The sequence below is a fragment of the Aythya ferina genome (genome assembly GCF_964211825.1).
Source record: "Aythya ferina genome assembly, chromosome: Z".
In the NCBI taxonomy this organism is placed as follows: Eukaryota; Metazoa; Chordata; class Aves; order Anseriformes; family Anatidae; genus Aythya; species Aythya ferina.
The window spans coordinates 19,085,776-19,229,954 of NC_140299.1; the positions used below are offsets into that span (position 1 = coordinate 19,085,776).

The 144,179-nt window shown below is 41.0% G+C and overlaps 1 long non-coding RNA gene across 1 annotated transcript; it reads left to right on the forward strand.

Moving 5' to 3' along the window:
- Positions 1-12,612: 12,612 nt before the first annotated feature.
- On the forward strand, positions 12,613-59,208 carry LOC311427439. Its single transcript, XR_014687361.1, has 5 exons — positions 12,613-12,915; positions 18,842-18,947; positions 22,923-23,161; positions 35,553-35,874; positions 58,597-59,208. It is a non-coding gene; the product is annotated as an uncharacterized lncRNA (long non-coding RNA).
- Positions 59,209-144,179: the final 84,971 nt, after the last annotated feature.

A 144,179-nucleotide genomic window follows, 5' to 3' on the forward strand; every position in this document is an offset into this window, starting at 1 on the left:
TCACTCTCAGTTGTTCATTCTGATTCCTAATCAGCCTGAAGCTAATCAGGCCAGAAATGTGGCATAGACATAGCTGGAAAATATTGATGTAACATGGAAGACTCTGACAGCACATGGAGCATTTTTTAAGTAACCAGACTTGGATATATGTTACTTGTATGAGAAGAAAAGTCTTGCTTTTATGGTGATACTAGCACCACTGCACATAGGTGGCAGGCAGGTGGTAAATGCTGTAACAGGACCTGTTCTGAGCAAAGCAGGTGACACTATAGGCTCAGTTTGCAGCCACATTTTATTACTTAGGAAAGAGACCGGGGGAGATTTTAACTGGGGGGTGGCAACAGAGTGCTGGTCATAAGGTTTCATGACCATTTCACTTGTGCAATATGGGAACACAACTGGTATGTCATGACATTGGTGGTGTGGAGTGAACATCATGCAACACGGCTTGGTTTTGATTATGCGGCTGTTATGACTGGGGCTTTTGTTGCACGTTGGGGCTCGGTGTCTGGGCTGTGTAGCACTGCTTTAGCTGCAGCTGCTGCTGCTAGCAGGCATTTCACTTCCCTGGCCTTGATCTTAAGAGCTGCACAAAGAAGCTTCAGACTAGATGGACTGGATACAGTGCTTTTTCTATTATTCAGGATGATGAAAACAATGACCTTATAGGGTGCTTCTTCCCTTTCCTACGTGACAGTTTTGGCATAAAATTTTCCTCAGACTTGACAGGCATAAGAGCTTTGCAGCACTTTCCTCCAGAGTAGAAATATTGTTTCCTGCAGACAAAGGACATAACAGCTCTGGGTAGTACTGGTATTTCATATTCATATTACAAAGTGGCAATGTCACCACTAGTGTGGCACAAGAGGCAATATTTACGCAGGAAGCAGTAGCTAAAGGATGTAACAGGTTGGGTGAGGACATCTTGATGCTGATGTGGTCCTCTACAAAGAGACATCTCTGCTTTGCTTATGGAGATCAAACTAGAAGAAGCAGCCAAGCTGCCTCAGGCTGAGCCAGATAAGTGACTGTTGAAGGCTGTTGTCACTAGCAAGTCCCTCAGGGCACTGCAGGCCTCTGTGGATGCTGCTATGGCACTTCCATACTTCATTTGATATGTCCATGCAGAGCTTTGCCCCACCCTGTCTCCTGGCACTGCAGGCTCTCAGGAACATCTGCAGGGTGCTCCTTGGCACTGAGTGGATGTTTTCTGGTATCTTGAGTCTGGCAGCATGCAATTGCTGGATAGGCAGTTACTGAGTCAGCCTGGTAAGCAGGGGTGTTGCTCCATGCTATTGACAGAAAGGAAATAACCAACGTTATCTTAAAATTAAATATGGGAAGTGAGATTTCAGAATCAAAGCAAGATAATTTTACATTGCTTTGCCAAATTCTGCATGTTGTAATAATGACAGACTGAGTACTACAACCAACACACTACCTCAGATGCCTCTTGAGAAAGATGTACATTTAAAAATGAATTTGTCATACAAAGGTGGATACCTTATAGATAATGTCTGTTACCATTCTTCTTTGGTGACACTGGGAGTCTGTGCAGTAAGGTACAGGACAACAACCTTCCTTTGCTTGCTCAAACCTATACATTACATCTGTCAAGCCAGAGAAAAGGTATGAAATAGTCCAAAAATCATAAGGACCTTGCATTTATAACAGCATGACACTTTCATCATGTAGCTGACCTAAGAGGAGTGATGTAGAAGTCACTCTCTCTTCCTTTGCATCAGGGCTGTGCCTTTGCCCTTGACAGAAGCCACTGAAACAAAATATGGTCAGAAGAGGCTGAATCACACCCATATTTATTTATTTATTTTTTTCACTTGTTAGGCAAAGGAAACAGCCAGTTTCAAAAAAACAAGGTTCAGTGAGTTCCTCTGAAGCAGTTGCAAAAATATACTTTCCCCTCTACCTGTCATTCTGGGGAGCTGCACACATATTGACACATTCTGAGTGATCTGGGCAGACTGTCCCATGCCACCACATTAGGAAGGATGGTGTATCCCTCAGGGGCCATGCCTGGAGACGGGCACAATGGAGAAGGCCACCTGTGGGTGACATAACATGCAAGTGGTGGGAGAGGAAAGGGATGGGCCAAAATAGTCACTGATTAGAGACCTGGCACCCCAAAAAGAAGTTATACTGCTCTGGTTACAGGAAGAAAGCTCTGTGCCAGCCAAGTCTCCTGGCTAGGATGAAACATAGTAAGTTGTCATGATTAATCCTATACCCAAATATACCCAGTGCCCACCACGTCACTGACACTTTAGAAATTCATGGAGGAGATGGAAGTCCACAGGCTGTGAAGAGCTGCCAGTCAGTGGCAAACTAGGGCAAGGATAAACATTTCATCAGGCTGCTTCCTGAGATTTAGGGCTCAGAGGCTGACCTGCTTCTGGATCCAGTATCCTACATCTTCCACAAGCAGTGAGTGAAAGACCTACTGGGCTCAGCAGTTGCACCACCTCTGTCAGTTTGATGCTATTGTTGTGGTATATCCTTAGAGCTGGAGGGGCTTAGGTTCATACACTATGAGATGCAAACTCTGTATTCCCCTTTTCCTTATTTTAACTATTATCTTTTTCCTTGATTTTTTACAATGACATCAGAGAATCTTACAGCCTTGCAACCCGTCCAGCCCCACAGCAACTCTTCTGGCAGCTGTCTTACTCTTAAAACCACAAAAACCATGGAGAAAACAGGGAAGAAACTTGAAGTAAATAACAAATTGACCTGAAGTCTCTGAGGTCCAGGTTATCAAATCAGAAACTAGTTTTTGCTCAACAAACAAAAGCCCATTTTGCTGTTGTTCACTTTCCCAGCTCTTACCGGCAGACATCCCTGTACTGCACACAGGCAGGACCCAGAAGAAAGAAAAACAACTGCAAAATAATGTTGTAAACCCAGCCAGTGGCATTTCTGTGAAATATCTCTGAAACAAATTTTAATCAATGCATCATATCTGATAGCTAAATATTTTCCAGTTGATATTACACTCCAAAATATAAACTTTACCACATATGACCCAGATGTATTCAACACTTTTATTATTCAATTTACCCATTCCTTGCTTTGCTACTAGGTGAATATATTTCCATTCATGTCTTCTGAACAATAAGCTTGTCCTTGGGGCCACTACAGATATTGTAATCCAAGCATCAAGAAATGGGTGCGTGTTAGCTCAGATTGTCTCTGAATTCAGGTCTCCTGACCACAGGTCTGATGCTGGCAGTCAGTGGTTTATACAAATTTTAATTCTTTTTAGTTTAGTTTTTATAGCCTATTTATGTTGTGTAGCTCATAAATTCATGAGCTGTGATGAACTCCTCTAAAAGCATTTAGACAGCTGTTTAAAATAATCTTTGCTGTCAGCTGAAGAACTTTGGGAGTATCTTGCACCGTATTTCATTCATGTAGCTAACCTTAACAATTAAACTTCTATCATAATTCCTGCGACAGCTTGCAGTCAAGACTGTGCTGCAGAAAATAGGGTCTGTTCCCATTCTCCTTTGGGAGAATGGGTCTCTCCCATTCTCTCTCCAAAGCAGAGAGTCTAATAGGGAAAAGAAAGCTCCTTCTTTAATGGGGAAAATCTCTCCTACATGTTGATCACACTTAGATATACACCCTTTCTGTTGATGATTTTTTTTTTCTTTTTTTCTTTTTTTCTTTTCTTTTTTCTTTTTTATATGTGCAACCCACTGGTTATTGAGTAAAAATATGGTTCTAACTTCACCTTGTAACTCATTGTAATGCATAGGAAAAAACAGAGTCCTTTGGCATTAGAATAGTCTAGTACATGAAGACACAGTAGAGGGACTTTTCCTTACCCCAGTGATCAGACGTAAAACAGTCATTTTTCTCCTTTGATGTTCTTCCTCTTATCTGTGATATTTTGAGTAAAACACTATAAAATAAGATCCTTTATAATCTGTATGCTTGTGAAAGGGATGTATACAGAACAGTCTCCTAAGAGGAAACAGTTTCTTTACAAGCATAACCACATTTTAAATGTGAATAGTTCCAGAGATTTTTATTTTTGGTTGTGACCTGATGTTCAGACTACCTTAAAGAGAGTGCATTGTAAACAACTCCAATTTAGGGCAAGAGGAATACAAAGAATTTGGGATTTTTATTTAATTTTTACATTGCTAATTTAATTCAACATTTGTTTTCACTAATCTTAGTTATAAATGGAGCTAAATTTCAGCCCCAAGCATTTTTTGCAGGGAAGATATATGGGCTTGCAGTGGAAATGCTGAACAAACACCAGCTTCCCTCAGAGAGAACGAGCTATGTAAGGGGAAGGTGGGGAACACAGGAAAGCACAACTCCCTTCCAATCATTTGGGATTTTCTCTGTCTCAGCTTTCTGTATCAGGGATAATCCCTTGGAGTGCTGCGAAAATTGGTTACTGGTGGTGAAATTTCCATGACTGCTTAGAGGGGTTACATGCGTCGGTCCTACTGACTGCAGTACAAAGTAGACGTTTAAACCCTTGAAGTGCCTTTGAGAAACTGATACTGAAATGTGCACAAAGGTTACGAGTTCAATTTGAGGCTGCTTTGCAGGCACTGGGAAAGCACAGTCCTGGCTTCTGCTACCGGCAACTTTATGAGCAGTGTCCCAGGTATTCCCACGCGATTCAGCGGTCTCCCCCATGTTGTAACAAAGACCCCACAGCTTCCTGACAAAGACCAGCATGAGCTGAGTGTACCTTCTCCTCAGGCCTGATGCTGCATTTCCCTTCCTCAGGTTTTGGCCGCTGAGTGTGAAATTCAGAAAGGCTTATCACACTCTGTGGGTGGCACCAAGGACTGCAAATTAAATCCCCGCCACACAGACAGGTTGAGAAAGGGAGCAGCTGACTGTAACCTTTTGAACTTTCTGAGAAAGTCAAGTATTGCCTCACAGCCCAATGTTTCTGTTTGTCCCTCCAGTAGCTGTTTATATTATTCTCTGTGGAAAAAGCAAGATGTTGGAATCTTGAGGACTTTTTATATGTGCTCCTGAGTAGCCCAGTGCACAAATAAACCGTGTAGGTGCTTTGTGATCAGAGTAATCTCTCATGATCAGTCATACATTGTTCTCTTGTCAACGGCAGCCATCTAGGACCAGCCTTGTGTCCTGGAATGAATCCAGAATAAACAAGCACCCTGATGGAAATGCTCCATAAACACCCAGAATCTGGAGACATTCTCAACTTGCAGGATGCCTTTTTTTTTTTTCCCCTGGGAAGAAAAAAACCCTACTGTATTCAATATACAGCCATTTAATTGGATGAAAGATTTAAATATAGAAAATTTCAAGAACATTAACATATGAAGAAAGTTTGGAAGTTGTTCTGATCTTAATCCCTCCTCCTTCCAGTATTTTTTTGTTTTGGAAAAAAAAAATCACTTTTCCAAAATACTGAGTAGGTTATACAAAGGGCCAGATCTCTGATAACATAAATGAGAAAATATGCTTGGAGCTAGTGAAGCTGCTTCTCATTTTTCTCCTTAGGTTTTATGGTCCCCTCATGTTGCTCAGAGGACTATGTGAATTTATTATTTTAGCACTGCACCCTCTGCTCCCTGATTCTCCAGAAGGATATATCTCCTCATTCCACACAGCCAGGTCAGGGCATTCCTCTACACCTAATGCACATTTGTAGTAGATAAAGGTGAAAGCGTTTATCTGGCATTTGTGCTTCAGCAAACTTCATTTACATGTGGAATTATCTGTCAACGACTTTCAGTTTCAATTAAATAAAGAAAATGCATTCCAGACCAGAGCTGAACCTAACCTATTCTGGGATCCATAACTTTAATGTGATTGTGAAAGCCTTACCTTGTATGTAGGGGTCTGATAGGATTCTAAATGAGCTTGCTGGTTTTTGTTTGTCTTTTTTTTTTTTTTTTTTTTTTTTTTTTTTTAAAACTGATCTGCAGACTCCTGGTGGGGATGCTACAGATCTGCCCTAGCAAATGCAATGTGGTGTTACCCCTTTTGGTCAGTAGCCAGCTAGTATGTCCAGGGCTGGCTCAGCACCTCTGCACAGCACCCATGTTACATGGCACAGCAGTGCCCAGAGTGGCATAGGGCACCAAATGGATATAGATAGCATTCATAAATGAATGATCCTGTGGAATATACAGAAATAGCACAGGTTCGTATCTGACAAAGGGATCTCTAACTATTCTCCAGTATTATCCCATTTACGGAAAGGAAATTGCTGTTTCTCCACAAAATCAGTGGTAAGAATACTTCCTCTGAGAAAAACATTTCCATCCTCAAACTGCCCAAGGGAGGAATTAAAGAGAAAAGTATATACATCACAACAGGATATACTGCAGTGTGTTACTGCTATTTCGGTATGCAGGCCTCTATCTCCGTTCCTGCATTTCCACTTGTTGCTGTTCATTATCTTTCCCTTTGCAATGAAGCACCAGGGCATTTCCACGCTCTGAAACTGAGAAGGAAGAGATACTAGTGATGAATTAGGTGAGGGTGTGGAGGAGGAATTTTCACACTTGGGGTTATGCCCTCAGCAAGCTCTGTCACAACTTCTGTGTGTTACTGTACTGCAAAGTGTCCCATTCTGATGGCCTCCTATGCCTAGGGAAACCTCCCAGAAGTCCTAGAGTTTTACCCTATTTATATATTTGATTTAATCAGACTTTAAAAAGGACTGGTTGAAACATTTGCATTCAAGTATTTATTTTCACACACACACAAAAAGCTATTCAATAGATATGGTTTGGGAGAAGGGGGGATTACTTTGACAGAAGGAAACATGACACTTATCAACAGGCATGTTGGGAGAATTGCAGAAACATCTCAGAGGTAAGAAGAAAAAGAAACAAGAGGATTGGTGCACACTTTCCTCTTTCTCTTCTTTCTGCACTCTGTAGAAGAAATAGAGATCTACCAAGAAAGATGTGGTCATGTTGGGTCCCAGCCTAAGGAAACATTGCGGATCGGGTGGTTGCTGTGTCACACATGAGGGAAGTTGTAATGACTTGGGGGGCTTTGAGGAGATCTTTAAAACAAGTATGAATAAAATGTTAGAAGGACATCTCTTTCAGGAAGTGAAAGGCATTGGCTACTTGGATCAGAAGGGTATAATAAGGAAAAATGTGACAAGGCAAAGAAGTGGTCTGTATTGTTTGCTCAGTTATCAAGGACAAAAATAAAAACAACTGAACTAGAAGTTAGTCCGAGCCTGGACTTGTCTCACATATATCCGGGATTCCATGGCGAAAACCCTTCTCGTGAGAGTCATTTAGGACAAAATCAAGATGATTTTTACATTTAGGACAAAATCAAGATGATTCGGAGGTCCTATTTTTGGGAAGAGTGCTCTTGAGAGAGCAGGATCTACTCAAAAGCTTTGGCATGTGACATGTAGGATTGCAAGGGGTGTCCAGACTGTGCAAGATGGTCTTTTACATCTTTCACAGCTCTGTTTCCTCCAGACCTGAAAACAGTGGGGAATCTTGTAATAAGTCAAGGGTGAGTCAGATGGTGAAATGAAAATAGTATCTTTGCCTCGAGCTGTCTCTTTTGTATGATTATTAACGCTACAGGGTTATTATCTGCCAGATGTACCCGAGACTCTCCCATGTGTTTCTTTATAAAGATAACAGTGAATGGAGTCTAAGGAAAAAAGTCAATAAAGCTTCATTAATGCAGTGATGTTGACAATTATTAGGCATGCACAAAAACAGATTTAGAGAAGACATTTTTACTAAGCAAAATACATAAGTGTTTTGCAGAACATGGAAATAATCTCCCAAATAGTTACTAATATTTATGCAATAGTGGTAATGGTTAACTACCTTAGTAGTGGTTAACTACATAACCTTGTTTGTAGGAGCCATCCACCAGAACAATATTACCTTCAATCTGTGTGTACATATCTAGCTCTTCAGCATCTGAGGACAGAGCACTGGCTGCTGAAGTCTGAGGACCTTTATTTGTATCAGCTAAGGGACTAGCTCAGAGCATCTTGCCTTCCTGGTGGGACTCTGAGTATTGTCTGCATAGGTCAGAGACTATGAACCCAGCAGATATGAGTTTATAGTCCTGAGTAATGAACTCCATGAGCACCTCCACATGGTAAAGCAAATGTTAGGAGGCTGAGAGCTGGTCCATATTGAGTGCCATCAGATTCACATAGGGTCATATCCTGTTCTGTCTCTAATAATGGCATCATGATTAGGAAGGTATAGAAACTCAGCAAGGGGCAGATAATGAAAAATCTGTCCCCTGTAGGTCCTCTGATCTTAACAGAGAGCAGTCAGGTCTGGGATGTGAGCTCCTACAGCCCTTTGGAAAATAATTTTCTATGGAATTGTTTCACATTCCCATGGATATTCAAAGGACCATCTCTACTTTACACCTTGCTAAGTTCAAAACTTTTGTATTAGAAAACTGTCCTTCTCCTAAAGACAAGCATCCAGTACATATTCCTCTGAGCCCCAGCAGCCAGTTATCAGAGATGAAGGCCAACATTTCAGCAGCATCTGCAAGTATGACAACACCTTCTTGTCCTAAAACTTTGCTCTGCAAAGGCAAAGCAAATTTCCACGCATGAACATTATACCAATATTAATGCCGTAAAAATATTCTTGTAATAGCGTTGCGACACTATTGTGTTAAGGAAAAAAGTATTCATCCCATTAAAAAACATCCCACAAACAGCATACAAAGATATGAATAGCGTATAATGAAACTACACATTCATTCCATGAACAACATACAAAGTCACATCTAGATCTGTTAGTGGAGAACTGAAGAACTTGTCTGGAGACAGTGAGGTTGCTCAGAGGACACATTTCACATTATATGGACACATTATATGTATAGCATAAATAAATAGCATTCGTTTATGTGTATAGACTATGTTTATTAGTGACAGAATATGGTGATTGTATTTTATTTACCTCTTTCCAAAAATATGACTAAATAATAATAAAAAATAACTCCATGCTTGAGGTGTTTTCCTAGTTTTTGCTTCTGCAAAGGCTGAGAGAACATAGAGGAGGAGCAGTGAGACACAAGGGAGGCTTTGGAGAGAAACTACATTTAACTCTGATTTGTGGGACTTACAGAACTGCCATAAAAGGAAAATTGTGCAAATTTCAAACATGAAGCCAAATTGATTTCAGGGGCTGTTGAGTAAACGTCTGTGAAACCCCACCAGAAAGGGCTTTAGTGTAATATTGTATATGAGGAAAATGTGAAGTTTATTCTTCTAAAGAGAAAAACTTGAAAAGATCCTAACGTTACACCATTACGCCTTGTTACTTTGGAGCCATAATTCAGCTGTTACAAAAGTTAAAATCAAAAGGCTGTTTATAGACAAATGTGCTGCACAGCATGGATGTGTACAACCATGGCTGCTGTTGCATGAGACCTGTCCTTTGCCAGCACCTTCTGGGCCAGCAGCACCTGTGTAGCGTATGCTGGAGCTGTGGTCAAGAGGATGGAGCTGGTGGTTCCCATCAGCCTTCTCTTGCTGTGGTCCTCAGCAGCAGCCACGTCCTGATCTTGTTGGCATGCCCTCCCTCCCAAGCTCACTTGTTGACAGGTCACCCTTAATCCCAGCGAGGTCAGTCCATCCATCAGTGCCTTTCCAAGTGTGAAGGTGCTGCGTTGTGAGCCAAAGACTGAGGAAAACATTCAGCTGATAACCTTTGCTGTGAACAGATACTTGGTTTGTCATCATACTGTGTGCGCCCTGATGAAAGCCTAGAATTTAGAGCTGTATATTAGAATCAGTGAGACACCACAGAGCTTGGCAAATGGAAGGTATGGTAGAAAAAAACTGGTACCATGTTTTGTCAAAAAGCTGCAAGATAAAAAGCATTTTGACCAGTACTACTGAGAGAAAATGTATCTGTATTCCTACTGCGGTCTTGAAGACACTTACGTGGAGTTAAGTACAAAACCAGATTCCTGCTTTATATGAAGTGAATTGGTAAATCCCAGTACAAATCCTTGTACACAGATCTTTTGGACTTTCTTGACTTTAAAGAACACATGCAACCCATTTAAGGTTCACAGGACTTTCCCGAAAGGTTGTAAACAACATATAGCTGCAAAAAATTACTGTAAAGTCAAACCTGTTGAATTGCCCACATGCTTGCCTCAGCCCTGTAGTTTGCTTCACTTATTCATGCTTTTGAATAAAAACTGCTGCTTGCAAAAAGTGTTATTATTAACCCTATTTCTCCCTGTGTGATGTCTTCAATAACAAGTAACTTCTTGGCATATGACTGGAACAAATGTACATAAGCTTTATCCATAAAATTTCAATGTCTTTTTATTTTTATTTTTTTTTTAATGAAGTTTTCATTAAAATAGATAACAAAAGAAACCATAACCAGTGGAATAAGCAGGCTCTTCATCTAGTGCCAACAGAATTATTGCCAGGTCTTTTTATTGAAAAAGAATGAGATTCTTTGTGGAAATCCAAACAAGGTTGCTTCTTAGATGTAGGGCTGGCAAGTGGCAAATTAAAGAGTTCAAACCAAAACCCATTTGTATGACAACGAAGCTTGGAAGGATTCTGCATCTTCTTTTCCTCCCATTTCAGCTTTGTTATAATTCTCTCTTAGATACTCCAACTTAAATTCAATATGATTAGTGCTTTTCTAAATCATCCAGAACACAACAGTACGATTTTTTTTTTTTTTTTTTTTTTTGTACTGCCAAAACATACATGTACTCATTCTATTAAAAATACTATTTTCATGTTTTAGGCATTTTTAGGCTCTGATATCAAGAAGAGTTTTTATAAACCTTTCTCAAAAATCACCTTAGTTTAGCTTCTTATGCAGTGTGGGTTATACCCAGGCCCAGTACAGATTCAGCTGCCACAATTTAATAAATAAAACAGCGCTGTCTGAAAATAAATGTGGTGGATATCTGCAATCCTTCCAAATATATATATCATTTTAGATGAAGGACAATCAAAATGCATAAAAGTACTCACTGTATAGTAATGCACTGAAGATTACAGGCGAAGCTTACTGCTTCACTTGCATAACTGTAAACTGCAGGATTGGATGTGGGTGCAGGCATTAGGATCTGGACATGAAACATTTGTGGACAGACACCAACTGAAAAAGTAGGAAAGCTAATGTAAATGTCTTGAATAGTGATATGAGTCCTGATCTTGCCTCAAGAACAAAATTCTTAGTGGATTGCACATGGGATGGGATCTTCCTCCTTCTGCATTACTGCAGGATTCAGCAGACCCAGAGCACTAGAGGCCAAAGGTTTTCTGTATAGATGGAGGAAATGCAATGCAATGCAAAGATGGGTGAAAAGTCTAACCATATGAATACCACAGAAATTAGTGGATACTGATGAGGTCAAAGATCAGTGGCTGTTTTGCTGTGCAGCAGTGCAGGTGTGCAGCCCAGCAAAGAGGGTAAAAACAGCAATTTTATTCTGGTAAGTACTGTTTCTTGCTGGGTTAATCAAACTTGTTAAGATGCCAGGAGCAATGGAGGGTTGTTTTAGTTTTACACATATATAAAAAGAGTATAATCAGTTAAAGCTGCCACTGTGCATACATTCTAATCAGGATGATTCCCTTCAACTCTTTATCAGTGAATGGCATTATTCATCACATGTAATCCTTCCGAGATTAAGAATCATTAGCTAATAAGCTATGCCTTGGTGGATCTGCAACATCTGCAGTTTCCTGGTCACAGAAATGTATTTGTCACAGTAAGTAAAGAGAGGAAACAGGCAACCCGTCCCCAGCTGAAAACCTTACGAACAGGGGGACCTCAGGGAGGAGGCCAGCTCTGCACACTGTTTTATCCCTTGCACAGGGAAAGGGTAGATGCTTAAAAATAATCTGCCGAGATCCTGGGTTTTAAAAGACAGCCCCCCCCAAAAAATAAACAAACAAAAACAACAAAAAAAACACAAACACAACACACTGCAATACTTGTGGATTTTCAAAGCAGAAAGGAAGGCACCTTGAGAGCAGCGAAGGCAGCTCACCCCTGTGAGCAGCTCGCCCCGCGCTCACCAGCCGCGTCTATCTCGTCACAACGGGTTTAATTGTGCATTGACACCAGCAGGCAGCGAGACGACAGGCGGCCCCAAGGAAGAGATTTATCCCCTCGTGCAGGGCAGTTTGATAAGAGACGTCGGCTCTGCGCGGCCGCACAATGGCTTTTTTATTTGTTTGCTTAATACTGGGCTGTTTCAGAAGCGTGCGCAGCTGAACCGGCAGGAGATGCAAACAGAGCGCGCTCGTTTGGGAATTACGGGGGTGGCGATGAACAGGAAAACAGCCCCTGTCTTCTTCACAGGGAAGTCAGCTGATAAACTGATCTGAAGGCAACGTATCTTCCTTCCTGTAAAACGCAATAACAGGCAGATCTTATGACCTTGGTGGCCCTCTGCCGCGTTGATTCCTGGCTGGGGAGGGGAAGGGGGAAGCTTTCCTTGGCAAGCGTCGCGTGGGCCCTGCATGAATCACGCGGCCACGCCGACAGCGCCAGCCAACAAAGCCGGCGCAGTGGGCCGCACCGCCCTCGGAGCAGGCCCCTGCACGGGGAGATAAGCTGCAGCAGCCCTTTCATCACACATCCGCTGTGGCCTTCCCGTTGCAGCCGCCGGCTGGGCCCGGAGGACAGGATGGGCAGAAAGAGAGAGCCAGGGGCTGTGGTGTCCTCTCCTGGGCAGGGCTTTCCCCGCGGCTCTGGGTGGAGGGCACGGAGCAGCACGCCGTTTGTGCCATCCCGCTGTGCGCGCTGCTTTTGCCCCAGCCGATCCCCTCTCTCCCCGCCTTGGCAGCGTGTGGCAGAGTAAACATCATAAAGAACATAAAAAAGAGTTTTCCTGAGTTTTTCCTCAAGTTCCCCGGCAACGGAAAGCTTTTTCAGGGTGAGGTTGTTTTTTTTTTTTTTTTTTTTTTTTTTTCCTTTGAGAAAACATTCCTCCCGCCCTTCTTCCTCCTCAAATAAAGCTGGCGAAATGTCAAGCCTTGTGCTCGAGGGCATTGCTCAGGGGTCCCACCAGGAAGCTCTGGCTGTAAGAGTTAATGCCTCAGTTCACTTGCCTGCTTTCCATCACACCCTGCCTGCAGCCCTTTTCCTCCCCTTGAATTAACTTTGCTTTCTCTTGCCCAGGTCGTTAAGGCTGACCCCTGCCACACAGGACTGGTGGCAGTGAGCAGGCATCAGGCCAGGCTTTCCTCCTGCATTGCACCTCAGAGAGCCCTTTGTATACATTCTATGTGAGTGTAAACCATGGCCATCTTGGATTTACTAGTATTTTACACTGTTACTTCTAAAAAAACTCATACATCCTCTAAAAGATTTGAGCAGGCTTCCACCTAATCCTCTCAGCATTTACTGCTGTTAAAATTTGTGCTGGTGGAGAACCAAGAGCCTAGGGCAGGGCCCAGCCTTATGAGGTGCTTCATGGAAAATGACAGTCCTGACTCAGGCTTCTGCCAGCCAAAAAGCAGCAGGAGTGACAAACAAGTCAGGACGGGGTGCAAGTAGGATGCACACCCTCAGTATGGCATGCAGATGTATCTTAGTCTCTCTGAGGCTTTACCATATATTATCCTTCTGGTTATGATGGGGAAATTGAGACAGAGCACTGAAGTGTCTGAGTTATTTTCCAATGAAAGAATGTGTCTGAGGTGTTGGGATAAGAATCCAGAAGAGATCCTGAGGTCTGTAATAAGACCATGGGTCAAGGATTTCCAAACCCAGATCTTCAAATCTCAGTAAGACTGTCCATGACTTGGCACAGAGCTGAGAGCAATGGTATTGGTTGCCACCACCAGTAGAGATATTTGGCACTCAAGGGTTGTGGACTGTAAATTAAATTGTGTATTAAATAGGAAGGAAAAAATATTTGATCATAACCAACTAGTGATATGTCCTCCTCAGGTGTCCAGTTGGAGAGGTTTAAAGTGTTTACCCTGCAATAGAGGTGAGCACATAAAATGCAAGTAGCATCCCTCTACCATCCATTCTGAGTCATGGTGCCCATCACTGGCATTCAGTACTGAGAAGCATTGCCACAAGTCAGATACAGCAACCTGTGAGGGCAAAATTCATCTGAGGTATCAGATGCAAGTCACATTTTCTGACCAGCCAGTGGTCAGTGGTCAACCTGCATGTGCTCTTCATAACTAGGAAACTTGGAAATGATCCCATATCTAGGTTATAACTTTAAATGGAGAAAAGAATATATTGCAAATTGTCTATTGGGCAGCACATTCACTGAGCAGTGGAAGTTCAGGTTCAAAATCCTGTCTCCTAAAATGGGCTCAATTAAAAGAGAAAAAAAAAAAAAGATGGATGTTTTCCCATTATGGAAATTTTGCCACTCTCACCCTTCTTCTTCTCTATCTGGAAGGGTGAAAGATTCCCATGTAGTCTCTCCAGGGCATTTCTCAGGAGAAAGCCATCCTCTCCTCCTTCTGTGATGCAGTTTAACTAATGCAAACACAGCACTAGCATGTCTGACCCCAGTAAATCTTTGCTCAGTTCAAGGCTTATTTTGGCAGAACTCAGTGTGGATCTGTTACGTGGACTCTGAAAATCACCCAATTCATCTGGTGTGGGTCAAATTAATGGCAGGGGACATGCTAACAGCTAAACTGTCATGGACTGCCTGATCCTATACCGTACCTTCTCATTGCCTAAATGAACACATCACAGCTATAGAAAAAGATGCTGCAGAAAGTCACCCATACTTTGGTCAAAGAGAAAATTAACTTTCTAACACAAGATATTCTATAGTGCGAATTTACCTTGGCTCTGAAAGCATTCACATTTTTTCATCTTTGAACATACAGCAAATTTCTCCTGAGATTACATTTCCTTACAGGGTGAGGTGGAGGGTAGGCAAGTGATGACTCATTAAGTTTATGCTGAATGCATTTCTAGTTTGAAACAATAGTACACAAAAGGTAAAAATGCCTAAGAAGAAGAAAGGGCTTTTTAATAGTATTAAAAAAAAAAAAAAAAGAAAAATAAAAAAAAAAAGAGGGAGAAGGGAGGAAGTCTTTTCCCTGCCCTCTTATTACTGCATAGTTGGGAAGGTTGAAGCCTGAATCTTTAACCCCCATAAAATTTCCATGTGAAAGAAATGAATTCATTTAAGACAGCTCCATCTTCCTACATGTTTCTTCAGCTGTAATAAAATTACTAACATATCCCAGTGATCTGCTTTAGGTTCCCTCACATCAAGTATTTTGTACTTTAGAGCCAAAAGAGAACAAGACTGCATATTTATATCAGACAGTTGTAAGGGCAACTATTTTAATTCCCGTTCATGTGCTCTGACCACAGAGGGATGATCATGCACATGTGTTGAGGGAGAAGCCTAAGTGTATCAATGGGCAATTTCTGTAAAGTGTGTCATTTCTCAGGACAGTTTGTACATACACGGGTGAAAGAAAACTTTGGCTTTACCTAGTGGCTCCCACTTACTTGCCCCAGTCAGGTAAATGGGAATGTTGTGTAAAATAACATGAAATAATATATGAAATAACATGAAAGGTAGTGTTTCTTCATGGTACATAGATCCATAGCTGGACAAGGGTTTTTAGGACAGAACCTCAGTTTATACAATGCTACATGATAATATATGGTAGACAAAACAGAAGCTTTGCATTGGGAATGGGCTAACATGCATGGACTGAGTGATGTGTAAAAGTGCATGCCATTTCAGCATACCCAACATCATCAGCTGTAAATTATGCACCTCCTTTTCCTGAGCCTTTATTCAGAGTGCATTTGCTCTGTGAGAGGCAGTGCCTTTTGGTGTTTATTTTTCAGGATCCAGCTCTAGGGGTCTACCTTGGTTTCACAGCCCTGAGATAGCAGTTTGGTATGAATAACAGCTCTCCTGCCTCAGGAGAGGGGAGTACAAGTGTGGACCTTATTTATTTTTTTCACCTCCCCCAAAAGGGAGTGAATTGCTGCTCAAGCAATTATATCATGTTGCATGCTTGTGGCCATGCTTCTCTTCCCAACACGTACCCTCTCTCTTGACTGTGGATCATTAGACACTCCAGACATCCTATACAGCCTCTGTACCGTAACACTCATGAGGTCTCTCATCAAGCAAACAAGCAAATTATCCATGACAGTCTTGGCCAAACTCCTGATAAAGGTTCTGAAACAGCGACACACGCACTTTTTATTCCTTGTAAAATCAGTCAGACTTACATTTTAAACTGGTAAGTGGCTGAAAGGAGAGATTTTCCTAGACTGGCAGGGTCCTGGGAAGAGGAGCTGTGGAGGGTCTCTTGGCTTTTATTTATTTATTTATTTATTTTAATATTATTATTATTTTTATTACTGAAAGACAGGGGGTTTCATGGAATCCTGTGGTAAATCATCAAATACATAGAAATATTTTTAAATAGCCTGTAAACAACTGGCAATCTCCTTACCCTCCTGGCTGTATTTAGCATCCTATATTCTCCCTTTCTGATTTTGCTAAGATGACAAGCCATTGCTAGAATGTGTTAAAATCAGTTTCAGGAATACATGAGGTGACTGATGTAATTGAGCATGATGCTTTGGCCTGGGAAATTCAAAACAAACAAACAAACAAACAACAACAACACAGTTTGCTGAAAAGCATGGCTAACAGGGCCACAGATTAGAAAGCAGCTGCTAAACCTACAAAGACAGTTCCATTAAAACCTCTCTAATTTGCACAGCATTAACTGGCACTCTGTATAAGTTACGCATCGTGCTCTCCACAAAGTCCTGAAAGGTTCCCCTGGTTTCCCAGCATTACAAACAGGGTTTCCTTGGTACAGTTTCTTGTACTTTAAGTGCTTTACAGAATTAATATCGTTTTGCACATAAGTGATCAAAATGTGTTCTGTGATTCATTACCTTTTCCTGTGTTTGCTCTTTTATGTCTCACTTTGCAAAAATATGCAGTTTGCCAGGGTTTTCCCACTCATTGGTACAAATTAAATGAAGCTTGGCTGTAGACATTCATTGATTTTAAGTCAGAACTGCCAACACAAGACATTTAAATATATTGAGCCAGGCCCACATTTTGTGTGAGTGACTGAAAAATAACCTTCCTCTCTCCCCCCCTCCCCTTCTTTTTATGTGCCTTTTGGATTTGGAAACCTCACCCAGCACTTGGGTCACATTTTCAAGCCTCTTTTCACAACAATGTGATGCTTTTGCAAAAAAAAAAAAAAAGGGGGGGGGGCGGGGGGGGGGGGGGGGGTGAAGAGAGAGACAAATGTCACTCCAAGATGTATTAGCAGGAATGCTGGGTATAAGACAAGAGAGGTAATTATTCTGCTCTACTTGGCACTGGTACAGCCTCGGCTGAAGTAGTGTGTCCAGTTTTGGGTGCTGCATTTTAAGATAACTGCAGACAAGCTGAAAAGAGAGCTAGTGAGCTGCATCAAGATGATAAGAAGTTTAGAAAACATGAACCTCTGAGAAAGGTTAAGAGAACTAGGACTGTTTAGTCTAGGAAGCAGAGACAGAAAGAAGATGATAACACTTCTGCAAATACATAAAAATTGTTTTAAAGAAGGCAGAAATCAATTTTCCCTTCTCTGCAGAGGGCAGGACATGAAGTAATTGGCTAATTCACCGCTTAGATTTAGATTAAGTCTTAGCAAAAAATCTGATTACAAACACAGTGTAGCATTGGAACAGGCTTTTCAGAAACAAGATCTCCTTTACAGGAGGTTTTCAAGCACAGATGAGGCAAACATCTGGCATGCATCATGCAGGCTGTGTGCAGCCCTACTCCCTTGCCCCGTGGGAATAACCTGCCAATGTGTCTTCCAGTTCCCCATTTCTGGAATTCTGTGGTTCTAAGAGTGAAGGCAAGGAGCAGACATTTAACAAGAAACAGAATAAAGTAAGTTGAGCCTGTAACACAGCTCTTTGCCTCCAGGCCTTGACTTTGCATGTAAAACATTTGGTACTGTGGGAATCATGGCAAAATATCACAAATCTGTAATATTCTGGAAAGCATGTGGTGACCCTTTGCTTGGACCTCATACATAGCACAGGCTACAGAATGTTCCTCCTTGGGCGTCTCATTGAACCCCATAATTTCTGATTGATCTAAACACATATATTATACAGATGTCCAATTTAGTTCTAAAAAGTCTTTGTTTCTTTCTCTAGCAAAAAAAAGATTCCACTACATTGCTTTCTGTGCTGCTCCAAAGGCTAATTATCTTCATTGCCAGAACTCTACAGCTTATTCATTGCCAGAAACCTACAGTTTACTCCCATGTATCCAGCTTCATCTGGCCCCTACTCAACCTCATTAAAGTTGCTTCTGCCAGCAGATGTTATTTGTATTTATAGACTTAGAGATGGTCGGGTTACCACCACATGGCCTTCTGATCAATAAGCTGAACAAAACTCTTTCAGCTCATCACAGTAAAACATTTTCAGTTTCTATAAAGACTCCTGTATTTCATATCTACCACCAGCAATGGATAAACACAGATGCATAGAGCCATGCAACAAACAATATAGGCCAGTGTGTGGCCTATTACCATACGAAGAGGCCACTTACATCTGCACATACTGTGAGCATGAAATGGAGTGCATAAGCAAAATATGCAATATAGATAACTTTTAATGTCATGCTCCCTACCACATAAATGGTCTCTCTCTCTCCTTCTCTTTGTTTCAGACATGCATGCATACCTATCCATTTGTTCTGGTTACAAGTAATGGTATGAATTACAGTTTTCCCCTAGTATTATGTATCAAATCAACTCAAACACAAATGTGAATGTTTGCTTATAGCCATAATTAAGTGGTCCATTTTCCAGACTTGCTGACTGTTCTTTGCTCCTGTGGAGGGATCAAGAGCTGTGGATACTTGGGATTGCTGGAAGTCAGACTGACAAACTAAATTTCTCAGCACTGATTAGAGAGGTAAATATGAAACAGAATATACTGAAGTTCTCTGTGTATGTATTTTCTTTCAGGAAAATACAGCAGTGCTAACAAGTCTGTTTCACTCAGAAGCTATGTTTCTCTTGTAGATTCAATATCCAACCTAAAAGCTTTCCTTCATGTCCTTGTCAACAAATCTTAGCCCAGAAGAACCCCTTTAATAAGGATCATGAGGCACTTTAGTCTTTGCTGATTAAGACCCTGGACAGAAGGTGAGGTTACTAACTAGGGCTAATGCTGAGAGTAATTTTCCTGCTGACATTTGTCAACTGTCTAGGAAATGAAATAAGACCACCATGGCATCTTAGAGGGTCTGGTAAGATGCTATTAGACAATTGTGCCTTTCAATATCTAGGATTGGCTCTTGCCAGATTTGAGCTAATTATCTGGAGACAGAGTTGGGCAAACACTTTGTTTGGAAAGTGTTTTGTCAGTTTTTTTTTTTTTTTTTTTTTTTTTTTTTTTTTTTTTGAGTGTGGTCCTCAGTTCCTCAGCTAAATAGAGCAGTTCTTGAACTGCAAATTATTTGCAAACATGTTAAATAAAATTAGATATTTTGTTGGACCTACTAATAAGATTGTAAGTTTCTTCTGCAACTGGGGCACAACAACCTCATGGAACACTACAGGCTGGGGGAAGAGTGGCTGGAAAGCTGCCCAGCAGAAAGAGACCTGGGGGTATTGGTCGACAGCCAGCTGAATGTGAGCCAGCCATGTGCTCAGGTGGCCAAGAAGGCCAACAGCATTCTGGCTTGGATCAGATATAGTGTGGCCAGCAGCACTGGAGAGGTGATTGTCCCCCTGTACTTGGTTCTTGAATGCTGTGCTCACTTTTGGGCCCCTTGCTACAAGAAGGGCATTGAGGCGCTGGAGCATGTCCAAAGAAGGGCAATGAAGCTGGTGAAGGGTCTAGAAAACAAGTCTTATGAGGAGCAGCTGAGGGAGATGGGGTTGTTTAGCCTGGAGAAATGGAGGCTCAAGGGAGAACTTATCATCCTCTTCAATTATCTTAAAGGAGGGTATAGGGAGGTAGGGATTGGTCTCTTTTCCCAAGCACCAACTGATAAGAGAAGAGGAAATGGCCTTAAATTACACTAGGAGAGGTTTAGGCTGGTTATTAAGAAATAATTCTTCACTGCAAGGGCCGTGACATATTGGAACAGGTGGCCCAGGGAAGTAGTTAAGGGAAGTAGTTGAGACTATCTCCCTGGAGGTCTTCAAAAACAGGTAGATGTGGTACTTAGTGACGTGTTTTATTGTTAGACTTTGCAGTGCTAGGGTAAAGGTTGGACCAGGTGGTCTTAGAAGTCTTTTCCAATCTAAATAATTCTATGATTCTATGATTCTCATTGTTGAAAAAATATAACTTTAAAATCATACACTGCTGGTACAAACACATAGGAGAGTGTGCTCAGTGTTTTTTTTTTTTTTTTTTTTTTTTTTTTTTTTCTCTCCATATCTCTGTAGATCTAGCCTAAGCATTCTTTGTTCCAGGGAATGTTTCCTGGAGTCAATGAATTCATTCAAACATTTGCAGAAAGTTAAAGGAATGAGAATTCACTTCAGAAATGTTAAGAAATGCACCTGAGAGCTATTAAAATCAATGGGAACCTTTTCATCTACAGATACAAGTTATTTCCAAAACTTCTACAAAACACCTGAAATCCTTCTGCTGAGCCTCAACTCACTTTCACAAAACAAAGTGCTAAACCGTTGACTTCACCCTCAGCACCAGGTCCAAGTATTGGGTATCAGTCATTAAGTGCTGGTTACACAGAAAATTGGGGCATGTCTCAAATTGTCAAGTCTGCTTGTGCAAACTCAATATTTATATTAATTGAGGTGAGAAGTGATTCACAGTCAGACAACTGCTGTTTCCTTTGTTCAGATCTGATTGGCAGAGCTGGATTATGCTGTGCAGTAACTGTCAAGACAAGACAGGACAAGTATCAGCCCTTCAACTTTAAACTGTTTGTTGAGATCTTTCATGACATAAACTTGTTTCACGCTCGTATAAATGACTTTTTTTTTTTAATTAAATAGTAACATTAAATGAGTGTGAAATGTTTTATTTAAAAAAACAAAAATGTTACCAAATACTTCAACAATGCTACTAGACATATGCCTTTCCTAGATCCACATTTCCCTAAAGTTATGCTGCTGGAAACCACAGACTGAGATTGGCTTCATTTCTCTATAATATATTGTCTGCAACTACCATGTACAAAAGACAAGGATTTTTAGGTGAAATCAGTAACACATGAGGGTCTGGATTATGCACTTGCACCATATATTGTTGGCAGAAACAATAAACACCTATATCAAGGCTAGTCAAGTATGAGTCACAAAGCAGAAAGACTGGTAATAACTTACAGTGCGTTCTTAGAAATTACTATAAAAGGATAGGGATGACATGAGGAAAAATTGAGCCTGAAGCCTTTTCTCTATTTAATCTCATCTGAATGAGCCTGGAATCAATGGAATTCAGTCCAAAGGACATGGTGTGCCTTATCAGGTGGTGATTACACCTTGGTGTTCTGCATATTGCTTGTACCTTTTGAACAAGTATGCCAAAAAACTTCAAGTTGCAGTATACCTAACAATCTCTTCCTTCATGATAAGCATTCGTAAGACAGCTCCGAAGACAACCACTAACTCCTAAAGACTCACAGAGCATCCATTGCTTACCTGTTTTTCAGAAATTATTCATATAATAAGTGTTTTAAAAGTGAAAGTGAACCCCAAAGTATGTAAGATAAGAGGGGCATGTCCAAGAAGTCAGTGTTTTTTCAACTGTTGAACCCTGCCCCACTCTATTTTTTTCCCTTTTCTTTTCCATGAGTAGCAAGGCTGACATCATATCTAGGCTGGGACCTCCACAAAAGACTTCAGAACTTCAGAGATTTCAGAAAACAGAGAGGAGAGGGGCTTACAATAAAAGACCACAAGCAAGGAACATAATTTGTCAAAGGAAGAAAAAAGACAAGTCTGAGAGTACTGGTAATAGCCTAGATATCTCACTCAACCACAGGTTAGGTGTCTGTCCACTCAACAGGCTTAGTTTTAATTTTACTCTTCTGTTTCACATTTCAGATGGTAGAAGGATGATGCTGGGTGTTGTTCTATCTAAGCTGGTTAGTTCATCCTCTGCCTAAAACCACAGTCTTCATGTTTCTCAAAGGTTTCTAGTGTTTCTAGTTTCTGCTTTACATCATATGGTTTTCTGCATCTGATGAAGTTTCAAGTAAACTCTTGAAACTTAATTCAAGAGGAGAAAGCTCTTAGGCTCATATAATGTGGCACCTAGTAAAAAGTGACTTAAGTCATTGGGAAAATAAACTGAAACAGAAGCAACTATTGAGGGAAGCAAATCATGATTCATGGTTTCTCTCCTAGATGTCACTGGAAATGACACTAAAAGACACTAAAACTAACCAAAAAACTCCAACAAATTCCTGGCTCCCTCAATTAGAACAAAAATAACAGTTCCAAATTACTGAAAAGTTGCTTTACTCTGAAAGCACCATTTAAAAACATTTGCAAAATGAATGGCTGTTGCTAGAGGGATCACTTGAAGCAAAAACATGGATCCCGTAATCCACCACTAGCTCTGTTCACAGGCATATAGAGGGTGGGGTTGGTCCAGCAGATGGAAAAAAAAAAACTTGTTTGTTTGTGTTTCTAAGGGAACCTCCACTCGTGTGTCATCACGTACTCTTGCACAGGGGCTTTAAGAATTTGTGCCTTGAGGCTAAAGGATGAATATTGTTGTTTTAAGTTGTAGATAGGAGAGGGATGATGTAGTTAAGTGCATAATGGTCAGTGCATGCAATATTCCTTTTCTTTATTTCCTAGTACTCTTAATACCAGGTGAGAGCTCTCGGGATATTTTTGTGTGTTATTTCTGAGATGCTGTATTAATAATGTTTGTTTTCTGATTTTCTTTTCCTTTAAGGTGAGGAGAAAGACAGATGCAAACTTGAAAAGAAAATTGCAAGCTCACCTGGAAACTAATTGCTTTTAGAGTGTTTGTCCTCTGATAAAGAAGTCTTTACAGGCTCTCTCATATTTTGAACAGAAAGACAGGCCTATTCAGCAGAGAATCAGAGAAGATCAACATACCCAGGAACTTGCAAAACAAGCCAAACGTTCAAGCACCCTGTGTTCCCAAAGCACACATCAGCTTCCATGTTTGTAAGTCAAGTAATCTTCTTACTTCTCCTACTTCGGGTAATTAATCATTTCTGCTTTTGTGAAGTCTCAGTCTTTATCAAAGTAACATATCCCATATGTTACTCTGATTGATCTTCCTAATACACTTAGCTGTCTTCAACTGCTTGGTTGTTGTTGTCCAGCTCCACAGACTTACTGTAACACAATAGTCCGAGCTCCTGCAAGCCAAGGCAATTTATTTATTTATTTATTTTAAAAAACGCTTTCCTTTTGTACTTAGAAGATTCCCATTGACTTCTAGTTAACGTGCTAGGAGCAAAGGCTGAATGAATGTGCAATAAGGACTGCAGGCATTGATTAGTACAAAGCAAAAAACAAAGACTAGTGGTCATTTACAAGAGGTTAAACACACATGTTGCACTCAGAAAGACTACTTTCAATTTATATTTCTCTAATAAATTGCTTTTGCAAGTGGAGAAAATCACAAAATTAAGGTTGGGCTCTGTTGTTGCTGGTGCCATACTGCACGGCAAGCAAAGCTTTAGAAAAGGTTTATGAAGGGGCTCTAGATTCCTGGCACAATGCAATGCATGTAAAGGTTATGGCTGGCTTCCTTCTGATAGGCACAAGCCCTGAGTGTGCAGACCCTTCCTCCCCAGGTTTCAGGGGCTCTCTCCTCAGTGCTAAACAAACATGCACAGGGTGGGGTGGGCATTGCAGATGTCCCAGCATCATTGTTCCAACTTTATTTGAAGTACCCTCTGCATTGCCATGGAGCTGTAAAAATGATTGCAGATGACTCAGCGATGTTTTCATGTTCTTTCTATAAAGTGAAATGCTGTTGACTTCCAGAAGACCCTTTACCTGCTCTGCTCTTTGGAAGAAAAAGAATAATGCTTTTTTTGTTCCCTGTGAAAATTTTCAGGGACGAAGAGAGCTGTTGAAGGCAACGTGGCACTCATGTAGCTTTTTGTCTCTGCTAATGTCAACTATGTATTCACTATAATCAGCCAGTGTGAAGGTTTCTCTGATGTGTATCAGAGAGACAGCTTACTCCACACTGCTCTGTTCCACTGGCTTCCAAATGACTTTCCTAGTAATCGTATTTGAAAGGACAATCATTTTTGCCTTGGATTAGTCTAAAAGCCTTTCCCTCATTAACCCATTTTTCCTCCCATGCCTGAGGCAGCCTAAGATGAAAAGGTACTGGATGTTTTCAATTATTTTTTTGCTCAGTACTTTATACACCACCTTCCTTGAAAGGATGGGGACGTCCCCAGCCCTGATACATTCAGCCCTTTGGTCCCCTTCCTCCCTTCATCTGGCAGTTATCAGCATTGTTGATTTTAAGGTAGCCTGCTGTGTTGCAGCTCTGCCTGCATTGCATCAGATGTGCAAGTGATTTTAAATGAAAATGAGCAAATCACTGCAGAGCCTCCCCAAGTGTGTGTAGAGGGAGTTGTATAACTGATTTAAAAATGAAAAGGAAAAAAAAAAAAAAAAAAAAAGAGAGAGAGAGAGATGGACTGCTGGCAAGAAGGGAAAAAATAAACCTAGGGCAAGAAGGAAGTGCTCAGAAGGCCAGAGAAAATGGTGCTTTAGTCATTGTGCATGAAGGGCTTTTAGGAAAAAAATCATCAGAAAACCAGCACTCGGGAACAGAGAGGCAGTGGTTTCATGCCATACACCAAGACTCATGCTAACACCGAGCGTTACTATTAAGAAAGGAGGAGGGTAATGGGGGAACAATGAGGCCATACCTGGAGAAAAATTGGATAAACTGGAAAAAAACAAAGGCAGTGAAGAAGAAGAGCCACAGAGAAATGGGGAAAAAGAAGTAAAATTAAATAGGAATAATGTGAAAAGGAAGAGAAAGGAAAATAAATTAAAAGGAGAATTTTTAAAGTGATGGATTTTACTTCAGATTTAATTTCTTCAACATGTATTACAAGGTTGGATTCCACACTAAAGTTTAACACAGGACTGTTGCTTTGAACTGCCATCCTTGGGAAAGATAACCTAAAATATGTAGATGAGATTCTCTGTCTTGTCCACTAACAAGCATAAACATCAGTCTTGGATCAAAGCAAACCAGTAAATGACTCAAAGTTTGGACTGTTGGGCTTGATTTGCTCCCAGCAAAGGGAACATGGCTGATACAGAAAATATTTCCTCCTGGAGTGACTCCATGGAAAGACTAAGTGCCAGGCACATACCAGGAGCACGGGATAGTGTAAGGGTTGCAATGTGCATTCTCAGTGCAGTCCTGAACAGTAGTCTCTGGATAAGTGCAAGTCCTGAGTCATGCTGTGAGCAATGTTTGAATAATTGACCAAACAGCCTGAAAAAGGATACCCTTTCCTTCAGAAGAAGGGATATTTTTCTTAATTTAAATATATATACAATATATATGAAAATGAATTAATATGCTATTGTAAAGATAAGTGTAAAGGTACAGATGTTTGAGTGAATTGTGAGGTTTCCTCTTGTGCACCATGTTAATTGGAAGTTATGTGGGTTATTTGGAAAACCAAGTTCAGCAAAATGCAGTTACATGTTAGCGCAGACCACCTTTGGACAAGACCATGGGCTATATTCATCCCTTATGACCAACCTTAAGCGGGTCATCATGGAATGGATCAACACTGCGGTGAAGTCTAATGAGCCACACAGAAAGGAAGGGCAATGTGGGGTGTACTGGTATTACTATGGGAAGTCTACAACCTTTGTCAGTCCTGGTTTTGTACTGGGGCTGTGCAGTTCAGAGATGAAAGCAACATCTGTTGCTCATGAAAGACTTAGGTTGTGGCATTAGTCACAACAAAGTAAGAAGTCTTGCACTGATTTTTGGCACAAATGCACTTTAAGGGAGTAGGGTACATTTTATTGCTTTTCTAAATGTGAAACAAAGCTTTGTGGCTGTGTTCCCTTTAAAGGAAAATCACCTTGCCATTGAAAGAAAATGTAGTCACATTACCATAGCTGTATTGATAATGTTTCCCAATTTAAGTGTTCCTGTACATTAAACACTTAAGCAAATTTACTGTTTACCCTGATATTGTTTTTATTTTTTTTTTCAGATGAAGTGAAATCAATACAAAAATGTGATATTTTTAGATTATTTTCTGTTGACAGTATTCCCTGTAAACATTAACTCATTATTTATCTATCCCAAGGAATGGTATGCATTGGAAGACAATCGCCTTGCAGAGGAATGTGACCTTGGCTAGTCTATAACAGCTAAAAAATGCCATCCCTCTGACGTTATATTGTTTTGATGGAAGGGAAAATTAGCTAACTTATTTGGAATAGTTGCAAAGAAATCTTCAGCTTCTTGAAAAATGAGTTCAGCTAACTTTTCGACTCTCTCTTTGGGAATGCTATTAATTTGTGGTTTCACAGTGTCTTTTACCTAAAAGTTTTTCTCAGACCATTAAGGAAACATTAATTATGGTTACAGCATTCTGAGGAGGGGGGAAGCAAATTTTACTAACTTAACTTTGGAAAGAGGCAGACTGATATTTAAGGGACTTAATGTAGCTGTGTGCAGTGAGTGCCAGAACTTCAAGAAATAAAATCTATAAATCCTTAACTTTATTCGACTTAGTAAACCACCTACATGTGCTCAAATAAAGTATGCTGAATGTTGAAAAGGCTACAGATGTGCCTCTCTTGTTCCACTAAGGCTGTACAGGCCTACTACATTCCCTTACCTCCAACATAAAACCCTTGCTGGCAGGTTTTCAGCATCTATTCCCTCAGCTGAGAATGCTGCAAATTCTCTGTACCTCCACACAGTAGGAGTTTCCAACTGATAATTTTCTGACACACAATGCTGGGCCATGGGTGTGCCTGTACCCAACCCTATCTTTGTCTCTGGGCTGTTGGCCCCATGTTGCAGCCCTGCCTCCTCTGCTCCTGACTGGGCTCCCTGGGAGACTCCAGACCTGATTTGTCACGTTGCTGCATGCAGGGCTGTAGATGGAAGCTATGACCAACACTAGGCTCTGGCCATGTGTTCAGGCACTATGGGACTGGTGGTGAGGGCATGTCCAGCTCTGGAGTCACCATCAGCACCTTACTTATCCCTCTTCTTGCAGCAGACCAGCAAAAGAGGCTTATGTGGCTGTCCTGACATTCTGTCTATGGCCTTTCTGCAACAAAGGATAGCTTCTCCCAGAGCATGGTGTCCCAAAAGCTGTCTGTGCCAGTCTGTCAGATGTCTGTTTTGGGACACCTGTTTGAGCACTGGGGAACATCCACTGGGATGTGAGTACACTTAGCCATTAAAACAGCCTTTACAGGAACATGGTGCATCCCCAAAGTTACATGTGGGCCTGAAGAAAATGTTACTATCAATGGCTACATACACATTTTACTTGGGGTAGGTGGGACATGAGGCAAAGCACGATGCATAACCAACTCTCATATATTGTTTTTGGAATAGCTGTTCTGGGCCATTTGGTTTGCCATAAATAATCCATGTCAGTTATACTCTCAGAAGTTCTCAGAATACAGCCATTAATATCACTCGCTTTGAAATCAGCAGAGGCACCTCTTTTAAGACATTGTTGGTACGTGGGTTTTGGGTACAGAGCCATAGCAAGGAGACTGACTATTGGAAGCACAGCTGAGATTTTCTTCCTAAAAGAACAGAAGCTTCTGGACATCCAGTTTTGAAAAGCACACTAGAATTATTAGGTTGAAAGGTAAATTTAGGGCAACATTTTAGTTGGAATAGAATGGCACTTTTGAAAAAAAAAAAAAAAAAAAAAAAGCCCAATTATTACCACTTGGCTTATTTAGGTTGATATCAGAGGGCTCACTCACAGCCCCTGAACTGGTAAAACCAAACTGATGGATGAACCCCCAGTGCTTGGGGACTCACTGGAGGTCTGAAATATGTATGAGGTAGACACCAGGTTTCAGCACAAACTGCTCCCCCCTTCTATATCTATTCCCAGAGCTCTGCAGCCTGCGCTGATGATGATACAGGCTTGGGAACCTAACTGCCAGCTCCTAATTTGGACCCACAAGCCATGGTATGCCTGCCTGTGTAGTGTCAGCTTAGCCATCACAACCTTGTCCCCACTGCTACAGAGCACTCACCATTCCTTCTTTACAGAAATGCATGTCTTAGGAGAATTGCATGTCTTTTTCTGTAGTCTTTGGAAAGTAAACAGATATAAGTGGAAGGTGTCTCTGCCCATGGCAGGGTGGGTTGGGAAGAGGTGATGTTTAGGGTCCCTTCCAACCCAAAGCATTCTAGGAATCTGTTATAACCGTTGGCCTGTCACATCTGGCATTTAAACATAGAAAAAGATACCTCCCCCTTCTGCTACTTTTTCTAGTACTTGCAGATGAAGTAACCACACCTTTTCCTCACTAGAACTCACTTCCTCACTGTGTCACTCCTGTGGTTTCCTTATATTTGTATATTTCTGCCTGAAATCATGCTATCTTGGGTGAGGAGACTTATTTGGTACTAGCTTATAAAAAGCCTGAACCATCCTTTCCCCAGCTCTCTGAAAGTTAAATCATTTTCCTGCAATGTTCTTCATTGTGTATTCCACACATAAGGCTATTTTTTTTTCTCATCATAAAGAGTCATTTAGGTCTTCAAATTCACATGGTTGAGTTTTAGTCTCTAAATCAGTTACATATGCATCAAATTCAAATTTGATTTAAATTATTCTTGACTGCATGTTGGAAAACAAAACAAGACACTGAGAAGAAGAATCTCTCTCACTCTTCCCCATCTCTGTCTCTTCCTGTCTGCTTCTCCCCAAAACAGGGCTTATTAACTTTTTCCATCAGATTTTCATATCAGAATTTATTTATATCAAATTTTTATCTTCTATTGGTTTCTCTGTCAAGTATTATGACATTGCAATATTGCTGAGCTTGATTCTAGTCTGTGAGTCTTCAGAAAATAAATTTAAACTGCAAGCATTTCAAATTATTCTCTAAATGGATACTATTTTTTGCAAGCTCCTCTTGCAAATCAGAAGATTTACAGACTCCAAGAGCTGTATGCTTCTGTCATACATATTGATTAATGAGTGCCAAGTAGAAGGGTAATTACTGGAGCTACAATTTTTGTTGCAAGGCTGGAAAAATATTGTCACAACAAACCCAAAATTCATCTGGAATTTGTCAGAGTGAAAATATCCATCAAATTTCATTCTTATGTCTACTTCTCCCCCAAAATGTAGTTCATTTAATTTCCTATTTTTCAATATTTTCCTAACCTTTATTTTAAAATCAAGATTAAAATGCAAAAACAAAACAAAATGAAAAGTTGAAAGATCATAATTAAAAATGTGAAAACATAATATTCATCCAACAATTTCTCTTGTTCCCATATCAGGATTGCTGAAAGAAAAGACGCTACATTTATAATTGTATGCATATCGAGACATCTAGTTTAATCAGTTGAAGGGCTTTAAAGCTGTAAAATACCACCAAATTCTGCTTTGACTTAGAGCTCAAGTCATTGTTGGTGAAAATGAACACAAAATTAAATGATCTGTGTGGATGAGAAAGCATGCCCAGCAGGCCACATCTGGGTGTTCATGGCACAGTTAAGCTTACACTAGGGTTACAACATCTGATGAGCATACCTTTAACCTCATACCAGCCCACAGACAGAGGCAGCCTTAGCATGAAACCCACACTGCAATTTGCATCAATTAGCCATGATGCTGACAAGATTTGTCAAGAAGCCACAGTCTGAACTTACTTGGAGAGTGAGTTCTTACTACTCATCAAGGTGGCCCCAAGAGGGCTGGCAAAGCAGAAAGTTCTTCAGTGGAGAAGCCTCTATGTCTGCTCCTTTCTGCATTAAACAAAGATGAATGCCTTCTAGGCAAGAGGCTGTAAGTTGTATATGTGCATCCTCTAAATATTTTAGTGAATATGATTTCTGCTGTACATCCCACCTTATGAGGATATTGCAGATAATTTGCAGAAATGAGATTTCAGGGTAAGAGTCATGAACATGTACTACTGAAACCCGATCATCAGACTGCTGCTTATCCAATCAGGACATATAACAGGATCGTGTGATCTGAACAGCTTGCTTTTCAGTACTCCCAGAGAGCCAGTTACAGAAATAGCTATGACTTAACAGCCATTTGCCACAAACCTCTTAGTCAGTAATTTAAATACCAATCTAATTAGTGAAAATCAATACCTGTACAGAAAGGTAACAATCACAAAATTAAGATTTTCCTACAATATATTTGGCCAACACAAATCCCTATTACTGAACCACTGTAGTTGTCTTTTCCCTTCAGGCTAGTTGCTTGCTAATTACAAGCTGACCTGACCTTGAGGTATAGAAACTAATGGCAACATTGACACAATAGCTAACAGAGGTACGCAGGGTGGAGCATCACAAGCCAACAGAGCTAGTGTTATTACTCAGCGATCACATCTTCAGCCTGTTGTCCTAACTGCAAGTGAGCTCTGGCACCTCTGTGCCAAAAGCAGCTCCTGCTGTTTATTGATCGAGCTTCTACTTTGGCCACAGATGAGAAAGCATTGGAAATTACCTGGCTGAGGTAGTGTTTCATTAGCTGGTGGAAGTTAAATGCAAATCTCTCAGTTCAACCACCAACCTGCCAAACTCCTCATGCAGCTTCAGGTGTTCTTTTCTCTCAAATGTGACCTTTATTTATGTCAAAGTAACAAGCAGGGCTGCCTACTACCATGACTCAGAGAAAAAACCAGGATCTCACTCAGATGTGCCCAGAAAGTGTTACCTAAGCCTTATTAGAGGAAGCCTTAGCTCTTATTATCTGTGACCACAGACTGATCCAGTGGCATCAGATGCTGCCTAAAGAAATGGTTATTAGTGAATGCTGTGCCTGTCTGCCCTTTGACCTGTATGTCTGCAGGTCATTGCTGGCCAAGCTGTTGTGCAGGTGATTATAGAATTACAGAATGGCTTGGGTTGAAAGGGGCCTTAAAGACCATGCAGTTCTAACCCCCTGCCATGGGCAGGGACACCTCCCACCAGCCCAGGTTGCCTGAAGCCCCATCCAGCCTGGCCTTGAACACCTCCAGGCATGGGGCATCCATAGCTTCTCTGGGCAGCCTGTGCTACTGCCTCACCACCCTAAAGATGAGAGATATTTTCCTGCAGAGAGCCAAAACATGAAGTCAGGCTTTGTGAGTGAGCCCTGCTGGGAGAGGAAGCTCTGTGCTACATGTCCTGCCCATTGACCCAGCACCACGTTGCCCAGACCCTGCAGGGGACTCTCCCTTTTGACACCCACCCACAGCAAGGAACATCACAGTGGGGTGCTTGGGGAGGGAAGAGCCCAGCGGAGCTGCAGAGATGCAGGGAGGGACCAGGAGCCAGGACAGCCCCACGGGTTCCCGCCCTCCTCCTGGGGGATGTCCTGCTCTACGTGCAGATCCGCAGGAGAGGGGAGCCAAAGGCTTTGCTTGCTTTTGAAAGGGGGTGGGAGTTTGGCATGCTCCAGGGAACAACTGGCTTTGGAGATGTCCTTTTCTGGCTTTTCCTGCACGAGGGAGAGAGTTAGGCCACTTCCTTGTTTATAGAAAACTCTTGTTTCAGCCTTCTTCTGTACAAACAAAGAATTATGACAAAATATAAGGTGTCATGGAAACTTGCTTTTGAAAGATGAATTCCTGAAGCTTTAATAAGAATTGGACTACATTTCCAGTTATTGGGGCTAAACCTTTCTCTCAGCTGCCTCACATAAATCCGGTGTAGCTATCCAGTGTAAGTGGAGTTATCTCAGATATCTCTAGAGCAACAGGAAAAGACATCTGATTACATTCAGATCTGCAGCATTTCCCTAATATCTTTCAGTTGCACTTAAATTACTTTTCTAGCAGTTAACAGGATGGATGTTGCTCAGGGAGTGATCAGTCTGTAAATATTTTCTTTGTTAAACAGAAATACCAGCCCCAGTCCTGTCCCCTGGGAATGTGGCACTGACAGGTGTTAGGGTTCAAAGATCAGAAAACAATAGTGTTCACTTTGGAATGGACATGGGTTCCTGACCTGCACTGTGGAGAGTGGAAAATTTACTCATCAAAGCCCTGGGAAATTAAACACCCCCTGGTCTTTGGACTTTTTCATACTGTATTAGTTTTTCTTCATGAGGTTTACGTATTGCTTGTTTTGAAGCAGGTCAGAAGATTTTGTTATGGGTATTGCACCACGTAACTTTTTTTTTTTTCTTTTTTTTTTTTTTTCTGTGGGATTACTGTGGAACAGAAATGTTCAGATCCTCAACAGTTAACATCCCAAAGAGCTGTATTGACAAGCTTGGAAGGCTGTGTGTGTGCACATGTGTGTGGCGAGCTGTCATTCTGTATTAAGATAATACATGTGGTTTTTTTCTCCTTAATCCTGTTCTTGTTGCATATTTATGGCCATCTGCCTGTACTTATGCAGTGGAGCCCTGTTCTGTGATATCAATATTATGATAACTCTGATAGATGACCATTCCATACATCATTAGAAGAGGGCAATCCTCTCGAAGTGAGAACTGCATTGCCTGGCCATCTCTGTTGCAGGCATTATATTTGCCCTCCAGCTCTTCCAGTTCTGCCAAAGGAGCAGAATTATGTGTGATTTGTACATTCCTGTGTGACAACTTCAGGCACCTCACGTGCCTGTACATTAAGTACAACCTATATTTATCCCCAGATAAAGTCTTTGTTTTTCAAGTCACCAGTATTTCTTTATCTGCATATGGAGTTTTGTCTTTTCCGTTGCAAGTGGCTCATCATACTCCTCTGTTGCAGGGATAGAGAAGCCTGAAAGTTGAGTGTGTGTATTTGTGTGTGGGGGTGAGCAGGCAATGTTCCCACCGGCTCTAAAAAGAGTACTCACATTCTGTACATAGTCCAAACTTGCCTCCTTCCTGGCCTTTATTTGCAATTCAAACAACAACAATAATAAGACAAACTGCAGCCAGAGTTTTCTCTCCAAACTTGGCTGGGGTTCTTCTGCATGGATCTCCTCTGTCCGAGCCGCTTGTTTGTTCTCTTTCAAAGAAACGAACTCTTCTCACATCTTAGCTGGAGCTAACAAGATCCACCTGCCAGCAAGATGCAGCCCTGTATTTTTATGCAGGATCCAAGTAGCTGGATGCAGTAAGACTAAACAAAGTTGCTCACTTTGTACAGGGAGTGGGGAAAGGCTATCCAGTTACAGGGTTGTGTCCAGATCCTGTGTCCACATCTTAAGGGGAAAGGAAAAAATCGGGATCAGCAGGAAGAATGGCTGAGGTTACCTTAGTTATGAAGTTATGAAGGGCAAATCAAACGATTTAGCTTATCAAAGAGAACTTAAGCAGGTGACTGATCAGTTTGCATGTTATCATACAGAGAGGGTATCAGCTACTATGGAGATATTTAATCAGGCAGAGGCTTAAGAAGACTTAATGTCTAGGTGTTGAGGCTAGATGGATTTACACTGGGAAAAAAGTGCATATTTTTTAATGGTGGGATTAATGTGCTTTCAGGCTAATTCTCTAAGATGTGTGGTTAATGCCCTATCATATGAAATCTTTTATCCACTTGAGAAGCTGTGCATCTTCATGAGGAAATTCCTGAGAAAAAGATGTATAGAAAGTAGAAATGAAAACTCTACAGCTCAGAAGTAGTTCCTTGCCTTTGAAATGACAGCTGGTCCTCCCTATCTTGCTGCCAGGATAGGTCTTATGGAATATCAAACAGGCAATATGACATTGTTCCTTTATTCCAGCCCAGGGCTGGTATTTTGTTGCTGATCCCACTCATTAGCCATATCATACTTCTGACTCTGGGACAAAGGCGCTGAGGTCAATATGTTAATATGCTTCAAGGAGAGGTGCCCCAATGCTGCCCCCATTTTAAGCATGGTTCAGAAGTGAGCATTCCCAGAAAACACCAAAGAAAGATCAAAGGTCTTCCTTATCAGCTGGAGTGCTCGGTGGCTTGTGTTAGCTTTTTACAACATTGTCCCAACACAGATGAGGGATGAAGTGACAGGTCCTGTCATTGTGCCCAGGAATTTTCACTCCGTGATCAGAGTTTTGACACACAATGTGGACAAAGCAGTAGGGAATGAGGGTGCTGTGTGCACTCACCCTCTTTCTGTGGGATTCATTTATTTTCCCCTTGAAATAAATAAATAAATACATACATACATACATACATAAAAATCTCACTTTACATTAGGTATCATTGCCATAGCAGATGTCCTGGACATTATTTTGTGGTCCAGCAGAAAGACACGAAGCCTGCAGGAGTCAGGATTTCTGCAAGTGATTCCTTGCTGACTGGGGGGACTCTGCAGAACAGGGAATTCTCTTCCCGTAAAAAAGGCTGTTTATTTCACATTAAGTTTTAATTTAGCAGAACAATTGCTTGCTTTCTTCAGAGCAGGAGAACATGTTCCATGAACAAAGACTGTCTATAACCATTAACTTTGGCCCCACTAAGCAAGAGGTCAGGTTTATTTTCCATATGCTGTGCCTGCCAGACCCTTTTTTCTCTTGTTCCATTCTACTGCTTTTCATCAGGTCACTCTTATTATAATTCATCCGTGAAAAAAGAAGGAAGAAAAAAAAATCATTCCTTTAAAGTAAAGTTAATTCAAACATAAACATGCAAGAAGTAAATCAAAAAATAACGACCGAATTTAGGAATGAGCTTCTTTCTTTAACCAAGCAGCACATGTCCCACAGCTATAACAGGACAAGACCAAATACTTTTTTGAGACCCCTGCAATTAACAACAACAAAATGTGACAGTTTTAAAGGACAGAGAAATTCTGATTAGAATTAGCTACAACTTGTTTTCAAAAGAGTGTAATCACAGACAAGGGAGGGACGGGGGGAGTAATTCAAGATACATGTGACCAAATTTTGCTCTGAGCAGCCGAGATTTTGGCATTACATCAAAAGACTAGTCCATTAATCACATTTGAAATAGTCTTTGCTTTTAGGTTTTCCTTTTCTGATGAGCAAGGGAGAAGACCCAAGAATATTTTGTCAATGACAAAGATATAAAGTCCCACATGCAGTTTCACTTAGTGAAAGAAATCCCACAGACAGACTGACAAATTTATTTGTGTCCAGAGAGATCTGCTTGTAAGATTCCTGAGAAAACCTGTGGAAGGAGATATTATGTTACACTGCTGTGTCTTCCAAAACTCAGTGAAGAAGAAGCTGGGCCAGTTTTGGTGTCCAGGGCACATGAATAGCAGTCCTAATTCAGAGGAAGGACACCAGAGCTCGCCTTAACTCCAAAACTCCCTGCAATTAAGAGAACATGACATCTCAGAAATGCTCATGGAAGTGGGTCTAGGGAGTTGGCTGCTTAACTGAGACCTGGGCAGGCTCCAAGATCTGATGCTTTTGAGTTGTCATCTGCTCTGTAGCATTCCCCGGAGTGACAAACATCCATCAGTGGGCATGAAAATGTGTTCAACTGAGGTGCTGACTGAAGTCTTTTAATCTGGCTGAGGGACAGCCATGGCAAGTGGCACTACTCTCAGCAGAGGGAAGGATCTGGACCTGGAGAGAGGAAGATAAGTGAAAGGCAAAGAAAGTCCAGCTGCTGTTTTAGGCACTTGAGCTCACCTGGATGAAGAAACACTGCACTTCCATGCTGGAGAATAATTCAGCTCATCTAAACCACGAGAAAAGCCACAGAGAGAAAGCTGGCATGATGAAAGGCGAGGTGCCCATCACTAAATCAAGGTATAGCTGTGACATTGAGAGTGGGTTTTTTTGTTTTGTTTTGTTTTGTTTTGTTTTTTTCAACAAATAAACTATGGAACCCCAACTCACATCTTCCCCTGTGGAAACACATTGCCCTCAGCCATGAGCCTGTTTTTCCCAAGTTCAGTTTATTTTATTTATTTATTTTTTTGTGTGTCTGTTTCTGCACTTCATTTGCAGTTTCTCTGAAGAGGATGTTAACATACACATGCACACGAAGTGGAAAAAATAAATGTTTTGCTTTCTGGAAACCCCATGGCTAAGAACAGCTAAAATGTCAGCTGCCAGTTTATTTAGACATGACAAGGCGTATTGCTAGACATGGGACACAGCTGAGACCAATTCTGTTCTTTCTCATTATTATGTAAAGGTCTTTTGGAAAAAATAAATAAATTAATAAATAAAAATTGGCAGGCATTGGACTGCGGAGGCCTACCATATCTAGAGCCAGTCTTCTCTTGTTATTTTCTTTCCATCATTAGGATTACTTTTCCTTCCCTCTGAGAACCAATGTTACTCAAAAGGTTTGGAGGGAAGGCAGAAGTCTGTCTGGTCCTTGGTCAGCCCATGTCCCCAAACCCACCTGAAGCAGAAACTCCCTGTGTTCCCTTGAACAGAGAGAAGGTAACTTGATCTCAGCTTTCTCTGCTCCTTGCCTTGACTTTATAGCGCTGGCTGGCTGGAGGGGCAAAGCAGGGGATGCTGCTGGGAGACCACCTCTCTGCACCCCACAAGCCATAGCTCTAGGTCAAGCCCCAGTGTGAAGCACATTCCACCCTTGCCCTCTGAAATTATCTTACCTTCCTCCTATGAGGTCCATTAAAAGGAAGACCTGGGGTTAGACAGCAGGATATGAAAGGAGTTCCTCTCCGCATGGCCTGTTTTTTAGGTAATGAAGGTCATCCCATGATAGTAAGCTGAATATGGTGATGTATACAACCTAGGAAAAAGATACTGAAATCCCTTAAAATGATGTAGATGAGGAATCCCATCTGTTAACATTTATCAGGATATTACTTCTCTCTTTCTATATATTGTATAACTAAGGCAGAACTAAGTCTGTTGTCTCTCTGCTGCTGCCTTTCATGAGGAAAATCCTCATTCATCACAATGCCAAAGCACTGGAGGCTCTTTATATGATGTGTGCCCCAGGACCTGCAAAAGGAAGAGGCAATTTCCTGCTGAATTCTGCAGAACATGGCAAAGGGTCCCTATGCCTGGCCTCCAGTAAATTGAAGGAGGAGATGGAGCCAAGGGGCCATGGCAAGAAGGTTCCTCAGAAGGCTGAGATGCTGGAGACTGAGAGGCTACAGGAACTGTAGGAGGTCACCAGCTATCAGAAACTGCACAGCTCGGTGGCAGACCCTTGAACTTCATGGGGAAAACTTTTCTGTTTGAGATGTAAGACTGGATAAAGAAATGTCAGGTTTCCAAGCAATCTCTCTCTCACACTTTTTATTTATGTATTTATTTATTTTTATGCCAACCAAACCACCAGTAACACATGAAGCAAGTAAAACATGCCGTATCATTTTGAGCAACAGATCAAGATGCTAAAGAGCTGATGGCTCTTGGAGTAGCTGAGCATGGTTGCTTCCCCCATCCGGACCTGGGGCTCACTGCTGGTAGGGCATGGCTAAGGTAGTGCAGGAGGGAGCTAGTGTGTGACCTTTAATTCCACGGTTAGAGGAAACTGCCTGCAAAGAATGCAGGAGAAATTAGAGGAATTAACTTTGTTCTGTTAATACTAGACCTGTCAATCTAGTTCCTTCGGGAAAGTGCCCTGCAATTCCCATAAACAACCGACAGCTTTAGAGGCCTTTAGCTAGAAGTCTGGTCACTTTCCATCCCACTTTTTCTGACCTTGAGCCTTAATTAGAAGGTCTGTGGTTCATGACTAAACAGCATAATTGCATAAAGCAAAGGAGAAAGGCATCCAGACATAACTGGATTTACTCTGCATGTGAACGTTTGTGCATGTACTGATAAGCACCAGGATAATAAGGTGGTACATTCCAGATCTCTGTATATATTAGTGCAAAGCAAATGGCCCCAGGTGTTTTCTGAAATGAACAAAATCCTGTTTTCAGTCTGGAACTGTTAATTGTTAACTACTCAGATAGGCTTACATTCCTCTTACTTCACAAATTAAACCCACTTGTCATCTGTTGTTGATTTCATAGCTTTCACATTCAGGGAAGGAAAACAGACTGGGGACAGAAAAAAGAAAATCCATGTTAGGATGTGATCCGCTGTGTGTGCCGTGTAATAAAAGACCCATAAGAGATTATCTTTCTGGCATTGTCCAGCTTCCTTGTCCTTCGCTTTGGCTGGAAAACAGCAGAGAAAAAGGGTGTGCAGTTTGCAGAGGCAGGTGAGCTCTGATGAGGAAGGCTTTCTCCCATGTTACTCTGATGTATCTCTGCTCCCTCAGCAGCACGACTGAGGTTAGCACTGAAATGCAGTCACTGAGCAACATGGCATGAACCTCATTTCAGGCTTTCACATTGACTTGGATTTTTCCCAGCACTGCCTTTCAAGACACCCTTTTGTATCCTCTCTCCCTCCTGGTTTTTGGAGGTGCTGGTCTTATACTTGTCCTGGGCTTCTCCCTCTGAGAGAGGAGACCCAGCACATTTTCTCTGGGCACAGGCCATAGGCACACAATGCCTGCAGGGGTGGTGGAGCAGCTGATGGAGCAGGGTCCATGGGACAGCCCTGCCTGCACCCCCAGAGGGAGAGGGAAAAGGAGGCCATCATGGTACTGGGATGCTAGAGGGCACCTACCCTGCTCAGACCAGAAAGGGGGCAATGTTTTTTTTCCCTAGTAGTTCCCCATTTACAGAGCAGCCTTCACTTCTGGGTGTGCTCTCTCAGGACCCTGGGCACATTCAGCAGATATTTGTCTTCTTCAAGCAGAAAGTTTTGAATACAACACAAATGCTGTGCTTGTGCCAAGTGCTGCAACCTCTGAGAGTCAGGATACAGCCTGTAATTTTCTTTCAGATTTTTAAAAATTATTTGGGACAAATATAATGAGAAAATTTCTGAATTTAGATGTAATCCAACATCTGGCCACCTGTCAAGTACAGAGATCCTCCAATACCAATTGACGCACACAGTAATGCCCATCACACTCCTAATTTCATTAAATCCAAGGACTGGGTCTTTAGTCCTTTACAGCAAGGAAGCAGAGTTCCCACCTCCTGAGAGTTCAGGGAGACCTGCAGCATGGCTTCTGCCCTTCCCCCCTATGATATTGCTGCTTCCAGAAATGCAGGCTTCACTCCTTAAAATGAGGTTCTACTCCTGTAGGTGTGGTGGTCACAGAAGAGATGCTACCAAGCAGCATGTTATTGTCTGCAACATGTTGAAGATGGAGGTCATATTTGGCTGGCAATTAAAATTTTATTAAATGTAGCATTTATTAAACCTAGCTGCAGTAGGAATAATCCCTCCTTGATGAAGCAGATCAGTTGTTACCTGGATGCTTAATCTAACTTAGTATTAGCAATGCCAAATGCAGCATTTCTTGTAATATATATGGGGTCAAGATTTTGGAGACCTTCCTCTTTCCAGCTTGTGGGAAATTGCCCTGGTACTTTGAATTTCAGAGAGTTCCTTCAACTAAGATACACCCTTGATTTTTAACCCTAGAAAACTTTGTTTCCTTTACTGTCTTCCTGTGAAGTTGGATTTCTCTTTAAGAAGCTGGGACTCTCTTCATGGCTATCTATACCTATACAGCCAAAACCACAAATGATGGTATTCCATTGTGGTTTTGAGATAGTTTGGGGAACCAAATCTCTTTTTATTGTGAACAATTTCACATACAGGTTGCCTTGGATAAATTAGTTTGGACCAATTTTTTTTTATTTTTTATTTTTTATTTTTTTTACCAAAATCATGTCCCTCTGTGAATGCTTACCATTCACAGGTATTTAGATTTGGACTTGGTGGCACATATCAGACCATCTGTATATTGTGTAAGGAATGAGATCAGTGCGTTAATATTCAGGCACCCTCAGTGCCACCATTTCCTCCTCTGCTTTTGAGACCTTCTCTCAGCTCCTGCTGAAGGGTAAAACAGACTTTGAAAGGCTCAGAGTACTGGTCCATTACCATCTGGCAGCTGTCCCTACTGCTGTCTTCACTGTGCACTGCAGGAGCAAACTGCTAGCACAGAGTGATCAAGAGAAGAGCATCACGGAGGAAGGTTATTAACCTCCACCATGTCTTCCAGAGCGCTCCACCCTCAGAAAGGTTAATTTACTGATCCCACTGATAGTACTTGTCTGATTTCACTGTTTTGCACTTGCTCTGCCCACAAATGGAAAACACATATTTTCCTAAATCAGCAGGAACCTAATTAAAATATGTGTGTCTTTGAAGACATTTCTGTGATGCTCAAGAGTCCCAGTTATCTAACATGCAAATCTAAAGGAGCTGAAATGCTGCCAGTGGGTTAAATCCTTAACATTATGAATCTGATGAATTTTGCCAACTTCCAGACAGTGTCCCAAACTCAGGCTTGCCATGACTCTAGCACAGTGACTTTTGGCAGACAGGAGAGTTTCCCCATGTAGCTTTCTCTCTCAGGAGAAAACGATGAAGAGGCAATGTCACAGTATCCTATCTGCTCTGGAACAGTACCTCTTTTCTTCAGCAGTCAAATCAATCTGGCACTTTGGGCTGGGAGATGAAGGCCTCAGCAGGTTATTCTGGTAGTATTATAATTTTTATTAAAAACAAACAAACAAGCAAAGAATGGACATTTGCTAGATGTTCCCTGTCTTTGCATGTGTTTGTATTTTCATACCACAACCAAAGGTCTTTAAAACTATTTTTATTGTAATCTGCTTTGTTTTTAGGCATTGGAACAGGTTTCCCAGAGAGGTGGTGGAGTCACTGTCCCTGGGGGTGTGTAAGGAACTGTTGGACGTGGTGCTTAGGGACATGGTTTAGTGGGTGACATTGGTGGTAGGGCGATGGTTGGACCAGATGATCTTGGAGGGCTTTTCCAACCTTAGTGATTCTATCATTCTATGACTCTTTGAAGAGGTGTTGATATTTTTTGTGGTGACTTTTGTGAAGGCAGCAGGGGTACTGATGAACTCCTTGAGGTACCACTGACTGTTGACGTGCAGTATGCACTAGGATCACAAAATAACTTTGACTTCTTGTGTCAAACAACCTGCTTCATTTACTGCAATATGAATAAATTAGGCAGGGAGGTGCAGTGAGTTGTCTTGAGGTAGATGAACCCAAATGTTGTGTTTGGATTCAACCACTGGATTCATTTTGGCCACAAAATTGATGCAGGCAGGTTGCTTATTCTGACCCTTGTATAAATGGCCTCTAGCTGTGCTTCCCTCACCTCTGGCACTGATCTGAGGCAGAGCCTGGATGCAGGGCTGCCAGAGATCCTCTCCTATAGTGATTGCAGCACATGCTGCCATTATCACTGCAAGCTGGCCTTAGAGGAAGCTGAAGCCAGAAGAGGCAGTGATACCTTCACACCTCCTCCAGCTCCACTTTCCTGCCCTCTACTCTGTGCCCAGAAAGCTTGGTCAGGCAGAGTTACACCTCTGGCAGGCTGTGACCAGATTCTGATGACAGATTCACTGTCAACCACCAGGGATGTTGCTTCCCCTCTAGAGTTTTCTAGGGAACAACCAGGTACTGATAGACTCAGCAATGTTTAAGTAAGAAAGCCGTACAGCAGACATCAGGAGCTGGGACGTAAATTCAGCCTTTTCTTTCAATCTTAATCCCCTCCGTGCATCCAAGTCTCTTTTGTAGTGTCAACCTAAAGGCTGCAGTGACAGCTAGTAATTATCAGGAAAGCGATCCTGTAACAGAAATGTAACAGAAATGTCATCATTGATTAAAGACTAAAGCAAATGGGATCAAATTAAGACCGTAAAAGAAACCTCATTTCTGGCATTTCCTAAAACCTCTGTGTTGTATTTTATACATTTATCATTATTTAAGCAGTTGCTTGTATTTCATAAATGTCTCCTTAAGAATAGGATGAGAAGATAAGCTGAGAAGAGTCCAAATGAAACACTTACTGCTTCAGCCCTTTCTACACACAGTGTCAGGGAATGCAAAATGCAGATGCAAAGGAGCACGAATCTAAACGCAGAAAAGAAAGTCCACTCTCCCTGAGGCCTGTAGATGAAAGATGATCTTCCAAGTCAGGGGAAAACTGCAATTACAGGAATTCCCCAGTATAAGATTGTTATTTTGTTTATGGTCACTGTTGATTTTATTCCTAACAATGTCTGGACTGGGTTATGAAAAGTTGCACTTGCTCACATGCGCAGCATACAAGTATGTATGTAACACATAAAAAAAAGGACCAGAAGAGAGAGAAATCTCTCTTCTGACTGCAGGGGAGCAAGTCACAGTCTGGAGAGGGTGGAGAAGCTGGGACCACTGCCCTAGCCACCCCTTTGCTCTGCAACCCATGGAGCTGATCCAGCAGGGAAGCAGTGGGCTGTCACTTGTGTGCTTCTAGCCCTGGCTCACTTTTGCCATCACTCACCTCCTGCAAAACAAGTGCTGGTAGAAAATCCTATCCTAGCAAGGATGCACCTGTACTGAGCCTCATCATCGTTAGTGTACTCAGTGCAAGCAGAATTTTGTTTGCTGTAACTGGATTGTTGTATCTGGCCCATTTTCTCTATGATGACTACCTGCCACCGCCACTAAAGGACAAAAGGATTTTATAGAGGGGGGAGAGAAATGGGGGAAGGGTAGTATCCTGAAGGCAATAACCAGCAGAGCCCTGCTGTGTAAATAGTCCCAGGTTTCAACATGCATTACTTCTGTCCCATTTCAGAACAATTTGCCTTCAGCCCAGTGACTTTCAGCCGTTAACTTGGGCTCCTCTGGTCCCTTATTAGTATCTGAAAATGAGAAGAGCCCAAATGCACTTACTGATTTGAGACCTGCAAACCCTGGGCATCCAGGGAGGAGCTATTGCTAAGTGATTACTAGTGGCATAAGCACATGGAGGTGGTTTGGTTTCCATTTTCCTTTGATCACCTCCAAAGACCAGCCACTACTTTCAGCAGCACACTCGATGCTGCGCTCCTTTGTGCCGGTTCGCGAGCACAACGCTAGCAGCTTCGCGGTGAAAAGCTATTCTGAGAGTTTCTTAAACAAAGCCTTAATGATATATGGCTGCCAAAGTTAGCTGTTTCGCAGCTGTAATAGCAGGCTGTAGGCTGCATGGCAGCCAAGCTGTCTTTGTTACTGTATTAAGGGAGGTGTGAGAGCCTGGAATGCTACAGGCAGTGAGAGCCGTCGTGGGTGGCAGCTGCCTCCAGAGTCCTTGAAAGGATACGCTGGGATAACTCGATAAGGTGTTTGCATGTGTTAGAGGGCATGACATCCACACAAGGCTGGGTGATTATAGCACAATTTTCTTTGGACGTGAGGCACTCCCAACTGCATAGAAATTGGGTGGAAATTATGAAGCACGTTGTGTTTTTTTCCACTGGGCTCTAATTGTTTCATGAGAAGTAGCCTCCCTGCTAATGTCTGGTTCAGTTAATGTGTTTGTGCAGAGCTTGTCATTTTCTTTTAGACTGCCATCGACTTCCCTGGTCAGGATGCACCACGTTTTGTTGGAAATCCTGGCTGTTGTGACACTGGGACACAGGGTGACATTCCCAGTCTGGGGGCTGGGCTCTGTAAAGCTGGTGTAAATCAGCAGGAATTTCTCTGGAGTTATTTCAATATAAATATGGGTTAAGTCAGATGAGTCTTAGACGTGCCATATCTACATTAACTTAAACTCTCCAGATACTATGGTGATTTGATCACTAAAATGGTGTTCTCCCCTTTCTCCCCAACTTAAAACTCATTCATATGTTTCTTGAAAACAATTTGCATTTCTGTCTATTATGTGAAAACATTTTTATGTAAAAGAAAGACACGAAACAGGGTCTCCTCATAATCAAATGCTGTCCCCCTCTGCTTCCATAAGCAGAAAGCCCTCATCAGCCCATCCTTGCACTTGGGTGCCACTCAACAGCTCTTGCTAGGTTGCTGTATTTCAAATTCATCACTGCCAACCAAGGCAGCTCTTTTTAAAATAAGTGCATGGGATCCTATATCTAAAGGTTTATGTTAGTGTGCATGCAGATGATTCTCCATGCAGTTGCATCAGTCTTTGGAGCTATGTTAGCACAAGAGAGTGCTAACATAGGACCCATATATAATGTGAACACTGGCATTCCCTGGAGAGGGGTAAACAGCATGCCCAGCTTCTTTAAATTGCCTCTGGTCAATCAGAGGTAGTGAGGCTGCATTTTCCAAATGACTGAGAAAGCTGATTTTAACATGGGTCTGTCTTTCAGAAATGAGGATTACACTGTATGATTGACTGGCATGCTGAAGTGAGATGTGTATTCCATGGTGATGGAGTATTTTAAGACTGCATCCTGCCCTTGATGAACAACACACAGCATGAGCAGAGTTAGGTACCATTTCCTCTTGTGAAGCCTCTTAGACCAAGAACACAGGTTCTTGGGGCTTCTCCCCCTTATGATTAATTTCTCTAAATTCCACTGATGTTGTTGACTTATGAGAGCTTATCAAGAAGAAAATAAGCTCTCAGTGACTCTCATGTTATGAAGGTTTAAATGATTTAACTTTATAATTAAAACAAGGATACAAGCCAAGTATTTCTGGTTCTGAGATGAACACAGATACTTAAACTGTTATTGATATCAGTGAACCATTTCCGTAGTAAGAACCTGAGATGAGTGATTTGGACGGCATACACTTAGCTTATAGCAAAATCTGTAGTGCTTAAACTTGACAAGACAAAAGCACGTACTATCTTGCACGTAGCTACTCTTGGGTTTCCAACTATATTTTTATAATAGAAAATACAAAATCCCTCACTCCTTTCCAAGACATCTCCAGCAAGAGAGAAAGCTGTAAACTCAGCTGTTTGTAAATTGCTCTTTTTGGCTAGCAGCATTTACAAATATTTCTCTTTTTAGAACAAGTAAATCAGGGCCACACCAATCACAGTTGGACTAAATGTGCTGCAGGAGATCTTTTTAAAATATCAGTTGAGATCCCCTGTCTATGACTGACCAAGATCTAGATAGTGGATAATTTGCAGTGGGGGCACTCAGGCGAAGTTATTGCAAAGTGAGGTAGGGTGAGAAGTGCATATGTACGTGGGATTACCCCACAACGAGTGCAGAGTGCATTGTTCTACTCCTTGCTCTTGCAGAACATTAATAACTATTTCATATTTACTACAGACTCCTTTGACGCATGAAGCAAGTTGTGTGGTGTAAATCCACATCTTTCCTTATCTTGCAGTACCTTGTTCTTATGTCTGTAACTTGAATGTCTTTCTAGTAATTCCTTAATCTCATTATTGAACAATGTGGAGTATAGCTCACTGACCTCCACATTATTTCAGGATGCTGGAGACTGGATGTAGTTAATGATATTGGGCACAAGCTGTAAAGTGGACAGATACAGAAACGAACTTGGATATGGATTAGAAGTCAAGGGAAATAGGGCTAAATTTCAAAAATTCATTTAAAGAACATCAGAAATCACCGCTTCTTTGGACTGGTGTTTCCATGCTGTGTAGTCAAATGGACAGTAGCTATACAGTTGTGAAGAAGCTTTACCCTTAATAAAACTGTTGTCATGCTTTCTGAAGCTGTGTTTGTTCTCAGTCTATGTAATCTAGTACATGAAAAGTTTATGCTCCAGTAACATCTTCATATCTTAAGCACATTAGCTGTCTTGAAGATTCAGATGATCTGAGAGTAAGTTGACTTTTATCTAGTGGTTTCCAAATAGACTTTCAAGTTCCAACAATGCTTGTCTATTGATGTACATTGGAACTTGCAAATCTGGTGGAAAATACCTCAGGAACTACAAAATCAGGATGTACAAAATTCCATCTCTCTTAATATATTTCTGAACTCTGCATCAGCATTGTGCTTCTAGCTGAATACAACATATTTTCAAGTTATTTCTTCTTCTACCTGACCAGAAAACCTTACCTTGTAGTATAGTCCAATGCATAGTCCTGCCTCTTGCATGCAGACTGAGTCAGAAGGAAGGTCTATGATGCCATGGGCAGATGCTGAGTTTCATTCCAGAATCCAGGTCCTGGGTACTTGGCTGGTAGGTCTCAAAGGGCATTAAGCCCTGAATTCAAGGAACACGAAGACGTGAAATGCTGTTTCTGTTCCTACAACTATTACAGCAAAGATAATATTCTGTTTTATTATTAGTAGTATTATCAACAGGCAGAAGCAGTTAGTTTTCACCTTAGTAATAGGAAGAGGTGGCCTGAGGAGCAGCAGTCCAGTGAAAGTTCACATGGTTTCTCAGCCAACATGCACAACAGACCTGAGAACTGAACTACTTAGAAATGACAGGTAGACTGAGAAATCAGTAAAGGGTGATGTATCTTGGGTGCATATTAGATTTATGTATTAAGCCAGCCATCTGGGAGCTATTTAAATCAACTCAAATCATTCTGTCAACAGACGAAGATAGCAAGTAATCATTCATGGTATGGCTGCTATTCAGAGAGCAGTTGGGTTCCTGTCCTGCCTGTTTCCCCTGCCACATGGAAAACTTCATTTTGAATTCATGTGGAGAGGCATAAGTAGAAAAATCAACCTTCTGGGAATTTACTTTTTTAATAGTGTGTGAAAGGACCGCTAAAGCCCCTTATGCAATCCTCTGCTCTTCTCTGATGGCTTTCCCTTGGCCTTGTTCCATGATTAAGCCAGGTGGCTGTGGGAAAGACCATTTCTTGCTGCTCCATTCTACATTTAGACACAGACAGAGAGCAGAAATGATACTATAAAAAGTTTTAACTCCAGTGAGAAGTTCAAATCTGCTACTTATCCTGTAGGACCCTCTGGAGTGCTGCACTTCCTTCTAAGCCCCTCTCATCCCCTGGCACAGAGGCAGGAAGCTCAGAGTCTGAAACAGCAGTCATGACTAAGCCCCAGGGTACATATTTTTGCAAGCCCTCCATGCAGAATGAATAAAGTAGTAATTATAAACTTTTCCTCCAGTTTTATTGGAAGTGCACATGAAGGGACAGGTGGGATCTATGTTGCAGGGTGACTGGTGGAGTAGGTCAGCTGCAGCATTGGCAGAGGAAATCCATGGATGTCCCTATCAATCTCAATGCTCAAGTGGTGCAGCTTTTGCTTGTATGGAAGAAAGAAAGCAGGGAGAAAAGAACTCACAGATTGGGAAAGGACTGTAAAGGGGACTGTCTCTGTTTTCCATTCCCCCTGGCTGCTTCTTCCAAGGGAGCAGAAGGGCTTTGGGTGTGGTTGGCTTTTCCAGGCTCTGCTGCTCAGTTATTTCCAGCTGGCTTCACTTCTCTTTCTTTCAACCATAAAGGTGAAGCTATAAAAGCCAAAAACTTTGTGGACATCTTTGATGCTGCCTTTAAGTGCTCTGAATTAACTTCTCATGTGATGGAAGATCATGAAGTGTATGCGTATATGTGTATATAGCGTACATATGTATATAGTTATACATATGCTCAGTATGTTTCATTGTTAATTAGCAACCTTTGCCTAATACTAACAACCTTGGAAGAATTTCACTTTGCAAACACCTCAGTTCAAAAGATATCATATTTTGCCCTGTAGACAGGCTATGTATTATCTGACATAATCTGTGATGTATCTTGGCAAGTATCAATTCTTTGTAGCAAAGATGGTACCTGCTGTGTGCCCAAGATATTAACTGTCGTGCCTTGTCCATCCTGTATGCATCCTTACCAGTACGTATAGGCAAGGCTCCTGAATTTGCTGCTAAATACAATAACTTTTTTGAGTCATGCTATGAAGCTGTTTGAATTTTTGTGCACATAATGTCTCATGTAGCTCTCAGATTAACTTGGATTTATTTCTAATGGCAGAATAAAACATGTTGCATTATTAATTCTTAACAATGTAAACGTGTGAAATGTCCTCAGTCTGTAAGCCAGAAGGTTAAACTCCTGCCACCATCTTGATGGGAAGGGAATGCTGGCAATTTCTGGAGATACCAAAATTTACAGGAGTGGATCCAGAGGTTATGAAGTGTTTACTTTGAAAACTTGTTTTGGTTCATTCTGTGTTGAACATTGTCGCTTATGCTGTACGTCCCTGTGCTTCACCTTCTGTAGCACTACCAGGATTCATCGCTTCCCTCTCATGGGTCAATGTTAAAGAACATGGTGAGGGATGAGGAGCTGCTGAAAAAAAAAGAGGCTACAAGGAATTTACTTTTTGCTTGTGAAGTGACTTTTCATCTCACTTAGTAGTTGGGTGGTCTTGCTGATTAGTTTGTCTAAGAAAAAATGTTCATGTTGAGAGACAGAGATAACTTTCATCCATGTTTTATTTTAGATACATAACAGCAAGGCTCACAAGCCAGCTACATTCTGATGCCATATAAAGATTATTTACAGTATTGCAGCCAGCCTGATTTTGCTATAATCATTAATTGTGTAGGACCACTGCTGTTTTCCTGATAGACCTTAGTTATTTACATTTCCAAGACTCAAACTAAATTCCAAATTGCAATTTTGTTTTCAGACAACAGAAGAAACCCAAACAAGTTTTAAGATTCACCATTAGATACGACAATCCCTTGTCTATTATTTTTAAAGCAGCTGCTATCCCAAGCACAAGAGATTTAAATGTTAGGAATTACATCCAAGGAATGGTGAGTTTACAGAACTGTCTGAGACATGGATCTAGAAATTCAGCAAAGTCATTTCAGACTATGATTATGCTAAAAAATGATTGAACACTGATCATATTTAAGCTGTTATAAACACATGAATCCATTTGGCTTTGAACAGCTACCTTGATTAACACAATATAATAGATTAATAAATGTGTTTAGCTATCAAATTATAATTGGCCATTTCCACTTTTTTTTTTTTTTTTTTTTTTTTTTTTTTTTTTAATTATGTATAAGAGAATAGCAAAGCTGGCAAAAAACAGCTGATGTCTTCATAAGCCTTCAGAGAAATGAGCATTCACGAGTAATCTTCATTGTGGCATCGTCAATGGCAATAGGCATTTTGGAGATATATGCTTGTGTCCAGAGGTGTGCTTACCTTCCCTGGGTGTGGAGCAGGGTGGCAGGGCTCTTTGTGTGAACATCTGCACTGGCTTTATTTTCCATTGTTTAGACAGGAAGTCCCAAATGTTCCTGGTAATTTGGATAGGTGACAATTATTGCTCCATATGGCTTTGTCCCAAAAATAACTTTTAAAATAATTTCTAAATACTGTCTTTACAAGAAACAATTCTGGAAAAGTCTGGGCAAGCAGTTTTATGGGAGAGATAGAGTATATAAAGGAGGTGCATTTGAACATTGTGTAAAAGGGATAACCACTATAATAGCTTCTATGGCAGTAGGCAAAAAGGAAATTTCAGTTTCCTGAAACTGGAATAAATGATCTTCTCCTAAGAGAAGAGAAAAAGAATGGACAAAATAGACAGTTTTTGTAGATTTAATTGCCCTAATGCAAAGGATTTGCTGAACTGTTTAACTATTTTCTGCCCAAATGGAATTTTATGCCGCTGTTACAATCACTTTTTTTTGTGGTTAAGGCTATCGTGATTATGATAACCTTAAGACCTGCAATTCAGTTTTCTGTAAAGAACCAAATCTCACACAAAGTGATGTCTGTAAAAAGGCAAGGAGAGGTATGAATGTAGCTGAGAAAATTTGTACTAATATGGTTGTCAAGTGTTTATTATAATTTTCTATTACTCCTCCAGGTCAAATTACGATACATAAAATCCCCAAAGGCAAGAAGATACTATCCTGTTCTGAACTCTCAATCATATCTATATTTTTATATTTTTATTTTTTATCTTTTCCTGAAGGTGTTCCATTAGGACAGTGTTACTATCAGGAGACAGCACCTTCCTTTGCTTCAGATAGGACTTTATTTTCATTTGCTAAGGATGATATCAACATGTTGAGTATTAACTGTACTTTTCAAATGGTTCACACTGCTGATTAGCAAGTATGGGAGAATTCAAGGTCTTTTGGAAGACGGTAGACACTTGCCTTCCCATTACACCTACAAAATTACCTATAAACATTGACTTCAATTTCCACAGGAAACAGAGACAGAAAAAAAGTGAAGGAAAGGAAAGAGATCAGTTCCTGAAAAGATAATAGGCTCAGGAGAATGGTAAAAACAAACAAACAAGCAAACAACAAAAAAAAAAACAACCAACAAACAAACAAACAAACAAAAAAATCAATCAAAACAAAATTCCACAACAACAAAAAGAAGGAAAAAAAAAAAAAAAAAAGAGAGAAAGAGGGAGAGAAAATGTCCAGTCCTGACAGTGAACAGCTTTTTTTGTCTGGCAGTAATCTTACAAGAACCCACAGCTATCCAGGCAAAAATCAATCTTCATATAACTACAAATGTACTATTGCTACATTTTTAAAAAGAGTAAGATCTGTCTTTACTGCTATTCCTATGCTCTCAGAGGGAATTTCTTGCATATATGTTACTCTACTGACATTTTCACTTTTTTGGCCTTATTTCATCAAAAGAGTGGCTGTAAGAATAGTACTTGAAATACAGTATTTTTTTTTTCATCAAAGAGAATCATTCTAGTCATCCATAATAACTCTGTTTCAATGTAAACAATTAATTTTCCTTAAGAACTTAGTTCATATGTTGCTGCTATTAAATACGTGCAGTTTTTCCAGGAAAAAGTAAAGACATTCCTTCTGTTATTATTTGGTTACATAAAAAACAAACAAACAACAACAACAAAAACAGAAAATTAATATGCAAGCTGTGCTCACAAAAATGAAATAAGTGAGAGCTTCAGTACAAGAGCTTCAACCAATATAGAAACATCATTTAAAAAATCTGGTCCCAATTTTATATTAATATACACATGAACAGTTATGGCAAATCTGGGCAGATCCTTGCAAATACACTGCAGGAAGAACAAGCACAGAGAGACTTCTTGACATCCAGAGATTTGAATTTTTCTTTATTGGTCTGGCTGAAGATAATCTATTTAAAGATGGCATTTGTTTAAATATGAAGTGAGATTACCCAATTTCAGGTTTGTAGAAACCAAGGCAAAATATCCGCAGGACCTTGTGTTCAGACACAATTTCCCCTGAAGCAGAAGGGTGCTTATTTTCCACTGTAACTGAGGCCAGTTTGTCAGCTAGACTTGTGCAAGTTTCCCCTTTGTTTCAGATGTTTTCATGAGAAGGAAAGGAGAAATATTTTCTTCTCAAGAAACAATTCCAGTTTTCTTGTAACTGTACATATGCTGCTGTGCTAAAAACTCACACAGAAATGCATGGCCAGAAAGTGCCAGTCTGAAGGTGCTGGAGAGGGAGGTGGGGGACCTGTAGTCTTCACAAACCTTGAAGAAGCTGTCTTCCACACTTGTAAGACTGCATGTCAAACATATAATTCTTTGCTTCCTACCCTAGAAGATATGTCATGGAGTTATGGGAGACGTGATGGATCCAGTGTGATGGACTGGAAAATGATAAAAGGCTTGAGGCATCTCTTCTGTGAGGAAAGGGTGAGAGAAGTGGGACTGTTCAGCCTGGAGAAGAGACGGTTCAGGCAAGATCTCATCACTGTCTGTAAATACTTGAAGGGAAGGAGCAAAGGGGATAGAACCATGTGGTAGAGGTGTGTTTGAGCATGGCTCTGGGGTTTTAAAGCACAGGGTCTAAATTAGCCCTATTGCTATACGCAGAACATTGAAAATCCTGCCTCATCAGCTCCTTCTGGTACTTAATCTGTGGTATATGTACTTTAAGCTCTAGTTTATCTTTGATCAGGACCAGCTGTAGCATATTGCATGGGGGGATACAGGCTTCCTGAGATGTTTCTGCATCCATGTTGCTGCACTGTGTTGCTGTGAGGCCAGCTGCAGCCATGAGGTCCCACAGAGTTGTCTTCAGTACAGTCATGTTTTCACAGGCATGTTGAGTAACTAATGCTGGTATCAAGCACAGCCTAAGGGGTCCTTTGATGTCACAGGTTTCTGCTCTCCATTCCCATGGCACACTGCTGTCACAATTATTTTCTTGTAATTTCCTGAGGCTTGTAAGCAGAATAGCTCTGCTGAAACAAAAATTTGTAATTCAGTATTGCCATTGCCTTGAAATATTTTCTCAGACCTGTCCTTTAAGCAGGAAATACCTTTGCATGGTCATGTGAAAGCAGGTTCTTTGATTTCCCTCAAATTCCTCATCATGAACCATGAGGTACCTCCATCAGGGAGCCATGCAGGAAGCAGAGAGTCAATACAACAGCTCTACTAGTCTCTTCCAGAAACAAAAATGCTGTCAAATGGGAGGCACTGAAGTTCTGAAACTTTGTCATTTCCCCAAACTGGGACCAAAAAAATGACATTCTCTGATACTCACCTGACGGAGGAAAATACTTGTTTATAAAGTTGTATCAAAATGGCTACCTTTGAATTTACTGTTAACATCTCTTACTCAACATACTGAATTAAAATGGAAACTGCTATGCTGACAGAAAATGTCCTGGCTTCTTCAAACCAAAATACTCCCTGGGACTGCCCATGGTAGCACATTCTTGGGTAGCACGTCAATTCAGCATCGTGTCAATAGTATTCAAAGACAGAAAACCATTGTAATGAGATTTTCAGCCATGGCTAATCACTGATCTCTCACGTTGGTTAAGGATTCTTTGACTCCAAGGCTTTGTTGGGTTTAGTGCACTTTCACACATGCATGGAAAAGAACCTATATCCATGACTCATTGTTCAGAGGTATTTCTTAATATCAAACCACCCTATCACTCTTATCGCCCAGGATTATCCTTCATTTCTTGTGTTAGTATTTGCATCTCTGAGCACTTTTGGAGGTGGGATGTTTCTTGTACAAGATTTCCAGGAGAAACAAAATATTATTGAGACCAAATGAAAGACACCTTAAATTAATGGGATGTTCAGTGGGAGTTTGCACTTCAGGATAAGGATAGCTACAATCAGCCCACAAAAATGAAAGAATTGCACTGCTTTCAGCTTTTTAAATCTTGAATGATCACTGATCTGTTGCAAATCCAAAATAAATACTCAGAAGTCACTTGGTATAGGCAGATGTAAGTGCGGAAAAAAGGAAGGCAACCACACTCTTTACTTAAACTGACACCTGATGCAAATTTCAACCTTTTATTGAAAGGAAAAGTGCTGTAGGGACAGTGCTGCTTTTATCCTGAGGATCCCATCATGTCTACTTTTTCACATAAAGTTTTGAAAACACAAATGCGTTGAAACATCTCAGTCTGGAAAGTGATGAAAATAGATGCAAAATTTGCTATAATTTCAACAGGTGACCTGGCACTATTCTGCTCACACACTGAAAAGCTGCTCTTCAAGGAGGAAGCAATGTCCCTCAGCGTCAGGAGACAAGATAGATGACAGTGATCCTGGCAACAGCAGAAAGTTGCTGTCAGCCACAGCTAGTTCATTTCAGAAGATGATGGCATTGTGCAGGCCACCACCAGTGCTGGGGAAAAAGGCGATCCTGCCCGCAGTGTGTAATAATTCTGCGCTGTTTCTTAATGTGAGTCAGGCGCATCCAGATTTCTGGCGTGAGCCGAGGTTCTCCCAGAAGGTCTATTCTGAGCTCCCAGTGCAATGAAATAAGAGCTGTGCATATGTCAGTGTATTAAAGGTTCTGCATGCTGTGAAACCCAGTTGTGGAAGTTTCTCACAGGCTCCCCGTGTTTTTACATTCGGAGCCCCAGCAAGCCTGTAATGGCACAACAGTCAAGCGAGAAGCATGGCTTTGATTTCAGTTGATAAGTAATAGACATTTAAGCCAGATTTACCTCTCTTTAAAGGAGAACTTAACAGGTTGCTGTTCAATTTTGTTATTTCAATGCTACAGAGCCAAATAACATCAAATCAAAGATCAGGAGCTTCAAAATTATGAATGCTTACCAAAATTAAAAATAATCCCAACAACAAGAAGGTGTCTGCCCAGATGCTCTAGTACAGATTACAAATAATGGAGTATAGAGAACTCACACACTGGTTTTATTGATAGCATAGGTACTTTCTGTTTGCCTTGAACTGGGAATTACTCAAAATGCACTCGCACACTCAAGAATGCCTCTTTGATTTTCAGTGGTGATTAACAAGAGTTCATCCAAATGTTTTTCTAAAATCGGTTTGCTACTGAACAACAGCTTGATTGACATATGTGATGATTACTCTGTGGTAAACAGAGGATTGTCAGTACTGGACACTGCAATGCTTCATACAGAAACAGATGTGGCCCAAGAGCAAAACTGTCATAACCTTGCCCTTTGATATGCTTCAAATCAACTCCAGATAGGTAAATTCTTATAATTCAGTATTCATTTATGTCTTAATATCTCTCTTGTTTCTGACAACCAAGATGTCAGTTGGGACCATGAGTTCAGGGCATAGATGTTTATCTATTATAAAACATACAGAAACTTTTATTTAGGGGTAGATGACTTTCCTGGCTTTATAGATCTCAGACCAAAGTCCAAAGCACAGAGGCATTACAAGATGTGTATGCAAACCAAAGGGAGAGAATGCGCAGAAGGAGTTTCACAGGCAAGGGATATAAATTCCTCATGAGTCCCATGTTTGGGGTTAGTTTATTGAAATGAAAGAAAAATGGAGACCTGCTCTTGTCAGGATAGCTCTAGACACATCAAAAACACATTGCTAGTAAGAAGATGAAACATTAAAAGACCTCTGATGAGCAATAACTGCCTGGATCTGTAACTCTCCCATAGACAAGCCTTTATTAATACACTATCAACTAACAAATGAGATGAAATAATTAATCCCATACCCAAACTATTTAGAATTAATGATCAGTTATGTTGATCTGCCAACAGCTCATATTTGGCCTGACAAGTAAAAACTAAATTTTCTCACAATAAAGTTGATTATATATGTATGTATGTATATATATATATATATATATATATATATATATATATATAAAATTTAAGCTCCTTGAATACTTTCATTAAGATAACTATTTGACCAGAAAAAAAAAAATGTTGCTGGAAAAATTGAACTTTAATTAAAAATAAACATTTATGTTTTCATTTCAACCAATTTCTTCCTCAGTACTGACCAGTTCTCATGCAAGGAGAACAACATGTAATGGCAGACATGTTAGTCAACAACCCTAAGAAAAGCTCAGTTTTCAACTATCTCCTTACAATTGAATTTGAGGATTAGAATAAACCACTTAGGATTTCATTTTGCAGTGTATAAATGCCATCTTTTATTAGTCTGGTGCTATCAATAATTCACTGTTCTTGCTGGTCAATACTGGCTTCTTACACACCCAAAACTGAAGCTGAGGCTACTTCTGTAAGAGTTCAGACTGAATGAATTGTTGGTCATTAAGAAGCAGTGCATGTTAACCAGTGCTGCAGATGCAATGATTACTTAAATGCAGTAAGGACCAGAACCTGGTCAATTTACACTTTTTTGGGGATGAAGATTATTGGCTTGCAAAACCTGACAATCAATAAAGAGTTCAAATCAGCAGGATTTTGTCAGATAGTCAAAATATGATTTCAAAGCCACTAACTGGACTGTAGCTGTCTGATATATGTTTCACTGTGCCTTGCACACTATTCTCCCTAACAATGTCATAAACAGGCACAGAATCCAAAAAGTAGCCTCTGTAATATAAAGTGCTAAGAGGGAGTTTATTATTGTTACAAACTTGTTATTGATGAGGAAACTCAGGCATGATGTAAATGACTGTATCAATCCACAGCAGAAGTCACTGTCAGATATAGGCTCTACCATCTGGAAAGGAAATGAAATCTCTTGTTTACCTAGCAATCAGATAAGTAGATTCAGATCTTTCTCTAACAGTATTTAATATCCTATGCATATCTTTCTCACCTACATACTCCAGAAATATTCAATTATAGCAAGAGGGAGAGAGAAGAATTAGAGCATGCTGACTTCCAGTGGGATTCCAGTCAGTGTTATCAGCTTGATCCATATGCAACTTTAATTTCCTACCCATGGCTATGCAAGAAGAGAAGCTGTACAACGCAGCTTCTTCTACTCTACTTCCATCTTCTACTGGAATAACACAAAAGGATATTCACCCAGGGCTCTCCATTAACAGTGGGATGTGAGCCCATCTGGAAAGTTGTTTACAGGTCATCTGAATGGGGGCAGAGAAAAGGATTGAAAACTAGTAGGCAGATTCATAAACAAAGACCAACAAATTGTTGTTTCAGGAGGCACAATGCAAGAGCTCAGCTCCCTTGCAGAAATGTGTGCAGCCACTACTTATGCAGCAGATAATCCCAGCTGACCTTTCCAGCATGCAGAGAGTAATAGATTTACTAAAATGGACCAGTATAAAACATTTTTTCCAGGGTGTTAGGCAAAACAAACTCTTGGTTGACACCATCTCTACTGGATTTCTTCAACTAACATAGTTGTGGCAGAAGCATACGAACTGAGACCCACTGCAAGCAAAGGCTGTGGTGCTTTTGTTCAAGCTCCGCTACCTCCCCCTTTCATTGTATTTGAACAATATCTTGTTCTACACCCGCCTGCTGGGGGATGGGAAAAGCAATTAACCTTTAAAACGTTGGTGCCATAGTGTAATTGGTGTCCCCTTTCTCCCTTCACGGCCATTTCAAATGCATGCTATTAAAATCTCTTTAGTACTCTAGAATTTATTTCTAACATTGTAATCCAAACAAGTTCAGAGACAGGTAGGATTCCCAGTGCTCACCATGTAGTTATTTCTCAGTTGTTTGCAAACCCCAAGCACTTTAAAGCAGAAGAATAGTTAACTGCGTTCTAAACCTATGTTGCCTAGGATATTGTTTTTATCAGATACAAGACAATGACTGTTTCATTACAACATAATTATATGAACTCTGGCTCAAAATAAGAAACCACTATATTTCTTACAGCCTCAAAGAATAAACAAATTTCACTCTGAAATAAAAATTAAATGTGTGCATATTGCTCAGCCTGAGCTGCATCTCCAGACATAAGCCCACCATATGCCTTTTGTATTTTTATTACTACTATTTTTATATTCTGGGAAATGCCCAAAATAAACACTTCCATCCCTGCCTTGGTAGGTTTTGAAGTGGTGAAAGCTGTCTTTACTGGCTTCTGTGTACAGGACAAATTAGCAGGACTGCACCACAGATACTTCTGACTTAGTATAGATTTAAGTGTATCTATGGTGCAAAAGTAACTGTTATTTGATATGAAGGTGAAGAAAAACTTCCTGACTCTGGAAGCCCCTCCAGAAAGTAGTTTCTGTGAGAGCTGTGCATGCTGAACCAAAAGGGATACTCGTTTCTTAATAAAGAGAAAACATCTCTGCCGTCCCTTGCTGAACAAAAGGGCTTCAAGGAAAAAGTATTTATAAAAACTGTCCAGGAGATAAGAAATGTTGTTGTCTGGCTAATGCAGATGATGCAGAAGCATCTGAACATTGTTATTATTTTGAGGAGGTTTCATGAGCCAGTCCTGCAAGCACACCTTCCCTTGGAGCAGGTGGCACAGGCAAATCCTGCCCCAGCAGGTGTAGGGCTTGTCGGGCTTTCAGCTGCTGGTGAGCTGAAAGCTGGGCAGTGGTGTGTGATACCTGCAGTGCCTAATGTTACATTTGAACAACAAGTTCAAGAAAGTCATTATACACCTCTGGGAGAGAGAAAGATGACCCCTGCAATAAGTTTCAAGGGTTAAAAATACTATATCCACTGCATGTTATTATCCTTACACAAGCATCATTGCACCCCATAACAATCTCATTCTGATGTTATAAAAAGATCTTAATTAGAAGATCTTAGGAACACAACAACATTACATGTATCCAGGCATAAGGAGCTAAATAGACTGGTCTGGATCTGGCAGAGAGCTGAATAGGGTCTGTATAGTCTGTTTCACATAACCCCTGCTTTGTTGGGGCCACGGGTGGCAGAAGGCTGCTGAATTCATGCTTGCACTTAGAGCTATCACCTACATCCTTCCTTTCTCATTGAAACTTCTAAATACACCTGGCCATGAACAGATGACAACACTTTACTTAAAAGTGTTTGTCAATGTCTTAATGACTCCTTATCTCTGGTTTATAGCTTCCTACCTTGGCTTGTCACACAGAAGGATGCTTACAGCAATCTTTTATAGAAACCCTGTCTATTTCCTCCCAATCATAACTAGATGCACCTCCAGGGTGAGGCTGCAAAACACCCGACACAACCAGCAGTGTAGTTCTTATTTTGAGGGGTCAGGGGCACAGCCTTCCCCACATCACCCTTTCTATGCTGGAAACTGGGACGTGGGTCCAGACAGGTAGGACAGGAGACCTCAGATAATTCAACATTGGGCCGCAGGATAGAAAAGGTCAAACCTCCCCAGCCCCATCATGCAGCTGCTGAGGGAATTGCAAAATGGAGGCGGGTGGAAGGGCACCGGTGTCTGGCTGGCATAGAGGCCTTTTCCCTAACATGCCCTTTTGTTGTGCAGGATTCGTAGGCTCGATGCCTGCCTGCTCAGTCTGTGTGTGCTTCCTCTGCTGTGCCAGTGCTCCCTCCACCCCCCCCTTCACCTCTATCTTCCATTTCTTTTACCATAACAGATGCAACTTGTTCTTCCCCATGTGAGGACAGACCGCACATCAGAGGAGACAACCGCTCCCTACAGATTTACTAATGGAGCCAGGCAAGCTGTCCTTTGCAGAAGAGATTTTTCAGAGCCAAAATGCCTCAGCAGATTCTTGATCCTCGATTCTTTGCTGGACTAATTATGTTGTTGGAGGCTGTTCTCAAGCATGCCATGGAATGAAGTAGATAATTGAAGCCATAGAAGTGGCAAACGTCCTGTGTACTATTCACCTGCTCTTCCTGCCCTAAGGAAGGATGTGGCTTGATCTTGAGAGGAAAGACATCAGATCATTTCTGTTTCTTTCTTCTTCCAAAATCAGCTGCTAAGTGAAATAACAAAGTGTGCACAGGAATACTAACAGAGCTTTGTTTTTCCTGCTTGTTAAAAGCCAGCAGCTGCTTGGTGTTTCACAGAGCAAGATAAGCAATGTGACATTTGTGACCATTTGCATGTATTGATTTGTTTTACTTTATTTTGTTCTCCACTGAATTTCTTAGTGCTTTGGTACTGGAAAAAAAGCCTAAAGAATATCAAAATGATGAAATTGTTAGGAAGAAAAAAAATGAGTAAACAAATTGTGAGTTAATAGTTCTTCTATAAAGTGGCTTTGATGACAAGAGAATTAGAGCAAGATGATCTTGGCAAGCAGGATGTTGTGTTAGCTGCATAAACCTTTTTTGTGCTCATGTGCAGTCTCTTAATAGTTGGGTGGGATCTTCTTTCCACATTACATGGAGAGCATGATTTACAGGTTCAAAAGAAGATGACTTTTTTTTTTTTTTTAACTGCACAACATTTAAACAAAAATCTTTCAGTATTCCAAAACAGCTTTTCTGTTTAATTTATAACTAACTCAACTCTTCTCTATTTTCCAGATTTTTGTATTCATTTTTATGTTGCCAGTTTCATTTCTTTGCTTCCTTTTTCAGAACAGATCTGTCCTCCCCTCAGGTTCTACCTTATTTTACATTATTTTGAAAGTGAAATAATTAAAGATAGAGGCAATTGAGAAAGGTTGATGTCACATCTTCAGTCATGCTTTGGCTTTTCTAGCTTATGAATTGATATCCTTTACTGTAGTTGGTATTTCTTGCAAAGACCCCCAACACAGCTCTACCTCCACAAGTGGTAAGAAAAAGACACATATATATGGATCTCCAACTAAAACCACTTCCAGAATCAAATGGTCACTGCCCTGAATTGTCACATTGCAAATTTCAACATGTCTGTAGATTAGGGAAAGGGAAGTTGAGGGGAAGTTAACATCTAAGAATGATCTTCCTCTTCTCTGCTTTTCTCTGCCCTATCTCTGTGGTCCCTCCTGGGGACCAAAATAAGTGGTCAATACACACTCAGTCAATACAAAATTGCATCCTCTCTTCCCTGTGTCAACCACTCACTTTGTTGCTGTATTCATTCAGTCCTCTTGCAGCAAACATCTAAGTACTTGCTAGCTTGGGTCCCAGGTGTATCATACACAGCAGGCTCAAGATGTACTTCTTCTATCACTGAATCAGTAAGACCAACATTTTTGTCTGTCACATAATGTATTTTCCCCACAATATGAGTCAGTGGAATTAGCACGGGCTGGAGACCAAAAACAAGAAGGAAAGATTTGCTGCAATGTTCACAAATAAAAGAGAAGCCGAAATTGGTGTAACTTCTGAACTTGTAAAAGTTTCACTTGCAAAGGATTAGGCAATCTCTGACTTTCATGGAAATGCTTCAGCAGCTCCTATTTCACAAATGCCCCACACAAGATGAAATGGATTCACATTGGCCAAAAAGTCATGGGGGACAGTGTGGCTCCCAGTTCGTTTATCCTTAGCACAGAAAGCTGTTTACAGGGATATAAACTGGAGATATTTCCAGTAATGCTGCCCTCAGCTATGAAAGAATTGCAGAGACCCAGACCTCACTGGAGTTCTCTTTCTGGATCCCAGTTAATGCACTGGCCTGGCCACTTCTAAGCTGTGTTTATAAATTCATTGTTATAAGAGCATTGGTGTACACCAGACTTTTTTTTTTTTTTTTTTTTTTCCTAGAGGGGGAGAGGGGAAGGCTGTGGTGTGTGGGGGATGTTGTTGTTCTACAAGCAAAACCATGCCATAGATTGTAGTCATCCTTTGGGCTCATGTTTCACAGCACCATCTGAAGCATATCAAAATAGGGCAAGATTGCCTATCATGTCATATCGTACCAAACACAAACCTATTGGTATAAAAAAAGCATTAGTGAGTTATTTTTTACTGAAAGTACCATATACACTGCCCTTCACACATCCAAGGGAGGAGAGGTCCTTACTATGATGACTTTGACCTAGCCTAAATAGTATTTTTCAAAGGGGAATCCGTGTTTCTAATCCGTGTTTCACTTATTCTGTGACCATACAGGATATTGTGGGCATTGTATGTTTGTGTCATGGTAGTGAATGGAGTCCCTCCAGTGTAGGAGTTGGGTGTGCTTATCACTTCTTCAAAGTGCACAAGTTATTTGGTAGGAAAAGGCTGACTATGTAAGAAAACATAGTTGCATAGTTGCAAGCATAAACAAGGTTTATGCTTGCATAAGAAACAGTGTGGCCAGCAGGGCTAGGGAAGTGATCGAAAATTGCTGGGGCCGGTGCTCTTTAATATCTTCATCAATAATCTGGACGAGGGCATCGAGTGCACCCTCAGTAAGTTTGCAGATGACACCAAGCTATGCGCGTGTGTCGATCTGCTCGAGGGTAGGAAAGCTCTGCAGGAGGATCTGGATAGGCTGCACCGATGGGCTGAGGCCAACTGCATGAAGTTCAACAAGGCCAAGTGCCGGGTCCTGCACCTGGGGCGCAATAACCCCAAGCAGAGCTACAGGCTGGGAGAGGAATGGTTGGAGAGCTGCCAGGCAGAGAAGGACCTGGGAGTGATGGTGGATAGTCGGCTGAATATGAGCCAGCAGTGTGCTCAGGTGGCCAAGAAGGCCAACGGCATCCTGGCTTGTATCAGGAACAGTGTGACCAGCAGGGCTAGGGAGGTGATCGTCCCCCTGTACTCGGCTCTGGTGAGGCCGCACCTCGAGTACTGTGTTCAGTTTTGGGCCCCTCACTACAAGAAGGACATTGAGGTGCTTGAGCGGGTGCAGAGAAGGGCGACGAAGCTGGTGAGGGGCCTGGAGAACAAGTCCTACGAGGAGCGGCTGAGGGAGCTGGGCTTGTTCAGCCTGGAGAAGAGGAGGCTCAGGGGCGACCTTATCGCTCTCTATAGGTACCTCAAGGGAGGCTGTAGCGAGGTGGGGGTTGGCCTGTTCTCCCACGTGCCTGGTGACAGGACGAGGGGGAATGGGCTTAAGTTGAGCCAGGGGAGTTTTAGGTTAGATGTTAGGAAGAACTTCTTTACTGAAAGGGTTGTGAGGCATTGGAACAGGCTGCCCAGGGAAGTGGTGGAGTCACCATCCCTGGAAGTCTTCAAAAGACGTTTAGATGTAGAGCTTAGGGATATGATTTAGTGGGGACTGCTAGCGTTAGGTCAGTGGTTGGACTTGATGATCTTGAGGTCTCTTCCAACCTAGAAAATTCTGTGATTCTGTGATTCTGTGAAAAAGAAAATCAACCAAACACAAACATAAGCCTTAATTGCTCAGGAAGATGGCTTTATCTCTATTACATTAAAGTTGTATTTAGCTATAATTTTGGTGATTATAACTAAACAATAAACAGTCCCTTTTCCAGGCAAAAAATGTTATCAGAAAATTCATCCACTTTCTTCTTCCCCCTTTCTTGATAGAAAGGATCATCTCTCCTATAACATATTTGAGACATGCATAAAATATCTATCAAAATATCTCTATTAACCACATCTTTAAGATGGAACATAATTTCCTTCTAAATGAGCCTGTCCATAGAACTTCTCATGTGTTCTTTTACATTCTGGTGTAAATACATGGGGTATGCCAGTACTACCTAAAAACAACATGCAAATATCACTTTCACGTTTACTTACCAACTTGTTTGCTTACCTGGCGTGTTTCATAGAATCAATCATAGAATCACAGAATGGTTTGGGTTGGAAGGGACCTTAAAGACGTAAAGAGGTGCTTCAACCCTTTGATCACCTTTGTGGCACTCCTCTGGACTTGTTCTAATAGACCCGTGTCCTTGTGCTGGGGTCCGCAGAGCTGAACACAGTCCAGGTGGGATCTCATGAGAGCAGAGCAGAGGGGAACAATCACCTCAGTCACCTCCCTCCACCTGCTGGCCACACTTCCTTTGATGCAGCCCAGGATATGTTTGACTTTCTGGGCTGCAAGCACACATTGCCAGTTCATGTTGAACTTCTCAACCAGCACCCCCAGGTCCTTCTTCTCAGGGCTTCTGTCATCCATTCTTTGGTATGATTTTCATTGTTTTAGATACCCTAATCTGGGACTGTTCCATGTTACTTGCCCAACTATGTTATGGTCCTGCATTCTACTGGGGCTTCTTGCACTTAGAGAAATAGAGATGGAGATGAACGGTGTAGCTGCCACTGATGACTGATCATTGATGCCAGTGCTGTGTGACACACTCCAAACCAGCAACTTGAGCCCAGGTGAGAACAGTTCTCAAGGGAAAGAGAAATAAAATATCAGTGTGCCCCTGCTCAGGGCCAGGCCTATGTAGCAGACAACAAGTCCTCTACCAGAACAACTTTCTTCACCTGCTCTGGATGTGAACGGACATCCTAGCATGGGAGAGATACAGACAGAGTAAATATTTGGAGGAGACTAGGTGTTTGGAAACACCTGGCATTTTGAAGACGTATGTGGCCAAGTCTGGTACCTTTATTCTCTTTATTTGGTTGGAAGGTCTGGGGCTTTTAAGATACTCTGGGAGAGAGAGGTAAGCTCAAAAATAATCATTAAGGCCAATTCAAAGAGAGTTTTCAAGTGCTAAGGTTAAATCAACAGAAAGTTGTCTTAATGAACTTATAGACAACCAGAAACCACAATGCAGAAAAGGGTGAACTGCCTCTATTCTCAAGAGAAAGTTTAAAACAAGATCTTAAAAACAATTATTTAACTGTCAGTAACATTTAAAGTGATCTCATTGTGAGTATCTGCACATTCCTCTGTGATTGACATTTCATGTGGGGGCCTGGAATGAGCAGAGCTGTGGGGAATGTAATCTGTTTCCCCTAATCTAATTGATAAATTGGTGGGAGGAATAAAAATCGGAGGGATAGCTGAGACCTTGAGAGAAGTAAGACCCAGGGATGTTTTAGAGCATAGTGATTGCATTTGAGCTGCTATATATTAATATCACACTGCAAATAAGTGGAGGGAGTTCATACAGCAGAAAAAGCACTGTTATATCCTATAACTTTTAGTATGATTAAGATTTACTTCTTATCATGTTTAGATCAGTGAAGCCAGACAGTACCTGCCCAAGAAGCATGGACATATTAAAGAGGTACAACACATAGGATGTATAGTGCAGACATTACAAAATCAGAAGTGCATTTGGGATCACCACCTTCTCAATGTTAATCATAGAAAGAATTCAGAAGAATTCCACAAAAATTGCCTTCTGGTGAATAAGAAGTAAGGAAACAGGAAGGTCTAAAAGGCATTTCCAGGTAAAGAGTAGAGTAAAAATGAATGGGAAATACAGGCTTGGAGACAGAGCAAAGTCATCGCCTCACTGTGAGGTCTCATGTTTCTATTGTTTTTTCTTCCCACAGTAGCAAAGCTAAACGAAAACCATGATCTATTGCATTAGAATTGGTAATGTTATTGTAAGGGCAGTTTGAGAGTTTAATCCATAAGGTCTCAGTTTTGTTCCAAAGCAGAATAAAAAACTAACAGAAGAAATCTCAAAATCTTGAAACCTTGAAACCACAAAATGTTTTTCATTTCTTGCCAGCCTTGCTACCTATAATCCTCTTGCCATGAGTTGTCAAAATGCTACAAATGAAAGAACAGATTGCATCCAGGTGATCAGAGGGCTAGGAGCACATAATGAATAACTTGTCTGAGCCATGTGAAAAACAAGGGAGAGTTTTAATGAAAAGTTTTCTCTATGTGCTCCTCTCCTCTTCCCTTTGATGTCTGGATGATGTGTTGCCATATTAGAAGTGCAGGTCAAGACAGGTTCTTTTTCACAGGCATCAGCAGAATGCATCCAAGCTCCATTTCAGCTGTCCCTCTTGTATAGTAAAAAGCACAACAACAAAAGTAGCCTTGAGCGCTGTGTGGGATGGATGGTTAGGAGAAACTCTGTAAATGGACCCAGCTGAAATATAGAGACACTATTTAACCACGCAGGGATGGGGTTAAGGAAAGCCAAAGCCCACCTAGAGCTGAAACTGGTGAGGGAGGTGAAGGGCAACCTGAAAGGCTTTTGCAGGTTATTCAGCAGGAGAAGGAAAACCAGGGAAAATATGATTCCATTGCTGAATGGAGAGGGGGACCTGCTGACAAAGGATGCAGAAAAGGACACAGTACTCTGTGACTTCTTCACCTTGATTTTTGTTGGTAAGGTCAGCCTTCAGTGAACCCAGGCCTCTGAGAAAAGTCCAGAATGAGGAAGACTTACCCTTGGTAAAGGAGAATAAGCTTAGGGAGCACTAAAACAAACAGGACACACATAATCCGTTGTGCTTGACATGATACACCTACAACTGCTGAGGAAGCTGGCTGACATCATTGCAAGGTCACTGTTTCTTATCTTAGAAAGGTCATGGTGATAGAGAAAGGTTCCTGTGGGCTGGAAGAAAACAAATATGACTGCTGTCTTCTTGCATGGTGAGAAGGAAGATCTAGATAAATACAGACCAGTCTGTCTCACCTCAATCACTGTAAAAGTGATGAAGCAAATAATCCTGGAAGCCATTTCCAGTCATATGAAGGACAAGGCAATTGGGAGCAGTCAGCATGATTTTCTGAAGGGGAGGTCTTTCCTGGCCAACCTGATAGACTTCTACAATGAGATAATTGGCTTGGTTAAGCCAATTAGCAGTCTGCAGATGATGCAAAATAAGGAATAGTGGCTGATACACTATATGGTTGTGTTGACAATGATCAAACACTGGAAGAGGTTTCTTGAAGATGCAGTGAAGTCTTTATCATCAGAGATCATGGAATCAGAATCATTTACATGTAAGTTGGAAAAGACCTCTAAGAACACCAAGTCTAACCATTAACAAAGCACTGCCAAGTCTGCCACTAAACCATGTCCCTAAACACCACATCTACACATCTTTTAAATACCTCCATGAATGGTGACTCAACTACTTCCATGGGCAGCCTGTTCCAATGCTTCACAATCCTTTCAGTGAATATTTTTTTCCTAGTATGCTATGTAACCCCCAACCCTGTTCAACTTGAGACCATTTCTTCTTGTTCTTAGGTCATTTCCTCTTGTCCTAATCAAACCTGATAATAAAACCAAATGATCACACCTGACTGAACATGATCCTGTGTTGACTCTTTTTGCAGGGGGGTTGGACTAGATGATCTCCAGAGGTGCCTTACTACATCAAACATTTTGTGACTATAAAATGAGCTGAAAGCTGTACAAACGTCCCTTGGCTGTTGATTGATTTTGCTTTCATTAAAATTGTTTAGCACCATTATGTCTTCCACTGTTAAAATAGAAGTAAAGATTCTTTCTTGGATTATATGCAGATCATCTCAGTCCAGATTGTGTGGGAAGGAGTCCATTAGGAATATTAAAGGAGTCATCTGTACTTAGTATCAGTGGACGAGAGCAATTTTTTTTCATTTAATCCTTCTGCTGTCTCGATTCATTACCTATAAACTCTCTGTAGTTTCTGAAGATTCTTTTTTGGAAAAAGAAGTCTTGCTGATTAAGTGATACCAGGTGATTAAGTTATACCACGGCAATACTGATACCAGAAAATAAAAAGGAGTTTGCATGTCATTAACTAGTTTTCCAGTTGCCTAGTCTTCACCAAAGAATTCCACTAAGTCACTTCATAAAATTCTCTACATTTAAAAGAGAGTAAAATGACTAGCTCTAATTTTAAAATCTGCCTACTCCCACTTCAGTAATGCACCTTTAGTGCCAAAAGAGAAGTGTTAATAAGTTAAATATGTAAAAAAGACATGATTTAATAATTGCATGTAGAAGGAATAATGGAAACCTATTCCTTTACGTCACCAAAATTTCCACTTTGGGTTCTACTTTGGCAAATAATTGACATATATTTTATGTAGCAATTTACTTTTCACTCTTTTTCCTAATTAATCTTGCCTAGCCATAGTCAGGATGTAGAAGCTTTCCCTTGACAAGTCCAACCATTTGCAATATTTCACCAGATTGGAGATTCCACTGAGACTATGTGCAGTTTTCTAATACTTTATTATGAGTTATAATTCAGTTGAAAAAAATACTGAGATGACAGAGAAGGCTTTAAGTCTTGATACCATTCATATTCCATGTAGTGAAGTTTCACAAGTGAGTTGTCTGTGTAGAGAATGCTTTCAGGATGGCCTAGTAATTAACAGAAACACATCTTTACATAAAAGATTGTCCTTACCTGAATGTGGTCCTGGGCATCCTGCTCTAGGTGCCCCTCCTTGAACGGGAGGTTTGGACCAGATGATCTCCAGAGTTTGTTTCCAGTGGTAACAAATTTTGTGATTATGTGGAAAACCCATTTATTTATTTATTTATTTATTGAATGAGAGATTAAATATGTTCCTCATAATGTAATCTCCAGAGAAACATGACTAGAATCATAGAATCGGTTAGGTTGAAAAGACCCCTAAGATCATCTGGTCCGGCCTTTACCCTAGCACTGCCAGGTCAACCATTAGAACTTGTCACTAAGCACCACATCTACATGTGTCTTTAAGAGCTTCAGGGATGGTGCCTCAACTATTTCCCTGGGCAGCCTTTTCCAATACCTCATGAACCTTTCAGTGAAGAATTTTCTCCTAATATCTGACCTAAACTTTCCCCGGTGCAACTTGAGACCATTTCCTCTTGTTTTATCAGTTGGTGTTTGGGAGAAGAGACTGATCTCCACCTGGCTAAGCCTCCTTTAAGATAATTGTAGAGTGTGATAAGGCCTCTCCTGAGCCTCCATTTCTCCAGGCTAAACAACCGCAGCTCCCTCAGCCATAAGATTTGTTCTATAGACACTTCACCATCTTTGTAGCCCTTCTCTGAACAAGCTCCAGGGCCTCAATGTCCTTCTTGTACGTAGGGGCCCAAAACTGAACACAGTACCTGAGGTGTGGCCTCACCAGAGCAGAGTACAGGGAGGTGATCACTTCCCTTGTCCTGCTGGCTGCACTATTCCTGATACAAGCCAGGATGCCGTTGGCCTTCTTGGCCACCTGAGCACACTGCTGGCTCATATTCAGCTTGCTGTCGATCACTACCCCCAGGTCCCTTTCTGCTGGTCAGTTTTCCAGCCACTCTTCCCCCGGCCTGTGGCACTGCATGGGGTTGTTGTGCCCCAAGTACAGGAGAATCTCTGTTTATTTCTCTCTAAGTAGTTCACTAAGACATGTTCAGAAAGATTTAAGAGCTGATTAAGATTTGTGAAATATTATGGTAAAAGCAGGAGAAAAAATAATGTGAAAATGCACTGTATATAATGAAATGGTAACAACAGCACAGTGCTCCCAAGGGGTGAATATCTGGGAATGGTTTGGGAAGGTTCCTTAAAAAAAAGTCCACTTGGGTTTTTAGATTCAGAATTTCATCTGGTATTTGTTTCCTGTTACCTGCTCTGTGTTTTCTCAGAAGCACCAGAAGAGACGAGAATAAAGCATTATTTATTGAGCTAGTCACAGGGGTGGGCAACCAGGGAGTCTCAGCAGGACAGAGGCAGGCAGGTCCATCTATGGTTGAGTGACTATAAGGAGGGACACCCCTTAAGGAACCTCCATAAGGATCTTCCCCTTCCTTCCAAGCTCTGTTTTCTGCCCATGGTTGTAAAGGCAGCTCTTGTCCCAGGACATCACAGAATCCCCCAGAGCCGCCAGTCTACTTCCAGAGTTTAAAAACTCCCTTTAACTGTGATCTACCACAGCTTGCAGATACAGAAAGTGACTTTAAATGACATGGGTATAACAGAAAAAAATGGTCTTGACATAAAGTCCAGAAAAAAAAGAAAAAAAGAAAAAAAAAAAAGCGTAGTTTGCTGTCAAGGGCTAGTAATATCTAGTAATATTGCCAGTAAAAAAGAAAAAAAAATCATTTGGCATGCCTGAAAAAGAGAAGGTTAAAATAGTGCCAACTTCTCTGCCTGAATTCTGCTTCTGATTGTGCCCATATACTGTAAACAACTGTACACAATGAACAGAGCAAGGAGCAAAGTGAATCCTGGACTTCTTATTTCAGTCCTGTCTTATGAGGATCTATTTATACAGCCACCAGCCAATTAAAACCATTACAGAGTTAAAAGTCTCTCAGTGGTTAAGAATATACATATATACACTTGCAGACAATAAGCCTTACTTTTTTGGTCAGAAAAAAAATCCTGAGAATTCTGAAAAATGCTTTTGGGCCATGTATATGGTCTATTTTATGGCAAATCCCTTATACTCACTGGGAGGTGCTTGCAGGAAAGAAGAAAATTAAGTGTGAAACCAAACTCCCTCTGGTTTGATGCAACTGACTTGCCATTATGGAACCAGGTTGGACACAGCACCTTTCACAGTTTTTGGAGGGATGAGATTCTCTCTCAGGTGAGATTCTCACTCGTGAGGTCAATAGGCACCAGGAATAGTCTGGAGAGAAGCTTGTGCTGGCAGTTCTTTTGAAACCAAAACAGAGATCTTGACTACATGAGTGTCCAGCCCCTCAGGAAGCTGGCTGGGGACCCAATTCAAACTGCCAAGAGGGATAATGCAGAAAAACTGAGAAGAACCAGAGCTTTGTTTTTAACAAGAGAGAGAAAGAAAAAAAGAAAAAAGATGGGGTGAGGTATTGAAACTGTGTCCAGTGTCACCTGTTTTAGCCCCACCAGCATCTCTGTCACATATTCAAACTTTTACAAACATATAAGCATAAAGTGAGTTAAGCCAACCTTTTCTTGCTGCTGTTGTGCTACCTACTTAATGAGATACTTCATGTTGAGTGGGACACTGGTTTTCTTTTCCCAGATATGCCCAAAGCTATATAGATTTCTAATTTAGTTGATCTCACTCTTGTTCGCAAATAGTCCCATAGGAGCTGATCAGCACATTTAACTCCATCAAATAACCCACTTGGAAATGTACTTTTTGCCTCACATTCCTGAGATCACCACCAGTGACCATTATAGCAGTATTCTTCTCTATCCTCCCAGCTGGAGGCTAGGACCCAAGAAAAAAAGAGATGAACAGGTCAGGTGAATATGTGGCTGTGTGGCAGGTGCCCTGCTCATGCCATGCCTCCTGTGTTAGAAAGCAAGTAAAGAAGGCCGGAAACCAGCACAGCTGAGCAATGACCTGCTGGTCAGACAGGCACAAGAAGGAAATGCATAGGCTGTGGAAGCAGGGACATGTGGCCTGGAGATAGTGCAGAGATGTTGTATGGATGTGCAGGGATGGTGTTGTTTAAGCTCTTCATTAACAACAAAGATGGTGGGATTGAGTGCACCCTCTGCAAGCTTGCAGATGTCACCAAGCTGAGTGGTGCAGTTGATACACCAGAAGGAAGGGACGCCATCCAGAGGGACCTGGACAAACTGGAGAAGTGGGCCCATGTGAATCTAATGAGGTTCAACACGTCCAAGTGCAAGGTGCTGCACATGGGCTGGGGCAATCCCAGACACAAGCACAGACTGGGAGAAGAACCCAGTGAGAGCAGCCCTGCAGAGAAGAACTTGGGGGCTCTGGTGGACAAAAAGCTCGACACGAGCCAGCAGTGTGTGCCTGCAGCCCAGAGGTCCAACTGCGTCCTGGGCTGCGCCAACAGAGGGGTGGGCAGCAGGTGGAGGGAGGGGACTGTGCCCCTCTGCTCTGCCCTTGTGAGGCCCCACCGGGAGTGCTGCGTCCTGGGCTGGGGCCCCCAGCACAAGAAGGGTGTGGGGCTGTTGGAGCGGGTCCAGGGGAGGGCCACAGAGATGATCAGAGGGCTGGAGCACCTCTGCTGTGAAGACAGCCTGAGAGAGCTGGGGCTGTTCAGCTGGAGAAAAGAAGGCTCCAGGGTGACCTCACTGCAGCCTTTCAGTACTTGAAGGGGGTTTGTAAAAAGGACTTGTTATAAGGGCATATAGTTATAAGACGAGGAGGAATGGTTAAAAACTGAAAGAGGAAAGATTTAGATTAGATGTGAGAAATAAATTCTTTACTCAGAGGGTGGTGAGACACTGGCACAGGTTTCCCAGAAGCTGTGGCTGCCCCATCCCTGGCAGTGCTCAAGGCCAGGCTGGATGGGGCTTTGGACAACCTGATCTGGTGGGAGGTATCCCTGCCCATGAATTGGGTGGTCTTGAAAAGTCCCTTCCAACCTAAACTATTCTATGGATCTGTGATTCTATGACTATATGATAATTACTGCATCACAGCCACAGTTCTGGTTTCTGCTCTGTTTTCCTCCCACTATTGCAGAGGAGGATGTGGCCACCTCTCTGGCTTCATGAAGTTGTGTTTTTCTGATTTATGGCTACCGTCAGTTTGCTCTGCATGGCAGGGTCATTGAGACCTTTCACAGAAGTGGCAAATGCAATCTCCATTCCAACTGAAGGGCTTGAAATAGCTATGTAAGTGTAAAAGTACCAATTAAAATGCCCCATGTAAGGCATAGGTGCTGGATTGAATGTTTCATGAAGGGAATATCACTGCTTTTCCCACAAAGACCTGCCCCATAATGCTCAGAGAATACAAGAAGGCAGAGCACCAAGGCACGGCTATTTTCAAACCTCAGGAGGTACTTCCCTGAGCAGGGGTCCCCAGCTTCCTTGACACTGCACGATGCAGCAGCAGCCTGTCGCACCCCGAGCCCTCCAGCCCTGTCAGCATTCTCCACCACTGAAGTCAATAAAATTGCAAGCTTTCATCACCTCCGGATGGCCACACGCAGCAGTCAGTTGTGAACACAGCACGTTTCACACACGTCCTTTGCACCGCTCGGCACTGCAGATCCTCCGGGAGCAAGCTGGCAGTGTGTGTCAGCCGTACCTCTGCAAGGACAGAGACAGCTGCGATCTGCAAATGGTGTGAAAGGGTTTTACAATGGGCTGCATTTTACACATAGCTAGCCAGAGTTTACTGACATCTCTCAACCAAGATAGATACGGTGTATAAGCACGCCCTAGAGTAAAAAGATGCCCACTTCTTTTATTTATTTATTTTTTATTTAACTCTTTGAAAATGCTATCAGTAGTAACAAATAATAAAAGTCCCCCCAAAACTGCACTTTTTGCAGGGAGGAGAAAAATTTGCTGCAAAAGCATTTTGCAACTCCTGAAATCTCCAGACTAAATTATTTGCCAAGACGTAAGGCCATCAGTGTGCTCACAGAAATGGGCTCTGCAGTTATCACTCGTTAACCACCATCCAGCAGTAAAGATCTGGTTGGAGAGGGTTTAGCACAAATGTAAAGGAGGAGGGAGAGATATACGGGAATGAGACTGTGTGGCATATTTGTTTTGTTTTGACTTCTTTCCAGACATATTTCAGTTTACATAAATATCTGAAGGTTGGATCAGACAGGATTTGCAGCACAATAGTATTAGGAATGCCTTTGCAAAAACTGTGATATGGACTAAATTAGCCACCAAGCAAGGGGAGGGCAAATGAAGCTTTCTCAATGTATATATTTGAACACCACTCAGCATTTAATTATTTACAGATCAGAGGGACTGACTTCCTTGCCAGTTTCTCTTCTTTTTTTGCCTCCCCTCCCTCCATGTGATATGATTAGAAAGCGAACTGCATTTTTTTTGATGACTGACATTATCTGCAGTTCCTCGCCCAGAAGAAGATGCTTGCCAAATGAGGAGGTCAGGCAACGCACATGGGATGTCACGTTACAAGTGGCCTCTCCCTGACCTCCTGTTTCGGCTGCAGAGGGTTAAAGCTGTTTTTTTTTTTTTTTTTTTTTTGGTGTTTTTGGCATACTCTTTTGCCTCCCCCGGCTGTTCAGGGAAAGGCAAGGAGGACCCACCCTGAGCACAGGCGGCTTCCTGCAGCAGCGGGTGGGAGGCTCGCCCAGCCAGCGTGGCTGGGGAGCCTGGCACCAGGAAGGCTTCTGGAACTCTTCCAAGCACCTACACTTTCTATTCTGGCAAAGGGGATTTTTGAGGAAGGGCACTCTGAGGTAGAGCAAGAGTAAGATCTGGGGGAGAGCACCGCAAAGGTGAAATCTGTGAAGAGAGAGCCTTGCAAAAGCAAATTATCTCTTCCATGTTATTTACAGTGATGAAAGTCTGGACCAGCTCTGCAGAAATCAGTGGATGTATTCTGAATTCTGACAGGAGTAAAGGAGATAGCAATCTGACCCTGATGCTTAAAAAACTTTTTCTCGGAGTTGCTCAGGTCAGATTTCCTCCAGGTTCATTCTGCCAGGATAAAATATGTTTTCAGATACATCCTGTTGAATATAAAATATATTTCTTTTTTATTTAAAACAGGTTTTAAATTAGAGCATGTCCCTTTAATAAAGAAAGGCAAATGCAAGATCCCATAGCTGAGTAAAGCAGGAAAGGGCTTCAGAGTGAGATTTGATTGTTTACATTCAATGAAAGGAAAAGTCTGATCTGGAGTGCTCAGATTTAATCTTGGTACAGATTAAAATGGTGCTATTGTGTTCTGCTGGGCTGTTTGGAAAGGTGAAGCGAGGCTTTCCTAGGACCAAACCACTGCAGTACATACACAAGATTTACACACAATCACACCAGTCAGCCAAAATTGCAGAGTCAAGGCACAAGCGATACTAACATTGCCTTTCAGGTTTTGAATTTCTACCTGCTGTTGTAAATCACCCCTGAACATGCCTTTCGGTGGGTTTGTCTAGTCAATGCCTGATGTTTCCTGTTTCTCCAGCCCAGCTGCAAAAGTCAGGTGGTTTTTGTTTTGTTTTGCGTTTGTTTTATTTTGTTTTGTTTTGTTTTTTTGTGGGGGGATCTGTAGTCACTTCTCTGCTGTGTACTTTAGGCACTGCTTGAATCCTTTGCTGGAAATAGTGCTCATAACAAGAGTAGTGGTGCCTAACCCTTGGGGATGATCACAAAAACATACTAACTTAGTGCAATGGATTTCAACTCAAAAAGGACTCAGATGTGACTCCTAATATAACATAAAAGTGCTCTTACTGCTCTTCTGTTACATTTTTTTTGTATATATATATGATACAAAGCAAAGCACTGGAGCATGAGATGGAGTTTTTTCATTTAGCAACCCAATGACCCCAACAAACACTGGGGGGAGAGCCACGAGGTTAACACACACATGCTGGATATCAGATCTGTGTTTCTGATGAGCTGCCTACACTACGAAGTTTGTTAGGGGAAGGACCTATTAACATGAGATGTTATGCTTTGATTCTTTGTTCTGACAGAATTGATGTCTTGCTTTCTGAGACCAAAGAGATCAGGTTTGTTTCTAAGTTTTTAAGTTGTGACCCTGCATCAGGTGTTTTTTCTGCCACTGGAGCAAGACTTTTACAATTCCATAAGTTTGTTTCTGTCTTTGTAAGATGGGGGTCTCACCTTTCAGCATGTTGGGATGACTCCATCAAAATACCACTGAAATTGCTTTGAAAATGAGAGCAAAGTCTTTGGCAAAGCAGATAGCAAATAAAATGGTGTAGCAGGAGGTGAAAAGCAGTCAGTGTGGCAGAAGGAATTGCACCTGTGGGGACAGAACAACTGCACCTTAGAAAATGAGCTCCTTGCAGAGGATACAACACCAGTGACCCCTAATGCCTTTAAAAGATTATTGAAAAATGAATATATCCACCCAAGTCTCTGATTGTCAGAGAAAAAGTGTATAATCTATCTGAAGTTGCATCCTCCTGGTGGACTGTGAAAGGTGTTTACTGATGCAAGACAGGTGAGCCCTTTATATTCCTCCCAGCCTAAGCTCAGTTTCTTTTGCAGCAGTGAGGGAAGATCAGAGCAGAACTCCTCTTTGATCATCTTTTGGGTTTTGATGTATGAAGCCTTGGCTTTAAGATGTATGATACATAAAATTCTGTGTTTTTGTTGTGGTTGTTGTTGTTGTGGCTTTAGCATGGGACAGAGAAATTACTATAGCTTAGACCAGGACATACAGGGAAAAACAGTTGCTTCAGAGAGGAGAGGGGGCTTGGAGGTTAATATATGATGTTCATTACTGGCCAACCAATCTTCTCCCCCCATGTAACTAAGAAAAGAGAAAGAAAGGGCAGTTATTGCCTTTTTCTTGATGTTTTGGGTCTTTGCTTCACCAAAATTGCCTTTGAAAGAAATGAGGAGAGGAAAAGTGCAAATTAAAATGAGCAGATTTTATTCTGGTTGAAATATATTGCATTTTCAGTGCCTCAGTGTAGCAAGTGGCGGGGTTATGTGAATTCCCAGCCCAAAGCAGTCCTGAAGGCCAACATTTGATAAACACACCAGTCCAAACTACTATTAGCTTAGCTGGGAATCCTACACCTGTGACCAAATAGAAGATCTAATCTGAGCATCTGAAGCTGCACAGTGCTCCTGGCTTCCCTGGATTCTGCCTCTTGGCAAACCATTAGGAAAGGTCTCATCAAGTGGGACCTCTTGAGGACAACCTAAGCACCAAGTGGCCAAACTTGATTGAATTCAGCAGAGATGTATGCAGGGCCAAAACAAATTCTCGAAAGGGCCTGCCAGCCGCTCAGAACAGCAACAATAATAATAATAAAAAACTGTAGTGGGAAGGGAGGAGCCTCACAGCTGCTGGGCTGACTCAGTAAATAATGAGCATTCCCTGCACTTTTATGAGCTTGTCTGATCTTCGGCCCAGCTTCAAGACTTTCCTCACACATGTTTTCTCCCAGCTATCTGTTTCTGCCATGTTTTGATTTTCTTTTCATGTGTGTTGTGGATATACAAACACATCTCCTGGGCAGTTTCACATCAAGTGAAACCTGAGAGAAAATAGATATTAAGCTTAATTACTTGTTAAAGGGCATTTAGCCAGACTCTCTTTGACACCCACTGCACACTGAGCAGGAGGGAGGCTCTTTTCTGTAGCTGAAATTGGCAGCTGATGCTCCACGTGGCCTAAGATGCAGCAGTAGAAGTGCAACCTTTGTTAGTCAAGGGAAGCTAACTGGGAGGCAGAATTTCCTTTAGTTAATACTCAGTGGACAACATTTTAATTCCCTTTGCTATCAAGGATTGTTTTCTACAGTGTCTGGGTGGCACGTATGAGTCTTCATCTGCCCTTGCCATTCCCAGCTGTGTCAACGTGGGAAGTTCCAGGGAAAAGTCCCTCCTGTGCTTGTGCTTTGAACAGCTCCAGGCTGTGGACAACATGCATGCATAAATAAAAACATGGCTGACTTTCCATTTCTTGCAGGTATTTCTTTTTCATACTCTCTACCTTTGAGTCACTCCTCATGTGGGACTTAATGAAGAAAAACTTCCAACATATATTTACTTTTAGGCTTATGCTTCAGTTTCATTGACTTCTGTAGGACATGAGAACACACGGGGGCATGTCTGGTGCAGATAAATGCCAAAGGCAGACCAGAGAAGGAGGTTGATTTTGGTACATGCAGTTATGTTCAATCCTACCATCTTTTACTGAAATAGAACCTGACTCTTTGGTAGTTTTTTTACCTTGCCTTCCTCTTTTTATTTTCTTCTAAAGGGAACAGTATAGATATATTTTACTCACGTGCTTTGTTTTATTCAAATATTTGCTGCTGCTAACCACATTCCTCCCTTTCCTTTGAGAGATAACACCCACTTCCATACTCTTCCTACATCTGGAAACCCCCACAGATGTTTGTTCTGTAAAACCACCCTCTGTTCCAGCAGCAGAGTGCCTGTGGCTAAACTGAGAATCATAAATTAAAATAACCTATGAAGGCCAACACACGTGGAAAACACTGCAGAAGCAGTGAAATAATCCTCTGTAGAGACGTGAATGCTTGCATTATGATGAAACAGATTTTGAGGCCAATTTATCTAAAAGCTGTTGTGCTTATGAATACTCAAAGAACAACAGTATTCAGTCACAGTGACATTAAAAAAAAAAAAGGGAGTGGGAGGTAATAAAAATGCTGCAGGTTGCTCAAGGGATTGAAAAGATGTACCTGAAGTCTCTGAAAAGCCAGACAGAACCCTGGCTTCTCAGTGCATTTGAAACTCAAGGTCTGCCTAAGGGTGTCAAAATACTAATGTACACATGTAGACATCTAACAGTAGACAAGAAAAATAACACAGGGAATAATGAGCCAGTGTAGTCATGGTGAATTGTTATTTGATACGGGTCAAACCCCTGTCAGTCCCCCACCCTTCCTTATTCCACTTGAGAGCCTCCATCCTCTTCCTTCCCAGGGCTGAGTTGGATCAAGCACGGAGTGGCTCTTCCTTCCTGAAATGGTTTCTATTGACCCAAGTCAGCAGGAGCCTCAGGAGAGTGGGAGAAGACTTTGTCTTCCCCCTCTTCAGAGCTGACCTCCCACAGGGATTTCTCTGAGACTTTGGCACCATCAGAACTGAATATAAGCCTTGAAATTATTCTGAATCCAGAGTCCAGCATCAGACATGGGATCTCAATGTTGTCTATACACAATGAACAACTGGAAGTTAAACATGGCTCAATCTGCTCACTTAAAACATGTATCATGGCAATACTATACATGCAAAATCCTGGCATTGGACTGGCTAATCAAACACCTCAGAAAAGAACGTTTCTATTTGAAGATAAATACAAGATGACACATAGGCGCTGAAGAGTTCAGGTGCAGCTGTATATAATTAAAAGCGTTCACAGAAAACAACTTTCTTAAAAATTCTGTATTTTTATACTCCATTGTTCCTCTTGTTACCCAATGCAAAGATCTCTCCTATTGGTGAGTCATGTCTGAGTATTTTTACCCTGGGTATGATTGCTGTCACAAAAAATAGTCACAATAAACTCTGTGCACAGACAATACTACCTCTATAAGAACCACTCAAAGCAAGGCACACAAAGATGTCAGATATATCTATTCTGTTTATCTTTTCACTTCTTTCTTGGTGTTACATGTATGTAAAATAAAACTTTTCCAGCCTTGGCATTCTGGTACTGCCATCTCCTTCTTAAAAAATATATATAAAAATAAAGGAAAAAAAGTAAGACGTTGTGTCTTATATTACAGTACTATCAATTTGCTTTAAAATAAAGTGAGTGACAATGTATGGAGCATAGGGTATATTTTCCTCCATGAAGCCATAGATATTCTCAGTGTCCCAGAATTTTAAGTACTGTGCAATCATCTGGAATATCATGGCTTTCAGGCCATTACACTCTCTCAAAAAAGAACCCTCCCCCCAACAAACAAACAAACAAACAAACAAACAAAAACATACTGTAAATTCACTGTCAATTTATCTGCTTTGGAATCAGTCCATGCTCTGGAAAACAATTTAAAATTAAGTGGGAAAGGGAAATGATTATTTTATCTTCTATTTCGTAAGTGGGGACTGGGAGATTTTGCCCCTAATCCGGAGCTCATTGACTCAATGACACCCCTTCACGGTGATTCACTGAAGGTCATCCAAGGAACTTTTCACAACATTAATCAAAAGTCCATCCTCACCACAGAGAAGAGAGCTTACAAGGAAAGGAGGAGAAACACACACTTGACATGCTGTGTCTTCGGCAAACTCCTGAACATTGCATGCTCATGAAAGCTACAGGCAAATTTTGTATTGCTTGTGAACAAGCTCTCAGGATTCAAGTCAAGGCTTGCAGTCCTCTTTTCTCTAAAGGTGCAGCCTCTCCCATTATCAGATGAACAAACAGATTATAATGTTTTAGGCAGGATCTGCACAAAAGTTTTTTGGATTTAACAGCTTCTCTTCTAATCATGTCTGATCATGTCTTTCAAGTACATACATTGCAGTGTAATATTTCAGACAGATACATGCAGAAGATGTAACTTAGCCTTTCTCACAAGGGAGAACTCTAGGTCAAGAAAACACAGAAAAGTTTGTTATGTTTTTCTTTTTCTTTCCTTCTGAGAAGAAATCCTTTATCTTCAGGATAATGGAGCCTAAATAGATTACAAAACTGGTGTGGTAGAGAGTTAACAAATTACACAACCTGATTCAACCTGAATCTAATGTTCAGGGAATAATTACTAAGAAGTGGGAAAAGACAGAAAAACCTAAGCTTATATCACTAGATAGCCGAGAGCTGACAATCCTCTTATGAAAAACCATTAATCTCAACAAAAATTCACAGATTTCTTAATTGCTCATATACAGTTATCAAATGGCCAAGTGCTAGGTTAGATAATATTTAAAAATAAACTGTCATGAAAAGATCTGCATTTTTTCATTGCACTCTGAGTGCATGGTCTTTTATAGTATGACTAACTTTGTAAGCATAAGCAACATACAGCTATTTGTTCAAGTAGTCGCTATATCTCTTACTAAGATAATATTGGCCAAAAGAGAAATAAATTTCACAACACTTGTTAGAGATCAGATTGAAATTAACATTGAGAAACTACACTTCAGAAAGATCGGAGAACTAGTCAAAGAAATCTCCATATCAAGACTTGGGGAATTAAATTCTTTAAGCTTCAGCAGGTAGAATTCTTCTTTCTCCCACACTTGCTCTTTTTTAGCTTTAAAGTTTGAGAGTTACTATATAAAACAGTCACTGCAATAAGAGAGGTGTAATAAATTGGTAAATGAGTAAAAAACCAAATCATCAAGATCATCAAGATCAGTTAGCATGCTTACAAATATCTGGGGGAGTTTAAGAATCAAGTAATTTATCTGGTTAAAAAAAAAAAAAAAGAAGAAGAAGAAAAAAAAAGCAATTTTTATTACAATGCAGAGATGTAAAGATTTAGAGCCAGATACCTCTGTGATGAGCTAATCTGACTCTTGCAAGATGCTAGTTAAAGATTTTTGTGAAAAGTTTTCCATATCACATTCATAACATTTGTGTGAGCCATCGTGTATCTATTCATTTAAATGTGTTCCATGTAATAGATTAGCAATTAGACTTAAAAACTAAAACTATGAGACTGCCACTAGAGTATTTGTGGCTATTCTGGTCCTTCTGTCATACTAAGGGAAGGCAAACAAAATACCACGATAAAGAAATGTGATGTTGGAAGTATTGAAATACTTAGTTCAAGTGAAGGGATACAAATGTAAAACAAGTTACTTTTTTACACAGTAGAAGTTGCCTCCACACATCATCCATGAACTCAAAATCTTAAAGGATTCAAAAGCATTAAAGGCAATCCTCTGGAGTGTAAGGGTAGACCATTACAGAACATAAAACTCTCTGAGTAAATACCTTACCTGTGTGAGCATTTATACTTTGAGTCAAAGGGAATGAGGAAACATTTGGAATGGAAATATACTTGTGGCAGATTTTGTTTGATTATTTTCTTCTACTGGGTTTCTTGTACCTTCTTCCTGAATTCTCTGTTGTTGATGTCTACTAGATCTGGATCCAAGGCATAACCAGAGTCTTAGACAATAATTGCTATGTTCACATTTGAGAAATAGGTATTATATATTTTAAATTTGAGGTTCTAGTAATGAAAGACAAAATATTTATGATATAAAATATTTATGATGCATATAAATAGCTTTGTAATCATAAGACAAAAATCACACTCTTTAGGTCCTGAGCTAAAACCTCTGTGAAATTCATATACTCTCAAATGACTCAAATAACTTTTTTATCTCTTATTTGGTCATCCTGCTTTTTGCATATTGATACAGAGTCACAGAACAGTCAGTTGTTTACTTTTCAATAAAAATAGGGTTTTTTTGTTTGGATTTGAACATTCCTTTGTAAACTATTATTTCTTTATGACACAAAATTCCAGAATTGAGTATAACAGTCATTTTCAATTTGAAGCCTTTCTGTAGCAAAGGATTTACTGACTGCTTAAAGATGTGAGAAAGGGGATAGGAAAGGCAAATTCACATAATAGTTTGACAGTTATTGTATGTGTGACATTTGCAATAACGTTCAGCAAATACCAGAAAAGACTTGAGGTTCCCCACTCTGAAGAAGGCAAGAACCACTGCTCTAGAAACACCAAGATAGTATAGCTAAAACAAAATAAAACTGGCTTCACTGTAGCAGAAAGTAAAGTGCAAGAAGTAAACATGTAGAAGGTAGAAAAAACAATGTTTATTTATGTGTGATTTTATTTTATCACACTGTTTTTATTATAATAAATGTATGTCTTCTTAGAAGCTACTCAAGGCAATTTCACTTTTAGCAATCTATATCCACATACTCAAAATCAGTGTGTTGATGGTGATGACCTTACCCAGCCTCAGTGATTCTGATGGTTTTAATCACACTGGAGATAAGTGATATAACAATAACTAAACCACTACTTTTTACTGAGGCAAATCTGAATTCAAAAGGCTGGTCATTCACAAGTAATTTAGCATAGATCTGTTTTCACTCCCTCTTTGTGCCAGTGAGAAGAGAGATGGGAGGTTAGGCTGGAAACAAAGTTGGCTGCTCACTTGCATCTTACAAAGCACATTGACAAGTCCTGGGCTGACCCAAGGCCAGAAGGTCAGTGTCCTCCTGAACCAAGCCATCCTTTTCCTGCTTCCCCTAGACTGCATAGGCTCCAAACCTCAGTCACACCACTGGCATTTCATATGTTGTCAAGGCAAGACAGATGGAAATGCCCATGTATCTGCACTACACCAAGCTTCAAAGATAAGACAGAGTAATTTTTCATTGCTAGTCAAAAAGATCCACAAGATTACACAAGGCTCACCATCAGCACCCAGTGTTATGGTTAAAATTGTGACTGATAGTTTGCACTATTTCTGTGCCTTAGGGGGTCCACTGAAAGCTTCATACCCACCCACCATGCTAACTACCATGGGGTGCACTATACTGGTTAACTTCAGAAAACCCTGCCTGCACAGTGCACCACTTTACCTTAGAGGCTCCACACCCAAAAGACTCCCAGGCTCCACAGTCATCATAAATACTCCTAATGAGGAGCTTTTGCTGTATCTTTTGTTTACCCAAGCTTAGCGTTTCAGTGTCAGAGCCTGCTCTGCTTCCATTCAAATCAATGGGAGTTTTGCCATTCTCTCTAATGCAAGTAGCCCCTAGCATTTCATTACATTTGATGATGATGGATCACTATTCCTTCTTTGCAAGAACAATAGTTTAGCAACCATGCCAACAAATATGCATGTGCTTAGTTTTAAGCACCTGAATAGTCTTATTGGTTCCAGTGGAAGTACAAAAATTCTTGAAGTTAAATGCTCTTTTTTTTTGTTCTGACATAGTCAGTTCCCGGAATCCTCCTCTGTCAACTAAACATATCTTCCATTAGAATACATGCAAACTTGGTAAATCTAGACACAGTCATCTAAGGTAGGCTACTCTGGCTTCATATTGCAAGTCTCATAGCACATTATGCTAATAATAAAAATTCAAACTTATTAAATCAATTTGAAGTATACCTAGTTTTTTGTTGCTGTTTTTGTTGTTGTTGTTGTTTGGGTGTTTTTATAGTAGAAAAAAATATAAAGCTAGTGGTGTTTATATAGAACATTTTTCTGGATGGAAGTCCAATGTATTGGGTCATATACCAAATATAGGAAACATATGTTATTCAACATGGTGACTCACACAATGAGTAATGTAATCTGAAGAGTATATTCTCCCTTGTGAACAGACATAAATCTCAATAATGCTAATAACCCCATAAATCCCAAAGGGCCTCATCTAGCAGAAAGAATCTGCAGGCTCATGAGCTGTGCAGCCTGTGCAAGGCCACAGATGTCAGCTCCTCATCACCAGTCCAGCCCAGCCCTCTCCACCCTGGCATGCCCTAGGAGATCAGTGGTTCACTGGCAAACGTTTGCAGAGTGCTCAAAAACAGAGCCCGTGCTGGAGCCTCCCTCAGATGACTGTACAGGAGCTTTGGCTTCAATAGGTCCTCTTCTCTGACTCCAAAATTCTCCTTGAAGCTGGGACAGCAGGTGGGACAATGACTACCTGCCCAGTTTGAAGACAATCTGTCTGCTTAAGAAATGTAATCTGCTTGATGTGGAGGTCTTCCATCTCCTTGTCGTATTTGAGGAGGAAGAAGAAGAGGATGCATGTGTTTCTCATTGTTACTGCAGATGATGTTTGATAGCAAGGAACAAATTTCTAGGACTATACCAGCCTCTTCAGACTTTGCTGGAGCTACCTTCTTGACTGAAGCTTCTTGCTGATGAAAGCAGAATTACGAGTATGCATTAGGAAGGAACAACCTCCAGCAAGTTACTGATGAACCTGGAACTGGGCTGGGTACTTTGGAGAGGGACAATTTGTGATACATTTCAAAGGGAAGAAATTAATTCTGGAAAGGGGAAGATTTTCCCCTTTAAAATAGAGAATATCTAGAGCCCTGCTTCTGGGGTGGTAGAAGACTACAAGCAAGCGGGCAGCCCTAGTTGATAGGTAGGAATCAAGGAAATCCTACAGAATCCTACAGCTTTATGCTGATTGCTGAGCTACTGGTGTCATTTTTTTCTGGGCCAGAAATGCTCAGAAGTTACAACACTGCTGAAAAAATAAAAATGATGAGTTGATGTGATCTGATGTTAGCCAGCATTCCTAGCAAAAGGGAATATGTGTGTTCATACTATACAATATCTGGAGCCATCTAATTCCAAGTCTGACCTCAGCAACCTTTGAACCAGCCTTGACAATATGGTGAAATTAACCAAAATCCATGTAAGTTCTTTGAAATTAGGTGTTTAGGCAGGCAGGGGAAAGTGTCTCAGTTGTGAGCTGTTATGAGATATCTGGAAAGCTGTAAGAGCTACATGCTAAATGTATTCACAATGTGAAATAAAAGAGGGCTGTGGAGGAATCTTAGCTTCTGGACACCTGCTCATCCACACAAATTGTGTCTTTGTTCAGCTCTTAGCTTTGCCTTACATGGTCCCTACAAAAAAACACTCAGCCTTGACTTGGGAAACAATTTGTCTAGAGGCTGTTCTCAGGATGTTGCACGAATGAACTCTTCTCATTAGACTTGATTCCTCCCAGCTGATAAGTTCTTCAATGTTATCTGAAAGTTGTTGCACCACCAATGTCTATATGTTTTACCCTAGGGCATGCAACACATACTAAGTTGTATACTATTAAAAAAAAAAAAAAGTATGCAAAATCTGGCCATTATTCTTAACTACTTTGAAACAACATGAGAAGACAAAAAACAAACAAACAAACAAACAAAAAACACTAATAATAGAAATATTTTTTTTATGGATACTTTGACAAGTGTTATGTTGGCATGATAGTTCTGTTCCAGAATCAGCTAGTGGAGAAAGTCAATTTGCGTTACTTGTCCTACTTGTCTTCAAGATGAGGAATCAATCATAAACTCCCCTTCTTCAGCTATATAGACGCACACACAAAAATTCAGCCTTCATGAGCTCCTTTACTTGTGTAAGTCATTGTTTTATTTTAAATTTTCAGTGGACCTTCCTGTTAACCCAAGGAATTTGCTTTCCTGGAGCAGGAACCCCTTGCCACCTCTGGGCTCTCAGCACTGTAGTAGCAGCTGACTGTTTTCAACATTTATTTATTTATTTATTTTCTGTGGAAAGAGCTTGAAGCTTCTTCTTGAATGCTGATGTTAAATCCATGCCAAAAGAGCTCATCTGAACCCACAGAGTGGTGCCAGGACATGCTGGGCACCATTCAGCAGAACCCTGCTGTCAAGAATCAGCAGAAACCTTTCCTGGGCATCCCTGCTTCGCACACAGTTCCACTCATTTGATCAAATAATGTTGGGCAATAATTGGGCAGTTAATTGAAACCCTTTCCTCCCCACATACCTAGAGCTTGTTGAGAGGCATCAGGGGCCTGTAACATGTTGCTGCTCAGGAGCCATCACCAGACTGGTGACACAGCTGCAGTGCCTCATGGGGCTAGCTCTTGCCCTGGGTGTCTGGGGGAGCACACATGCCTGGGAAGGCAGGTTCTGGAGTTTGTTTTAAATTCCCAAGGAGTTAAAAGAACCTTTCCAGCATTAGCCAGAATGTTGATTATAAACCCACAACCTTCTGTAATTGGGCCTCATTAATAAATTCCTCAAGTGTTCCCAAAGGCAGGAGAGGTAAAACAAGAGCCACGGGGATCAGAGCAACAGGGAGCTGTGAGGCTTCCCAACCGTGTTGTTAATTTCACTTAATCAGCTCAGAGAAGCTCTGTATTCAAAAGAATATAACCATGACTCACAAAATACCCCTGCCAGCAGAGAATGGGATTCTCTCCATTTATAGTAATATTCTCCCCAGTTTTTGTCCATTCTTTCTTTCTGGTTTAAAATGGGGAAAACGACCCTCCTGCAAGGCACCCTTAGCATCCTCTGTAGCTCCAGGCCTCAGTGCACGCTGGAAGGTCTGTGCTCCTGGAGAAAGGCTAGTGTAACTCTTCTGGAGCTTCTGTGGGACCCTTTCTGCTATACAAATGTGTCAGAGGTATTTTCCATCTGACCCAGAATGAGAAAAATTCAAAGCAGTCTCAGAAACAGATGCAGGATTTATTGTTGTTTAAGAGGACACAGTAGCAAACTTTTACAGATGTAGCAAGCCTTGTTCCCTGCCCTAAACTGCTTGTAAGGAGAGGTAGATGAGTCAAACAAAGACAAGACAAATTACAGGGATAACAACTCAGGTCATGAGAAAAGTAGGGATTATGGAGAATGAGAAGGCAGGAAAGTTTGCCAGGAGAGTGGAGCTTCCTTAAGGGAGGTTTCACAGTGCTATCCAAAGATCCTCAAGGGCTGGACTTTGAAAATGGACAACCTGCAACAAAAAAGGCAACAGGAGGATTGGGAAAGGGAGTATAATCTTTTGTAAGAGAAAATAAATAAATAAAGTAGGACTAAATACAGGATTTACTGTGACTTCTGCAAAGGAATTGGAATATTGTTGACAAATTGACTTCATATGAGGCTGGAAACAGCTGAAAAGCAAAGGAGGCTGTGAAGAGGTCAGAGCCACTGCTCATGATACTCATAGCCTTATATCTACACTTCTCCTTCCCCTTCCTGCTCAAAAAGGAAGACAGAGTGAATTCACATGTGTATACCTGTGTGTATAGCCTGTTGCCTGTGCCTGGCTGGTTAACTGAGGATCATCACATCTGGAGGCAGATGCATGTCTGTGAGGGAAGATCTTCAGTTCCCTTAGCACTTCTCTGCGTGATTCACTTAGTGCACGCACTGCAAGGAGTCACTAGGGCATCCTGCAAGGGGGAAAATTCTTCTTCAGAACACACAGCACCTCTTCCCTAGCCAGCAGGACAAAGTAAAATGCATTCTGCCGTGGGCAACAGTTATTTGCTGTAGACAGGCTGCTTGAGGTTTTTTTCCAGCATAAAAATCTTCCTTGAGATATTTTGATGCCCAAAATGCAGTAGGAGGAGAAATAGGTATTACAGAAGAAAACAGTTCCAGTCACTCAACCCCATTTCTTTCTTCCTCTTGCAGACTTGCTTCTTTACTTGCTGTTTGGGAATCCTCTAGTCTCAGTGTCTATTTACTTTATTTTATTTTTATGAGTGTTCTTGAATGTAATGGAAGAATAAACATTTCAGTTTTCACAGCCTTGTGGCTTTTCATGGGAGCTTAGCTGCATCTAGCATGTTTACAAAACAGAGCTGCGTCACTGCGTTTGTTAATTTGATGATTTTTGGCCTATCTGTATTTTGGCTGCCAAGCTCCCATTTAAATGCAGGGTTTGTTATGTTTTGATAGGCCCCAAGAGGAATTTCTTGATCAAAGTTTGAGAGTTGAACAGGACCGGCCAGTTTTGCAGCTCACAGGATTACCAAACCACAAACATTTGTAGACCACTGGTGGGAACACTGTCACGGTGAGGAGCCGGCCCTGCACGTCCCTCCTGAAACCATGGCTCCCTCCCAGGGCTCACACTCTGGCAGTGGACATGCCAGCAAGCTGTAGTCCCTTACCCTCACACAGCTGTGCCGGTTCTGGGGTAGGGAGCAGAGCCATGATTGTGCTCTTGTGGAAGTCCCTTTTCCTGACCTCCAGCATGAGGTCAGGATCTTGGAGGAGGATTGAGGATAATCCAGGCCCAAATCTCCAAATATCTCAGAGCGATGAATTAAGTTAACACAAAATTCTTACTCTGGGTGAGCAAGAAAGATGAAGGTAGGACATATAGCACCTTCAAGTGGTGGAGAGCCAGGGGGCGGGGAGGAAGAATGACTGTCCTGTGGTGGGGGAGAGAAGGTAAACCATGGATATGGCTGGGAAAACTTGGCTGGGGATGCAGGAGGATACTATCGTGGCTCAGTGTACAGCTCAGCCAAGGTAAGCAAAGGAGTGTTTCACTCCAACCACCAGCTATACACATAAAAACAACATTAAGCAAGCAGTAGAAGCTGTAGCTTCTAGGAAATTAATGACTTATGGAGATGTTAAGACGAACATTATAAAAGTGCATGTATGTTGCAAGATGTGATAGGGGCAGGACTGATGAAATGGGGAGATCTGTGTTTCTACTGCATGAGAGTTATTAGGACCAGCAAGAATGGAGATGTCAAGTTTTTTGTTAAAAAACATTTCATTAAATAAATGTAAACATTTTTTATGTCTCACCCTTGAAAAGAAGAAAGCAGAACTGGAAGATCTCCACAGAATGTCAGCAGGTCCTTTACCTACAGCTAGGCACAGTTACATGCCACCCGAACAACATGGGAGTAATGACAGATGCCTAAATGTGTGTTAATGGGAAAATTGCTCCTACTTTTAATCACCAAGAAATTTACTGGCAAATATATACATTAATGCACTGCCAAGATTGCGCACTTCAGAGTACTGAGCTCAGCAAAACTTAAACTTCTGAAAGTCAGGACACATGCTAAGCATCTTAGCTCTGTCCCCTTTGAGCAATGCCCCAGCTTGCCCATTGTGCACACCTTGCTTTGCAGCTTCACCAAGCTCCTGGGCCATGACCAAGAAAAGCAAAAGCCATATTTAGGAGAGCTGTGCCTCCATGGGAGATACCTGCACCTGTCCTGTCCTCAAGCACTGAACCTGCTTCCACAAAACAATGTCATACATGGTGCATATTATAACTCACCTCTCCTGAAAAGAATGTTGTCCAAGACCATACTCTCACCCAAAGCTCTTTAACTCAGAGATTTCTTTTATATCTCACCTTGCTAATGATTCTATTAATGTCAAGGAGGCCTTTGTACATTGGCAAGTGGTGAAATGACATTGTTATAGCTAATTCTTTTCCCTTTGATCAACCACTGGTGGAGGCCTGGGTTGACAGCTTGGGTACTTTGCTCAGATCTGCCCAGCTACTCCACAACCATATCTTCTGCTCAGGGCACCCCTAACACACCACCTGTGCTTACTCTGTAAACGCTTTTTTTCCTGTGGTCTACCTGGACAGCTAACCTTGACATCTCTGTGTGCCATACACAGCATATTTGTGAGTGATAAAATTACAGGCATCACAAGCTTCAAAACATTACTTCCAAGTGCTCTGGTTTTGAAGAAAAAATTTAGAAGACTGAAGACAGAGAAAAGAAAGAGGAACTATAGTTAGATTGTGCATTAGACATTATTATGTATAGATGTAGCAGAAAGAGAAAAGGGATGGAGAAGGATGAGGGTGGATCTCCCATGCCTTGATTTGTGAGTAAAAAAACAGGATGAAGTTGATATCTGAATTAAGGCATATCCAAACGGAATGGGGCTGCAGAAAGTCTTCAGGGCTGAATATTTAAACTCAAATCAATGTTCAGGTAATATGTGATTTAGAAAGAGTGTGCAAAGACATGCTGGGGAAGGGAAAATTCCTGCTGAGCTTTCCTGTGTGCAGAGTCCCTGGGCACAAGAAACTTTGACCTGTGCCTGGAGCTGCAATAGTCATTAGCCCAAACTGGAGAGGGAACACAGGGGTACAATGAGTGAAAACAGAGGAAAGTATGCAGTGTACCTTGAGAGAAGGTGATTAAAGGAGTTCTGCCCTCCATAAGCTCTGATGGGTCTCTGAGCCATGAGACACTTGGTGTTCCCTTGAACTCTTCCCTGGGCAGCACTGTTTTGGGTTGTTTTCCACCTGTTCATCTTCCTTCAGCTGCTGGGGAAGTTATTTAAATAAGGAACAGGAAAGAAGGGCAGGAAGAAATGTGGGTTCCTTCATTCAAAGCAAACTTAGAACCCTGGGCTGAGCCTGCATGCAGTTAGGATTGGAGATGTGCTTTAATCTATCTCACATAGCATGCCTGAGTTTTTTCCATTTGCTTACCATCTCTCTTTGGCTTAAAACACAATATTTTGATAATGCTGACCCAAGCCCATGCAGTGTCCAGTCACATCTTACCCTCTTCCACCCCAAGCACTGCCCAGACCAAAGAGTTGCTGAGGTCTTTGGTTCCATAAATACATGTAAGCAGCAGAAGAGGAGCCATGAGGACATAACTCAACTGTTGCCATGTTCCAACAACAAGTGTGTCCTTATTTCCACATTGTATGGTCTGGCATAATAGTGCACCCTGACACTTTGGAGAAAAAGCCTTTCTCCCTGAACCCCAATGAAAGCCTTAGCCAGAGGAATGAAGAAATTTTATCTTTGTGATTCTTTTTCCACAAAACAAAAGTACTGGTGAGGGATAGCTAGGAATCTATCTTTCTTCCTCTGTCCCTTTGCTATTAAAACCTTAAACGTCCTTTGGCAGTTAACTAGGAACTGCAGAACAACTGAAGCTACCATTAGAAATGTGTTCCTCTCATTCAAGCCAAGATTTCCAACAAATTATCTAAGAAAATGCAGTCTTTTGTAAGCTATGTAAGGAGTCACTCAAGATGCAGATCTCAAAGGATTAAAAGTCTCCCCAAAGCACAGGATTAGCACCATATCTATCTTGAAAATTTTAGCGTAAGCTTCTGGGGGATGTCTGCCTCTTAAAAACACTCGGGGCTGCTAGGGTTTAAAATGAGAGGTGGTGGTGAAAAGTGATGGAAAAAAAAAGGTGGAAATGTTCAGGTCAGGAGAAGGACAGTTTCTAAATCAAGTCCCTGTCTTATCTTCAGGGATTATGCCTCTTTTAAAGCATTAAAAATATTTTCTGCCTCCTGGTTTACACAGAGGAGAGCATGATGGTCTGCTCCGTGGAGATGCAGTTCTCAGGCTCTGTTCTTTCCCACCGGAGGCAGGTATGTGCTACACCCATCCTGTAATTAGTGCCTGCTCTGGGCCTCTTGTGGAGGAGGATTGAAGTTTGCCAACATATTTGAAACAACTCTTCTTGTCATTGGGAGTGCTCCCATGAAAGCACTCTGGCTTATTAAAAATGTCCAAAATCACATATGTGTCTGCCAGGCAGAGGATCATCCCAGCTAAGGATGAAAAATGTCTTAGATCAGAGAGTCCATGCCCCTGCTAAGGTAGGATATGGCTATCATCAGACACGCATATCTCTGTTATGCTTCTTGATTTCTTTGCAGAATGCATGCCAAGGGCTTTTATCATCAATCCAGAGAAGGATCTACACAAGAGAAATTCCAAAACAACATCAGGGAACAGTGTGCTTTTTTTCTTCCCTCTCTTATTATTTCCTCACATTAAACAATTCATTGACTTTAATTGTGCTTGCCTCAGGCAAAGAAGCCTGGCAATCTGAAGACCATTTTTATTATTAGTTAGGTGAGTTTACTTGCCAAGCATACTTTCCCAAGTTCTCTGAACGTCCTACTCATCAGTCCCTAACAAAGGCCCTATTCACATGAGGGCTACCGAGCGGGTTTGAAACATAGTTCACAGCTGGCCCAGGGTGAGGGCTTTCAGATTCCCCTCGTCTGCTGCTATGGCATCCAAGGTCATCCACCATTAACCTAAATCTCGGTAATGGGAGGACTCACCTAAAGGAAGGCTCAAGTGGAGCTGTTATGCCTTGGAACAAAATTGCAATTCAAAAAATGTTCTTAAATATAGATGTCTCTGCTGTTTAGCTGAACAGTCCCAGGGTATATCAGGCTCTGTTCCTTAGGGTGCCCAGATCTGATACATTTAGCAATTCCTCTTGCTTACATGTGCAGCCATTAGCTTTACTCTCTCTGTTTAATAGGTCCCAAAATAGGAGACATGTACAGCTCCATCTTCAGCCTGAGGAGGCTTAAAGAATATTTCCCATTTTCCCGGGGAGAGCCCTAAGCACCAGGACATGGAAGACATTGTCCTGTTTTCTGGCTGAAGCTGAAAACAAGATTAAGTCAAAGAATTTATAGAAGGGAGAGGGTGAGCCTGTAACGGTTTGGAGATAAGGCTCTTTGGGACAAAGAAGGAATTCAGCCTGGGTCCGAGTGCTGCCCTCTCAGCTCTGGAGGTGAGCCCAGCACCCAACAGGCTCTGCTGGAAAACACCCATGGGGCAAGGAGTGAGCACAGGGGGAGTGCCCCAGGAACACACCTACACCTTGACTCATCCTCACCAGCCGACAGACGGGCTCAGAGAAGCCATGTGAAGTTGAGTGCAAGTTCATTTGCTTGTGACCTGGGACAGAGCAAAACCTTTGCCTCAGTTCTCAGTCTTTGTGGCCCAAGGAGTGATAGGCACTGAAGGACTTGCACCCACTTTTGTCTGCAGCTGGCACGGTACTGTGCAGGCAAAGAATAAGAGACATTTGCTCTCTGCAACACACTGCCTAGAAATCTGGCAGGTCCAAAATAACCTTGTATTTCCATGAATAGGGGGGGTGCAGCCATGAGCCTTCATAACAGAGTGCACATTTTATTTGAATGCTACTGGACAGATTTTTGCTGAGATTTCAAATGAAAACCAGTTGGAATTTTTGGTCTTTTCTGTCCCTGGAAAGCCCAGCTTGGCTGTTCAGAGAGTGTGGACTGTGCATTCTGGCCCTTCTGCGCCCTCATCCCCATAACGCAGATTGTGCCTTAAAACCCACAATATATCCTTTTATCTGAATACAATGCATGGGGCTACGCGGGACGAAGCTGCTGGTGGAAGAGGTCATGAAATTCCACTGCACTAGCATTTTGAAAGGGAATTCTATAAAAAAATAGCCTGTGACACGGCTGTGGAGAGAGATCCTGCACTCTGTCAATGTCTTGGCATGGAGCTAGCAGGGACTATCGGACTGGACACAAGTGGAGAGTGGGCTTTTCTTGGCCTTGGCCACAATGAGTGTGGTTGTCCAGGGAAAGTTTGTGGGGGAGGCTGAGGGGATAGCAGAAGACAGACATGTTAAAGGGAAGTGTGTTCCTACATAAAGAGACATTGTAACATATGTTAAGCAAAAAAGAAAAAAAAAAAAAGTCAAGGGCGGTGAAAGGGTTTCCCCAGCAAGGGTTGAGTAGAACATAGTTTTGGCTTACCATTATACTTGTATGCTATTGTGTCTTTGTAGGCACGGGGTACTCACACTAGACCAGCCTTTGTGTCAAATCCAGCTACAATGCCGGGGTTCTCCAAGCCGCCTCTCATCTGCAAATCAGTTTGGGTTTGTTTCTACCCATGCAGCTGCTATTTTGTATTTAGTCTAATTTTAGCACAAGTACCAACAGCTGCAGATGTAAATGGTCCCATTTGGTATCTAGTGTGTCTGGAGTGCAAAGTGGCCTGAGGTACTCTGGGTTCCCCTGGCCTGTACAACTTAAAAAGTAGACGAGTAATAAACAGTTTCTGCAAAGTGTATTGTGCAATTATTATTATGAGAAATTCTGGATACAGACTGGAAAGTGTCCTTGCACAACTCAGATACGAAGTACTTTGTCCCTAAGCTGCAGTACCTGGAAAGTGAAAATTAGAGGAAGCACACAGGAAAGGGGACAGACACGCAGAGCCCCTGCAATGAGAAGTATTTTTGCTGATGTGTTCGTTTCTGAAGAAATATCAAACAGGAAGAAAAGTGACGATCCAAAAAAATCATAAGAAAAACTGTGGGAGATGCACAAAAACGATGATGCCTGATCTAAAGAATACAGAATCAGGCATGCCAGTTGAGTGTTCCACCTCAGCTGAGCCAAGAAAAATGAGACAAAGCTTATATTCATTCTTCACATCACCATACCTCCATTCAAAGGGGGAAACTACTTTTATTCCTCTCCCTGGTAAAGCAGCCAGATCATTCCCAGGCATGTTTTCTGTTGTGTTGGGTATGCTATGAAAGAAATTCAGAGGTGGTTATCATTTTGCTCAGCCAAACTCAGATTTTTTAGTTGCTGAACAAGCTCCCTAACTTAGGTTATTCTTAACAGAACAAAATTAGTAATGTAGGCTCTTAATCTCAAGACTGTGCAGCAAAAGGCTTAATGTTTGCTTGTTTGGGGACTTACTTTGATTTCTTGTCTTTTACCAAATACGTCTCCACATTCTAACTTGGGACTAGGAAGTGTAGTATGATTGAACAAATCCCCAAATCAGCCCTATTCTCCCCTGGCAGTATTCTCCCCTTCCTATTGCGGTTCTGTGTTTCAGAAGAAACATTGAACCTTGTGAGGATGAGCACCACGTCTGGAAGACTGTGTCAATTAAGGATAGCAATGACAAAAATATTTATTAGGTGAGTAAATAGGGAATTTGTTATCCTTGCCTGAGCACTTGCTTGCCCAATACTGTGCTGGGCCATTGCTTTTGGTTCTCTTACTGCCTGCCTCCTCGTTTTCTGTCATGAACATATCGTATGGTCCGTATCCTTCTCCAAAATGGAGCTGGTGCCTGAAGGAAGACAGACCAGTTCTGGCCATCCTCCAAAGCAGAAGGCTGACTTTTGTGTGTGGTAGTTCTCTTTTTTGATTCAAGTTTCAACATCATTACAGGGTTTTCAATACATACACTGAGAACACAATCAATATGTGCCCTGAAAATGAGCATGGCAGAATCAGGCCTTCAGCTCTCATTCCTTCAGCTCTATCACTTGGTCTTCTACACCATACTATTTGTACAATGGAAATAATAACCAGCCAAGGAATCCTATAACCAAAATAATTCTGCTTTCAGTGAGAAAAGGCAAGATAAGTCCTCAGCAGTGCTGCATTGGCTGTAATGTTACCACTCAAAAAATCTGATATAAATAAATTTTGGTATAAAAATTCCTCATCATTTCTGGTGAACAATCAATAGATGACATCCTCTACTTTGGATGAGTCTCTGTTTTACCCTCGGATATTTTTCACCATTCAAATATCTTTTTTTTTTTTTTTTTTTTTTTTTTTTTGTGTGTGTGTGTGTGTGTGTGTATGTGTGTGGTTTTGTTTGTTTTTAGACCAGACCTTTCATTTTAGATATAGCCACCTAAAATAAGCAACGAATGCAGTTGGGGGTGGCAAGATGATATAATTCATTATTCACTACTATTTCCCATTTTTGAGATCCGTGAATATAATTCTGATTCTGCGCTTACAGCAGAAACAAAAAGTTATACTGAAAATGTATATCAGAAAGCACCATATTTATAATATGCCATTTTTTTAAAAAAAGGTTCAGTCAAGCAGAAACACAGAGCACACTTGATGCAGCATGGCCTGTAGGAGTGATAACCTGTGTTAATAATAACAGCTTGTGATTCAGCCATGCATCAAAAATGTTTCCGTATGCTATCAGGCAACAACCTAAAAATAATTTTATCTGTCAAAATCAGATCACTAACAAATAGGGAAAAATACTCAAAATGACAATATGAAATATTCACAAAATTTAACTTTGTTAATTCCTTGCTAACATGATAACAGAGACAAAGTTGCAGCAACCTACTTTTGCACTGTAATGTGCTATTTATTGAATTGTCCATTTTTATTTACTGATAGAAAATGTAATAAAATTGGAATACAAGACAGTGAAGAAAAAGTAAATGTCTTCTTGGATGTCCTTTTCTACCCTTCCATTAGGTTATTGGAAAGCAGGGGTGGGGAAACAAATGTACAGAACTCAAGACCAACATTTTGTTGGATTTTATATCCCTTTTATTAAACTTGTGTTTCTATTAGCTGATTTGCTAGTGAGTCCTGCTCAGTTGATGAGAGCCCAACCCTTGCTGGGGTTCCTGCAGGTTAGGGGGAGAAAAATGGCCAAATATTAACACCTCCTTGATGGCAAAACCACCACTTGCCTAGGATCAGAATTTTCCCTGCTGTATCCTTCCCAGACATGTCTGGACCCAAATTCAGAGTGCACCTGTCCCCACCACCTCCAGCTTTCTTGGTGCTGCAGGGATTTGTCCCACCTGGGTACCCAATCCCCCAACCAAGATGTGCAGCAGCCCAGGCTGCAGCAGGGGTGGGGCTCAATGCAGATGTGCCCTTCCCAGCACCCACGTCTCTCCTGCAGGATTCATCTTTTTCTTTTACACCCCCCCCAGAAACTCAAATTGTGGTGCATGCTCTGTGGGGTGTGGGTCCTGCTGGAGCCCCGTATCTCACCCCGTGTCACCCTCGACCTGCATCACACAGTCTGGACAAATCCACTGGACTGCAGTGGAGGCACCCAAAATTGCTTTCAACACATTCAGCAGAACCTTCCCTGACTCCGTTTCTCCTCTGTTTAAAATTGTGTCTCCCACAATGGGCCGTTGTGATTAACAAGTGAACATCTTTAATAGGCTTTGCAAAGGGAAGGCACTGCATGCTCTGAGCACTAAGTATATTCTTTTCTTAGAACAAAGCTGCTTCAAGAACACAGAAATTGTGCCATGTACAGTAGACATTTCTGGCATTGCCTTTATCGAGGTTAATATAATATTCATAACACTACTAAAGGACTATTTGTTGGACAAAAGGATTTTGCTACTGGCATTTATCTATAGAAAAGTTTTTCTGTTTTATGCCCACATACTAGCATATAATTATAGTAATAAAGTCTAGTCCCTCACTTGAAGTGACTGCTGCCAGTATTATGAAATCATGGTAATGGTTGTAAAAATAAAAGAGGTCATAACCCCTCCACACACACACACACCCACTCTGTAGCTGATATCAAATAGCTTTGGTGGGAAAATACAGACCTTTAAACTTTCTCTACCAAACTCAATGCATTCTGTATTTAACTTATCCTCTAAAACAGTTTGTGTTATAGGAATTTGAAAACTGCACATAACCATGGAAAAAGTCTGTACTTAATTAGCTACTGAGTCCAGCTCGATTTAAGCAAAACAACAACCATTTCTTTGTGCTAACTATTTTTAATGATATGCATTACATGCATCAGCCTGTCCTTATGCCAAGGCTATTCGAGCATCAACTCCTGCTTCACTGTTCTAGTTTTGGCAGAGAGAAGTATCAGGAAACGCCTGCATGGAGATGCTTTTTCATGTCTACCGGGGCAAGAACATTTCTTTCCCAGGAACAAAGCCAATTATCTCAGAGCTGCAGTGGCATCAAGCAGAATAAGCTGCAAACTCCCAGGTACCTTCTGGGAAAGCAGAGCAGGGAGCTGGAGGAAAGGCAAGCATAAGTAGAAAAGGCAGCTCCTAGTGTTATTTGCAGATTTAATCCTAGGAACCTCTGCAGTAAATTTCCCCTTTTGTCATTTTTAAATATAAACTGAGGAAAAGGTCTTGGACAGGACCCTGCTAAAATGCCTGTGTGAGCATCACTGACTCAGCCCAGGTTTGGCACCCTGTGACAGGCTCTGGCTGCTGAGAATCTCTGGATTCAAAGCTGCATATAGAGCTTCTAGGTTCCTTCCTTTTGGGGTGCTTACACTGAGACCCCCTGGTACATCCTGCTTGCACAAAGTGTCTGAGCCTGAACCCCATCAGGTGTTCAGAGCAGATGCATAAATCACTCCCTGTGCACGAGTCTTAGCTGGGAAGTGAAATCAACTGTTCATTTAAAAATAGAGCTTCAAATTTGGCTTGGCCAAAACAAGAGAGAATTGAAGGCATGAAAGCAAGAAGAGGACTTAGATATAAATCAAAAAAGGAAGACTTGTATCTGACAGCCTTTTAGTGTTCCCTAAACTCTTCATAGTCCAAAGAGTGTCAAAGGCATACAGTGGAGACAGTTGAGAAGTACAATTCCCAGCATGGCCCTAAGTGAGCTGAGAAGTTTTGTTTTCTTAGCTGAGGCCTTTGGAGCCAGTGGGAAAAGAAAAGCAACAACAAAACTCTCAGTTTTTCACTCTTCTTTAGTGGAAGTGAAAAAGAAAGAAAAATAAACAATGTAAAGGGGGAGGAAGATAGCAGAAATAATTTACAGGTTGCTAAAGGGAGAAGAGGTTCTACAAAAGAGGGATAAATGGTGTGTAGGGGGGGTTGTTTGTTTATTCTATTTATTTATTTATTTATTTATTTGAGAATGCTAAGAATGATAAAAAACTTACTTGACTGAAAAAATAGAGTCATCTTAGATTTTTCCTACTTCTCCTATGTGTCATTCAGGGAGCATAAAATGAGTGCAAGCTGGACACAAACAGGTTAAGCTTAGAGAACAAAGCAGTAAAGCCAAAAATATGGTGACAGATCCCACTCTTGTTTATCCTGGGGTAGATCTTGTATTATCCCATTGGGATGATTCTGGGTTTGCCTCAACACAACTGAAAGCAGAATGTGGCCCTTGCACAACATGTCCAGATGTTCTTTTTTCTATGATGAAAATGTGAGAGATTCAAAGAGATCTCTCAGGCTGATGAAATTCACAGCCTCCACCCTCTCCCCATGTAGTTATACTTAATTTAACTGACTTACACCAGAGACAACTAGACTTTTGGCTCACAGAATACACATATTTTTAACATTTTACATTGCAAACCTACTCTACAGGTTTGTTAGTGCCTGCAGTTTAGTAAATCAAAGGCAGCACAATGCCTTTACAAGGAGGGCTGATCCAAGGGAGACCTGTCTGATATCTAGGATGGCAACATTTTTCTTTGCTTCTTACCTTATCTGCAGTCTGCAGAGTCAACCAACCACCTGCAGCAGGAAATACTCCCCTTGTCCCTCTTGGGCATTACTCCAGCAGTAGATAACCAGCAGGCAGAGAGGTAATTATTCATTATTTGCTTCTGGACTGCCTGGTGCAGGGCTATATCCTTTACTTCATCTGTCTCTCACAGTAAGTCCCTGGCTCAATGACCTCATTTTGTGCTGGTTCTCTACCCTTTGTAAAGAAGCCCAGGGACAGAGACAGGATCCATCATTTTATACTCCCATGCCAAATTCTGGCAGCACACAAGCAGGTGCTCAGACATGCTGGAGATCCAGAAAATCAGGGTAATTACAAAATAAGATGGATAGTGGGTTTGCCTCACTCTGCACTCCCATGGATGTGCTCATGCTTAACCCAGGAGCCAAACATAGACCTGACGATGTAGTGCAGAGAATTTGGGAAGGGCAAGAGGGAGGGTGTGTGGGAGACGTGGAGCACTCTGATGTTTTATTTCCCTGGAAAACCCTCCATATCATGAGGCTGAAGGGGTCATGAGTAGGGAATGAATGTACCTTGTCCAGCCTGGCACTGAAGATAGCTGCCCACACTTGCCTCCTCTGCCTTGCAGCCCAATACCAGGGTCTGCCAGGTTCTGCCTGGGGTCAGCTGGACCTTCCTTTGACTCATGAAACCTGCCCACTCTGCTGGGCCATGGCCAGGGCTGTTGTACGACACTGTGATTAGCCCTTGCATGGTCCCTCCAGTGACACCCCATTGCCTGTCCCATGCAGGTAAGACAGATCCGACACACAGATTGCAATCCTGGCCACTGCCATCTTCAAAAAGGATGAATTATGGGTGCCTTGTCCCCCATGTGTCTAGGTGTGGAGAGCCAGGCTTTACATGGTCATCATGGCCAGGGAGCCACCTTCCTTCTGCCAATCCTTTGCCCTGCCTTTGCTCAAGCTATACATCTGCTGGCACCCCGCTGGTTGTAACCTGTTTGCTCTCTCAGCTGTTTAGTTCACACAAAATTCTGCATGCTTGGTCATCTGCTATTGCAGCTGTAAGGCCTTATCTTGTCAGACCTGGGGTCCTTTATGGACCTCAGAATGCCTTTGTGTTCAACAGACAGCTCCAGGACTGGCCTCCCTATCCCCAGGTTTGGGCAAGTGAAGACAAAAAGCACCAACAGGCTGTGGCAGTAGGGGTCAGCTCCACTCCCATGAAAGCCCATGGCAGATTCCTGTTTTCACACATACACACATGGAAAAAAAGACATCTACAAGAAAAGTCTAACCTCAACAAGCCAGGGTGTTTCTTTAACCAACAATAGTTGGGGGAAAAGAAGAAAAAGCATGGTGTTACAACAGTGAAATCATTTACATTTTTTCTGCTGCTAGAACAAGACTCCATTCAGATTTCTGGCAGCTTCTTTCCCAGGGCCAGCAGGCCAGTGGGAACAGGGAGCAAGAACCTGAAGAGGGCCAGAGCTTCTGGGTCTGGGCAACAATGCTTCTTCACCATATGTCATCCCTTGCTCACAGAGGAGGAAGTCCTCTCATCTGCTGAACTTCAGCATGGTAAGAGGGACATCACACTGGGTGACCCCTAGCTAGCAGCACTGCTGTAGGTAGGCAGCATCTTAGCTCACCTGGTGGTGGCTTTATGTGGCCAAGCATCTATTTCCAGTGGAGAATGGAAGATTCTCAGATAAAGCTCCCTTCTGGTTATGTGCTTGCACATGGTGGGATGCAGCCTACAGAGGTTAGGCAGACTGATCAAGAGAGCTCTCTGGTGAGTACACAGGCAGCTGAAACGAATCCTTTTGTGTCATTGCTACATGTCTTTTTGTGTCTGCCATCATCAGCAAAGTCAGAATTGTTTAATATCTTTTGCCCAAAATGAAAGATACAGAGAAATATCAAATATCCAGGAAGGAAAAAAAATTGCTCTAAAGTCTGCTCAGGTACAGACTTTAGATACATAGCAGTGAGACACAGGAGGGGGTATGACGCATTACATTGCCTCTGGCCAAAATCTATTTCTTGGGGAAGAGTTCAGCATCACAACAGCAGCCATCACCACCACAGAGCTCACTGGGTCATCACAGAAGATGATTACGCTGATTAGCCTTGAAGTTAAAATCACGATACAATGTTTGGATCCATTTTTGCTAACAGCTGAAAAGAGAGACTTGTACTTCCCTATATGGTAAAAGTTCAGATCACTTTCAGTGGGAAAATGTGGATTTTATTTTCTTCAGTTGCAGTGGTTAATCCCATCAGTTCATTTTAATAATGCTTTTTATAAACCCACTCTGATCCAGATGTTGTATGTTATTGTGTTCTTTTCAGGGATGCTGAGCATTTAGTTGACATCTATAGTACATTAATGATGCTCACATAAAAAGAATGAATCCAAAAGCTATAGTCCAGTAATTATTTCTAATATTTTCCAGTGTCATTTTTTCAAAATGAATAAATTTTCTTTATCTCTTCAGAATAAAGTTTGTCTGCATACCATGTTTGAAGAAAAAAAAAAAAAAGTTAAAAGATCCTGGCTTGGCCTGAAGTTGACCTTTCTGTACACAAGCTCTGCTATTATAGAGGAACCGAAAGCAGCAGTGCTTAGCAAAACCAAACCAAACAAGCCCTGAGAAGCAGGCTGAGAGCTGGAGCAGTTGCCCGGCTGAGAGGCGCAGCCCTCAGCACCAGCCCCTGCCTCTCTGCAGATAAGCCAAATCTCTGCACAGACCTCAGTACACTGTCAGCAACGGACCACAAGGGACCGTATTCTTCCCTGGCTTTGGAAAGCCTCATATCTAAAAACAGGTTCAAACAACAGTGTTGTTTGTTTATTTTTTTTCTAAAGAAAAATGATTTTTTCTCTCTCTTTTCTTTTTTTTTTTTTGGTAAGTCAAATTTACTGTAAGCCTCCTTAGTTTCATCATCCCAAACAAGGCAAGTTCAAAGCAGGCTGAAACTGCTCAGAGATTTACTGGGGAATTTGGACTTGCACTTACTTGCAAGAATTTGGATTATTACTCATCTTTTAAATCTGAGACATTTTATACCTATGCAATTCCTAATTACAGAAGCTGCATCAAAATTTGTGATTCCCTGTAGTTGGTTTTTAACGGGCTCTGTTATGCACTACAAGGATTTTTCACATGGGCTTGGGAGTAAGTTTTTTCTCCCCAGCCCAGTTCCCCCATTTAAGCTCCTGGTGCTCTGACATAGTTGTAGGAAGCTGCTGACCATGCTCCTGCTCTGCAGACCAAGCACATCTCTGCTGCTCAGCAGAACAAACTGAGAAGTCATAGTTCCCTTCAAAGATGATTTCCTTCAACCGCAAAGCAAACCATGTTTTTTAACAACAACTCTGCCAGAACTGGTCAGGTTTTTGTTGGAGAAATCTAGAAAGTGGCTCTCTGACTACCTAAAGCTTCTCAAGAACTGCAGCTCAGCTTGTGCTGTGGAGGAAAGAGGTGGTCTCACCGCACCACATACAGTGCAGCTGCCCGAACCACTGAAATATTAACATGCTGCATCAATTTATGTGCTTCCTGAATGAACTATATTTTACTTTTATCAGCCATCTGTTTTTCAGACTTGACATTGGCAGTTTCAGTTCTGCTGCTAAAATGCACCTTGCGCGCAAACAAATATTTCCTGTTCTGGTTCCTTCCCGGTTGCTTACAGAAACTGCAAGAGATCAGACTGTGATGGAAACTGTGACCGTGTCCTTCTGCAGCTGTGTGGCAGCAGAAAAACAGATGCAGGGGGCTAATTTGCTGAGAAGAGGCACACATGGTGCAACCACCACCCCCATGGTCCCTCTGCTAAAAGGGAGACTGTATGAGAGCCTGGCCCAGGTGAAATAGGGAAGGAGAGTTCCTGTGTGGCAGTAAATAAAAATCATGTTGACAAAATCATCCTCTTATCCCTCTTTACACTCAGGGCTGGTCCCTTGCTCCCTTTCTCCAAGCAGATTTGCCCTCCTGCACCCAGCAGCAGAGCCAACTGGAGTGCACCTTCTGGGATACCCTTCTGGGATACAGTGCATGTGGCCAGCTCCTGCTCTACTTGTGATGTCCCCCTCTGCTTTGATCCTTGCTGCACACCCACCATGGGGCTGCCCTGCCCCAGCCTCTGCCCTCCTTTACCTCTTGGCATCCTCTGAGCAAACTCATCTTTATCCAAGGCACAGTCTGCAGAGCCTGCAGATGCCCTGCAGGAGGAAGATGTCTACATCAGTGGAGACAGAAGAGTGCTGAAAGCACAAGGACGTTCCTTTTCAACCTGATTTAAGCTTTGTCTTTAAGCTGTGTTACCCATTCAGCTGGACTCCAGTTAGACTGTCTCATTGAGTGTGATCCATGGAAACTGGGTGATTTCAGACTTGTATCACATTTAGTTCTGGATAATATTTTGATCACATATAAATGAGTACAAGATTTGTATAAATGAGTACAAAAACCAGATACACAGCTCATAAAGCACTAATTAGAAGCCAGGGAAGTGGAAGCCTAAGAAGCAAGTGCACTTGGTGACAGGGCCATCGATAGGTATGTTATCAACAAATTATCTTCAAAAAGTAGCATCAAAATGGTATGTCTATTACACTGCTACCGTACAAGTGGAAGCAAAGTCAGTCAGACTAACATTTCAAGTGCTTTATTAAGGCCAAGTGAATGATGTGGAAGTAACCATCAATAATTTAACCATCAATTTCCCCAAGCACCAAGGGATTTAAATTTTTAAGCAAATGCACTTTGACTAATTCATGGGACTGGATTTATAATGTGATAAAATTATTACTGAAACAATTTGAATGGTAAAGGATGGCTATTAATTGAACACTGTTAAACTGCACTGAGTTGTGTGTCATTTGTCCCTTAGATATATTTATGCCCTGCACCGAAACTCTTCTGCTGTGGGCATATTCACATCTGCATGTTCAAACATGCTTGCCTTGCATAGCCCAGTCTATGTGCTTGCTACCTTTGTATGCACACAATCTCCTCCTGCCATAAATGCAAAGAAGTTATTGAATCAGTCTAAATTGTTCTGATACTTACGCTTCTTTTTCCTCATATTTTATCAGTCTGTGCTTGTGCTTATCTTGTTATTATCTGGTTGACACCAAAGGTGTGTGGCCATTCTAGAGTCTGCTTATCTGGAACAAGCATGCGTTACAACAAGTAACAGAAAAAAAACATCCTGACCGGTATTTCACACTAAATTTTATGCACGGCAAGCATATGGTGTCGTGTGCATGCTTGGTCACTAGTTTCAGAAGGGGAACTGGGGGCATGAAAGGCCCACAGCACATTACACTGCTGATAAGACAGGCTGTACACCTGAACTGGCACTGCGAAAACTCATGGGACTTGCAGCTGCTTCTGACACCAGACCATGTTCTCCAGTCCCAAATTCTCAGTCACATACTTATGCACACGCATGAGCCTGAAGGGCCATGGGATTGTTCCCCAAAGGGGGATGGTAACAGTTTTGGAGTCTCAGAAATCTTTATGGAAGTGGAAAACCCCTTCCTGGCCAACAAGGGTCATGCTGACTGTTATGCAGCATGCAGCCCAGGGTAGAGGCTCAGCTTGCAGGCCACAGCTGCCCATCAGCACCTAACCCATGCAAGCCCCCTGTGGCTCTGGACACGGCCCCCCAAACTTCGTGGAGTGACCTGGGAATGGCATCTCCTCTTGGCATTTGGAGGACATTTTCTCTGCCCCAGGCAATCTGATTTTACCAGGTTCTTCACTAGTGCACTACTAAGCCACCACCTTCTCTTACAGACTTTTGCAACTAGAAGACTGAAAAAGTTATTTTTCTGAAGTTTCTGTGGTTACTTTAGATTGTGATATATGGTTGTGTTTCTTAATTTTGGCAAGCACAGACTGCTTGTGGTTGATAAAGGAAGAAGGGAAGAAGGAAAAGAAGATGGAAGGAAGGAAAAATGGCATGGTAGGTTGGCTGGAGCACAAACTAAGTTGAATGTGTGAATATTCAGCACAATGAAGCAGTCATCTCTTCATATGACTTTCAGATGTTTTTCCAATACAAACACTCTCAGTCATAACAAAACAACAATTAATAAAGGTAGCCAAGTTATTTCCTCCTTATTCATTTGTAAAGGGTCACATAACTATTTACTCAGCTCTCTGCAAAAAACACATATCAAGAACACTGAAAAGGCAGCACTTTCATGGCATTAACCTAGTTTGCTTTTGAATACAGAGCATTCTTTACAAAACAGCAAACTGAGGAACACAGGCATCTACAAATTGTAACAGACTCTTGCAAAAGAACTGCATCTTTATCTCAATGTACATCTGCAATTATAAAGGTTGTGAGAAAGCTGCAAAATAAACCGCAACCCTGGAGGACCTGGTTCTGCACATCTACTCTCTTATGAACCAAACGGAGCTTGCAGAACAAAAACAATGACAACAAAAATACCCTTTATAAGAAGCTCAGAGAGCATTGAAAATTGGAAAAAAAAAAAAAAAAAGAAAGAAAAAAAAAAGATAGAGAGAAAAAAAAAAGAGTTGTATATTCTTTGTGTATCCAAACAGTTTCCCAGAATGGTTTCAAGTTTTACAGTTAGTTTTTGTGAGGAAAGGAACAGAAAGATAGTAACCTTTACAGTGGATGACAGCGCTGTGAAAACTCAATACCATGTGAAAACATATTATATTACAGATTGCATCATAAAGAGGTTTAATTAATTAGACAATATTAGCTTCTGTTGACATCAAGTATTCTTATTTTACTAAATCAAATTATAGACGGTTTCGCAACCAGAAAAACATGTTTTTCACCATAGGAAAAAAAAAAAAAAAAAAGTAATTCTGTTTTAACATGATGGCCTCAGTTCTCAGGTTGCATTAACCTGCACTCTGCAAGAGGTTCATGGAATCTCTGGATTTTACCCTGGACAGAGCTTCCTCTGCTTTCATAGAATTACTGTTCCTTTATATTGGAAGAAAAAATAATCCATATCAGAGACACAAACTGGGTGCTCCATCTTCATCAACATAATTTGTTGAATAAATACTAAAGTCTGGCAGCTCGGGCAGAGGCTGGGATACACAGTTCCTGGTGTATGTGCCATTTTTTATACCACCACTCTTCACAAACATTCAGAAATCCCATAACTTTTCTGTGCATCTGCCACCTACTTTCTGAATAAGTCCAGTGCTAACTTCACCTTTGTAAGGAGCTTGGAGAGGAATAGGTGAAATGCATAATCTTCATCCTATAGATTATCATTATTATCATTACTGAAAACAATGGTTGAAATACGTGTGGTAAGAAAACTATCTAAACAAGGGATTTAGCAGATGATGTGTTCTGGAGGAACATGTCAAAGGAGGTTTTGCACAGTGACAGTTCACTTGACATAAAATCATGGAAAAGTACAGCGGTAAAGGACTTCAGTTACATTGCCATGCAATAAGGCAGCATCAAGCATAACCACAGCATCCCAGACAATATTTGTCAAGTGGCAGGGATACAGGGATAGGGACAATAGCATTGCCACCGTGTTCATAAGTAATCTGTTCAGAAGCAAACTACATCTGTAGTTGGAAAAGTTTTCTTCCTGTCTAACATCGCTGACCTTTAATTAAGTTAATTGCATCTTATCTCACCCTTACTGAATTTGGCAAGCAATTGATTCCTATCTTTTTTTTCATGGGTAGATTCTATGTCCCTTCTCAGCCCTCTTTTGTTATATTCAGAGCATATCCAAGTCCTCATAAGTTGTGTTTTCTCTTGATGTTCTCTCTGATCTTCTTTGGACTTTCTCTTATTTGTTTACAACTGCTAAATCTGAGTATAGAAATCTCATTTCAACTGAGGAGCCTCACCCAAGCAAATGCAGCAGTTACCTCCTGTGACTTTCACACGATGTCCCCACTCCTCCAATATTTAATGGCACAATATTTGCCTTTTTTTCCAACAGCCTCACACTGTTGATGCCACTAAAACCTTGAAGTATTTTAGCAGGAACACTTCCTACTCATTTTTCATTGACCTCTGCTTCCTAACTGCAGTGTGTCACATCTGTCTTAATTAATAGTTATTTGCTATTTTTTACTCTTTTTCCCTGTCTAGAAAGGCCTTCTTTTCATCTTATCCTATCCTACAAAGTTATGGCAATCTTTTTAAGCCAATTTTGTAGGAAAACACTTTATTCCCTCATCAAAATTATAACCAAAGGTACTGAACATAGTGCTCCAATGCAGACTCCTGTAGGCATCTGAGAACATCGAGTTATTGATGACACCTTTCTGAATGCTACATTTTTAGCTAATTAATCATCAAACTTAATGCATAAGATACATCCTTAATTTGCTCATGATGAGAAAAAATGATATATTGGTATGAAATGGAGAACACAGAATAACAATTCTTTAGGAAAAATTAAAAAAAAGACTTTTGCAGTGTCGAAAATGAGGACCACTTTCCTTCTATTTTCATTATTTTATATTTTAACCTTAAAGAAAGACAGAAATTAACAGAGTTGAAGTCATTGTTTACTGTTTGTGTGTTTGATCACCAAACTCTCATCCTGTGGCAGCCAGTACTTCTACATTCCCTGGATTTTTTGATGTCATTCTTGTGAAAGTGAGCATGTTTTGATGAATTTCAAATTCAGTGTGACACCAGATTCAGAGTGGCCTCAGTTCAGGGCTGGCTGACTTCAACGTCTCTCCATCTCTCCTGGAGCACTTAGGTGACTGAGCTCCTGCCTCCACCCCTTTGTAGAAAACCTTCCTGCTCACTGCTCACTCAGGGGTCAGCAGCCTCTCCCCTGCTGGCTGTGTTTGCCTCAAGGGCTCATCCTGACACAGCTGCCTTGCAGGACGTCCCTTTGGGAGCTGCGACTGCACTGATCCCAAACCAGGCTTTTTATAAAGTATAATTAATTTCTACAGAGGTTACCATGGCAAACAGGGTTCATGACAGCACAGCCTATACTCCCAGAGGAAGGAAAGTCTCATTTTTTTTTCCCGTGTCTTGGGGGAGGTTTGAGCTTTGCTTTCCATCGCACGAAGTGCCAGTGCATGGGAAGGTGCACATCCCAGTCAGTGCCAGGGTCTGAGCCATAGGGTCCCTTCCTTCCCACCAGCCTGGTGCCTGCTTTTGGTGGGACCAGTCCCTGGTAGCCAGTAGCAGTCAGCACAGACACTGCAATAAACCTCACATCTTCAGCAGTGACAGAGAAAGCTTCACATTTGACAGTCATGTGAAAATAAACAGAAGAGCTTGCACTGGTGACAGAGACATATGCAGAGATAATCCATTGGCCAGTATAGTCCTTTCTCCCTTTTAGTGCTGGCATGATCTGTGCCTGCATGCAGCTTCCCTAAAACCCACCTACAACCATCTGCTTGTCTTTCCCCTTTGGAGATTAAGTGTGCAAAGCATTAAAATGGCAGATTCTGACTCCAATTTTGCTCTGATTTAACTACTTACCATTTGAGGAGATGAATCAGGGTCTCTTTCAAAAATGTGCAGTCTAATAGCAGTGCTGATATTACATCTCTAATCTTGTAGGCATGGAGAAGTTTATAGGATGCAAAGTGCAATCGTAACATTTCCATGCTGAGCTGCTAGCACTGGACAAATGGAAATACAGCTCTCCCGGTCCTTCCCTGGTAACACGGACACACCTAGAGAAAAACAACAAAGCAAGCTGTTTTTGGATACCACATTAAGGCTAAATGACTCTGCTGAAGACCTTCTGAACATTGTAGCTGAGTCATTAACATCTCTCCAAACAAACTTATTCTATTGCAGGCTGCTACCCAAGCCAACATTTGGAGAAATCTCTTCCAGCCCATAGAACCAGGTCTCTTTGGGCTGTGTGCTTTTTGCTGCAAGGTGAACTGCAGCTAGCTCTGTGTCTGTAAGAAGGGAGCACCCTACAGCAGGCATGGTGTAGACTATTCTTGGAAAGACAGCTCTGGGAGAGAGGAGTTGACAGGGATGGCTGCTTTTCACATTTGTCACATGAACTGCTGAAGTCCTGTGGATTGAATTCTGATCTTCCCCACACTGTGGGGGTCTCTTAATTAATTAATATATTAATGCAAAGTCTGCTCTTGAAGATCCCATCCACTCTGCACATCCCCTGGACGCTGCTGCTGACCAAAGATCTTGCAGGGACCTGGAGAAGGGCAAAAACGTGTTTCTGTGTGGCTTGGTAACTGTAGATGTGCAAAATTTGCCTTGAGTGCAAGCAAATCCCACAGGCAAGCCAGACATCCTCCTGCAAAATGCCAGTCAGGAGTTTCAAGCCTTCTGCCACATGTGAAACCTACCATTCTGCGACTCCCAAACCTCTCTTGAATATGTTTCCTCCTCTAGTTGCAAAAAGCATGTTGTGAGTTTTTCTGGCTTTCCATCCATCTCCATATGACTGTTAAGCCCGTATTTAGCAATTAATTTCACTCATTACGCGGCATCTATGAAAGCTGGTAGCTCATTCTGCCCTGGACATGGTTTATGACAAGGGTAACAACCTGTTGGTTTTGTAACTTGTGCTTCTTGCAAACCTGCATTCATTTTCTGATTGCTTTAAAGTCATTACATGTGTTTAACCAAGGCAGAGGGAAATAAAAACACTTTGCCATTAATCACAGCTGGTCAAAAAGTAAAAATGTCATTCAAGACTTCTCCCCCCCCCCCCCCCCCCCCCCCGTTTCTGACCCATATAGAAGGGTCAGAATCTCAGTGAAAATGTTCAGACAGCTTTAGCAGACAAGGAGAGCAGATCATCTCCCACACTGCTTCCAGCCACACTGTTCCCCTATTCTGTGAATAACGAACTAGCTTCCTAAAGCCAGTTGTTCTGCCTGCACTTATAGATATGGTTAATTCATGAGTTTATGCATTAATAATAAAGCAGAACATCACTATAGAGAGAATATTGTAGTTACTACTAACAACTCTCCAGAGATCTGTGGGGTGCAGGACTCTGCTGCTTTTAATAAATAATATATTATTTCTATAATATGCCACTAAAGAAGATCTCTTTTAACCAGCTTCGCTCACCATCCTTCACCTGCTGAATAATTGTGGTTTGTTTAAAGGGGATTACTTATCTCTCCTTGCCTCCTCCATTTACCAAGGACGATCTCTTTTCTCTCAACTATTATATTGTCATTTTTTCCAAGGGGACAACATTTATATTGCACCCGATATATTGTCCAATATCCAAATGAAGGGCTGAACTTGACCAACACATCTCCGCAGGTCACTCAACAAAATCCTGAATGCTTGTACATGGCCTTATTTAACTGCACAGTTGAAGCTGGTATAGAATAACATACAGCATTGTTTCCTTTCTCCCATAAAGGAATTAGCACTGCTAAATAAGGTAAGCAAGAGTTATTGCCCTTTTTAACCACTCACACTTGAAAAGGTGGTAGCATACAAAGATGATGTAAAGAAAAACCAGGAAATTTCAGAAGCTGAATTCTCTTCATTTTTTTTAACCCTGCTCAGGCTGTTTTTGATTGCAGTTGGAGAAGGCAGATGTATATCGAAATGTGTTCAGAAAATAATTTCCATACAGAACAATTGCTGCACAGTGCAATCTCATTTGAATTTGGGTATTTGGGAATGCAAGACTGCTATGTTGCCATGCAAAACACACTGGAAACTCACCTTACGACACTCATCTGACATGAGCAGGATAGACACATGTCTGGAGTAGGAACCTGATAATTTTCTTCCTTGAAAAGAGAGTATTTCTTTAAACCACTGATGTGTTCTGACATGGTGTCAGATTGTATCAGGGTGTGTTCCATAAACCAATTTTGTGTGTGTGTCCACAAAAGGCTCACCACTGAAGTAGATAAATATTTATTTTTCTTTTTAATTTTTAATTTATGGGCTGTTTATGAATACCATTTTCAAGTTTTTCAGATTTCACAGGATAATCCAGTGTGTCTCCTCTTCTTCTCCATGACTTACTGTTTGAAACATAAATATATAGAGAAGATCAATATTCTGTGTACTTACCCACAAGGGCACTACCCATGAAGAAAGCTCTCCTGTTTGGCTTTCGTTATTGTTGCTCAACATGAATATAGAATACTGTTTAAAATCACAATTTTGGTGGTTTTGAAAAGTGCTCTTAGAAAATCTAAACATAAAAATTACTGTCTCATCTAGGAGCTGATCTTGATCCCACCCCAGGCAATGGAAAAGCTTCTGATAGCCTAAGTGGGGAGAAAGCTGGGCTTGTCTCCATCTCTGATTTCTGTCTGTGTGGTGGGATTTTTCCTCTTGAATTCTGCTTAAGATAATGAGTGGGTCTTCAGAGTTTTACTGAATGTTTAAACATCCCTCTTACCTCAGGCAGGAATATTGGTGTAAAATTCCGCCAAGGTAGCAGAGAAGGGGAAAGCTGTCTGAACAAAATCATTCGTGGTATATAGCACAGTCTTTAAAATAACCACATATCACAAAGCTAAAGCAAGATATGAACAATGCTCAAACCAATAAGACATTTTAATATGGGCTCCAGGAATCACGAAAATTGCGTAGATCAAGAAACAACTGTCATGAAAAAGTCTGCATATAAGTAAATTAGCACATTGTGCTAGCACAGTTCACAAGATTTCTGGGACTTATTTAGCTCCTCCCTTGTGGAAAGTAAAAAGCCCTATCCAGGCCCAGCCTGGAAATGGATGAAGAGATGTAAACCATTACAGCAGCAATTGCTTTATGAATCTGCCAGTGGGCATGCCTGGTGTACTCTGTCCTTCTAAAGACATGGTGCAGATGTGCAGAGCTGGGGAGGATGAGGCCCATGGGCTCAGTGCTGCTGCTGCAAAAATTGTTATGGGCATTTGGGGAAAATCCTGCTTACTCCCCAATCCCACAGCACATGGACTCACTCTACTGATTCTCTTGTGCCTTGCAAGGGACAAAACAAGCACCAGTTTAATGCCCACCAAGGGATACAAGCTGCCAACATGCCAAGCCAGAAACAACACATGGCATGCAGAATTTCAAGCTAGATCTAAATGTGAACTGCTCAGTTCTTTAAGCAAAGATACCTAAAACCAGCTGGTAAGATTTTGATGAGAACCAAAATAGCACTGAGGAGCTTCAGTGATAAATACGTGGATTTCAGGCGACTATCTACAAGAAACCAAATTTTCAAAAACCTGTCTAACCTGCTGAGGCACTTGAAATACCAAAAACACAGTTTCTGGCAAAAACATCCTCAGGCAACTGTAGCTGTGCTATCTTGCATGCCCAATAGCAGCACTCTCTTGGCTGCTCTGACTATCTAGGCACCTATCTCCTTGCCTATGGCTCTGAAGGATTCGGAAATTAAGTGCCCCTGTGCCTAAATCTCCTGAAGAGGGTGATTTTTTATGCATACCAGGACACACCTAAGACAAACTGAGAGGCTACATCTGTTTTGGGGAAGAACATGGGTTTTCTAACCCCCAGGGTGGCTAGCAGGGCACAGTGTGCTCACACAGCTTATCTCACCTCCAAAGGGTGGCCAGAGTCAAGCTGCCCCTGGGACAGTCACCAGCATGGGCTAACCCTGCTACTGGAACTTGTCTGCCACTACCAGCATTGTCAAGAGTCAAAATGTTACAGGCATAGTCTCAGGCCTACTCCTGGCCCCATTCAGTTTATTCACACAGATGTCCATTCCTGAACAGCTCTCGCCAATACACTGGGATGCTCCTGGCTTTGGTCCAGGCAGTCAGTTAGGGCATGTGCCTGGGAGCACACCACAGGGCTGTAGAGAAATGTTTTGTCTCAGACCATGTATCTGGCTTTTATACAGACAAAACTGGAGATTCACATTTTGATAATTGCAGCATAGTTGCAGTGCAAGGAAGATAGCACTTACAATAAGTCAGATGTCCCCATGGTACCCTGCCCGCGGTCCTGTGCCTCCTGCCAAGGCTACCACTGCTGCTCTGTGGTGATTTAATTTGTTCATGTGTATGGCCAGCTGTGCAGGTCTGGAGGGGAAGCCCTTTGCTGGCCTCCCTACCCTCTCTTCAACCTTTTTGCAGCTATTCAGGAAAAAAAATAATAATAATAATACAAGTGTCTGATTACTTCTCTGAAATCTGCTTCAGTGGAGGGCATTCCTCCCAAGTGCTAAACCCCGAAACCCAGTTTGCAGGGAGTAGAACAGGTGATATGCCCAAAGACGCATTTTTGAGGAGGCTGAGGGACAGAAAGGAGGGAGAAGAAGAGGAAGGACAACTCGGAACAGTGAGACAGAATTGTTTGTAAAGACAAAATAAAAGATATGGTAAAACTTAGAAGTGGAAAACCTGCTAAAAGTCAGGCTAGCCACAATAGCAACGCTCAGAGAAGGTAAATTAATGGAGGGTAGAGGTTGCTGGAAGGGTAAACACAGAACTCTGTTGTTGTTGTTTAATGCAAATATTGTTTTATTATTTAATGGCATGTTCTGTGGCCATAGCAGGCCACAGTTTTACCAATGAATTCCAACCTTTGGCTTGCAGGAATAGAGGAGAGAGTCAATTTAACCCTTCTTAGAGGATGCCCTTGGTGACCTAGCAGAAAGAGAGGGAAAGAGGACAAAAAAAATGATATGTTCTCCTGTGAAGAGGATGAGAAAGGGAAGTGGTTAGACAAATAGTGTGTGCATTTTTTTTTTAAGATCTTGACCAGAGATAAGGTCAAAAGAGTGATAGAAAGGCAAAGTGTCCGAGGATGCTTGAGGTGGAAAAAAACACTGCTAAAGATAAAAAACAGAAGTGAAGAGAGCAGAGCAGAACTGGCTGGCTGGAGAGAGAAGAAAAAACAAATGTGAGAGATGCACCTGGGAAACTCACAGCACTTCTGCTTGGCAGAGCACAACCATCAGCAAAGAGAGGGTGGGACTGTGCATGCAGGTGGTAAAACAGCAATGGGGAAGGACAGAAAATGGCTGAGCATGGAGATCCTGGGGACAGAAGAGAAGCCAGTTTCCTCAGATGAAAGCTGCAGAAATGGCTGCAGAGACATAGCACGTTTGCACCTGTGCATTAGGCACAGCTCGAGCTCAGGCAGCCACATCTCTGTGCCAGCAGTGTTCCTTCTTTCAAGATAGGGGGTTGTGCAAAGTTGGCATGGGCTGATCTCTGTGTTAGGGCCTGGGAGGGTGGCTGTGCTGGCAGTAGGGGTGGTAGGCATGGTATGGGGGCTGCTGCTTCTCCACGGGTTTAGCAGTTATGCATGGAAAGTGCCTGGAGACTGAAGAGGCTGAGGCCAAAACCAAAATTAGGGGAGGCTGCCAAACCAAGTGCATAAGTTATTTGGGAAAAAATGTCAGCAGTTCTTAAACAAATATCTTTCATAAACAGAGTGCCGGTTAGACTGTGCTGATGGGAGTACACATGTGTGCTGCTGCCAGTAGCTCATGTATTTGGCTTTCAGAGATTTAGGGAGATTTGTGCTACATGGGCCTGGACTTGAAGGGTGCTAAACACTCTGATCTTGTGGCTGGCAGCTCCAGCAGGTACTGTGTCCTCTGCAGGGTCTGGCCACTGCCTGGGCTGGCCTCACCAGGACCGGAGCCACACATTTCCAGAGGAATAAAGGACACTGCCTTAAAAGCAGTGTGCTAATGTGAGAAACAAAGTTGTGGTTTTTTGCAGTAGAGAATTACTTTTCTGTATTCCAAGGTAGTTGTGCAGTCATAATGAGGAGAAATGCTAAATAGATAAGTGGACAGTAGAAGACCTCACTGTTCCAAAATAAGGTAGAAGCTTGACAAAAACAGGATGAGCAGTGTGAGAACAGTAAAACAAAGATCACAAGTTCTCAAAACGCAAGAAAGGAGATATTAAAGGGTTGAAAAAAAGAAAAATTGTACATATATGGTATAGAGGAGCGTCGAGTAGCTTGTGAACCTGTATTACTCAGCCAATGAGGAAACAGGGCAGGTGATCAGGTGTTGGGTAATAGGGACTAAAAGGTTATGATTTGTTTACTAAAATGAGCTCCTGATTGACAGGATGCCCGCCATTGCAATCGTGAATAAAATAGCTTCACAGAAGAGACTGTCTGAAGAAAATTATTTGAGATGTTTCTCACACTAATGTGGTGAGTGAGAAATGAAGAATTATTACAAGAATTCACAGGTCACGGTTTTGTTATCCAGGACCCTAAATCACAAAGCAAGACCCCAAAATCTTAAGTGGCTTAAGCTATGAAGTGGCCTAGCATTTCTAGAATAGCTTGCCTCACATGCTGAGTAACATACTCCTTGCATGCCCTTAAGTAAATACATCTAGATACATAACTATTAATACAGCCTGTGCTGTGAGATGGTCTTTGGAGCACATAGTCCCTAGACAGATAGTTTGAGCTACTCTAAAAATTATTCCTGTCTGTCAGCTTGCTCTAACCTTTACTTCTGTATCACAGTATATACTAAAATGGAATGCAGTTAAGATGGTTAACAGAACAACCTTTTTTCTGCCATCATTTGGGACATTTCACTCTTATCAGATTATCTCTGTTATATCCTCCCTACCATGTGCTGCTGAACCTCATTCCTGCTCACGTTGGCCACAGCCAATTTGGTCACATCACTCGAGGTGCTGGAGGCTCCACACCATGCAGTTCTCCACATTGTGGGTTTCTGTGTCTCAGGGAAGCTGTGCCTCTCCTGTGGGCTGGGATCCTCACCGAGGTGGGTGATCTGGGTGAATTGCTCAAGAATTAGAGGTTCTTCTGGTGAACTAACGCTTTTCCTGGAGGTCTTTATTGCACAATCCACAGTGATTAAGGCTTCCATGTTCTCAAAAGGAAATGAATATTTTGTAGGCTACGTAAGGAAGAATTTGGGAATTTAGAAGGCTAGGAGGGACAGAGTACAAAAGAGTGTAATTGGGTGAAAGATGAAACACTTCGAAAATTGCTTCAAAGGAAGGAGAATGAGAGGTGGTGAAATACTTTCAGTTAGCAAATCCACTGAAAGCTGTAGAATGTGGAAGAAACAATTTGCAAATTTTGACTGGAATCAGCCACCATTTAGAAAACAGGAGTTTGTTGTTGTTTTTGTTTGTATGTTTGTTTGTTTGTGTTTGTTTTATTTTATTTTATTTTCAAAAAAGTTTAAGTGTTATGAAGGCTTTGAATTGTTAGCTTTCATTCAAAAAAATAAAAATAAAAAATCAAGGCCTGGTTTTTCAAATTTTGAAAGCATGTTTTTCCACTTTTTATTTGGTAAAGGTCCTTCTGAAATAGACTCAAACATTAAGAAATAAGATCAAAATAGAAATATGCAACTTGAAAGTAAAAGAAACAAATCAAGTGAAAAGAAACAAAGAATTTTTTTTTTCATGAAAAGTGAAAAATTCCATTTCAGGTTGATCTACATTACATCTAATCCTCTCCATAATTTCGGTATGATCATCAAGGCAAGAACACACTATAGTCGTAGCTCTAATGAGTTACAATAGTGAGTTCCAATTTCTTCTTATAAATAGCCTATATAAAAGATGGATCTGTTGTGTGAAACCCTGTTACTGGTGTGAAGTATGCTAAGTACCAAGCCTTTTAGCATACCTTATTACCTTTGGCAGACCTGGTGCACACTGTTGTGTCAATAATGTTATTGAAAACAGACAGAATGCAACTTGGTCAGCATTTTAGTAGCCAAAACTAATTGCTAAGATTTGACCCCCGTAGTGGGGTATGACAAAGCTTCCCGTAATATTAATGCCTAGGAGAATGTTTGTCTCATTCATTTTCTTGACAAGCTGTAGTTGAAATACAGCTTCATCTCTTAAGAACACGTAAAATGCTTACAATCTTTCAACAGATCATTTCTCATATCACATTAAAAACACATACTGAAAATCCTGTTCTTCCCTTTACAAGCTTTGTAAGGTGGTGGAGTGTATAGGAACACAACACATCTAATACAGCTGAGGATTTATCCTGTTATCCTCTTTCTGACTATGGTACGGAGGTAGCTCGGGCATAATAACAGCTCCTTTCTTAAAATAGTCCATAACATATTGGCTAGAAAGATCAAGGAGGAGGAGTTCAAGCTTTTGCTTGAAATTCTTCATAATAAGTACCATTGTACTGCTCAAAGTTTAATGAGGTTTAATAGTATCACTTGAAGGAAGGGTGTTTCCTCCCTCCACAGAAACTGCCTTGTGAATCTGTATAGAAGTGTCCTATTCTTCCCCCAGTGAACTGAGACTTTGGTTAAGATTGGTTTCAGCGGTGCATTTTAGGAATGAAAAATGCACATTAATATGCTGCTGAACATGCTGTGAAAATTTTGCTGGAAAATTCCTTCTGCGATGATATTTCTGTAGCTGCACATGAAAATCTTATTAAAGTATGCTTTATTTATTAACTTCTATTTTGAAATAGAGAAGATTTAGGACCAAGAAACTCATTTCATAAAAGATAGAGGGAGGGGGTACTTGATCTTAGATAGGCTCATATTACCTTTAACTGTGATTATATTGTAGATAATGTAGTCATAGGGGTGTCACATGATGCAGAAATGGATATACTAAAACTGCATTTAAATGAATATCTAACTCATCACAAATATTAGAGAGGAGGCAGAGACAGCATGTTGAAAACAAAGGAAATCTTCAAAGAGATGTGGGAGTTTGAGGCATGTGAGACATGTCTGAAAGATTACAGACAGTTAATTTCGAGGTGAGAAACTGGAAATATGTATAAATAGCTGCCTAGGCTGGAAAGGCATACTACAGCAGTCTGTTAACATTTCTTATAATGGAATTCATACCTAAGAAATGGATGGGCAACCGATTTTAAATGTAGGAATGGGAAATTGTATTTTTCCTTATCTTTGCCTTGTGAAATTCACAGCTGGAAGATATTACTGTAGTCAAGAATTTAACAGGAATTTAGTATTCCTCATTTATCCAAGAAAATCACTTAAAGAGAGAAAAACTACCTAGATTCATGCTATAAATCAGTAGATATGAATACAAGGGGTGGTTAGTTAGCAGACATATTTTTCCTACATAAATTTTCTTGCTCCTTCTTTTGAAACACTTATACCTATTCTCTCTTAGAGGCAAGATGCTAGACACAAAAGGACATCCAACTGACTCTGTGTTAGCTCCTATTGCCCTTCCCCCGGAAAGAGACAGTGGATACAGAACACTTTTGGGTGGAATAAAGACCCAAGATAACTTAGAAAATGTTGGCCCGCTGTACGTGTGAGATATAAATATTCCCTCATCATGGCTGGAGGTTTGGGAAGCTTCAGACTGGCTGGAGACATCATGTTGTCACACGCCAGCCTGTTGGAAAACAGCTGGGAAGTCACCACAGAACAAATTACTATTCACAAGGCAAAACCCCCAAACAAAGCCTGTCCTTCAAATCCTGGTGTCCGAGTAGGACGCAGCACGGTTTAGGACACTGAGGCATCAGCTGCACAGCCGGAGGACCTCCGTGGTATGTCGCCAAGAGCCCGAGGGCCATGTCTCATTTGCATGTGCAGGGCCAGCTTTTAATCAGAGCTCAATGCACACAGTTAGAGCCTTGCAAGTGAAAACAGCACTTCTTCAAACCCAGAAAGAGAAAGGGTATGCACCTTGCTTTGAGAAGCAGGGGGACGGGATGTATCAAAGGAGAGACAGGCATGGGGCCCACCCTCTGAAATTCAAGTTTTGTTTCTGACACAATGCATGGTGGTTTCAAACTGTCAGGTGAATGTGTTTTCCTGGCTTGTGCAGACCTGTAATAGGAAATGCCTGCTCACAAATACATAAATATTTCCAAAGAGCCTTGCACAAACAGCAGCACTTCTACGTAATCTTCACTAGCTAGGCAGCTATAAAAATTCACCACGCTTTCTTGACTGTCTAGACTACAGCACCATTATTCAATCAGTTTTGCCTTTGTCACCTAGATTTTCTTGGAGCAATCTGGTAAAAGATGCTTCGAAGTCAAGGAGAAAAGTTGCCAGAAAAACTACTGGAGATAGAAGGAGTATGACATTGCTCAGCTCTTGCTTTGAGGTCACATATAGAACACACTCTTCTGATCTCATTTCTTATGCACTATGGAAGAGATGGAGGAGTCCATTGGGACTGAACATCCCTTTTCTACCCACGCTCTAAAGGTCACCCTCAGCCTACTGGGGAGACCAGCAGAACTTGTATTCAGTGATGTTTGGGGATCAGCAGCATGTGTGGTAATTGCAGCTTCTGGTATATCTTCTCTTTGTTTACCCATATTAATCAGTGGGTTTGCAAAGAACTCGAACAGCTGAAAAGCTCTCATGTTAAAAGAAAATAAAGAGCTATTTCATTCTCAATCTTGAGTTTACATACTAAGTTAATTTAGACACCGGATCAGGCAAGCTGGTAGGATCAGAGTCACTCCCAATGTTCAGAATGCCAACAGACTAATTCTTCTCATATACGTATCAAAATGCTGAGAGATATAATGTACTAGCTACTAGCTAAAACCCACTACCAGTAACTCATTCAGGGATTGATTGAATCATCTATGTACTCTATATCTGTGTACTCTTCATATTCTTCACCTTTTGTTAGCTAACTGGAAAAAAATGTGGATGAGATGACACATAATTTTGTCTTACCAAAGACAAGGCAAATTAATAGTGTATCTTAGTATGAGATTTGCTAAGATCTGTGTGTGGAATAGTCACTGATTTGTTGCTCCAATTCAGGACACTTTCTGACCTGCAGTGACTGATGCATTATTTCACCCAAACTCCAAGCATGAAGCAATATGGCAACTTGTTCTTGAAGAAGGAAGCCAGCTGGTTATCAATATAAAAACAAAACAAAACAGCAAAAACAACAAAAGCATAACAACTATCACTGCTTTGATTATCTCCAGTGTAAAACAAGTCAAGAGATTTTCTTGACCAAATTTAATTTATGACCTAGCTACACTCATTTTAGACTTCCTAGACTTCCTTCAAGGCAGAGTCACTTACCATTACTGTCTTCTTGCAGCTTCTTCTTTCCTAAGTGAATTCACTTGGAAGATTTTATGGAGATTTTTTTCCTACATAATTTAAAACTCTTGAAAAATGAAAAAGATATAGACTAAAAACAGGACATGGAAAGCTTAGAGAGCATTTATCTGCACGGAAAGTACTGGGGGTAGCTCCAAAAGACTGCAGGAGTGCCACAGTTAATGCAAAAGTTTAATAAAGGCCTGAGCTTCACAGGAGTGAAGGGGACTCTTGGGACTCTTACTCTCCAGCATGACAGCAACCCGTGGAAGCAGGGCTGCAGTGCAGAAAGCCCTAGAAAATCAAGAAAATGCTCTGAAATGGCACTTAAGGAAAGCAGAGAATCTGAGTGAAGATGTGAAAGGACAGACAGGGAATGTGATCTCCTCTTCAGTGAATTGGAAAGAAGGAACTCCTTGAGTCTCTCCCCACACAGCAAATTCTACACTCCTTAGTCACTTGCAGTGCTCTTCTCTGAGCCATCTTCATTGCTCCAGCATCACTCTGAGAGGAGTATGGCTATTCAGAGAAGCAACAAGAAGAGCTGCAATAGTACCAAACACAGGTAGAGGCACAATCTGTCTTGTGATGGCAGGTAACATTTTGGCACTCCCTGCCATGGCTTCCTCCAGGCATCATGAATTGCCTGTGTGTTCTTCCCCTCCACACAGCCAAGGAACCACAGTATTCCTGGTGTGTGGAAGAGGAAAGAAAAGCCACACTCTGCACAGAGGTTGCTGATTTGCTGTCCTCCCCCTGTCTATGGCCAAGACTACAAAACTCATAAATCCTCTTGCTCTAATCAGAGAAGCCCCATGTAGCTGATTGTCTGCCAGGCTTTCCAGCACCTCTTCCCAGTGGTTGCTTTCTCGTCCTGTAAACATAGTTTGCATTTGTGCCCAGGCATATCGTCTTAGGGTTGGCTTTTCTGAAATGAACATTGCTTTTCCGTGGAATCCTCCAGATCACAGTGTATCTCCATCCCATATCTCTTCCACATCTCAATTTTTATGTCAATTGAAAATTCATTTTTTTCAGGCTATTGATCAAATTATAAAATGGAATAGAACTCAGTGGAAGTACCTTTAATGCTATTACATTTGTGACATATTAAGTATAGTATTTAATCTGCTTAATGCTCTGATGGTCTCTTGACACTTAAATAAAAATATCATATGGGACCAAATAAACATATTTTTGTAATGTCAACTACATAATAAGCACTCAATGAGCAATTTCAAAAAGAACAGCAGCCTACCCTAGGAAGATGGATTTACCACAACTCTGTGTATCTTGGCTTTAATTATATTACCATCTCCCAGTTTTTATTAATTGAAACCTATAACAACATTAATTTTCCTAAGGTCAAGAACAGGATAAGTCCTAGAGTTACTTATCTGTTTTCTGTTTTTAATATTAGCTCAGCAGTACCTGCCTCCCAGTTCTTTGGAATTTCTCCAGGGCTCCAGAAGGTATTAAAAGTCAACTGTATTGATCTACAAGCCTTTTATAATCTTCAGGTATAAATAGTCTTGATTTACTGACTTACTTAAGAGTTTTTTATTAGCTTCACTTCCGTATTACCCTTTAATATCTTTGCAATTAATAGTGTTTCACTGCTATTAGCAAGTATGGATATGTATTTTTAATATGTACTGAGCAGTTGTGATACTCTATCATAATTATTAAGTTCCTCTATTTCAATCCACAATTTTGTGAGTTCTGTCCCTGAATATCTCCTGCTACCCATTTTAGATTCCTTCTTGTGTTTGTTTTTTTCCCATTCACTATTAGTCATTTGCAGCATTTGTCCTCCCAGTTATATATTCGTTGGAATCATTTTTCTTTGTTTCTTTGAATTTTGTATTTTCATCTCTTCCCCTTTTTAAAGTCGTTTTTAAATCAATGTAAATTTATTTTCTGATTAGAGTTTGCTGCTTTTAAGCTACATGTATTTGTGAATAAGTCTCAGCTGTTAGCCACAGTTTCCTATTTATATTCTTCTCACTCATTATTTTCAAGTTTGCAAAATAGTCCTTTGAAAAGGTGATATATATATTTAAGTATTTGTTTGTATGTGCATAACATATACACATATATTTGTTACACAAAAAATGGCAAGATCACGTATCCTAATCACTTTATTATTAAAAAATAAATAAATAAATAACTTGAAATTTTATATGCAATTTTTCTTTATCTGATAATATGAGAGGTCTAATACAGAATCCCCTGGGTTGGGTCTAACCTGTTTTGAGGCATTCTTAAAATTCCAGGGATACTGAAACACTGTCAACATGAGACCACCAAAAAGTCAACAAGAGTTCACTGATCTCTATGGCATAGGCCGAATGAAAAATTTATCGTTGTCATTTTCCTTCTTCAGTGGAATTTGATCAATTCCAGAAATTATCATGCTTGGAAAAGCTAGTAGGTATGTAGTTGGAGTTTAGCACATACTGAAGAACTTTACAGATGAACCTGAATTTAAACATATCTTCAAATTATTCCCTAGGACCTCTAGCATCCACCTGTTAAAAAAAAAAAAAAAAAGTCAGAAAAATAGAATATCAGCAACTGGTATTAGTAGATATAATTCGATTGCTTAAAATTAGACATATACTTTACATCACTCCTATGCTGCAGTACGTGACACATGACTGGTTTGGCCTACAGCTTGTTATATGTTTCAGTATAGCACCCATGGGTAATTAAGAGGTCAAATATATATACATCTTACAGACTCACATCTGAGAGTGTGTAGACGAATGTTCATGACCTGCTCTCCAGAGACTTGATCCAGCAATGTACATTGGGATCTTCAACAATGAAAGCAAGTAAATGGTCCCACTAAATCACAGGGCTACAGCTATGTTTAAAGGCCTTAATTACCAATTTGGGACTATAAATAGCAGAGTAGTACTATGAGTTCTAACCTTCCAAATTTCCATCATTAAAACCTGCCATCATTCTTTCTGAGTTAACGTCTGTCAGAACTCAACAGTGTCCTGGCCAGAACGTCTACAACTGCTTAGCAGTCTCGTACTGAAACACAGTTCTGCACTGAAAGTGTGCCCTTGCTGAAATCAAAAATAGCAGCAAATCAAAACATCAGCTGCAGCAATAAATGATCCTTGGCTCCTGAAAGAAGATTCTGGAGAAAGGGAATGAAAAAAAGAGCACACATGCAAGCCCTGCTGCAGAACCACAGATATGCTGAGCTTCACCTAGAGAGGGAAGACCCTTCTACCATGCATATTGTTAGTGCCCAGGGCAAAACTCCTCTTTCTAGCCCAATGAATATTTAATTACTTACACAGTGTGAATCAACTGTAGTGGGAAAAGTTTTCTCCTAAACGAAATCCCAGTATGAATCAGGTGAAGCAGGGATTTGAACCTAACATGTCAGAGTTATAAAAGTTATGTGCTGCAGCCCCTCTGTTGCAGAATTATAAGAAGGACTGCAAATTAAAAAGGATTTTGTCTCTATGTGTATCTGAACTCTTGAAGAATGTGAAGATAAGAAGTAGAATGAAGCTGATTGAAAAGCAGAAGCAGATGTAGCCCTGACTGAAGTAATGAAACTATGAGTTTGCAACCACAATACAAAAATGAGAGCATGTGCGACACTACCTGTGTTTTGAGGGAAGGGAATAAAACCCCAGACCTCTCCTCTTCCTCAGATCAATTGCAGTCTTGCTCAAAGTGAGAAAGTGAAGCAAGACCTAGCAGTATTTTTGGTTTTGCCTTCTCTTCCTTGGCTTGTTTCAGATAAATAAAACCAGTAGAAGAAGTGGTGAAATGTCTGCATTCCCGCTGAACTTGCTTGGCCTTGAAAAGCAAAATGAAAGGAAGGACCATCTAACCCATGAAGCATGAAGTTTAATGGTACAAGGGGCTGGACCCTGCCTCTCTGCCAGCTGCCTTGCAACGTCAGTGCTTACAAACACGTCTGTTGTAACAACACCCCCAAGCCCTGCCTCTTTGGGAGATGTTCTGTATCTCTAAATCACTCAAAAAATTCAGTCTAATTTGAGGAATGGTCAGTGAGATAAGTCATCTCCAAAGATATGTGAGATACAAACACATGGTGAGCCAAGCTGATAATGCAGAAAATAGCAAAACTCTATATCATGTTTAAAAGCAAGCTCGAGTAAAAGTGTTAGAGGGTTTCTCTCTTTAGAAAGTTCAGATAGTTAAGTAGTTAAGACCAGTCAATACAGGAATGAAACAACATTTACTGTTGATTAAGGAAGGACAAAAGTTAAAAACTGATTTGCAGTGTCCAGCTGAAAACACCTAGCAGTACTACTAGTTACACCCCTTTGCTCATCTGCCAACCCCTTGAGCAGAGCTGCTCTCCTGAGCTGTGCGCCGGCGCATCCAGGCACTGCCAGCTCTGGAATGCCGCTCTCCCACTGCTCTGTTTTCCCAGTTGTCAGCTCTGTTTATAAATTGTCTCTTTATAGAAAATCCAGCACCTGCTATGTACACCTCAAGCTGCCAAGTGCTTGAGTACATCTCAAAGTGAGCCACTCCACACTTTAACAAATTATGCTCAACCTTTTATTTATTCTAAAACAGCTTCCCAGGATTTCTGAGGGCAAGTTTAGGCTGTTGTGAATGACCTGAACAAGCCATTAGAGTTGCAGAATTAAGACTGAGGGTGTTTCTTCTCTGAATAAAACAGCAGATCTGCTGGGCCTTGAGCATATCATACCATTGTCTGTAAGCCTGGTACTTTTACCATTACATAGCACTTAAAGATGAATCCAGAATATATTTTTTTTTAAACCCATTGAATCTTGTACTGTTTATTTTAACTGATTTGCAATTTTGGTATTACTGGAATAAGATGATTATTCATGGATTATTCCCAGGTGGAAAATATCAGATGCCTGGCTTTGTTCAAACTCGTTCCCGTCTTCCTTTAACCACCCTCCCTCACCCTAGAGGTGTTCAAAAAGCAAGAAGAAAATGCCCTGTAAAAACACAGTAGCAGAAAATGTAAAGGATATGTGTCAGCCTTGCTGCTTGACTGGCCCAAGCACAGCCCAAAACACAGGCTCTCTGTGTAGGGGTGAGCATAACCCAGCTCTGGCTACAAAATCAAAGCAACCCCAAGGGAAACTCTAGCTGCCAGCCTGCAAAGGCACAGGTCCCAGAGGCACTAGTAAGCAGCCTAGGGGGGAGCTGGGGCTGGTGCATCTTCAGTCGAGGGAGGGATTTGGGGAGGCTGCAGAGGTTCCTCAGTCATGGAATTCACTCCTCCTCCCTTTGTACAGAAATAGCTCCAAATTCTTGACCTTCAGGCATAGTATAATCAGTCCATTTATTAGTCTGAGCTTTTGGGGAGGCTTCAGATGTGCAAAGGGTTACTGGGCTCAGAGATTAATGATTTTCTTGGGGTGGCTGCTTTTCACTGGGGTTAATGATTTGCTTCTGCATTTCTTACATTTTATGGGGCATAACTGGAATAACTCGAGGCTGTCAGAGTATGACATGAGCTTTCTTCATGTAGCCAAGTCAGAACTGATACAAAGGTGAATGAAATGTGTCCTTGAATGTTATAGATTTCTGATTCTCTCTGGACTGTTCATACCATTTGCTCCAGTGCAAAGTGAGCACAAAATGCCAGTGAATAAAAATTCTCCAACAATAATAGCCTTTTACCCAGGTCAGGCTGATTGTACAACTCACCAGTGACCCTGACCTATGAGCACTGTGGTGCTCACAGCTGGACTACACTCACAGAGGAAGGATCTGCACACCATGAACAAGGTGGTCCTGGTGGTCTCTCTTCAGGAAAGATGGCACCCAGTAATGCTGAAGAGTGACAGCCTAGAACCACTTTGTTAGTGGTTCACTGCCCCAAGATAAAACAAGGTCAAGTGCTCAATAATAGTCCAAATAGATTACAGAATCACAGAATCACAGAATCATCTAGGTTGGAAGAGACCTCCAAGATCACCTAGCCCAACTACTGACCTAACACTAACCAGTCCTCCACTAAACCATATCACTAAGCTCTACATCTAAACATCTCTTAAAGACCTCCAGGGATGGTGACTCCACCACTTCCCTGGGCAGCCCATTCCAATGCCTCACAACCCTCTCAGTAAAGAAGTGCTTCCTAATATCCAACCCAAACCTCCCCTGGCGCAACTTTAGCCCATTCCCCTTCATCCTATCACCAGGCATGTGGGAGAACAGACCAACTCCCACCTCACTACAGCCTTCTTTAAGGTTCCTGTAGAGTGCAATAAGGTCACCCCTGAGCCTCCTCTTCTCCAGGCTGAACAATCCGAACTCCCTCAGCCGCTCCTGATAGGACTTGTTCTCCAGACCCCTCACCAGCTTTGTCGCCCTTCTCTGGACTCACTCGAGCACCTCAATGTCCTTCTTGTAGCGAGGGGCCCAAAACTGAACACAGTACTCGAGGTGTGGCCTCACCAGAGCCAAGTACAGGGGGACGATCACCTCCCTAGCCCTGCTGGCCACACTGCTTCTTATACAAGCCAGGATGCCGTTGGCCTTCTTGGCCACCTGAGCACACTGCTGGCTCATATTCAGCTGACTATCCCCCAATACTCCCAGGTCCTTCTCTGCCTGGCAGCTCTCCAACCACTCACCCCCCAGCCTGTAGCTCTGCTTGGGGTTATTGAGCCCCAGGTGCAGGACCCGGCACTTGGCCTTGTTGAACTTCATGCAGTTGGCCTCAGCCCATCGGTGCAGCCTATCCAGATCCTCCTGCAGAGCCTTCCTACCCTCGAGCAGATCGACACACGCACCTAACTTGGTGTTGTCTGTGCTGCTCCTGCAAGCTTCTAGTTGTATTTGATATTCACAGATGATAGCAGAGAAACCATAAGATTTCAAGACATTATCCAGACATTCCTGGAGCTGGGAGAAAGCGAGACTGACTTTATTTGATTTCTCAGAAGCATCTGGCTAAGCCTAGTAAAAGAGAAGAAGCCGACCATAGGGACATTGCTAACATATGACCATTCCCAAACACTTCCAAGGAGCTGTGTACTACTACTTGCCAGGACCTAAGCACAGGGACAGTGAACACCACTGCAGCTAAACAGAGTCCTCACCGTCACTGCTGCTCAAGGGCCTGATCCAGCACAGATATCCTTACAGGGCAGCTCCTGTCACTTAGCCATAATCCCCACTGGTCTGGTAGATGCCTTGATTATCTAATGGAGTGCGTCGAAGAAAAGAGATACACAGGCATAAGATACCCTGAGCTTGGTTAGCCCAGGAGGTGAGAAGTGTGCAAATTATGAGCAAAATGTGAAGGCAGAGTTTTGGCTAGATGAGGCTGAGTACAGTGAGGATGTAGTAGGCTGACTCAACTGGCAGCCGTAGCCTCGAATGCTTGCACCTCAGAGGAGCCAAAAGCTGCATCCCAGCCATTTGTCCTGCTGCTGAGGAAAGGTCAGGAGCCAGGAGCTGCCTCCTGGCTTGATGCATTTCTACCACCACAGCTCTGCCTGCAGTCCCAGGCTTAGGCACATAACAATGTTTCCCCTGAAACATTGTTAAAATGCTTTGAAATCCATTGGTGCAGACTGTTTTTATGGGTTTGCTCCTCCCCTCTGAAATCAAATAGATTTGTATATTGTATGGGGAAGGTATGCAAGGAAAACAATATTTGTCAGGTTTCCCAGATATCACTTAAAATACTGAGATAATATTGTGTTAAGCATATGACCTAGACCTTAACGCATAGTTTTGAAATATACTCCTTTACTCTATATTTATTATGCCAAAGAAATCTAAGAATAAATTCAGAGACTTGAAGCATACATTTAGGCCCTTAATGCTCTGAATCGACCCATGTCTAATTTTGTTCCGGTTAATTTGAAGAAGCTTTAAATTGAGTGCATTGCCTCTAACTTTAATGTTACTCACTTTTGCAGTTCTGTTTTCAAACAAAGGTATTGTATGGACCATAATAAGCTCACTGGCAGTCCAATCCTTCACACCACAGATTTGCCTTTCAGAATTCAAAAGTCATTTTGAAGCACTTAAGAGAGGTCTAAAAATGCGTTACTTTTTCTGAGTATGGATTAGCAGTGGAGAGAGATTATGCAGATCTAAATTTGTATACTGCTACCAAATATAGGGAAAAAGGGAATCTCTGAAGCCCAAGAACAGCTAAGAATAATTGCCAGTAAAGAGATGGAGTCACATGGATGGGCAGTAATACTCACATTGCAGCTTAAGGCAACTTTCACACTGAAATAAGAAACCAGAAAATACTCACTTCAAAACAACACTTAGCTTTACTAACCTACTTACAGTACTTCTATGCCTGTGGGTCATCTCATATGAACTGCTTTCTTTTCTTTTGTTTTAGCATTGGTAAATAAAATTTATTCCCAATGTAATACTGAAATAATACTATGTGTAGCCATACAGTGGTGTTAAATCCTATTCACCAGTGAAGAATTTCAGAAAATGACCACTGAGTCATATTAATACAGGTAAAAATGTTTACTAGAGCTTGGAAACTGCAATTAAAACTATTTTCAAATCATGAGGTTAGCTCTCATGTACCCATTAACATTTACTTCGAGATCTTCCAGAAAGCTCAAAAAGTTGTGTGTCAGGAGAGTTTTTTGGAACACAGCCATCAGTTCCAAGCAGAGATGGTTGAGTGAACACTTTTTTAAGTGCTTGAGGGCTGCATGCTGGAAAACATGACCTACTTTGAAAATCTGGCCTACTGCAACAGGGAGAACAGAAAATATGGTGACTGTCAAAGGGCTCATTTAGCTATCAAGCAACACATTTCTACACAGACTACTGTAAACATTTACTATTCTGGAAGTTATTATATTGGGATGGATTCATAGTGGAAATATATTGAGGAAAGTGTTATATCTGCCTGGACTTTGGCAAATCATGTCCAACAGGTATTCACTGACAGAGAACAAATAACTGTTGCCAGATTTGAGGACATTCAAATTTTCAAGGTTAATCTTTTTGAGTGTGTTTGGATATTAGAGATGACAGTTTTACTTGTCACATTGTACTGACGTGACAGATACCTGTATTCATGCCACACAGCTTGTGCAGGCATGTAGTCTTTAAAAGAGGCTGCAGCTTTTGGCTCCAATCAATAATACGTGCATCTTGACACATTGCTTTTGTTTAGGGTCTTGGCTGAAAGCCTAACCTTTGGGTCACTGAGTCAATGCTACATAGAAGATATTTTCCTGTATTTGGTAACACCAGTTTTCCTCACAAACAAGCCAGTAGTGCTAAGTGCACACTTTATTTTTCTATTTCATATTTTCATACATATGTCTCAGTGGATGGCATTGCATACCATCTTTGTGTGTTGACTTGCAATAGCTCCCACTGACCTCTAGTAGCTGTTCAATGCTGAGCATCGATGAGCATCTGTGATGATGAGCATCTGTGACTGTCCCATAATGTGCACCCTCCAGTAGTGATGTTTCATGCCATGCTGCAGAGCATGTTTCAGACCATGCTTTGAAGTAGGTAGTTCTGCTCCACAAATCTCTCCTGGAATTTGCCTGAAACATTTTTACCTGCAAGAATTAATACCCATATTGCCATAACTTTGGCTTCCTTTTCTGTTACTATAATCAAGTTCTATACTGCATGATATTCTCTCATTCAGGCTACATCGGAACACTACTTCTAATGATACATGTATAAGACTCTACTTTCCTCAAATCCAACAGGGAAAAATCAGGCATAAGTTTTACACACAGAATGGAGATAGCCAAACTATGAGCAGTGTGCTATGAATAATACACAACAAATCTTAAAATGCTGCACAAATTGTTCCCATGTAACTAAATATCTCTTTTGAAGAAATAGGGAAATTAAACTTGCAGCAAATAGAAATCTTCAGCAGCTTCCCTTCTGTGCAGTGCTCAGTTTGAAAACAGAAACATTCCAAGAACAGCACAAGAATTAGTCTAACTGTCTGAGATCAGAGAATAACTTGTGAGACCAAGTCCTTTGTAGCAGGCTAAATCCTACCATGTTAATTCACTTTTTTTCAGAGTCTATTGTTGGATGCACCTCAAAAAAAATAAGCTTTTTTTACATCTACTGTGGCTAGCACCCTTCTGGGCCACCCCAAGCAAAGCACCATACACTCCTATGTTTCAGTTTCACCATTTCTGCAATAAGATTAGCAATGTTTCCTTGTGGAGTGTGATGATCAGATGTTGAGAAGAGGTATTTTACCAAGATTTAGGAAAAATCATGTAGCAGCATAGTGGGAGCTTTGCACAAATAAGGAGAAGATGGGTACTTTCTCTGAAGGTGGTGATATCACAGGATATGATATTTCTGAGGTACAGAAAACCATTTTCTCCCTACTACTGTTAGGGAACAGTTCACAGGCTCACAATGCTGGCGGAGTGTCTATGTCTACCATCCATGACATCCACACACAGCCTTACCAGGCACCTGAATTCCCACCAGTGTCCTGCTGTAAAACCATATTGTCTCACAGCAGAGACTGTGATCAAAGCCTTGAAGGACCAAAGCAAGAGTGAAAATAAATATTCCCTGTTTAGGTGAGCTAAGGGCACAGTCAGTTCACGTCTGAGCGAAATAGATATAGGTGTCTATCCTAAAAGGCCAGTGGCTGAATAACTTGTATGGGTGAAAGGTTAGGAGAGATGACAGGCCTCTCAGTCCTTTGGTGTGGCTCTTTTTTGTCTGACTCACTCACCACATATTTATTGGTGAGTGTAGATGCTGTGTACCTGAATGGTTATAGGAGCAGGCTGAGATGACAAACATCAATGCTAGGGTCCCATCTGAAAGAAAACTACACAGAAATATACAGTTCAGAAGCAGTCGCCAGACACATTTAGTTTTCCAAAGTAGAACATGGAAAATATGAGGTCAGGTTACCCATCTGAATCAGACAGAAAAAGGACTTGAACTGAAGTCTCTCACATAAGTAGCCTACAGCTGCCTATTGTGTCTCAGCCACAGGGTGGAAATACTGAAGGAGGGAAGGATGGGAAGGATGGGAAGGAAGGAAGGAAGGAAGGAAGGAAGGAAGGAAGGAAGGAAGGAAGGAAGGAAGGAAGGAAGGAAGGAAGGAAGGAAGGAAGGAAGGAAGGAAGGAAGGAAGGAAGGAAGGAAGGAAGGAAGGAAGGAAGGAAGGAAGGAAGGAAGGAAGGAAGGAAGGAAGGAAGGAAGGAAGGAAGGAAGGAAGGAAGGAAGGAAGGAAGGAAGGAAGACAAGCTTCGGATAAGGCAGCACTTCCCAGCAGATAACTGGTGCTAGAAACAATGTTCCTCAGTGCTTCCCCAACAAGGACTCACAAATACAGCATGCTGACCTTCATGGGCTTCCTTGTCCATTGGTCATCCTAAAAGATGGTCATCCTAAAAGACACTTGTCCTTCCAGTTAACTCAGATTTTCCCATTACCTTGTAGAGTGTTTATGTGGATTTCCCAGTGCACCTGAGGCACGTGTTCAACAGAAAGATAAGAAGTCATAAGAGTTAAAGAGAAAATATATTTATTTTTTTTTCCCAAAATTCTTCATCTTTCTGGCTATTCACAAGTAGTCAGAAGACCCTCTTCTAGGAATAAGGTATTATAGTTAAATCTACCAAGCAGCTCTAAAAATGCTATAGATATAAAATCATTCTTGCTGAGTCCTAGGTACTTGGGAAAGGAAAACAATGTTATGCCCCACAGCATGGTAAGCAAGACATATTTCATTTTAAAGTAGACTACTAAAAAAGTAAATACTAAAAATTGTTATATAAAAACCTCAGTATATTCCCCAAAACATTTTCTGACCTTTTTTTTTAATAAAAATGGTTGTGTTTTCTTTTCCTTTTATATAGAGTCTACACTTTCCTTCCTAAGGGGTGAATCTGTGAATCTTTGCAGGAGGGTTAGAGTTTAATATTAAGCTTATTTATTTATTTATTTATGGCTAGATATATAAATGGCACTTGGTTGTATTGTCTCCTATGATTATAAGTAATCAACATTTTTCTTTCATGTATAGCATTTCAGTCTTCCTTTAGGAGAGTTGGCAATAGTTTAAATGCATCAGTATTAGCAGATATAAGCATACTCTGAAATAAATGCACTAAGGTGCAACATACGTTTTAGTCTCCCTTTAATTCCAATTAAACATTTAATAGAAGCTCTCCTACAAGGAAACATAACCGCTAGCAAACTATTTTAATGCCATGAGGCCAAACAAACTCTCAGGCAAAGCTAAACACAGCTCACTGTAAATTACAGGGCAGTCCTTCCCCAACTATGAAGGGATATAAGTAGACTAAATTGTCTCTTTCCATGCCCACAAATGAGGAAAAACATGAGGCAGAAAGAGTAGCCATTCGTCTAATCCTAAAATAAAGGTACCCAAGATAATGTTATAATGACAGTTTTGTACATCCTAGGTATTACTTCTCTGTTTTATGCATTAGCCTATGCCCATCCTTGCAGACTGCTCTCATACATGCAAGTAAAGGGAACAGGAAGCTCCCTTATAAAAAGATCTGACAAGACTAGAGAATATGAAAAACAGAGGAAGAGGAAAAGCTTACCTACAACAGACCTAACAGTAAGGATGTGATGGACCTGCAGCATGACTAACATCACACCTAGCAGAGAAAGCGGACATTGTAGAACAATTATTTTTTTCCATAAACAGCTACTTCTGCATTCTGACCTCTGGGCCCAAGAAGATTTTCTTAAGTTCACAGGGCAAATGGAAGAAGTGAACGTGGCCTGGCAGGTTTTGAAGGAGAAATGCCTTAAATACATGGAAGCAGATTGTTTGTCTGCCTGTGGAAAACTAACTCTGCTAGTTAGGCTTGATGTAAACCGTCCAGCTTCAGAAGAGCTTTCCCATTTAGTGCTCATGTACAAGATAGTTAACCAAACTGAAATCACGTGTATTTCATTAATAGAAGTTGCTGCTAAAATGAAACACATTTCCTGCATTCTTTTAAATAAAGCTTCCAAAAATAGTCTCAGACCACTGCCTGAAAAGTGAATGCAGTCCAAATTCCCATGGAAAGCATCAGCATGTGGTATTTTCTTCAGCTGGTATATAATTACTGACAATATGAAATGTCATGTAACTCACCTGGAGTCCAGGAGCCACTGCCATGATTCATAAAAAGAAGGCTGTGTAGCATGCTATTCCTTTCTTCATTTAGTTGTTGAAAGAAAAATGATTATAATTATGGAGCATTTGCATCAACATAGTATTAATAGGGTCATTATATATATCAAATAGTAAATATACACTTTCCTGAAAATATTGGCAATGGCTGTAGATCAAGACTAGGAAGAATAGCAGTAATACATGTAGAAAGCTTAAGTCTGAAGGCCAAGTCTTAAGAGATACTCACCTTATGAGTGGTCTCACCTTGCTCAGAGTACTAAGCATTGTTTAGTTTCTGTAAATACCTTCAGTAACTCAATGGAATAAGTCACGTTGCCAAGTCAGAAAGACTAAAATAGATTCTCCTTAGCCTTTTTCTAGGAAAAAATATAAAAATTATATATATACATATAATAATAATAATAATAACAATAATAATAATAATAATAATAATAATAATAATAATAAATTATAATTATAATTATTATTATAATATAATAATAATTATTATATATAATATATTATATATATATATTAATTATATATATAATAATAATAATAATAGTAATAATAATAATAATAATAATAATAATAATTATTATTATTATTATTATTATTATTATTATTATTATTATTATTATTATTATTATTATTATTATTATTATTAATTTTGTGTGTGTGTGTTTTAACTGACCCAGACCCTTAGTTTACAGTTCATGGATATTACTTTAACTCTCAAAATCCCTTTCCACCTGATTTTCAATATAAGTCATCTTGGGGTGCTTTAGATGGACACAGATGGCCTTGCAAGCTATTCTAAAGATCAGTACTTAAGGTTAAGGTGGTACATTCAGATATCTCTGGTAAGCGTAGCAGAAGTGTAGCAGTTGTTTTCTTTGAAATAGGACATGAAGAATATTGTTTCAGTTGTGATTTACTTACTTATTTATTTATTTATTGTGCAAGATATGTAAGAAACTCTTATCTTTATAACTATTTTCATGCAACACAACATAGTTCATTGTGACTGGAAGCAGGAAACACTATAGAAACTAAGGATGGTTAATAATTAAAACAATGTTAATTAAGTAGTGAGAAATTAGCTGGAACAATGTTTCTGAATTCCTTTCTGTTTGGAACCCCCTAAAAATCTGTCAGTGGGTGCAAATCACCTTTCCAAGTGATTCCAGGCTTAAAAAAAAAAAAAAAGAAAGAAAAAAAAAAGCAAAAAAAAAAAAAGCTTCTCTCTAAAGTACTTGTGTTTGAGTTGTCTGCTAACCCTTAAGAGAAGTAACTGCTAAGCTATGACATTGATATGGAGGCTCCCTTACAGGTAATGCTGAAGGTTCTATATGACGTATTGTAGTGAGTACCTCCTCAGTTACTAGGATTTTAACCATTGAAAAGATATTTCTCTCAGCAAGAACATGCTCAAGCACCATCCTTATTTGAGCTGATGCAAAGAAAAACAATACTGGTATCTTCTGAATTTATTTGGATTACCTTGGCTAATTTCCGTAATGCTTTAATAATACTTGATTTGATATTTCCTGTGATCATGGATTGAGATGAAATACTTCAAACAGAGGCATTCTTAATTCCCAGTGTTAGGTATCTTTAGTTCTAATGCCTAATGGTTACATAGCCATGACCTTGCTGAATGATGTAGTATAATGTGACTGTACTTAATGAACATTTTATATCTTAGAATATTTATTTGTTTGATAAGACATTTTTTTCTAATATAATATAATATAATATAATATAATATAATATAATATAATGTTCCTTAAAATATAGGGAACAAATACTGTTACTGTTAATTTCTACCTTCTTTTCTCTTCTCATAGCTTACCTAGTAAAGGTCCTTTCTGTATTTCGACTTTCTGTGCATCTGAAGACGAAGTACCTAAGGCTTCTCTGGGATATATGACACAGATGATAATCAAAATATCACCTATAATCATTTCCTACTCAAGAAATAGCCTTGATCAGTTTGCTTCTCTTCTCCTATGTATTTGGAGGACAAATACATAGGATAATTACCTCACATTTCCTTCTAGGATATTTACCTCACATTTTAGAAGGATTTTAGGCTCCAATACTATTTAAGAACAAGAAGCATCCACACTGTAGGCATTCTTTCTCCTGCAAATATGCAGTAAAGATTCATTTCTTACATATATACACCTTGCTCCTGTAAGCTTGAGAAATTGTGATTCCTTCTCAGGGTGAATCACAATAAGCAGTTTCTTGCTAGACTGAATTTCAACAGAAGAGCCTCTGGCCTTCAGCATTAGTAATCAAGCATTGGTTATTTTTCTGTTGATGAGAAATTTTGAGGTTATACTTGAATGTAACTTTTTGCATTTCCCTGTATCTTCATGTTCTTAGCATGTTTTTATTTGCAGTGTATCAAAGTTGGTTAGAGAAATTGCAAGGAAACAAACTGGAAGGCTTTTAGTATGTAGCCACTTTGTTACATAAAACTGTTGCATATAATACTGTGGATGGCTAAGAAATTAAAACATCTAGTGTGGATAAGCTACATATGAGTATTTTCTGATGGCCTAAAGCCTGCATCGATTAAACAGCCTTTGGTTTTTGCTTGGAAGTATAATTTGGTTATTTACTGTCATTTTCAGTAGAAAAAGAGTAATTTATATTTCTTATTTAGCTTCTTCAGCCTCCAAATTTAAAACATTGCCCCAAACAAAGAAAAGAGAAGACACAACTTGGCATCACAAATTGACACTTTAAAAAAAGGTGTTACAACATAGAAACATTTTTATGCTCAATTACATTTCCCCAGTGTGAGAAACAAAGTTGTGTTTTTGCAATAGAAGGTGTTTTTGCAGTGGAAAATTCCGCTAACCTTGCATATTCAAAAGTGATTGTGCGGTATAGCAATGGGGAGTATGTTAAGCAGATAAAGGGAAGGACTCACTGTCCCAAAATAAGGAGGATAATTAAGATAAACAGGATGAGCCATGCAAAATCAGTAAAAACAAAAATCACAGTCCCTCTAGTCACCAGAGAAAAAGGAAAAACAAAATAAAAGGAAACGGAGAAATTAACGGTTGGTCAAATAAATCATATATATATGGTGTAGAAGGGCATCGAGTAGGTTGTGAACCTGTAGTACTCAGCCAAAGAGAAAACAGGAGAGAAATCAGATGTCGGGTAATAGGGAATATAAGATTATGATATGCTTTTTACTATGCGTTCCTATTTGCAGGATGCCCACCATTGTGATCGCAAATAAAATAGCTTCACAAAAGATCACGTCCAAAGAAAATGACTGAGATTTTTCTCACACCAGGTTTCAATGTGCTTACACAGGCTATCCAGTTTTGGATTGGAAATCAGGTTGTCACAGAAACTGCCCCAGTTTCTCCTTACACCTTGAGACTTCACCAAGGCTGTAGGAAGGGATCACCAAAGATTCTTCTGCTTTTCAACATTCACATAAGCATGTATCTTGATAAATTTCAGTTTGTAACAGACAGATGCATTTTTACTTGCAATCACTGTGGAGTTTGGTTTTCCAGCATGATGATATGCAATAGAGAGGTTCAAGGTAAAAGAGCAATGGGCTAGATTATTTATCACAAAATACAGTGTCCTCCTTTGAGCCCAGATTGTGTTGATTTTTTTTCCTGACAACTGCTAAAAGGCTTCTTTTGATTCACCATGCAGAGGTTTTAGTGTAACTATGTTGATGATCTAGGATATGAATTGAGTGGATACATGCAAAGAGAGTACTTATGATATCTTTCTTCATGTGGAAAAGATCACATTTAAAGAAATGTCTCCAGGGAACCTAAATCTGAATATCTCCAGAGAAATAACTAACCAACAAAGCAGATGATGAACTTAATGAGTCATCTGAAGACTTGAGATAAAAAAGGTAATTTCTTAGAGGAAGAAAAGATTAAAGATTGTGTGTTTTAGGAAAAAAAAAAAAAATCATGTTCATAAAGTCAGTGAGAGAGAAACAATCCCAAACTCTTTAGCCAGTAGCAATCCTGATCTCGGAGTGCTGAACCCAAATTTGTTAAAAAAATAAAAAGTGGAAGAAGTTGTTTTTTGATTTACATATTTTCTTAACCCATCTAGTGTGTTATGTGAGTTAGCTGTTGTTTGTCTGAAGAAATAAAGCAGTGAAACAAAGCAGATACTTGATCAGGCTCCTAGAAAGCCTGGAGTGCAGAGATGAAGCATTAGCATGGCCTCTGAGATGTGAGGCATCCAGACCATGAGGTCCTGTTAGCCTGCAGAACAGAGAAGGACATCCAGAAAAACTCAGCTCAACTACCCTGAGATGCAAGGAACTGAGGATTTAGCAGGCGGAATACAGACAGTCACAGCCCTCATAGCCTTGCAATTTGAGATTGTGGGTAAGCAAATGCAGTGGGGCATGGATTGCCTCATTGGTTTTGGATAACACAGTGGGACTTGCATCTCAGCTGGAGCTCTCAAGTACCACAATAAAGCAAATAATGACACTCACCACCCATAAAGCTACAGAACCCCTGACTCTCTTTCAAGGAAGGCACCAGGATTATTAGTTCCTGGTTGGGTAACAAGACTAAACTCTCATAATTTTTTTTTTCTTTTTTTCTTTCTCTTTTTATTTATTTATTTATTTTTCTGGCTGATGTTCTCAGTTAACAAAAATAAACCACATTTTCTGCAGCTAAATACAAAAAGTGTAGCTTTTACTAAGAGTGAATTAAATAATTCTATCTTTACCTCTGTTTTAAATGTACTTGGTCAGAAGGGAAAAGTCTAAATAATGTAACCTTGCAGAATTTGTCTCTAGGGCAGTGAAATGCAAATGACAGCCTAGTTGTACATGCCTGAATGAGAACTGGGACTGAGCAGACTAGCCTATATTAACATGTTAGGATACTTGAATCAAAGTAGTATTATAGGCTTAAATCTAACCAAAGGTTGTCGTGGATTTTCATCCTATGCGTAATCCCATCGAGTTCTTTAATAATGAGCAAAACATTTGGAAAATAATCTATAGAGAGTTTTGTAACAGAGTCATTTTAAAAAAAAAAACTCTTTTTCTGTAAGATACACAGTTTACAGGCTACTGACTGTGAGCACTATAAAGGCCAAATGAACTCATTTCTAAAATCAGGCTACTTATTTAGTTGCTAAGTATAGATTTAGGTGCATGAATGTAAACATGTATTTGAAAATCCTAAGCCACTTTTCAGATATCGATCAAAATATGGTCATGTAGTCACATGCCTCAATTATATTCAGCAGTACATTTGACACTGAAGAAGGGCTTAAATAGTCCAATAAGTACATGGGGAGGGAAAACAGGTACTGCGCAGGCTTTCATGCCTTGTATTGTAATCTTGTTGCCCAGGTTTGATTGAGCTGTGAACCTTCCACTAGTTCAGTGCCTGGATGTGCTTGGGGACCATCTGTGGACCCACTGGTCTGATAGTCAAAAGTTTCTGATAAGGGCTGAAAGCCATGTCTGAAAGTTTTCTGGTGAGCTCCAGATAGTGAATAGCAGGCTTCCACTAAGGATTTACCTGTATTTATATACTTTACAATGTCTTTCAATCCTATTTTTTCTGTCTTGCAATTATCGTGCTTATGTACAAAACCTGGCTTCCCCAAAATTACTTTTAAGGGGACTACAAGTTATTATTTTCACCAGACAGATTACAAGAATGACTAATAAATAGTTATCAGAACTTCTTCATGTCCAAACATTTTAACAGTCCTGTTGTACTGATGTTGGATAGACTTCTCATGTTATTTCTGTTTTGAAGCATGGCCCTGGATCATGCTTGTTGTTGACCCAATTGCTGCTGTGAGGCCACAGGCCCCTGTCAGTTCCAGGGACCAGACTCTAAGAGGTCCAGTTTCATGTCTAGTATCAGATAAAATAAGAGATATTTGGGGTTTCCTTAAAGAAATTACAGGTTTGCAATTTTAGTGTGGTATGTGCTCATGTCATAATTCATTCCTTAGGACAGATCAGGGAATGAGCACTTCAGCAGCTTGTGCTCTTAAATACAGAGAGGTACGAAGTCAGTTTTTCTCAAATCATAAATCTAAGGGGTAGAAATAGATGTCATGCTGTTGGGCGCATCTCACTGACAATTTCCAGTTGCCAGAACATTTTCTATCTGTTATCTGATGAAATGCCATTAACTAAAACGCAAACGTGATGCTTTTCCGAACTAATATAAAACTTTCATTTTTTTATTGGGTGGAGAATTGAAGATGACATTTTGAAAGACAAACAAACATCTTTGTTTTTTATCCTGTGAAAGCTGGAATGTTGTTTTTTGAAGTGTACAAAATAATAACATATGGTGCCATTTTAACAACATGTCTTTTCTATTACTGGTCATGCAACATTATTTTATTCCATTTACTTTTGAGGCACTTGATTTAAGTACTGACAGCTCAGGATGAATGTGAACTCATTTCTTTTTTCATAGCACAAAAATATTCTCAGAGAAGTGAAACGCAAGGCTGTCTTCATTTTGTGGGGCTGCTTAGCTTCCAGATCTTTAAAAAAAAATAAAAATAAAAATAAATAATAAAAAAAAGATTGCAGGTTATAGTTTCTACTGTTATAAAATTACTACTAGATGCAGAAGGAATGGCCAGAGGAAACCCAGGTGTGTAGCTAAAATTTCCACTGCCTGTCACAGCAACACGAGACGATTCCTGCCTGAAATACTTGGACTGTAAAATTTCTCACAGTAAGCAGATCATTCTTGTCAAAGAAGCTGACTTAAGTGACTTAAATGAAAAGAACAAACATAAAAGCCTTTAATGTTTTGACATCCCTGGTAGTTTATGTTGTTTTCTCATATAATAAAATATTTATAATTAATTATAAAGGTTGTTCATGTCATGCTTTGTAGCTCTTAGGGCTTTCACTGCAAGCACTCTTATAAGAAAAGTTTCTGACAGCACTTACATTTTCTAACAGGCTTTCTGTGAGTTTTGTCTACAGTTTAAAATAAAGTATGATGATCGATCTTCCTGCTAAATTCTAGGAGAGGAAATGTTTAACAGGCTTAGTGACATCCTATGATCAATCAAAGGAAAGCTGTAAACGCACAATGGGTGTGTGAGTAAGATACGGTTTTACACTACCATCACTTTTCTGTTTTGTTAGTATTCAGATTTGTTCTCCAAAATGTGGCCAACAACATCGCAGATTTCGTAAAATTATGTTTGTGATCATGGCCCACAGGTTCAAAGCATACAGAAATAATATGTGTTCTCTATAAAAGATAAAAATCAGAATTTTGGTCTGCCTGCTTTCTGTCTCCAGTTGTGTATTCTTGTTTATCTCTGATATGTTATCACCTCAAAGTCTCCATTACCTGTGCTGTATTTTCTCCTCATTTTCTTTCTTCCCTCAGTTTTGATTTGGACTTGAATGGCCTTAGGGCATTGAAGGCTCGGAGGTAACTTCTTGTCTAAGGACAGCATAAGATGAACTGCAGAGCACAGCACAGTCACGCAACCCTGCAGCTCAGCATAAGCCCTGGTTTGTAGGGCTATCCTGTCCATGATCAGTGCACAACATCCTAGTAGCTGTGTAATAAGCTCTTGCTGCAACCTTGCATCTTCAGCAGCACACAGGTTTATAATCAAGCACATCTTAAATAAGATTTTCCACAAGCCCACAAGCATATAATCTGAAGTACAGTTTTGTAGTAGATATACACAAACTTGCATCCACATAACTTTTTTATTGCATATATTGAAATGCAAATGCATAGGGTTTTACTCCAAGTCAACTAAAGGATTAATGATATTTCAGCATGCATGTACAGCAAGTAAGTTGGAGTCCCTGAGCCGCTCTGCCTCTCTTGGCTCACAATTGCTAGGAGCAGTTTATGCATAGAGACATCTGAAGTACTAAGCAGTGCTTTGAAAAAAGTAGGTTCAACCTGCTGGGAGTGGTGAATTTCCTGAATGATATAATGGCATTGAAATTTCAGCTAATCAGACATCCTTTAAAGCATGTTGAAGAAATTCAGATATAATGTGCTCTGTAACCCCTCAGGACATGAAGATGGAGGTCCCATCATTGATTCATAGACAATCTAAAGATTTTTCAGGGTAGTATTAAACTCTGAATATGCTTATATGATAAGTACTTCCTGAGTAAGTATGATAGGAACTTTCATGGACAGTGTATCCGATGTTCCCCAAACAACCGGATATCAGGGTATCAGGATACCACGAGTGCCAGCTAGTTTAACTTGTTCCAACAACACAAGGCAGAGATAAAACTTTTTGTAAGCCATCTTCAGTATTTTGCAACATACATCTTGACCAAGAGGCAGATTTTGAACTTTTTATTCTCTTTTTCAGTCCGGAAAAGTATGTTTCACCTTGAACAATCACATTACTATAAAAAATACTTAGATCAAATACCTCTGCCTTCTCACATGTCTATGTTCATGTGTTGCTTTATGTTTTTAGAGGAAAATTACCTTTCCTCTGCCTTTAATTTAAGTGCCGTAATTATATGCTTTCACATTTGCTCCAATGTATATCGTATTCCAAACATTGTAATGAAGATGAATATTCCATAATTCCATCCGCCTGGCCTCAGCATTATCTGGATATTGTAGAAGAGTGGAGCTGAGGCCAATATGGTCTAACAATAGAGTTCAGACAAGGCACCCCATGCTGTGCAGCAGCACTGTGCTGTAAGAACAGTCTGATCTTATATAAATTGTAAATTCCTTTCCTTGAACATAATTCTTTCTTGTGTATTAAATTGCCTCAAAAAGAAAGTGTTTTCAAGGGTTTTCTGGAGAGAGAGGTGGGGGCTTTCTTTGATTATTTTAATTTTCTAGACATGAAGATAATTATTCCCCCAATTTTCTGTTGGGGTAATTGGTACAAGGAGAAACAAGTTGTGAAGAGTCATGCATTAAGCTTGAAATTTTCCCTGATATGCCAGAAAACCATACATGGTTTGGCAGAAAATAAACCACTTAACTTAGGCTCCAAGTATATTTTTGATAAAGTTGTTGCAGCCTTTAATAAAAGTATTCTGTTGTTATAACTGGAGAAACTACGAAGCTCCCTTGTCTAAGTGGCTTATCACAGGTTAAAATACAAATAGCACCAATTTCTGAATACACTGCTACTGATGCAACCCTTTCCTGCCTTGGGAGTCTCCTGACCTCTCATCTAGAAAGATGATTTATTCTCATGATCATTCCTTTGCCTTGGTTTGTGAGCAATACAGCAATAGAGATGTGGATATATAGCTCTTTAGAAATGGAAGAAGATGGACATATAGAAATCCCATAAAGTAATTACTACTATGATCTACTCCAGAGCTAACTACAAATTCTTCTGACTATTAAACTGATCTAATTGTCTGCAAAATAATTGATACCTTTTACTTTGTATTCTCTGACATGGTCAATCATCACTGGCTTTTGTCTAAAGGTTTACTTTATTGACTATCTCTGTATGAAGCTATAACAGAAGAACATTAAAAGTAATTAAAAATCATTTGTGGAATGTTTTTAAAAATATTTTTCCTTGATCTTCTTATACCAAGGATCAGAAGGCATGTCACCTTGTACTTTCTGAATAAGCCTTAAAATATTACAGAGCTCTGAATGCTGAAAATAAATGAAATCAGAAAACAGTGCAAAACAAAACAAAACAAAGAAACCTCACCACTTGTGTCAATAATCTTTCATTTACTTTTAGAGGATTTGATAGGAAACCAAATTAGGGAAATTAGGGAAAATCAATAGGGAAATCGATTTCCTAGTTAGGTAGTTTTCAGTGATTTGTGTGAGTAAATGGTATATTATCAACCCCCTTGATCATTTCTTTCACACAGTGAAGTTAGTATCTTTTGTAGACAGGGTCTTCATTCTCACATGCTTATAAACATGTGTTTTGCCTTCATTTTACACTTCCAGGAGAGACACAGCATCCAGCTAACAAATGTTGGTACAGATCATATAGATTTTAGCAGACTTCAAAACTGGTTTAATTTTAAGAGCAAACTCAGAGTGTGCATATCACATAATCATAGAATTATAAAATCATAGAATCATAGAATGGCTCGTGTTGGAAGGGATCTTAAAGACCATCTAACTCCAACCCCTTTGCCACAGGTATGAATGTCACCCACTAGATCAGGTTGGCCAAGGCCCCATCCAGCCTGGCCTTGAGCACCTCCAGGGATGGGGCATCCACAGCTTCTCTGAGCAACCTGTGCCAGGGCCTCACCACCCTATGAGTGAAGAATTTCCTCCTAAAGTCTAATCTAAATCTATCCTTTTCTAGTTTAAGACTATTCCCCCTCCTCCCATCATTATCTACCCAAGAAAAGAGTCCTTCTCCGTCCTTTTTATAAGCCCCCTTTAGGTACTGTAAGGCTGCAATGAGGTCTCCCCAGAGCCTTCTCTTCTCCAGGCAGAACAACCCCAGCTCTCTCAGCCTGTCTCTATAGGAGAGGTGCTTCAGCAATTTGATCATCCTCGTGGACCTCTTCTAGACTCACGTTAGCAACCCCACACCCTTCTTGTGCTGGAGGCCCCAGCCCAGGAAGCAGCACTCCAGGTGAGGCCTCACAAGGGCAGAGCAGAGGGGCACAATCCCCTCCCTCCACCTGCTGCCCACTCCTCTTGTGTTGCATCCCAGGATGCAGTTGGCCTTCTGGGCTGTATACCTTTAAACCAATTTAATCTGTGCAGAAACCAGTTATAAGGAGAGGTTGAGGACACTTGTGTTGTCCAGTCTGGAGAAGAGAAGGCTCAGAGGTGGCTTCACTGCTCCCTGTAATTTCCTGAGGAGGGAAAGCAGAGGGGGAATGCTGGCCTCTGCTCCCTGGTAACTGATGGCAGAACACAAAGGAATGGCACAAAGCAGCACCAGGGGAGGTATGGACTGGATATTGTGAAAAAATTCTTTACTGTGAGGGTGGCCAAACACTGGAACAGGCTTCCTAGAGAGGTGGTTGATGCCCCATGCCTATCAGCATTAAAGGGGCATTTGGATAATGCTCCCAGTAACATGATTTATCTTTTCATAAACCCTAAAAAGGTCAGGCAGTTGTACTAGATCTTTGAAGGTCCTTTCCAATTGAACAGTTTCCTCTCCTCTCCTCTCCTCTCCTCTCCTCTCCTCTCCTCTCCTCTCCTCTCCTCTCCTCTCCTCTCCTCTCCTCTCCTCTCCTCTCCTCTCCTCTCCTCTCCTCTCCTCTCCTCTCCTCTCCTCTCCTCTCCTCTCCTCTCCTCTCCTCTCCTCTCCTCTCCTCTCCTCTCCTCTCCTCTCCTCTCCTCTCCTCTCCTCTCCTCTCCTCTCCTCTCCTCTCCTCTCTTCATTTCAGCTTGCCTACACATGAGAAGTTTCCTTCACACATTACTTTCAAGATACTTATTGTTCTAGGGAACTGTAATATGTATTTCCCATCAGAACTTTAAATTTTGATCTCCAAAAATGTCTCTGGTAGAACCGCTTTTACTTTACAGGTTCTGATAATATTCAAATGCATTGTAACTGAAAGAATATTGAAATTCGGCATGGCCAGTCTGGATTTACAAAACACACAACTTTCAGAGCTAAATACGTGCAGTGCTGTATCTGTACAGTCATGATTCATCTTCTCTGAGAAGTCCGTGCCAAGTTTCGCTGCTGGCAGTTTTGTATAATAAAAAGATTTGAAATCAGTATGTGGTTGGCAATAACTACAGAAATAAGTTAAAAGATCCCAGCGTGTTATTTATTTTTAAAGTGTCTGGACAGTTTTCTTTCTCAAGTCGGTAGCACAGATCACTCTTTTTGTGTCTTGGGCTAGGCTTCTTCCAATTGCTGTTTCACAACTACAGTTTCACAACACTGAGGCAATAGACAAACTTGTCTGCCTTGGAGACAGTCATTGCTACCAGTTTACATTTCCTTTCAAATACTGCTGGAAAATTATGGTACAGGGGGTTGCTACAAAAATACTTGTTAGTATCATTAGTGTTTAGTTAGAGATGAGACTAAACCTTTGACTGTATTGCAAGAATTTTGTATGAAGCATCACGGTTAAATCTTGATCCTGCTTCAAATGTCTCACCATTTTTTAGCAAGTACAGAAAACTTGGGTTTAGCCACTTCGTGGGAGGCTGACAGGATAGCTCAGGTAATGAGGAAAAGCTTAGCTGATAGTGGGCATATCATTAACATGAAATCCCAAAGAAAGACAGATACTGCTGGAAAACACATATCCTCTGCCTGGTGTATCTGCCCTGCCAAGTGGCTGCATTTTCCTCATGGCTTCCTGGAGTAAAAGAATGGCTGCTGTGCTGTGCTGTGGTACTGGTGTCACAGGCTTGCAGTGGGAGGTGCCTTGGGA